The sequence below is a fragment of the Adiantum capillus-veneris genome, chromosome 12, assembly GCF_014529385.1.
Source record: "Adiantum capillus-veneris isolate H3 chromosome 12, ASM1452938v2, whole genome shotgun sequence".
NCBI lineage: Eukaryota > Viridiplantae > Streptophyta > Polypodiopsida > Polypodiales > Pteridaceae > Adiantum > Adiantum capillus-veneris.
In genome coordinates, this window is record NC_140942.1 from 116,844,628 (window position 1) to 116,988,806 (window position 144,179).

Genomic DNA, 144,179 nt, shown 5'->3' on the forward strand with positions numbered 1-144,179 from the left:
GCTGGGGCGTTCCTTGCAGCTTCATGTGCTTGGGCTCTCGTTACCGCTTTTATCGGAATGGTTGGTTCTATTTTTTATCCACTTGAGCTTTGGCATGGTTTCGATTTTGTTAATGGTTGAAGCCTCCTTATCAACAAAAATGATGAAAAATACCCAAAAAAGGACTATTTTTTATGATTCTCTGATAGTATATATACTATTTACACTCATCGAGAAGATATTATCAGTGATTTTCCCTTGATGATGAATTATAAGGGCATTATTAGGTAATTTTGCAAAAAATCACGCGTTACCATGGAACTTTTTCCTCCCTCTTCAAACATTGCCCTTAATTACTTAGTATTTAGTGCCCTTCCACCCCTCCTAGGTGGCGTACTCTGGGACGACTGCGTGCATGGATTAAACAATTGTGTCTGTGCATAGTCATGATAGGCTCTACCATGTTATGAAGATCAATGCAATGCAAACCAATATGTTGTGCAAGAGAAGGGTCTTGAGTAATTAACTCAAGGGTTTCCGATGTCGAGGTCTGTTGCTGCTGATGTCTTCCAAAGAGCAAATCTTGTAGCTTTTGTGCTCTTTGTTTGATTGTACCATAAGGGTGTTTTAGCACGCTGATTGCTTGAGCTATTGGTAGCACTTTCGACTGTTGTCGAGCTTTTTCTCTCCATTGGTAATTCGGTAGTGTGGTGTTGCATGGTGTGGTGGAGTCTGTTGAGACTTAACTCGCCACTGCTTGATTGGTTTCGCGGTTCGTGGAGAAGATAAGTGCTCCTTTTTCTTCCAAATCCGTTTCATGTTAGGTTCCTTGCTCGGAGATACTCAATTCTGTATTTGACTCCATGGAACCTTCTTTTGTTTCTTCGGTGAAGTTTTAGGCACCCATATCTGAATCGGTTTATCTTTAAGTTGTGCTTTTGGTACCCAAATATTCCTAACTCCTTGCATGCTACATGTAGCATTTGATTGTCAAGGGAATGGAGAAGATTGGCTTCGTGGATTGGTCTGCTGATTGCTTCTTTTCCATTCCTCTTTGCTTGGTGCAATTGGAACAATGAGTTGCCCTCGTTTAGGTGATAGCTTTAGTTGATTCGTATCCCAATCTGGTATTGCTTTGTATGTACACATTCAGGGAATTCCAAGAATCATCATCTCATTCATGTGTTCATCTGGCAAGCATACAAACTGATGCAGACATGAACATCCATGTACTACCACGTTCGAGTTGACTACTCCCAATGTTGGAGTTGGATTTTTGTATCCTTTGATTGCTGTTATTCCTGATGTCTTTCAATGCTTGACTTGTTGCCTTCTTGTATGTGGAATAACTGACTGCATTCACTCTAGCTCCTATGTCTACCAAAGCATTGGTGCTATGAATGTTGAGTTGTACTTTGATGCGCAGATCCATTCCATCTAACCAGTCGTCATCTGTTGAAACTACGTATTTAGGTAATTCCCATTGTCGATCATCTATTTCCAAAGTGTTGATGGGAATCAGTATTTGTTGGTTCTTGAGAGCAGCTTTACGCTTGAGTACCCGAAGTCTAGCTTCCTCTTGGGCTTCATCAATAACCTGATGTCGCTTGATCTTCTTTTGTTTGGCTACATGCATTCTCTCTAGCAATTCATTGGTTAGTGGTAATTGTATTTCTTTAAACGACATCCACTAATCCAATTAGCCATTGGTTTACCATCTAGGTTGGACAATTTTACTGCTCCACTTGGAGATACATCTTCAATGATAAATGGTCCGTTTCTCTTTTTCTTAAACTTGGGAATGTGTTGCTTGATGGAATAGACTAGAACTAAGTCCTCTTTTTTGAAGATTTTTGTGATTAAGTGGGAATTAAAAAAAATTATTTTTGATTCGCTTTTGTGCATAGATATGAGCTACAGCAGTTAGCCTTTGCTCATATAGCTTTTCCAAATCTTCAAGTCTTTCTAACAATTCATGTCCAGTCCACTCAAGATTCTGTGCTACCCTTAATATCGGCAATAGAAATTCTATTGGCAGTATGGCATCAAGACCATAAACAAGGTTAAAGGGTGTAGCATTTAGAGCTGTTTTGAATGAAACTCGATAAGCCCATAGAGCAGCATGAAGATTCATTTCCCAGTCTGTCCTTCATGAACTAATCACTTTAGTCAGTATCGAGCTAAGAATTTTATTCGTATGCTCAGCTTGTCTGTTTGCTTGTGGGTGATAGGGAGCTGATTTGTTATGGATGACCATAAACTCATTAAGCAAATAGTCTATTACCTCATTGAGGAAATGAGTTTCCCGATCACTGACAATCTCTATTGGCAGTCCATATCTCGTGAATACATACTCATACAAGAATGCAGCAGTGGTCCTGGCATCATTCTTTTGAGTCGCTTTAGCCTCGGCCCACTTGATCAAATAGTCCGTAGCAATGATATATTGAGCTTGGGTTCTATAAGTAGGTGGTTGTATTGGTCCAACAAAATCTATACCCCATTTTGCGAAGTCTCTAGCCACCATCATTGGTCTTAAGGGCATGTTGTCTACTCGTGTTCGCATTTTTGCTCGTTGACAAGCATCACACCTTCGAACATATTCTTTGGCATCTACAAAAAGTGTTGGCCACCATATGCCTGGCATCAAGATTGCTCTTGCGGTGGTTTCACTAGAAAAGTGACCTCCAACTAATCCAGCATGTGCTTGTTCTATAATCGGAATATACTCGTTTTCATTTGCACAAATACGCAAATGTTGATCTACCTCTCTGATACAATTGGTTCCCAATAAGAGCATAGTCTCTTGCTTCAGTTTCAATTGCTCTTTGACGGCATTTACTCATTTCCTCAGGAAATGTTTGTCTCGATAAGTAAGTAACCAGATAATTACTCCACTTAAGAACAGGGGACATTTGAAACAATGTTACATGAGGAATGGGTGGTTGTTTTTTACATTGAGGGCAATCTTTTACAAAAGATCTAACATCTCTCCTCATAGTCAGCCAAAATACTCCAAGTCTCAAGATTCGTTGTATAGTTTGGTCTTCCGCAAAGTGAATTCCTACTATGGTAACATGTGCTTGACTTAGGTATTGTTTTTTTTCTTCAGGGTTAATGCATAAATGCAATATCCCGTCTCGATTTCTTTTATATAGCCTTCCAACTAGTAATTGATGCATAGCCGATTGCTTGATTAAATCAATTGTGATAGGAAGTGGTATTTGTGAATCCACTTGAGCTATTTTCATCAATGACACAATGTTTTCCGACCATCTAGGTATCATTTCCACTGAACAAATAGGCATCTGGTAGATCATCGTCTACCCCTTTAGGTGATTCCCCTAAAACAATCCTTGACAAATGATCTGCTTTGATGTGTAGTGCCTTTTTTTACAACCACAGTGAAATCAAATTTGAGAAGAATGATGAACCATCTCATTATTCTCCCTATGCTGCATGGATTGTTGACCAAATATAATAAAGCTTGGTGGTCCACAAAGAACACAAACTTGTTGGCTAGTAGGTAATGTCTATACTTTTTAACGGCATAGATCATTCATAGTCCTTCTCTTTCAGTGGTGGTGTAATTCTTTTCTGCCATGTTCAATTGTCGGCTAGCATAAGAAATACGAAAGTCAATTTTCCCATCTCCTGGTTGGGCTAGTATATAACCAATAGCAAAGTTTGAAGCATCTACATGTACGTGAAATACCTTATCCCAATCTGGTGCTTTCAATATTGGAGCTGAGGTGAGAGCTTGCTTAAGCTTCATGAAGGATTCGTCACATGCCTCGGTCCATTCAAAGTGTGTAATCAAGCTATACATGGGTTTTGCAATTATAGCGTACATGTAGATGAACCATCAGTAATATCCACAATGTCCCATGAAGGCTTGTACCCCCTTGTCTGTTGTTGGTATAGGCAAATCAGCAATGACATGAATCTTCTCAATATCGGTAGCTATTCCATTTTTAGACACTATATGTCCAAGAATTTTCCCTTGTCTTCCCATGAATGTGCACTTTTCAGGGTTTAAGCAAATCCTATAAAGTCTACATTTCTCGAATACCTTTTTGAGGTGTTCAAAATGATCAGCCCGGATTGACGAATGTACGCATAGATCATCCATGTATACTTCTAAGAATTTCCGAAGAGACTCTTTAAAAGCATAGCTCATCAACCTCTAAAATGTGGCTGGAGCATTAGTTAACCCAAACGGCATAACCCGATTGGCAAATATACCCCATTCTGTTGCAAAAGCAGTTTTATGCTGATCTTTTGGGTCAACCAAAAGTTGATTGTATCCCGAAAAGCCGTCTAAGAAGTTGTAAGCTTCTTTTCCTGCCACTCGTTCTAAAACATGCTAAATTATCGGAAGAGGAAAGTTGTCTCTAATGGTAGCTGCATTCACCTTTTTGAGATTAACACACACTCGTAATTTCCCATTCTTCTTAGGTACTACCATAATTGGAGACACCCAAACTGTGTGTTCAATTTCGTAAATGAATTCAGCTTCCTTTAGCTTTTCAATCTCTTCTTTGATCTTCCTGGCAATTGTTTCGTTATAAGTGTATGGTCTCTGTCTACTTGGTTTCGCATTATCTCTCATGGGTATAGTATGTTGACAGATTTATGGATCAACACCCTTGAGATCCTTGTAAGACCAAGCGAAGATATCCGGTATTCCTTTAACAAGCTCAGAAAAAGCTTTTCTTCTTCTTCTGTTAGGTCATTCGCAATGTAAGTAGGTCTACGCTCTTCTCAGTCTACCCTTTTAGCGTTTTCAGGCCCTTCATAAGATTCGCCTTGTTTCTGTAGTTCCCTAACAGGTTGTTCAATTATGATTTTTCGATTTTGGAGAGTATACATTTTGTAATGGGATGGAACATGCATTACATCCTTACCATCCTCTTCCGTGGTTTCCATTTTGGTTGTGTATATCTCCTTTAGAGATTTTTTCAACTCTTGGTATTTCTTTTTCCACTCGACTCTGGTCATGAGTGGTTTCTTATTCTGTTATTTTTCTTGAGTCCCCTTCCTTGCTTTTCTCGATGTCTGAGACTTTTTTGAGTTTTTGTTTGAAGGATATCTGCCAGTTATTTTGTCCTTGACACAATCATTAGCATCTATCTGCATCAAGAATTGTGTTTTACTGGAGACTGATGGCATAGGTCGTGTTTTCACGATATTGGTGTCTCTCTTTCGTCTATACCATTTTGTCTTCTTGATTTCTGATTTGGAAAGTCGAAAAACTTTTCCTCCCCTCCCCTTAAGAGTAACTGAGCTCTCGTATGCTCTTTTTCTGACCCCGAATCTTCTAAGGTAACTGAGTGTTCATCTAACTCATCAGTTGCATCGTAATAGAGATCAGAAAAGATTTGTTGAGCTTTCATTAAGTCCTTGGGTTCTTCATCTTTGTTATCAATGTTAAGAACTGACATCATTTGGATGGGAGTTATGTCGTAGCCATCCTCATTGCAAAATTGAGTAGGCATAGACGTATTCACATAGACATCCATTGTCGCTAAAATTTCAGTGCACTCAAACGGTTCAAATAAATGCTCTGGAAAGGGTTCAGGTATGTAGGCTTCGTCTGTACAGTCCCTTTCTAGGATACATTCCTCTCGTCTTAAGCTTCCATTTTCTGAAGCTCCGCACATCCAAATAAGAGTGTTTTTGTTTAACCAGGATGGGAGTTTAGTTTCTGCCAAAGAGACTCAATCAAACTCTTGGATGGGTGTTTTCAAGACATCTCTATAAGTGTGATCTTTTAGATTGACTCTTGTTATAGATCCCACCTGCTTCAAGTACAGATAGTTGTTTCTCCAATCTTGGATAAGTTGTACCTGTCGCATGAAAGGTCTTTCCAATATGATTTCATAGTTGAGTTTTTCCCCAAAGTCTACTATGGCAAAAGTGTGTTGATATTCAATTCCACAGGAATTGACTATCACTTTTTCAAGTAGCCCTAGTGGTCTCTCAATGTGTCCGTCAGCCAACTGCAATTTCATTCGCGTTTGTCTAATGGCTAGCTGTCCCCAGGATTCCCATACTGCTTTAGTGGCTATGGCTATGCCAGCTCCACTATCCAGTATTGCCATGGTTTCAATGTCATTATATTTCACTGGGAGGGTGGTGTTTCCTTCTCCCCCTTCATAATATTCTCCGACCTTGTTCATAGGAACTGATTGAATCTCTTTTTCCATTTTATTTTTCAAATTTTCCAAATTTTTAGAGATTAACCCCGTTATCCCCACCTTCTCTAAGGTTTTTTGTAAATCGTTCCACAAGTATGGTCTGAGTTTCAACAGTTCTCCCAAAGTAAGAGTGCATTGGATGGGTGTAGACATGATTGAATGAATGTTGTCTACTTCTAGGGTCTGCTTAGCTCTTTTTACTTGAGTGGTCTTGCAAACGATGGATTCATCTTCGTTATCTCCCAAGTAAGAAGGTAATGTTTTTCATGTCAATGGTTTAGATATTCCTGAAGCTTTCAATCGGCACTCCCCGTACAAGGATTGTAAATCCATGTTCATATCAGATGGTAGGTTATCCAACCAGACTTCCTCTATAGGAGCTGACTTTAAAGTTAGGCTCCCATCATTGATCTCTCTTACCTTTTCCCATAAGTGTCTTGGCCAGTCTTCCTCTACGAATGGAATTCCGTCTAAGGCATCTTTGTTGTTCGGCACTATAAACCCTGGTTTATTTGTTTCAAGATGGGGTTCTGCCACCACATCGAATTTTGCTTTCATTTCTTCTACCGCAACCTCTTCAGGTTTTGCAATACTTTCAAGCTTGGGTTTTTGTTTATCCAACATTTCTTGCGTGATTCTTACCAAGTTTTGATAAGCTTCCAGCTTCGCTGCTTCCATGTCTGGAGATGGATAGTTTTTCCATTCATTTTCCATGTTTTGGCCTGCTTTAAGTCCTGCTTGGTAGGCTTCCAAGGCAGCATTAATAGGCTCAAAAATTTTACCTACCATAATGGATCCTCCAGATTTCATGGTTGTTTCCTTGAATTCAATGTCAGTTTCTTTCAACTTGTGTTGGGCTAGCATTTTTGCTTTCTCTTTGTTTTCAATTCGTTGTTTTTGTTTTCTCATCTCATATCTTTTGCTTTTGCTCCTTTTGATTCTTTGAGAAGAAACTTTCGTATTCTCTGAATCTTCAGAGGAGTTGTGTTTCTTTTTCTTTACCTGGGCTCTAGTGATTACCTTGATTGGAACAATCGGTTCGCTCTCTGATGAGCTACTAGGCATCACTTGGACTACGTTTACGACAGTTTTTCACTTGTTCAAAGGATTCTTAAGACAATCTTCCGAAAAGTGTCCTCCCTTTTTGCAACATTGTATGCAATAGGCTTCAATTCGTTTGAGGTTTTTGTCAGGCTCTGGACATTCGTTCTTCCAGTGGTCATCAACACCACAGTTATGACAGTTTCCTGTTATGGGCTTCATCATGGGTCTTCCCATGGGAGGTCTGACACCTTGATTAGCTACATAATACATTGGTGCGAGCTCTGGTGGAGCATAAGTCATGGTTTCTTCCATTGGTGGTGGATATGGACTATACCAATCTCCTTCTACCATTATTGTAGATTGACTAGGCTCTGCATAGGGTGTAATATGCACTAATGCTTGTTCATCTATGACTCCTTCCGAGTGCATGTACTTTATAGACATTGCATTATGTCCTGCATACGGAGATTGTTGTCCCGACACACATTGAGGTCTTTCCATACCCATTGGTGGTCTTTGAGTTTGGGCCATATTAGGCTGATATCTATACATGGGTGGTCCTTGGGGCCTCATGGGCACGTACTGAACATTCCCATCATACTTTGGTCTGAAGTAGCACTCGTGGGTGTCATGGTTGGTCCATTTACACTCGATTGCACACCATTTTTGTGGCCTAATTGGTTGTCCTTGTGGAGGTATCCCTTGTCCTGGTCCTCTCATAAGTGCTTTTTGCATATTGTTCATCATGTCATTCATCCCTTTTAGAATATCTTCTATGGCTGAGAGTGGTGTCGCAACAGCCGTTCCCACTTGTGCTGGTTTTGTGGATGTTGTTTTCTCACTTTGGTTATCCTTAGGGACATCTTCTTCATTGAAGATCTCGCAATTGTCTCCTAGGTCAATCGCATCAGACACGCACGCTTCTAGGGTTGTATGCTTTTTACTATAGAGTATAGCATGAAGTTCTTTGTTTAGCAGTCCCTCCAGAAACAAGGATACCAATCGTTCTTCTGTAGGTATCTCCATCTCTCAGCATCTGGCAATGTATTGTTTCATTTGAGTTGCACAATCCCTAACAGACTCACCATGTTTTTGTTTAAAGCTGTAGATTTGATGTTTAATCCCCGTTTTGGAACAAACAGCTAGAAATCCTTGAGCTAATGTGTTAAAGTCCATGATTGACCTTGGTGGAATGTCTGAAAAAGTGTTTGAGACTTCTTCAGGAATTGCTTTGATTCACGCTTTCTTCGGTAGATACTCTATTGGAGGTTTCTCCGAGTATGCCCTGATTTCCTAGTACACGACTAGATCTAAGGTTCATATAGACTTATGAAGCCCTGGATAGAGTACTCACCTTTGGATTGACCTGTCGTTAATTTTCATTCGTTCCAATTGCAACTTTCTGTCAAGCCAATGATTCCTCGTCTGTAACCTGATTCCTGTACAAAATTAATCAAGTTAGCTATTTTTCTATAAAGACATTAGAGCTCTTGAGAACTCTCGTGATTGGTCTCTGTGTATCACTTCAAATCATGCTATGGAGGTCAAAATTTGACTTTCAGATTCGACTTTATCAAAATCAAAGGTCTAATCTGCAACATGTAAACTGAGTGTATTTGTACCAATTTTGATCCCATTGAACCCAAAATTGTCCTGTGGCTTTATATTATGCTGATCTAACACTGTATAAGCCCAAAAGTCAAAATTGAAGTCTCTGGATAGCAAAAGTAAATAATCGCTATTATTTACTTTTGTCAAGTTTTGACACTTTTTGGATTGGTTTGGCAAGTATACAACTTGTTAAAGCCCTTAGACAAGTTTCAATAAGTTTGGACAAAATTTGATCAAGTTTACCAACTATTCCGTGTCTACAGACTTTGATTTCAAGAATCTGGCTTAAGTCTCACTTTTGTGGTCCAAATTTCACCAAAATTAATTTGGTCTACTTGATGTGCTTAACCTTGTGGTATACTCAAATTTGCAAAACCATCAGGTTTTGAAGCAGATGTGAATAATCTCGATTATTTACTTCTGATAAATTTTTATAAATTTTTACCCCAACTTTGACACAGATCTGTTAAGCACCTTAAGTTAAGGTCACTAGCCAATTTTCATAAAGTTTGGGCAATTTTTGGTCAAATGGTCATCAATTATCTGTCCGTAGGCTAACTGTGCAATTTTAGTCACAATTTTCAATCTAGTGATTCAAATCTTACCAAATTTGGTTTGTGGGCTTATTACAACATGGTAAAGCTAGTGGTATGCCAACTTGGTCAAAAAATTTCAAAAACAAGGCAGATGTAAATAATCGCGATTATTTACATTTGACAATTTTTTGTAAATTTTTGGTCAATTGAGCATGTACACATGTTTATCACATCAATATAAGTCTATGGATCAATTTTCAACAAGTTTGGATAAATTTTTTTCCAATTTACAAGCAAGATTCAAAAAGTTAGTACAAAATTTAGTTTTTACCTTGTTTTATGTCAGTTTAGTGATCCAAATCTTTTGGGCCTTTACAAAAGTTGTTTGTAGACATGCAATGAGTCAATGGTATGAACCTTGGCCAATTTAGAGCAGAAAGTTAATAATCGCAATTATTAACTTGAGGCTTGAAATGAACACTTTTTTGCAATTTTCTCAAAGACAGTCTTTTTATGATGTTTTTTAAGCCCATGAATCAAGTCAACTTAATTTGGCCTAAAATGTCAAGAAAAAGTAAATAATCTGAGTTTTGGTCAACTTCTTGAAATTTTTACCTCGAAGTGTCTTTGAGCTTACCCACTGGTTCGGACAACTTCTAAGCTTACTCTCCAGTCGGATTGAGTGAATTCGAGTCTTTTCAAGCTACACCTAGTAGTAGACCTGAAATTCTGTAACTTTACATAAACAACTCACAGATGATTCGTTTCGAGTGAGCAATGTTCTGAAATCCACCTCGGATCCTACTTACCCTACGTCTAGATTCTCATGCAATGGGGTTTGTAGAAAGTGTCCACAACACTCGTTTTCTCGTGTATTTTTATGTTTTTCAGAGTTTTGATCTTAAGACTTGTCTTGTCTACCAATCATTCTTTAAATCCTAATCTAAATCTACAATCCTAAAGTCAAAAGGTACTTAGTAAGTACAATTACTTTCAAGTTACCTCTACACAGCAAAAGACAACAATCTTAAGCTCTGTGGTTTCTAAAAGAAAGTTTTGAACTCTAGGCGAACCTAGAGGAATTTAAAGGACAACTACACAAGATGCTCGTGTTTTTCCCTAGTTTAGGTCTCTTCGATCCCCGGCAATGGCGCCAAATGTGAGAGGCATGTCTAACCTCACCATCCTATCTTATTGCAGTATTAGCAAGAACCGCGATTAATTTGTCAAACCATGGGACAAAGCTGATTTGACTAGTGCATAGAGGCTACAAGAGGTTGTCAATCTTTCGAAAAACAACTAACAACTCGCATCTAACTCAAGCTACACTCAAGTGACTGAAATCACCAAAAGCCAATCGCTCATCGGCAAGCAAATCACATCCGTTACAACATCAAATGACATCCAAACGTAACGAAACTTCTATCACAAGTTTATAAGACCTAAGCACACATGCCTATGGTCTCAAACCCCACTTTAGGTCAAGTTCCAAAATCGCGATTATTAACAGCAGTGGATTTTTGACATAGTCGTTTTCGGCCCAGAATGCATCTAAATGCTTAGCAATGATGCCCGATACCCCGTCTATGCTTAGTTTTTGATTTAAAAGTGTAAATTCTTAGTTATGATGAAATTAGGCCGTGGGTCGACGGTGCCAAAAGCTACGAAATACTGTGAATGGCTTACGTCAATGCGTAGAGCTCTTACCTGCGGTTGCAATGCAACAAACGCATTCACAATGTGACAACCGGAGAGGGAGTAGGAAGCACGAGAAGGAGAGAAGTGAGAGCCGTTAGCTCACGCTGTGTATTTCTTATTCAAAAACTTATAAAAAACTTACCAAAATTGGCTTTTATACATTAGCCAAGGTTTTTGGGGGGTCAAAACTAATAATCTGGAGTTCTATCAAAGCTGGGAATTAACTGGCTGATACAATCTGGAAGCTTGTAGCCCCGGCTCATTAATTACAAGGTTTACCAGAGAAAATAGGAGTTACAATATTCTCGATTTATCAAAATAATAAATGTTTTACAAGGAGAACTTCAAAAAATGGTGTCCGCGTTAGCTTGCTGCTAACAGAGTGCATGCCTCCATTTTTGGACTTGTGTGCATGACACTACACGCAATCGAGTGGACCAGTCGATCAAAGTGGCTGTATGAGTTGGCATGTGCAGCTCTTCCCTTTGAGAAAAAAACATTCATCTTGCGTGCGATGGCCTCTAGTAATCCGGGAGATGTTAAGACTTTGGACATTCCTCAGTCTCGTGGGTGCATTTGATTGCAACGCTGTTAAACTATCGAGTCATGGAGATAAATTGTATAAAATATTTCTTGTTTTCGTTGTCACAAGAGAGTTTGAAAGTGGTTGAGGATCGATATTTTTTGGTCTTCCATTATTAAAGAAGAATAGAATGTATACAACTATACCTGCACAGTCTGAGGTGAGCAAGGAATTAGCGGATGCAGGAAAAAGCTGTCTTTGCAGGTATGCACAATAAACAACTACAGTGAATCAAAGAATTAAAATTAGCGTCTTACAATACTCTTGCTTGTGTTAGATGGTTGCGAATGCGCAAGTTTAACGTAAAAGGGGTCAAAAAGTTGCAGGCAATGCTCAAAATTGAGAAAGTAGAGCATATTTTTTACCCAATGCAGTTAGCACGCAACTTTAGGAGCAGAGTCTACCAGGATTTGCCCTGGTTCTTGGAGTATGGTGAGGGATACTACCCCCAAACTAGGAGAAGGCACACAACGGCGCTGTGAAGGAAAGAGCACGTGGAGGCATATCTGCAATAGCAGAGTCCAGTGTCCAAAGGCCTCAATTAGACGGGTTTGAGACAACATCTCAGGTATCAAAGTTGATGCATTCATGATGACATAATACCTACCCCCCATCATTTGAGTTAGTTTTAAATACCCTATACGATACTGCTTTGTAGATGGAGTAGTCCAGGGAGGCATCAAGTTCGCAAGGGGTAGCCCGTATAAGAGAGAAATGTGAGTATTGTTGATGAATGTCCAAACGGTGAACATTTTTCAATCACTTTAAAATTTATACGTTTATTGGTGATCAAGAAAGAGAAGTGGAATGTCAGCAAAGGAGGTGATAGACTTCGCAATGAGTTTAGAAATAGAAATATTGCACGTCTTAAACATGCCTTTGGTTACATACTCGTCAATCGGTAAGTGGCAAACTTGAATGGGAGTTGTGTTGCGTTTCAAAATCTAACTTGTTATGTTTGAGGGTGTTGTAGAGAGTGATGTCAACCATATTCAGATTGTGCATTTTGGTTCGGACAAGACAAAGGATGATTTGAAGAAAGCCTTGCTAAGCTTTGTGAGACCAAACGTCGTGGAGAAATATCTTTGTCCATTGCGTGATGGGTCAGTCATGGATTCTGCAATGAACGCTTCCATTCTTTTTATGCCTAACAATGCACCTGTGTATGGGGTGTTTGATTTTGATGTGCCAGATTGGAACAGAATGGAGGTGTGCAAGTTTGGAAAGCTTGCCCGTTTAGCGCTTGTCAACAATAGATGATAGAGGTGTGTTTGTAGTCGTTTGCCAATCAGATAATTATGGAATGGTGCATGATATCACTGCTGCTACTGGATGGCGTGAAGACCATGTAAACGTGGTTGTTTGCAAGACACCGATATGGATGAAGGATTGTAGGACTATGTAGACAATGCTGGTGTCCACAATGAGGAAAGAGCGCACCTGGACATTACAAGCAATTGACATATCGTTGGGTGATGCCTAGTTCGATTCGCTAGAGGAGAGTGATTGGACCAAAGAGGTGGATGGGACACCTATGCGATGTACATGTAGACGCCACTTTCTTTGAATAAAGTTTTTTTCTTGTCTTTGACTGTCTTTTGACGTGCATGTGGTATGGAATGAGGGCATTGGTTTCTTTGGCAAGTGCTTGCCCAATATACAAATGAGAACGACGTTGTCATACAATACAAAGAAGATTGTGGAGCAATGGCTTTGTTGGGGAGCCAGATGGGCCGAATGATGACACTATTTTGCGAGCAACGAGGAATTCTCCAATAAACTACGCTCTATTCTTGAAATGCAAGTCCAACGGCCGAGAGAGATTCAAGAGCGAGATAGAAAACTTGCAAAGGAGGTGGATCGTGCACTATAGGCAACATCATTGATGGAGCCACATCCAAAAATTGTGGAGTTAGGTCCTCCCACCACTGACGTGAAGTAGATATTTCAAAGATCTCCTCGCATATTGTGTGGATTGCTAATTTTTGTGAACTATTGCTTTTAACAGTCTTTTGAATAGTGGAATGGTTATTTTAAAGTGCTATGTAAGGTCGCGTCCATTTAATTTGATCGATACCATTTTATTTGATGCGCATACTTTGATCGTATTAAAGTTTTATTGTGGAAAATATAGCGCTACCTCAGTGCACTCATGAGTCGAATAAATTCTCTAGTATTTGAAAAAAAAAACTTCTTCTCAAACGACTCGTAACTTGTGTGCTTTTAACATATATGGACTTGTCTGTTTTGGTGATTAAGTGAATGTGTCGTGCTCCAGACTGTCTTCTCTATAAACTTGCAGTCAAAGAGGTTCTCTTGTCTCTCTAATTGGGCACCATGACAGTTGAGTTGTGATTTTCTCTACTGACTTGTTGTGCGCATCTCTCCCCCAATCCCCACCTTAAATAATTGGCTAACCTCTGACCACCCAAGCACCAATCTTTACCGGTGTTTGGTAATATGGCAACACACTTATGGAGAGCTAGCCTGCATCATCAGCCAACAAATGGAGGAGGGAGCCTTTTGCCTAATATTAAGGAATCCAGCACAAAGAACAATAAGAAATCTTTTCCAAAAGATTTGCCAAAAAGTATGTTTTCTAAAAAAAGCTCCCTCGAAATCTCCCCCCAAAAGCTCTCTCCATTTCCCTACTGGCCTGCTTCAAATCTTGTTGTAAGCACACCCCAATGCACTCCAATGTGTGTGCAATCAAAGGATAACACTACAATTGAATTCTCTCCTCCGTAAGCACTTGAGAATGGCTGTAGATCAGCTCCAAACAGTGCACGAAGCACTCACGATGATGAAACTCTCTCATCGACAACCAATCGGCTATGATATCATAACGAAGGGAAGCGGAGAGAGAGAGAGAGAGAGAGAGAGAGAGAGAGAGAGAGAGAGAGAGAGAGAGAGAGAGAGAGAGAGAGAGAGAGAGAGAGAGAGAGAGAGAGAGAGAGAGAGAGACCCCTCTTCTTCTCAGTAGTACACAATAACAACCAATTAGCTTTGATACCAGAATGAAGGGAAGTGAAAGGTGCAAGCTAGAGAGAGGGAGAGGGAGAGAGCTAGCCCTCATGATAGTACATTAGTTCATGTGGCTTATAAATTGTATATCTATAGAATTAAAGGTCAACATACATAAGTTAGTGATGGGGGCTGAATGCCTAGGCTACATGGTCAACTACCCAACACAATGGCACTTAAATTGGACTCAACTGCACTTGATTGGATTCAATTGCACTCAATAATACCCAGTTGGATTACACTAAAATGGACCAATTGCACTTCCTTGCACTCGAGTATACCTCAATTGATTGGATTCAATTGCACTCAACAATACCCAATTGGATTACACTAAAATGGACCAATTGCACTTCCTTGCACTCGAGTATACCTCAATTGAACTCAAATAGGGACAATCAAAATGAATTGGACTCAATTTCATTTTAATAGGATTAAATTCAATAGGCTTGGAATAAACTCAATTGGATTCATTTGAGCTCAGCTAATAAGTCCTATTTATTATATCGTTTTCTATCGCTTAATGGCTAACTAAAAAAAGAAAACTAGTAGTACAACCCACACGCTTTGCCTTTAAAGAAAACATTTAATAGTGTAGAAAATAGAAAGATGAAGTCTAAGAAAAGATAAGGAGAGAGAGAGAGAGAGAGAGAGAGAGAGAGGAAAGCGGTCATTAAATCTTTTACTTCGAATTTTTTATGAATCTCCACATTTTATTACCCTTCTTCAACGTAGCTTGACTTTGCCTTTTTTTTCATGAAATAAACCTTGTTGAGATATATCAAAATGTCAAAAAGACTACAATGTAGGGGGCCGATGCCCTTGGATGGAAAATTGCATACGGACCAAGGGGGCTAGTGCCTTGCATTAAAAAAAGTACGTAAAAATATAATAAGTTTGCAAATGCTCTTTGGTTATGTTGTTCACAAACACACTATGCCATTGACATACTTTTTTCCATCTCATGCTTTGGCAAATTTTTGCTCCTTCTCAACCTTTTGGTGTGGGCCCCTGTGTGTGCGTGCGGTTGAACACCTTATCTTCAACTCTCATGTTTTTTGTCACCTTCAGACCATGGTTGCGGTCACCTCTCTTCACCTAGCCAACGTTGGCATCATCATTGCCATCATTCCTCCCTCCTCCACTTTGCCTCATCCACTATTAAATTGTCTTCATGCCTACATTCCTAGCACACCTCCTTCAGCCGTTGCCAAAGGCCCCTCTAAGTTTCTCCCACTTACGTGCCTCTTCTGTCTTTTGTTGCACTGCTGCCCTTCTTAAAGGTATCGTGGGATTGGCACGCTTACATCTTCATATTCCACATTGTAGACGTCACAATTGACCTTCTGACATCTAAGATTTCCACCTGTTTCACTTTAGAGAACCTATTGACCTAGGCTAGCCTTGTCAATATGTTACACAGGACACGAGTGAAGGGATCAATGGTGTAGACATGGCTTGCAACTTGAGGTGCAATGGGTACACAAAAAAGATTTGCTGGTGAGTTAGAGCTCTGATTGCACCCCATATTGCAACTCAACCCTTCGGTGTGGTGCTACCGAGAGTGCTAGCCTAGCCAAGACAGTGGAGTGCGTCAGGGTTGAATTTCATTTGTGCAATCTATACTATATATTAAGGAGACTGGTTTTCCAGTGCCACGTGTCGTAATTTCTTTTATCCGGCTACAGTGAGGACAATGCGCACGTAAGGGGGGAGAGAGAAAGAGAGAGAGGAGGCTGAAGGCCGCCGGCCACACTAGTTACAGTTATAATTACGTGCATTTGTCGGAATGACGTGGCCACTCATCCAAGGGCAGATATCCCACCCGTGAAACCTGCGACAACTTTCAGTTTTCATTTTTTGAAAGATGTATAAAATGTATATTTAGAGTGACCAACGGGCGAATTTGTAAAAGGCGGGAGAGAACTTCATCACTTACAACATGCGCTATGGCCAGTGACATGGAGCTCGATGTTCGAAAAGGCCGACTCGACCCTTCTGCAGCATCGACTCATTCTCTTCCCGACGCTCCTTCCCGGCAGCCTCTCCTCCTCCCTCCTGCAAATCCCATCCAGAAAGTCGCCATCTCGGGTATTTTACTTGTTTGAGAGAGAGAGCGCTCTCAGATATTCTACCTGTTTTGTGTGTGTGTGTGTGTGTGTGTACCTTTTGACATTTTTTTCTTTTTAGCACAGTGGAAGTGTGTTTGAAATCCTCCAGCTCAGCACGCCATGAAGATATCCGAGTTGCCGTGGAAAGGTAAGCAACAGTATCTTGCCATGCACTTCATCATCGGAGATTTGATGCTTACCGTGCTGCACATGCATGCACATTTGTATATTCAAAAGTTTTCTAATGATAAAGTCTATCCTGTGTGAACTTTTGCCCAAGTTTGTAATGAAGTGGCCACAAGCAAAAGCCTACATAAATATACCATGCAAACAAGGTGTCTTGACAGATTGTGCATTCAACATTGTACTATGGCAGATTAAACTCACAGATTTTCCTTGGTACAAGGACTGAGATGTTTATAACACTTTGCTGTCTTATCCAATTCACAAACGTATGCCAAAGAATATTGAGGTCCACAAATGATATTCAGAAAGAGCGCATGTTGTTTTTCTAATCAGAACTCATTCAACTATCCTTGGGTTGAGGGTTCAGAATTTTCATCCTTGTTAGCACAGGTAGACCTAGGGGGCACCCTGTCCCATTGAGAACAATAAAAAAACGTATCTTTCTTAACTATGATTCATCCTTTTTAAGAGAAATTTATTCCAAGAAGTATGTCCTTCAAGAAGGACCAGTAAGCAGAGGTTTCGAGGCTTTCTTAAAGTCTGCCGGCAAAATATCATTTTTAATGTTATCCTCTTGAACTGCTTCAAAATAAATGGTCCAAAGGTTGTTCGAACAAAATTTCTTTGTGTGTCATGCATAGTCACGAAAAGCAGTGGCTGCGATGGTGTATGGAAACCTTCTCTTTTGTCAATGGCTCGTAGCCAATGCACAGAAGGGTAATAAGGTTTTAGTGGAAAAACCTTACGTACCTATCGTCATTGAATTAGACAATAAGCCTGTTTTTCTTATGCCAGAAATTTTTTCTTGTGCGTGCTTTAAGGTCCAAAGCATTTTCCAATTCTGTCTCTTTAAGAGCTGTTATCATTAAGTGACAAGTCTCAAAGAACATGGTACCACCAGAGAAACAGAAAACACACCAGCTGTCGTGCATGCATGATCTCATCCTATTAATTTTCTGCTAAATTTGAAAATGCACAGAAATGTTAGGCTATGAGGCTCACACATTCTCTTGCTATAATAGCTATTGTGCTCACAAATCTCACTATTTCCTATTTATTCTGGTTATGAAAAATTTCCTTGAAATTCTTGCTTATGTTTGTGATGAGAACATAGTTATGTTTGAAGTTGTGGCAATTGGCGTTTGCACTATTTGTACCATTTTCCCGGCTTACATTTTAAGAGAGAAGAAAAAGTTACTTTAGCATTCCTCTCTCTTGAGTTGTTACGTTTGATTTCCTTTGTAAGCTCATTAAAAAAATGGCTTTGCGTACTCAGGAGTGAGAGGACGTGGACAAGCTATCTTTTGCTCTGATATTGCACTAATCATGCAGATTTCTGGCGAAGAGGAGCCTTACATATGTGGACGGTCCAGTTCTTTTGACAGAGGGAGATGACCCTTTCCTCCATGCGAACATTCAAAGTATTTGCATTTGTGATACAGGTTCTTGGCATCTCTGTAGAGTTGCAACATTCTTCTTAGCTCATTTTTGTTTTTGCTAAACTGTTCTCTTACTAAATAGACATGCCTTGAGACAGGAAACGAAGGATTAGCAGATGGGCAAAGAAACAATAATGTTCTTCTATTTTGGCAAGTTACCCTCAACATTTTTGTCTATCAGGTCGGTGGGAATTTCAATCTTCCAATTCATGACCATTCTTTTTTTAACGTAGCTTCCTGATTGTAGAGAGTTCACATCACCTGGCTTAAAATCTTTGTGCTGTATTTTTCAAAGCTAATGTTGGGAGTGTCTTTAACGACAAAATTGGACAATTTATCGTGAAGTTGATGCTCTCTTGTCACTTGATGCCACCTAGTTCAGGATTTTCCTTCATGTGGTTATGGCTGTCCCTCATGCTTTGAGCGTGCCTGTTGTTCTGTAGACTTTAAATTTAACTTCCCTAGAGGGAAGACGAGAGCTTATGAAGAAATTCAAACACTTGGACGTTTGTCACGAGACACCTAATCATAATGCGCCACCTCTTCTTAAATTTCTATCTAAGGCTAGTAGACTATCAATAGCTCACACTGATGCGCCATCATAAAATAATTGCAGTCTGAGTCAATCAAATGTGCCTTACTCTGGTCCATGTAAAACCTTGTGGCACTCTGCTTTGAGATTATGACAAGAGGATCCTAGAAAGTTTCTCGATCACTTATGACATGTATTGCCTTACCCATTAGGGTGGCTAGAGGATTGGATCCCATGTTTTAGGTACAATCGGAATCAATGCTGAATTGAAAGGGTTTTCTGGCAATTTATAGGGGTTTTCCTTATTTTTTCCATTTTATATGCATAAGTGACCATCTATCGGTTGGGCAGCCTATCAAAGTTGCAATGGAAAAGGTAAATCAAATGACGATCAAGTCTCAACACAACTCCTCTCAATCATGAGCAACCAACGAATCTCGAACCTACCGCGATGGAACTCCTCAAAATAAGCCTTTGAATGTGAGCAGCCCTCCGTATTTGCCTAGGGCAACCATGTGGAGTTGCTCTTGCAAGGGAAACTATCACAAGGAGGTATTTTTCCTGATGCCTTCTTTGAATAGGTACTAGTATTTTCATTTTTTATAGTGTTATCAATGTCACATCAAAGGTCACATTAAGAAGGTTTGTCTTAAGACAGCCCCACCTAAAGAACCAAAGGCATTCAAAGCAACCACAAGCACTTTAATGAACCAAGTTGAATCTTCTCATGTCTCCGACACACACATTGATGTGTCTCTCATGAAGTGTTATGTTCATGTAAAGGGTCAACGTTTTATTATATTGTTTGATCCAAGCAGTATGCATGATGTGACTAGTGCCTCTCTTGTTGAGAGAGCTCGCCTAGAGGTTAGTCACAAATCTCCTCGAGGTTTCTGGCTTCGCTTCTTGTATGGACTCTCTCATCACGAAAGAGTACCTTGATGTGTTGTTTATAGTTCAGTAAGCTGCTTTCCGTAGGAAATTTCTCATGATGTGATACGCTTTTGGGCATTAGATGGTTTCGTGAGCATAACCCTCTCGTTGATTGGGAGGCCAACACTCTCACATTAAATGCAAAGACTAACTCCCCCATCATCATTCGTGTTGAGGAGGGTCTGCATTCTTTGCCTCTCATTTCTCATGTGCAGGTAAAGCGTGAATTACAACGAGGAGCACAAGTGGCATTCATATATGCTGCTCCAGTTTTCCAGAGCATTCAGGCTCCAGCTAAGTATTCAGATTTGTTTACCAAGTTTAAGCATCTCTTTTTGCAGGATGATCTTCCACCTCGTCTCCCACCCGAGCGGTCGGAGGACTGTCGCATCGAGCTTAAAGAGGGGGAACAGCATGTTAGTAAGGCTCCCTACCGTTTGAACAAGACACAGGAGGAAGAGTTAGAGCGACAACTCACGGAGTTGGTGGCCAGAGGATTCATACGTCCTAGTGTAAGTCCTTTTGCTGCTCCTATTTTGTTTGTTCGCAAGAAGGATGGTTCGTCTTGTTTGTGTGTTGATTACAGGGCATTGAACAAGATGACCGTCAAGAACAAGTTTCCGAGGCCTCGCATTGAATATATCTTAGATAGTCTCAATGGGGCATAGGTTTTCAGCAAGGTCGATTCAAGAGTGGACACCATCAGGTACGGGTATTCAAAGGTGACATCTTCAAGACCGCTTTTCGCACCGAGCGAGGGCAGAAAAGTACCGAGCGAGGGCAATGGGAGTATATTAATATGCCTTTTGGATTGTGGGTACATTTAATCGTCTCATGGTAGGCCGTTTCAACGATATGATTGGTGTATGTGTGTTTATCTTTTTGGATTATATTCTCATTTTTTTTGCATTGTGGGAACAACATGAAAAGGATGTCGAAAGGGTACTAATCCGTTTGGATGAGTGTGAGTTGTACATTGTAGCTAAAACGTCTGAATTTTTTCTTACCGAAGTCACTTATCTGGGTTATATCATTTCTGCAGAAGGCCTCAAGCTAGATCTCGCGAAGGTGAAACAGGTACGTAATTGGGATTTGCCCAAAATTGCACATGATGTGTGCTCTTTTCTTGGTTTATGTCAAGCATGTAGTTCGTACATAGAGAATTTTGCACGCATTGCCGTACTTATGACTGATGTCTTGGAGGGGGTCAAGACTCGCCGTCAGCGCGTAGACTTGTCCGAAGCAGCCATTGAGGCTTTCGCAGCTCTCAAGGTTGCGGTGACAGAAGCACCGTGTCACTAGCCAGTGGCAATTCCATTTTTGTTTATTTTCTCTTTCTTTGGGGAATTTCGTTTGTTTTACCTTTTGGGAACACCCCTCTGGAAATCTAACTGTCCTGCATTGCATAGCCAGTGTGGAACTGTTCAGAGAGAGTCCAGGCATGAGGGCTAAAGAGCACTAAGGTTGGACAAGGACTATGGTTAGCCAAAGTGGGGTCATTGGCCAGCCAAAGCGGAATCCTTTGCTACATAGGCTACATTTCAGTTCTAGGTGTGGTTGCAATGTACAAAGAGGGTCGGATGACCTAGAAGAATGTAATGGCAGAAACTCCTAAATTTTAGGGGCTGCTATTTTTGGACGGCAAAATGTCTTGGCGTCATTACGTGCAGTTTGACATGGGGATCATTTTGTTACTCTGTGGCCAAGTCAACAGAGGCTGCAGGTGAGATATTTTTAGATCCGAGGGTCTAAAGCGGGAAAATGCACAAATGAGTGACACTTGGCGCTCTGAGGCCAGTTTACTACTTAAAGAGAAGGCAAAAACGCGATTTTCAGCTGTGAGCTCGTTTTTGAGTGCTGTCACAGGTGGGAGAGCTTCAATGGAGTGCTGGCTTACTCTCTATGTACAGTGAGGTGCAGGATGTCATGACTTGCACACCTCTCATTGCTTTCTCTCTCCCCTATTCTTTATGGTTATGCCCCTCTAGTGGGCTCATCAGATTGACCAATGTACAGTTGTGTGGGTTCATGTGCGATTGCCGAGGCAAGAGCCTCTTGCACAGGTACTGGATTAGCTAGCGGCTAATCCCTCGCAGGTACAGGTGATTCGGAGAGGTTTCACGTGTGAAATTTCGTCCGATTCAAAGGGCAAGTAGCCCTACAGGTGCGGGAGCTCGAGGTCTTGCTATAGATTTGACCGACACGCGAAACGGAGCCCAAAACAGGAAATTACAGCCTGTTGTGTATTTTTGTAGGTTTAGGGTTTCGGCCCTAAACGGACCCTAATATCCCTAGGAGGTTTGGGGACGCGAGGGGACAGGAAACAAAGAATTCAGCGTGCTGTAGATTCTCGCCAGGTTTTGCAAAGTGTTCGTATGCGTCGGGAAAGTCATCCAATGCGTGGGAATACTGACTGTGAAGGGTCCTAGTACAATTATGTTGCCGAAATCGGGCCATAACAGTTGAAATTCAGCCAAGGTTGTGCGGGGCAGCTTGTAGGGAACCACAACGATTATTCCCTCTTTTAAAGAATAAAGAAATACCGAAAGGGGCACCTATTTAGGGGCCAATCTGGTGTCTGACTCGCATACAGGTGCAATCTAGTAGCCTGTATTCCATTCCTCTCTCTTGTGTCATTATAGCACAGGTAGAATAGACGACTAATGATGGATGAAAGCTAAATCAAGGTTTGAAGTAAAGTCTACCGTCCTTTTTGAAGTTAACAGGCCGGTTACATGGTTCCATCGACGGGATTAAATCACTTTTTCCTCAAAAAGTGAGCCTGGTCAGCTTGGGTTAAAGACACAGAGAGAGTTTGGGATGACCTTGAAAACACAAAGTTTAAAAGTAGATCGAGTGGATTTATAGGTGAGAAAGGATATGAGAGTCTTTCTTTGGATACAGGTGAGAAAGGCTACGAGTCTTTCTTTGGATTTACAGGTGAGAAAGGCTACGAGTCTTCCTTTGGATACAGGATGGATGGCAACGAGGAAGAGGGTTCCTCTTCAGAGGCAACTGCACATGAAATTGGCGAGAGTTCAGGCCAAACAGAGAAAGCTTTGTAGGTTGTTACTGCTGTGACCACGTTCAAGCAATTGATGGAGAATCCAAGATTTATGGAGTTTATACAATCTTCATCAATAGCGCATAAAGTTCAAGGCAATTTTGGCATGTTAGGAACAATGTTTAGGGGTATGCAAGGCATGGTGCCCAATCCCATGTATGCAAACATTGGTTTGCACCCAGGATTTAAGGGCACACAAGGTCAGTTTGGGGTGTCACAAGGCAACTTGGGTATGGCTGGTTTTTCAATCCCATTAGTGAATATGACACTTGGACATCAACATGTTATTGGCCAAGGAGTACAGATGGCTCTCACAGGTGTACCCATTATGCAAACTGTCTCTTTTGACAATTTGGAGTCAATGGATAAGCTAAAGCCATACAAAGAAGATGATCAGTGAGTCCATTGACACATTCAATACACATTCAATGGCTTTGATGAGAGGACAAAGGTTTTTTCTTTCCTCGAACAGTTTGACAAAGCATTTGTTGGAAGGAGCATTTAAAGTCAAGAAAGCTGCCACTTTTCTGAAAAAAAAATGCAACTCAGCGGTGGAATACATTGTTGTTACAAGGATAGACTCCTTCCACTTGGAATGATTTCATATAGGTACCGAATTAGCTAAAGGCTAATTCAAAATAGGTACAGGATGATTCAACAAGATTTCTTGCGAGAAATCTCGTGTAAATCAAAGGGCAAGTAGTCCTACTGATGCACAAGATCAAAGGCTACGAATTGGTGCGATTGGTACGCAAAACAGAGCCCGAAAGAAGAAAATACAGCTTGCTGTATTTTTCTGCAGATTTAGGGTTTTGACCCTATTTGTCCCAAGAGCTTCGGGGAAGGTAGAGGACAATAATACAAGTGATCTGGAGCATTTTAGGAGCTAAAAACAGAGAATTCAATGTGCTGAATTTCAAGGACAGGTTTGCAAAAGTGCTCTATTATGCGTGGATAATCACTTGGATGTGTGGATTTTTGGTTGTGAAGGTTTCTACTATAGTTATGTTGCCAAAATTGGGTCAAAAAGAGAATTCTCAGCCCAATAAAAGTGACAACATAAGGGTAGATCACAGGTTAATCTCCAAAGATCAAGATGAAGAGCAGAGAAAGATTGTTTTCGATGCTCAGTATGCAAATCAGTGATATTACATAAAGGCTGAAATTGCCTGAGAGTTGGAAGATTCACAATACTTTTTACGTGAGTCTTCTCAGACCCTATATGGGTGATGTGCTAGAAGATATGTTAGTTGAAGATCAGTCGGAAGTCGAGGAACTTGACTAGATCTTGGTCCAGGGACAGATTTTGGCACATAAAGAAAGAAAAGAAAAGGCAAGGTTGCAAGGTGCTGTTTGGTAAAGTTCAAAAGCTATTCACCTCTTGATGTCAAGTGGATGGAAAAAAAGTGAACTTGCAGAGTCACTAAAAGTATGGGAACTTAAAACCTTGGTTTGCAACCTACCTTGACCCCTTGAGATTTAGAGCTATATGGATTGTCAGTGTGACAATGGCTTTTGAAAGAAATGATGTACATGTTACTTACAGTGAGCTCAAATGAAGTGCATGTTACATGAATGTTAGAGCTGTACAGATTGTCAGTTTGGCAATTGCTCTTATGGAATGTCCAAAAGTTTGGTTAGTGCTATAGAAGTGAGTATTTCTTGTCAGTTTGTCAAGGATACAGTAATTGCTTCTATTAAAGAGTACATGTGTAACTGCATTCTTAAACTGTCGGTTTGGGTATGACCTCTTTGAGGTATGGACGGATGCGAGCAATGTTGCCATAGCCGCTGTGCTTCAGCTGCATGGTCGTCCTGTAGCTTTCCTTAGCTGGAAGCTCAATAGTGTAGAAAAGAATTATTCAGTTTATGATAAAGAACTTTTGTCTGTCATTCACTCTCTTAAGCATTGGAAGCATTTTCAGTACGATAGAGAGTTTACAGTTCGTACAGATTATCAAGTCCTCAAGTGGCTCCAGTCTATGCCTAGTTCACATTGGAGCACGGTGGTCACAATTTTTTGAGCAATTTGGAGGTTTGATTAAGTATGGAAAAGCTAACCTTGTTGCAGATGCGTTGAGTCGCAAGGACAGATTTTGGCTCTTGAGTCAAGGTTCACATTTTCTATTTAGGGTGTGTCTTTCGACAGCATGAAGAATTAGTATGCGGATTCCGAGTTTGGTAAGCATTGGTTGAGGCCCTTGCTTCCCAAGGGCCAAGCAACTATCTCATTCGTGATGGTTGTATTTTCGTCAACGTTTATGTGTGTTGCCCTCTCTCAGGCCAACCATATTGCATGATGCACATGATTCTCTCACGGGTGGGCATAGAGGAATGAACACTTCGGAAAAAATAGAAAGATTCTTTTATTGGCCTAAAATGCGATAGGATGTGTTTCGTTATGTCACTCAGTGCACTATATGTCAAAAGGTAAAAGCTCCTCGGGGTAAGCAGCAAGGTCTCTTGCTTCCGTTGCCTATTCCCAATGGATCTTTTCAAGATATTTCCATGGATTTTGTGACTAACCTTCCACCAAGTTTGCATTTAAGGAACACTCAATGTTTAACAATTGTTGATCGTTTCAGCAAGTTTTGCACGTTGATTCCTTGTAAAGCCACAGTCATTGCACAAGATGTAGCACGGTTGTTCATTAAGCATTGGTACCCTCTCCGTGGTTTGCCAAAATCAATTGTTTCAGATAGGGATGTAAAGTTCAAGTTTAATTTTTGGCGTGCACTCTTTGAAAATTTTGGCACTAAGTTGAATTTTTCATCGGCTTTTCATCCATAGTCAGATGGTCAGACAGAGATTTACAATCAATCGGCTTTTGATGTTTTAAAGTCATATGTGTATGATCAGCAGTCTCAGTGGGAGCTCTATCTCCCATTGGTTCAGGCTATTTTGAATGACTCTTTTTCTTCTACATTGGTCGAACTCCGTATGAGGCAGCTTTTGGCCGTCTGTTCCAGTCACTTTTGACTCGCTCGGTCAGTCAAATGCCTGATGCTAATTCTGAAAGCCAATCATTGGATGAGATTTCTGAGAGTGTGAAGCTTCGGCTAAGCAAGGCTCATGAATCTTATTCACGGCAGGCTAATAAGCATCGTTAGGATGTTTCGATCAAGGAAGGGGATTGGGTGTATTTACGAATCATGAAGCAATGTCTTAAGCAAGTTGGAAAGAAGTGTCCAAAGTTGTCTTTTCGAATGTATAATCCATTTCTAGTCATTAAAAAGATGAATGAGGTTTCAATGAAATTGCAATTGCGTAACTCATGGTCAATGCACAACGTTTTCCATGTTTCTTGGTTGAAAGTGTTTGAGGGAACGCCTCCAAAGGACATTTCGGAAGAATAAGAATCGAAGATCATAGATAAAGCTGAAGTCATGGAGTCGGAGCAAGTGTTGTTGCATCGGTTTCGACATGGTTCGAAGAAGCAAGTGAGACAATACTTTTTGAAGTTCAAGGATCGAGGGACCCACGAAGCAGTGTGGGTCGACGAAGAGTTTTTCAAAGATTACCCAAAGTTGTTGGCAGACTACAAGGAAGCCATGCAACTCGGTATCAGTACCTCACTTTAAAAAGGAGGGGATGTCACATGACACATCCAACCCTATGTGTCCGTGGACAAGCTACAGCATGACAAGGGTTCAGTCAGTCAAGTCAGTCTAGCTTAGGAAGTGTTCTGACACTTTTGTGAGTCTGTTCGCAAATCGTGCATGCCCAGGTACTTAGAGTAGATGCATATCCTCTGGTTGCACACAACATGATCATCAACATTACCATCAGAATCCATCGGGAGCAGTTTCTAGTGCATAAAAACCTATTTTTCCTATTTTTGACATTTTTAACTTATTATTTTAAGTTATATATAAGCAAACCTAAGATTAGGCTAATTGGCAGAAGAGCAAGGAGAACACAGGCACAAGTGCAACAAGTTTCCCCTCTCTCTCTCTCTCTCAAGCAAGACCTCTCCACCAAAGCTGACGTTTTCTCTCCAACAAGCATCAGCGATTTCAGCCTTGCCTTGGGCGATTCCAGCAGCGTTTTCCACAAGAGCATTCAGCCCTGCACTTGGTGATTCCTGCGGCATTTTTTGCATCAGCAAATACAATCTCAGCCAACGTTTTTACAGCAGCCTATTCAACGTTTTTGAAGCAGCAGAATTCAGCTACACTTAGCGTTTTTGTACAGTAGTACAACAACGATTTTCAGGAGAATATAGAGTCAAGTCGTCGTCGTCGACCTCATCCTAGTTGCACATTGCATCATAGTCCTCAAGTGCATTAGAGTCTTGTACCGGTTGTGCAATCAATAGTAGACCACTCTCGCCATCGAGAGGGGGGGCCTTCGGGGGAGGGTTTTACAACTTCTCGGTCTCGTATTCTCTTCTCTCTCTATCTCTCAATCTCAGCACCTTCATGCACAATGTCTATTCACTTGTTTGTGATCACTTGACTCTCCCATTAAAGCACGGAAGGCTCTCCCTTCCCTAAGAACAAGGAACCTTGAGCACAATTTGGAGCACTCATCTTGAGCAAAGTTCATCATTCATTCTGCTGCACCTTACAATAGTAGATCCTCCTGCCATGGTGTCTATCCTCCTCAATCATAGGTCTAAGTTTCAGAATCTGATTAGGAGTGGAGAAACCTATATTAGCCTAATTTGACTCCCATACCTGGACAAGATCCGCTTGTGAATGGTCAAGGGAGTAAAGAACAGGCTATACGTCAGACCCTTCCATTATCTACTTCATATTTAGGCTATTTCGGAGGTGGTTTAGTGTTTCAATGGGAACATAGGTATCCAACCAGGTTTTCAGGGTGCTTATGGTCATTTTCGAATGGTTGGAATACACTTTGGTTTAGGTGGTTTTTCACAGCCATATGCCAAAAATGTAGATATGACAGGTAAAACAAGTGATATGAGTATGGTGTTACAGGTTGCATGCTATGGTGGATACTTACAATAAAAAGATTACCCTTGTACATAGAGGAAAGACTCATGTCCTTTATATAAAGCATGAAGACGACTTTGTCCCAGTTGTTTCTGCTTCTGCTATTTCATCTGTAATTAAGAATCATCTTTTTGCGTACTTAATCTTTGCAAAAGAAGTACATGAAGTTTTATCTAATATGTCTACTTTAGATGGAGATAGGACAACTTATCTAAGTGATTTCAGTGATGTTTTTTCGGACTTTTTGCCAAGGGAGTTACCTCTTGAGAGACTTGAGGATCATAGTATAGATCTTGTGCCAGGTTCCAATCCACCAAACAGGCCACTGTACATGGTTAGTGTAGCTCAACAGAAGGAGATCATGAGAAACGAGTTAGGTCAATGGGCTTTTGTTGATTCAACCTAGTTCATTCTACTTCAACAATCGTCTTTGTATCCCTAATGATGAAAGAATCAAGCTTTAGATACTACAAGAAGCATACTTCATTCATATTTCAGGATTAAAGCGCGATCTGTTAGGTTATGTAACAAAGCGCTGAACATGTCAACACATTAAAGCCGAGCGAGCTCAATATTCTGATAAGCTTCATCCAATTGATGCACCTCAAATGAAATAGGACTACATATTCATGGATTTCATCATCAATTATGCAACAAAGCGCTTAACATGTCAACACATTAAAGCCGAGCGAGCTCAATATTTTGATAAGCTTCATCCAATTGATGCACCTCAAATGAAATGGGACTACATATTCATGGATTTCATCATAAGACTTCCTGTATTTTTGTGGTGGTTGATATGCTTTAAAAATGACTCAGTTATTTCCCTTCAAGTCAACATTTATAGCTTAATACATAGCTCAAGTTTTCATGAAAGGTGTTTTTATGTATCATGGTTTACTTCATTACATAATTTTGGATTGTGATGCAAAGTTCACTTCAAAATTTTGGAAAGCTATTTTCTCAGCCATAGGAACCCAATCGACTTTTGATATTGATATTCATCGACAAATTGATGGCTAAACGAAGAGAACTAATTAGATAAAAAGTGAATTCTTTTTGGAAGACATTTCCTTTCTTGTGCACATTGTTTCAAAGGATGGGGTACGTATGGATCGCTAAAATGGAAGCAATCAAGTCATGGCGAAATTTGAAGCTCATAAACGACATTCAAAGCTTTTTAGGCTTATGCTCTTACTACAAAAGGTTCATCCTAAATTTTGTTGAGATTGCTTTCCCCCTCCATGCCCTACAAGGGAAGGGATTTACTTTCTAGTGGACAACTAAAGAAATTGTAGCTTTCAAACACTTGAAAGAGAAAGTTGACTTCAGATCAGGTAATCATTTTGCCAGATCTATCGAAACCTTTTGTGGTTAAATATGATGCATGTGGGCACAATCTTGGTGCAGTTTAATGCAAATTGGTCGAGTAGTGGCATATGACAGCCGAATTCTCTTGAAGGTTGAAAAGAACTTATAAGTTTATGAGACAAAATTGTTGGCAGTAATTCATGCACTTGTTAAAGTATGGCATTTCGAGTGAAAAGTCCCATGGTAGCCTGTGTAATCCTTGAATGGCTCTTCTTTTGAGATTGCGTTGTAATCTTCGTTTGTTGACCTTTTGCTCAAGAGCGTCATCAATCTCTTCTTGCGAGTACAATTTGTGCTTTGTTTTTTGCTTCATTGCCGACTTGAGAGGTGAATCGTGAGTGAACACTTTCAAACACTTTGCGTTCTTTGGGTTCTTTGAGTACTTGATTATCCTTTTGGCACGTATCAATGTGTAGTTGATGCCGGTACTCCATCCCATTGTTGAGACCTCTTGACGGAAATTGGCCATGGTTTTCCCCAGATTCCTTGGAAGGAGGTTGGCTCTCGTTGGAATCTCCCTTTGTTTTCGCTGCTCCGCCAATAGGATTGGGATTGACTTCTTCTCAAAGTTGGGTAGTTAGTGGAAAAGTATCCCCTTCATTGAATTCATTGCATGAATCCATGTGTTGCAGGAAAAGAGATCGGATCCTTCGTAGAAGAAGAATCAGCTGAGCTCTAATACCATTGTAATAAGCTTGGACACTCCAAGTGAGTGATCTACAACAACACGCGAGAAAAGTGCAAACAACTGAACTCGAGAGAGAGAGATATTAGAGTTACATCACCGTTGGTTGGCCATTTTGTACAGGTAGTGATTGTCTCGGGTTCACTTATCGCACATCATGTAGATTGCATGGACGGACACTTTTAGCACGTGTCAGGCCGATCATTTTTGAGCCTGGTTGGGTGTACATATTTTTAGCCTTTTTTGGGCTTTTATGTTTTTTGCACCAGTTACACATTTTTGCCCCCCCTCAACCTAAGATTCTATAAATAGAATGCTTAGGGTCTTGTAGTCATACAAATTGTGTATTGTGAGCATCATTTGTAGATCACTTACGCTCTCTCTCTCTCTCTCTCTCTCTCTCTCTTCAGCGTTTTTGGCGCGCGTGGCTCACACTCTTTCCAGTGCTCACTCTCACATGGTATCAGTCGCCAACAACGGAGAGTCTGTATCGATTTCTCCTCCTAAGGCTAGCGCTAGTACTTCTGCCGGTTTCCATCGCGGCGGATATCAAAAACACTGATCAGTGTTTTTGAGCCCTAGCGTTTTCTGCAAGAACAACAACGTTTTTGCATCTGTAGCCTCGATCTACATCCTTCTCCCTAGCGCTTCCCTCCTGTAGCAGAATCGCACCAAAACTGACACCAACATCTGCTTGCTTTTGCAAACCCTAGCGTTTTTGGACAGATTTGCGTTTTGCAGATCTTGTTGTGTTTTTCTGTGTTTTGCTTGCGTTTTTGGTGATTTGCGACGTTTTTCACAAAACGCTGATCTTGTGCATCAACGGGAGTGGCCAAGGAACACCTAGGAGTCTTCTGCACTGCTTGGAACTTGCAGATCTACAACTTGGATACGTATCTACAGCCAATTGGCACCATTTTTGGTACTTATTACTTGCTTTTTTTCTCTGTTTTTAGCCTCTCGACGGCTGAAAAGTGCGAAAACCCTCTCCTCTGACACTCTGCGACGCTCCCGCACCGATCGGTGGCGTACAAGCACACTAAAAATCTCTATTACAGAAGCGTTTTCAGCACCCTTTGCAGCGTTTTTTGGGTAGACAGCACGCTGAATTTGTACCTCTTGTGCGGTTGAACCATCCCTTGCTCGTTAGGATAGCATCTGGCGGTTGTCCGTGCGGTTATCTTGGATTGCTACAGCCTTGGGAACGGTACCTTCAGCGACCTCTTGCGATCCTATCGATCTACCTTTGGGACTTCTCTCTGAGCACGTGACATGTCGACTTCGAAGCAAAAGGGACAACAACAATAGTCCCAGAAGGGGGCCACTATGTCTTCTGCGGCTACGGCCACTTCCACTTTTGCGACTATGTCGGCATCTGTCAACGCTACATCCAACAGTTATGCCCTCACCCAGTTTGCTGACGAGAAGAAGTTGGATTCACATGCAAGGTCTTCGAGACCCCTAGACAGATTTCACCCTTCATCCATCTCTCACACAACGAGAGGAAACATAGTACGTGGACAGGATCTATGACATATGATAGATTACCACCCTTCCATTATGACCACTATTCGGGAAACATCATTTTACCTAACATACAAAATTCCTTTCCTTGAATTTCCCAAGAGGAAATTTTAGAAAAATAGGTTTGTGTTTTAGGATTTTACACTAATTTGTCTATTTTGGGGTTGAATTTCTCCTTTGCCCTTCCCCTCAACCGGCATCTTTGAAATTGAAAACGGCACGATATTAAGTTGAGACACATTTTTCCCGAACACTGATTATGACTCAGACTCACCCTTCATCCAACTCACACACAATGAGAGGAAACATAGTACTTGGACACGATCTATGGCAGCTGTACATTAGAGAGACATGGATCGCACCTAGGTAGCCTCTTTCCTTAAAGATGCTGTAGTACAGTGAGCATTTATTGACCATGCTAGAGGCGGGGTTCATCGAAAGACCACGTTGTCAGAATAGGTAGCGGAAGATGCAATGAAGACATGACTCGGCCTCCGATCCGGTCGATACCTCAACTCTGATCCAGCTCAACTTTGGTAAGATCCTTAGAAAGCCTGCAACACCACATATATATACAAGAAAACTGTGGAGAAGAGAGATCATTGAGGTAGAAAGAGATGGGACATCCGAGAATGAGAGAGAGAGAGATTGGGAAAGGTTACAACAGATTGCTCATCCAAGTGACCATGGGTGGTCCAGCATAGAACTGACATGCCCTTGATGGATAGACCCAAGGTACACACAATTCCTACTACTACCGCCATTTGCTCCCACACATGAGATTGATTCGGTCCTCACATGGGCAGTAGCTTGAACACTGATCCTCCTTTTGGCATCAAGAAAGAAAGACTCTGACTTTGCACTTATGATCACCGACAAGTGGGCTGCCTTGGTGAGAAACTGGAAGGAGATGATGTCACAAACCGGTGATGTGGCTGCCCGGTACACACACATCCTCCCCGCGACGGACATGCGGAAATGATTTAAAATGTTGACGTCGCTGGCTGTACGGCAGCCCCGGAAATTGCGGCGCCAATTGCGGAAAGTTGACACGTGGCAGGCTGTACGAACACCCGTTTTTTGCGGAGTTTTTGGCGGGAAGTCTTACGGTAGATTTTGGGGATTGTTTCCTTTATTCCACGCAAATTGGAAAGAGAGAGAAAGAGAGAGAGAGAGAGAGAGAGAGAGAGAGAGAGAGAGAGAGAGAGAGAGAGAGAGAGAGAGAGAGAGAGAGAGAGAGAGAGAGAGCGCTTGTGAGAGACTGAGAGAGAGAGCGCTTGTGAGAGACTGAGGGCTTTTGCTTTATTCTAAAAGCTTTCGATTTTCAGCTTTTGGGCTCTGCTTTTAGCATCCCTTGTAAACTCTTTAAATAAGTAGTTTGGGCTCTCACTTCTCAGAGCATCTGGACGTAGAGTTTGAGAGTGAGTCTCGGCTACTCGCTTGTACTTTGAGTTGCAGATTAACACAAAAAGAAATACAAAAAGGGGCGCTAGTCTTTGGGGCCAATATCTCTAGGCACGGAACTTCGTCAGGCCAGTGTCGAATCAATTGTGAATTGTGATTTGAAGTGATTATCTGTGGTGTCGTGGTAGATTCTTGACTTGGAATGTCCAAGTCTGTTACAGTGGTATCAGAGCACGGCCGATTTCTCTTCTAGCGGGAAATCCGATCACTTTTTTTCCCACAGCACTTATGGCTTCAGGTAGAGATCGGTCGACTTCCTCTGCATCCGGGATGCAAGAAGAGATCACAACGAAGATTCACGCGAGGAGTACGGCCCGCCTCGGCCTACTCAGGCAAAGCTCGAAGAGATAGAGCGTCGACAATTGATCGGCGATGCAACAAAGATGATGCTTAATTTTGCGAAGGACCCAAAATTTGCAAAATATATGAGCAAGACCTCTTTCGATGAGGTGCACTCACAGTGGCGGTAGACCATCGAACCACCCCTCAAGCCGGCTCTCAAGAAATCTCCTACACAGAGCAAGAATTAGAAGAGGTGGTTGATGCACGAATTGCTCAGCTTTTTGACGCGCAAAGCAAAGCTAAAAAGCACGACCAAAAGCAAAAGAAAGGCGTTGACTTCCCGGGTTACTTGGGTCGTCAGTCTACTTTTGAATCGGCAAGAAAGCAGAAGAAGTGTGTTCGATTTGAAGGAGTATCAAGTTCTTCTTTTTCTTCTTCTGACAGTTCTTCTAGCTCATCTGACTCAAGCGAAGAAGACAAAAAAGGCAAAAAGTGAAGCTAAGAAAGTCCGAGAGTTTAAAGAAGGTGGACAATCAATTAAATTTGACACGTTTTCTGGATATCGAGATGCTTCGAAGGCTTTGGCTTCCATACAGCAGTTTGACATAGCTTTCTCTGGAGGGCGTTACTTAGTAGAGCACTCCAAGATTCGGAGGGCTGCTTCTTACTTCTAGGGAAATGCTCGCACTTGGTGGTCCATGCTGATTAATACAAAAAGAAATACCGAAAGGGGCGCCAGTCTTTGGGGCCAATATCTCTAGGCACGGAACTCCGCCGGGCCAGTGTCGAATCAATTGTGACCTGTGAATTGTTTTGAAGTGATTATTTGTGGTGTCGCGGTAGATTCTCGACTTGGAGTGTCCAAGTTTGTTACAAAAGATGCATTGTTGCCCATTGCCCTAAGTGAAGGATCAATTGCTGAGGATCTGTCCACATGCCGTCCACCACTTCCACCAAAAGCTGAGGTCAGCCCCTCAAAAACGCTAGGAGAGGGGCTTGCAAAACTGCAGAAAGAGCTGCTTATACCCCCTGAGCTGAGAGGTTCTATTAGCTTTGCATTTTGTCTGTAGATATAAGGCTCTTTTCACAAGACAACCCACCCTACGACAGATCATGGAGCCCAGAGACCAACACGAATTTGGCTGTTTTCTAGTGGAAAGATACTTGCACTTGTAGCGGCATCAGAGGGTGGCAGATAGTCACAACTTACAGACTTCTTTCAGAGGTCCTCACCCATACTCCACTCATGACATGGACATAGAGATAGGTCACCTTACAAAAGGCTGAGACTTTCTGAGACGCCCTTGAGCTTGGGGATACGTAGCTTCGAGACTCCATCGCATTCAAATACAGGAGATCGAGTCTTACTACCACCAAGCAGCCCAGGAGAGATTTGCTCTAATGCTGGCGTAGTTCTTAACAACACCCATCCATGTACCAGGTCGACATAGGATGGAGCTAGCCAGCTTGATGCACTTCATGATTGTACGTCCTCGAGCATATAGATGTGCACCCATACCCCTTGGAGATAGAACTCCACCTCCCACCCCTCATACACCATGTATCTTGTATCCTAGCCTCCCATGCATCATCCCGCCCCCCCTTACCAGAGAACCACATTTTGTTATTTTGTACTTTTGTCCTTTCTCAATAGATGGAGGACACACATGTATATTTGATTTGTCTCGTGGGCCGACTTTGGCCTTTGATAGACCTAAAAAGATCTTTCTTTCTTTATTTTCTCTCTTGGCACAGGTTCTGCTGCCTGCCCCCCTAATGTATACACAATGAAGAGTTTGTGAAACTTGCTTTGAATGTCAACACTTGAATGGAACAATGGCAGTTGTTTGTGTATTCTTATATCTACCCTGAATGTTGAAAAACTCTTGCAAGATGCGACTAAATATCGTTACAAAATGATACCTGCATCAATTGTCATACCTGCAATCTGCATCCATAAGTCTCCGTGACCATCAAAACAGCTGAACGATGAAGGACCTGGTGAGGAGCTAGATGATACAGAAGGAATTGCCAATTTCCAAGATTGGATTCTGCCTGCCAAAGAATTCGATGGTCTCTGGGAAAGGTATGTTTACGTCAATGTACTAACAACTTCATTGTTGTGACAGTCTCTGATTGCCTCCTCTCAATGCAATTTGTAATTAGAGCTTTATGGCTTGCTTGTATGTTGATTTGCAGTTTAGTCTTTGACACGAGCTTGAAACGGCGGTTGATACGATATGCAGAGGTGGCTCTGCTGTTTACTGAAACGTCTGTAAATCCACATCTGATAACCTGGAATAGGTATTTATTCCCTACCACATGGTTCATCTAGTAAAAGATCTGCACACTCGTAACACTCAGTAAAAACTTATCACCAGAAATCCACTCAGGCAAACTTTTACTTCTCAAATAATACGAGCACCGAGTTTTCATTTTTGTGTCTTGTATGATGGAAATCTCTTTATATTTATTAAGGTTTATCCTATTTCCCCGTTGGGGCTTTTCTGTATTCCACATTAATTTTTAATTATGTACAGGTTTATTCTGTATCAGTTCTTGTTGGGTAAGTGCATGATGCTGGTGTTTTGACGCATAGAAATTACCTGTTTTGATGCCGATGTCAGCTAATGCTGATGATTGTACAGTTTGTATTCTTCTAATTGGAAAGAGCCATCTGATATTGTATTGTTAAGCCTTGAGATGCAAGCAAAATTACCTGTTTTGATGTCGATGTCAGCTAGTCCTGATGATTGTACAGTTCGTATTCTTTGAATTGAAAAGAGCCATCTGATCTTGTATTGTTAAGTCTTGAGATGCAAGCCAAATCACCCAAACTAATTGTGGGGCACCCTACTTGTATCTGCTAAGGATATTTTGAATGCTCTTAAGCCTTAAGGTCTTCAGGTTTCTATAGTAAATACAGTCCGGACATATGCCTATGCCATTTGAAGTTACAGTTTACGGAAAGCTGAGAAGCAATTAAGGTTATGCTATGGAGAGAGAAATAGTCATTAACTCACAAATGAAGTTCTTACTGTCTCAAATTCCAGGGTAATTTTGTTGCATGGACCCCCTGGCACTGGAAAGACCTCACTATGTAGAGCCATTGCCCAAAAGCTCTCAGTTCGCTTAAGCAACAGGTTTGTCTTATCTCAATTATGTTTTGACTCATGAAAGAGCTAGCAAAAAACTCTTGCAACCAGTTGCATTGAGACACTCTTGGCTTCTATTATAAAAATTAATTAGGGCTCATAAACTCATGAAAATATTTGCATGGAAAGAGTCAGAATGGTGGCATACATCCAACTATTCAAAATGGTGGAGAGAGTGCTGGCCTTGTCTCATGTAGTTACGTGGCTAGAGAAAGTTCTTGTAGATGACTGGTCAATTGGATGACTAGGATCAGTATGGTCAGGATTTTAGACACCTTGCTTATAGACAATTCTAATTGATATGATTCGTGCACTTGGAGGCTACAGGTACGTTGGCCCACTTGCAGCATAAAATTAGTGTATAGAACAACCTCCTTGGCTAGATTACTAGTATGCTTGAGTAGGGTTTAAGAATGACAACACCGCAACCATCTGCAAACTACATATATCATACTTTCATGCAGAAGGAGAGTTGTATTTCTGCAATAGCGAGATCAATGTCTAGTAGCTGAAGAAAACAACATTTTGGTGGATGCAATATCGCTTCCTATCCCTGTAGAAAACGCCAGCAGGTCCTCTCTAATGGGGGCGCTAGGTTATGGGTGAGAAACTGAGGGTGTGTGGTCTCTTAATACTGCAAGGATCTCCTCTTTTAATATTTTACTTGTAGGTAGGGCAAGTGACTTTGACTTGATTTAATATATTGAATCATTAATTCACTTTTTAAGGGGTGAGATGTAATGTGTAGCGGAAGTGATTGATGGTGCATGCTCAGGATGAGTGCTGACTTTGACTTGATTTAATATATTGAATCATTAATTCACTTTTTAAGGGGTGAGATGTAATATGTAGCGGAAGTGATTGATGGTGCATGCTCAGGATGAGTGCTCAATGCGTACTCAAGGTTCCTTTTACTTTATGAGAGAGTTCCTTTTACTTCATGAAAGACGTGCAAAGACTAGAGAGAGAAGAGAGAATGATATTGTGAATGAAGGTTCTCGGAGAGAGAGAGAGAGAGAGAGAGAGAGAGAGAGAGAGAGAGAGAGAGAGAGCTATGCCCGGTAGGGTCCCAAACCCCCCTCCAACGGCCCCCCCCTCTCTAGCGAGAGAGGTATTTGCTACTGATGGCTGAAAACGCTGTTGGTCTGTTGGTCATGGTTGAAAATGCTGATGCAAAAACGCCATGGATGCTCATGGTGCTGCGGCAACTAGGTGTTGGTACTGAGGGTACTTACTTATGCTTGAGAAGTGACCCCTAGGGTTACTTATATAGGGAATTAAAGCTGGGTCGGGCAATGCCAATTAAAACCCATGATTTCTAAAAATGTCACTCATTAATGAGTTAATAAACTCACTTATAAGAGGTGCTTCACATGCAGATAAATACCTAGGTTGGGTACCAATGCAACTGTATGGGAACAGTCCCCGATGCCTACACCTTGTAGACACTGGCTATCCTCATATGCAATCAAAGGATGCCCAAGGGTATTGTCACAAACGGGAGCGCCCACAAATAATCAACAAGATGAGAATAAATAATCTTTCAACTAAACAGAGTTGAGAGAGAAGTTCGACACAGTATTTGCGACCAGAAGATGGATTGGTCTCCCCCCCTTAAAGAGAATCCTTTATTAGGGAGAATCTTTTTACAAGCACAAGAACCGGAGAAACCCCTCCGTTCTTATTCTCAGACTCGATGGTTGTTCCTTCCCGTGAGGGAAATCGAGAGACGAGCTCTCAATCCTTTTCCGTTTGTACTCTTAGTCGAGACTCCGCAGACAATTTCCAAATTCCATTCCTGAAATTCCCAAGTGTAGGTTGAAGCCTTCTTGCTTCTCCTTCGCGATGAAGTACCTGCAAACACACACACAAACACAGGACAACAATTCGTATGGCGAATCCACAATAGATACCTGTCGCTCTTGCGTGGGGAAAGCGACTTTCGTGCTTCGTAGTCTCGTGATCTCTTGCGTCTTCTGGCGACAGAGTCTACTCTTGCTGGCGTTGGCAAATCCTGTAATAGAGAGAGAAATCGCTGGCTGGTTTTGTTGCTTTATTTTCCAGGTGGCTGTCCACTTATTAAGTGGGCGGCCGATAGATTTTAAAATTGGTCTGAATTTGCCCATAAACTCAATAAAACCTTATAAGTTAACAACAATGCTTTTCACAGCACTTTCCAGGCGTCCCTGTATGCAACCACATGCACGAATGCAATGCATACATAGATTTCTCGCGGGAAAGCGTTTGCTCTTCCCGAAAAACTCGTGAAAATATTCCGCTTTTTAAGAAAAGCTTCTCAGAATCCATGTTTATTCTTGTGCTTGCGTCTTTACGTGTATTCCTCTTTCCAGTTCGGGTTTCTTGCCAGACCAACGAGATATTCCCTTTTTGATGCTCCCGACACCCCATTACGTGACGCATTATGAATATTCGTTTCCCGATCTCTTCTACCGAACTAACGGTAATACCCTTTCGCGATGCTTAATGTCACCCATCATATGACGCATCAGAGTTTTTCGTTCCTGATGGCTTTTAATAATTCCAGTAGATCTACAGTTCCTAACCTTACGGTTCAAGTGCACATAATATTTAAATATCCTAATTTCAATAAAGAGAAATTACTCGAGAAAATAAGAAATTAAGAAAATAGTCCATTTAGCAATATCCCTCTGGCTTTTAAACAGTTGTCCTCAACTGTAGTGCTTGTATATATCCTTTCATAATTTCGAGATAGGATGCTAATTCCTGCTCGATCATCCACTGAGCATCTAGAGTAGAATAATTCTTAAACTTTACCAAATACTTCCGTGTAATCTTCTCAAACTTAAGTGGCCGCTTCTGATGATGAATGATCTGCTCCGGTTGGAGTATTTCTTCCGTTTCCTCAACCTCAGGAGGTTCCTCAACAATAGGGGCGGTCCCACATGGCCGGAGTAAACTAACATGGAAAGCATTTTGGATCTTCCAATTAGATGGTAAGTTCAATCGGAACGTCACATCGTTCACTTGGTCAATTATCTTAAACGGCCCATACTAGCGATTGGAAAGTTTTACCACTTTCCCTTTATGAGTCGCTTGTTTCTTTGGTCTTGCCTTCTCAAACTTGAGTAAGACTAATTGATCGACTGTTAAGTCGGATTCCTTCTATGCTTCTCTGCAACTTTCTTATGTTTTTCTTGAGAGCGCAAAATTGCTCTCTTAACTTGCTCATAGGCCGTGACCAAATGCAAGACAAACTCATCTATTGCGAAAATCTTATCCTTAGTGACAAGGATCGGTGGAAGCAAAGGCTTACCATAGAGAATCTCAAAAGGTGCTTTCCTCGTAGACGAATGCACGGTATTGCTATACGCGTACTCAACAAGGGGCAAATACTTTTCCCAATCGGGTCGTCTTTCTGACACATAAGATTTCAGCATATCGAATACTGTGGAATTAGCGATCTCACTCTGTCCATCCGTTTGAGGATGATATGTAGAAGAAAAATTCAACTTCGTGCCAAGGTTATCAAACAAGGCACGCCAAAAGTTGCCTGTCATGGGAGGATCTCGATCACTCACTACTTGGGCAGCCGATGATGCTTAAAGATCTGTGCTAGAAAAATTCTAGCCATATAATCTGCCTTGATTGTTTTCTTAACCGGAACAAAGTGAGCTTTCTTGGTAAATCTGTTCACGATGGTCTAGATCGCATCATTTCTAGTTTGAGTCTTTCGGAGATCCATAATAAAATCCATGGCAATACTCTCCCAAGGTCGATCAAGCACAGGTAAAGGTTGGAGTAACCTAGGCGTCTTATGCCGATCATACTTTACTTTTTGGCAAACCAAACATTCCTTGACATATTGATCAATGTCGGCTTTAAGGCTTGGCCAAAAGAAATATCGTTCCAATGCTAAGGTCGTAGGGAGAATTCCTCGATAACCGGCATAAGGTGAAGCATGTGTTTCTTCCATGATTTTCTTTCTCAATGGTTCTGCCACGCAAATTGCTTGGTGGTGATAGAGGTAACCATTTTGAATAGAATAAGGAATAGAATAGGGATATTCATCCTCTCTGTTCTGTAACTTATTCCAAATGGAGGAGAAGTCTTGGTCATTCGGATACAACTCTAGAAGTGATTCCAGTTCTTGGTGATACACAGAAGTAACTGCGTTCACCTAGGCCGTTTAGACAATGTGTTTGCAACCACATTCTTGCTCCCAGCCGTATGGAGGATCTGAAAGTGAAACATGGACAAAAAGTTGGCCCATCTCATTTGCTTTTAAGATAATTTCTGTTGCGTAAGAAAATAACGCAAACTCTAGTGATCAATTTTTTGATCACAAAATCTGCTCCTAGAAGATAATGCTTACAGGTAGACAAGGCGTGGATCACAGCCATAAGTTCCTTCTTGTAGGTCGAGGCATGCAATTCTGCATCCTAAAGTCGTCTACTTTCATAAGCCACTGCTTGGGCTTCTTGGTTAAGCACTGCACCGATGCAATCATTTGAAGCATCGCAATGCACCTCGAATGGTTTCCTTAAGTCTGGCACTATCAAAATAGGTCCATGGCTGAATAGGTACTTTAGCCTACCAAAGGCACCTTGTTGTCTCGATCCCCACCTGAAGGGGGTCTTTTTCCTTGTTAGGTCATGAAGTGGTCCTGCTACTTGAGCAAAGCCTCGGATAAACCTTCAACAGTAAGAACACAATCCCAAAAAACTTTGTATATCATGTACCGTAGTGGGAGTTGGCCACTCTTGCACGACTTTGATCTTTGCGGGATCCATTTTCACTTGGCTGTGTGAGACTATATGGCTGAGATAGTATATCTTAGTGAGGAAGAACTCACTCTTCTTTGCATTCACATGCAACTTATGCTTTCGCAATTCCTGAAACACTATGTCCAAGTGCTTTCGATGTTCCTTCTTAGTCTTTTGAAAAGAAGAGTATGTCATTAAAGAACACTTCTGTGAAAGCTCGGTGTGGGGTGAAAATTCGATTGAATGTGGCAGGAGCATTGGTCAAGTATGTCATCAAAGAACACTTCTGTGAAAGCTCGGTGTGGGGTGAAAATTCGATTGAATGTGGTAGAAGCATTGGTCAAGTATGTCATCAAAGACGAGTATGTCATCAAAGAATACTTCTGTGAAAGCTCGGTGTGGGGTGAAAATTCGATTGAATGTGGCAGGAGCATTGGTCAGGCCAAACGGCATTACCAAAAATTCATAAAGTCCAAAAGTTGTGCGAAAGGCTGTCTTATGGACATCCTCAGGGGCTATGCGTATCTGATGATACTCGCTTTTTAAGTCAATGCGACTAAAGATGCTTGCTCCCTACAACTTATCAAGAATATCATCAATCCGGGGTATCAGAAAGCGATCTTGATAGTGATCTTGTTTAGAGATCGATAATCTATGCACATACGAAACGTGCCGTCTTTCTTATGCACCAATAGGACTGGAGAGCAGTAAGGTGAAGTACTTGGCCGTACTTGACCTTTTTTCTGAAGCTCGTTGACTTGCTTCAAAATTTCCTCTTGCTGAGCAAGACTAACCCTATAAGGGGGTAGGTTTGGGGGAGAGCTACCTGGTACGAGATAAATGCGATGATCTTTCGGACGTTCCGGAGGTAGCGTGTCTAGTAGAGTATTCGTGAAACAAGCTTTATACTTTTCAAGAAATCGAAAACATTCAATTACTAAACTAGAGAGCGAACCCTCATTCGTTTTTTTTTCTCTTTCACGTGGAAAATCAAGTAAGCAGAAACGCACTTCTTTATTTCCTTCTTAATGGAGATATGGCTTTACAATAGTAAAAAGCCAATCCCTTGCATCAACAAAAAATTTAATGTTCCTCATGTTCAAAAGGGAGGGTCTTTTCTACATAATCTGGGACTCGTTGTATATGGTAATGCCATGGCATACCCAAGATGATATCACATCTCTCGATAGGTGCCATCAAAAAGCATTCGCGGTCCTTGTATTCACCAATCCGAAGGTCGAGTTGTCCTTGCACGAGAGTTGCATTGGTGGTCAACCCCTCGAATGCTGATCCGGAAGTGACCGGAGTTTCAAGCTGAGCCGTTGTAAGGCCCAAGCGTTCTGCGGTTTCCAGTGAGATGAAGTTGTTCGTCGATCTAGGGTCGTAGAGGATCAACACCCGCTTGTTATTCACAGATCCCTTGCCTTTAGGCCTTAGAACACTGAGTCAAGTTTGATACTTTTGACGAAGGGAAGATACCTTGAAAGCTACCGCTTTCATTGGACAATTTGAAGTTGCCTTTGCAAACGGCAATTTCTGAAAAGCGTCGAAGGTGAGGCATGAGACCAAACACCTCAAGGGGATTGCAAGTACTTTGTGGTATACCAAAGCTCCGCAAGGAACTTACAACAAGACTTGGATTCAATTCAAGGCTGAAGTTTTTGTTGTGAAAGCGGCTGCGGATCTCATAGTACACAGGGCAGTGACATATGTAGTGCAGCTTTGTCTTTGGCTCAATATGACTTAAATGACATATCCTAGCCTCGGTTGGTACTCCTCGAAATCTACCAGTCTCGATCTGAAGTTGATGCGAGGATGTGCGTATCTGGCCAATAGCACACCATATCCCATGAGATAAGTATGTATCCATGTATCAAGGCCTTGTCACAAATCCGTCCTCCGTGAGTTGGAGAAGATGCTCTCTATAGAAAGCCATCTTCTTGCCCAACTCCTGTATCGGCTGTATCCATGTGCTCATGGTATCTAGCTGAATTAGATCCTGACGTATGAGTGCAGTGATTTCTGTCCGTGTGATAGATAGGGAGGGTGCAACCAAGGAGTACTCGAATAGGGGCAATCTGTCCATGCTGAACCCATGTAAATGAAACAATGATGCTATTTGCCCATTCCAACATGTTGTATCACCCTGCAGCGCTAACGGTCTAGAGTACTCAAGGGCCAGCCGAGCATATATGTCTCTAGGGAGGTCCCTTAAACTGTGCATAAAGGATACTGATCTGGTAAGTGCCTCGACCACGAGGGGAGGAGCAGTTAGCTTTGCTCAAATAATGTCATATGGCACTGAAGCCTTAGCTTGAATCATCCGAGAAATTATAGAGACTAGAGGCCTCTCCATACATCTTCATCCATCAGTGCTATCAGATCTGCCATGGTGATCCAATGAGGGTCCCCATATCTGAACTCCATAAAGCATAACTGAAGCCACTAGTGTCAAAAAGCCAGATATTTGTTCGAGGTTCTTGAAATTGAACCTACGAACACATCCTCTCCAGGCTCCCTAATGCCGCATACGCTCTAGTCAGTCTCGTCTCTATTGCTCTCCTCAAGGAGAATACTGGGCCACTGAAGACTGCCCCAAGATAGGTAAATGAATCTGTATACTCCACAGTCTCTTGACCATACGTAAAGGTGGGAGATGACCTCCTAACCCATTGTGCCGTGGTGTTAAACACCATTACCTTGGTCTTACCAAGGTTCACTGACATTCCACTATCCTTGGCAAACACCTATAATGCATCCAAATGACACTGCATCCCTTCTAGAGAATTTGAAATCAGCACAATACATCAGCATATAACAACAGCGGAATTCATGTCCTTGCTAGCTGAGCACCTCTGTCTCCCTCTTGCTCTACATAGTCTGGAAACTCATCTACATATCTTCCAAAACGAGTCTGGGATAGGGGGCATCCGTGTTTCACCCCAATAGTGGAGTGGACCCTCAATAGTGCGTACTTGGCCCACCATTGTCCTATATAAATCCAAGATTCCCCAAATCAGCTTTGTGGACACTCCCATGTCCTGTAGTCTACATATAAGTCTGGCTCTCGGCAATGTGTCAAAAGCTTCGCGGAAATCTACAATAGATTCTCTTGCCATGGTGCCTACCCTCCTCAATAATAGCTTTTAGTGTCAAAATTTGGTCAAGAGTAGAGAAACCTTTGCTAAATCCTGCTTGCCTTGATGCTCGTATGCCCTCTCTCTGCCCATCTATTCAACTCTTGCTCAAGAATAGATGCATACAGCCTAGCCAATTTGTGACCCAACCATGATTGTGCGGTAATTCCTAGGAATCATGGGATCTTCTAACATGAAGATAGGCACAATCATGGACATACTTCAAGTCTCAGGAAAACCCTTGTACATGGCTCGATTAAACCATGAACTCTGGCAGAAAGAAAGAAAGAAAGATCTATTAACGTCCTTTAGGAGGCCGACCTCGACCTATAGACAAAACCATAGTTACAGGGAATGGCCATTTTCAAGTCGCGTTCCCCGTTCCCATCCCGATTTCCCGTTCCGGATCCCCGTTCTGTGTTTCAAACATGAGTATCCGAAACAGGGAATGGCATTTCTTGCATGTTGCCGTTGCCTGTTCCCTGTTCCGATTTCCCGTTCCGGGTAACTATGGACAAAACAGATACATCTATCTTCTATGAGAGAGAGGCAAAAAAACGGTTTGATGACGAGAGTGAGAGAGAGAGAGAGAGAGAAAGAAAGAAAGAAAGAAAGATCTATTAACGTCCTTTAGGAGGCCGAACTCGACCTATAGGACAAAACAGATACATCCATCTTCTATGAGGTCTCGTTCATCAGGGAAAATAAACCAAAATTCATAGTAGCTCAGAGCTCCATGGTCATGAGCTTACTGTTATACAGTGCTTCCTGGCTTTTATGACTCATAAAAGCTTAGTTTTACATAAGGGGTGATAATCCATGAATTTACATCAAAATATATATAAGGAGAGATAATCTCTACTTTGGGGACGTGGGATTCTTGAATTCTCTAATGAGAGAGAGAGAGAGAGAGAGAGAGAGAGAGAGAGAGAGAGAGAGAGAGAGAGAGAGAGAGAGAGAGAGACCCTCGTGCCGATGCAGAGTGCTTGGGGAGGCTGAGAGAGAGAAACTGGGCACTCCTACGCTCGAGGCTCCTTGTTTGCGATGCTCCTTGCTGTGAATGACACCTCTGCTCAGTCAACAAGGAGTAGATGTAGATGCTGACATAGTTGGTACATGTGCAGAGCGTAACCTCGGTCTTCCTCGTTTCTTTCTATTAGAAGTGCTCGCCTCAGTGGGATGCATCGAAATCTGCACCTTTGCTTTCAAGCGGGCCATGGATGTGCTAGAAACGGTAGTAGGCAAATGAAGCATTAGTTAAGGCTAGTAGATGGAATGTTAACTAGATTTGATGCTAATGGCGGCTTTAATTCTCAGAGAAGTGTCCAAGGCATCAAGCAATTGAAATACTGTGATGCCGCGTAAGGTTATGGAAACGATTGGTGGAGCTAGTTTGAAGTAGCGAAACAAAGAGTTTAATTTGCAACAGTTTGTCTCGCTTGGATTTTTACTCGGGGGGTCACTATGTATAATTGTGTATCTCACGTGCATTCAAGTACTATTTCTAAAAATACTTATTTGTGAGTTTTTGACAAATAAAATGCACCCTTTTGCTATTTAATCTGTAATGTTTTTTCCCAATTTCATTTTATGGTATCTTTCTATATGTGAAATGTGAGAAAAAATGAAATTTAATAACCCTTTCCGTTGCACTCACGTGATAATCACATAATTATTAAGTGACCCCCCCAAGGAGACCCCCCCAAGGATTTTTAGTGGTGGAAAAGTAATTACATTGATCTACTTTTACTGTGTGCTTAATTGCCGGACACCCTCACCTAACACCTAGAAGAACCGACCAAACTCGGTCATAATCAATGATGGTATTATCTTCATTGCTTTGTAAGAAAAGGTCAAGAAAGAGGTCACCCTCTTCTCCTTCTTCTTCACCTTCGTCCTGTCTTGACGAAAGCTATGGCTATTCTCCTAGAGAATACAAGAGGGGAGGACATCGCAAATCATACCTTGCATGGCGAAGATCACAAAAGCTCAAGAAATTCAAAGAGGGAGGAAAGAGTGTCTCTTTCGTCACCTATGATGGCACCTTTGGTGCCACCGACAAAGTATTGGCCTTAATCCAACAATTTGATGTGGCCTTTGGAGACGAGGGCTTCACGGAGTCCTCCAAGTTACGCCATGTAGCTTTGCACTTCCAAAAATCGGCTCGTCAATGGTGGGCTATGGCTCAGTGAAGATAACCCCAAGGTAAGTGTATGCATCTGTATACTCTACAGTCTCCTGACCATATGTGAAAGTCGGTGCTAATCAGGCCTAATTTTTGAAGGCTTTGGCGCCCTTCGGAGGCACTTTAACCCTTCAGTGAAGGGCAAAAATATTTTTACCCTTCGAAAGAAGGATAGAATATTGAAAAATCTTTGAGTAGCCCTTCTAATTTTTGCGTAAATATAGTTTAATGAGGGATAGCTTAAAATTTACCCTTCAAATGAATGATGAAGGTCACCCTTCAAAAAGGAGCCTTGGTGCTGATCTCCTGATCCACAGTGGTATGGTGTTAAACACCATAACCTTCGTTTTACCAAGGTTTACAGACAATCTACTGTCCTCTGCAAAACTCTGTAATGCATCGTTGCATACGCTCTGGTGAGACAGAGATCAACACAATATCATCAGCATATAACAACAATGGGATCCACGTCCCTGCCAGCTGGGCACCTCTATCACCCTCTCTGTCAATGTAATCACTCATCAACATACATACCAAATAGAGTAGGAGACAATGGGCAGCCCTATTTCACTTCAATGGTGGAGTGAACTAAATCAGATATCCATTGGTGGAGCTAATTGCAAGGCGACGATGTTGGTGGAGCTAGTTTGAAGTAATTGCAAGGAGACGTCGAAACCCTAGGCCATGCAAGGCTTCGTCGGTTAGCAAACGTGATCGAATGTAAACGGCAAGGGAACGAATGAATCAAAGCCCTCTTCCAACGTGAGAGAGAGAGAGAGAGAGAGAGAGAGAGAGAGAGAGAGAGGAATTCTTGTGCGAGTTAAGTCTGCTGAAAAACATGTATTGACGAAGGACATTTTGAGAAAAGGTTTTACTTCTCTTTGCCTGAGCTGTTTTTTGCTAGCCAACCTCAGCTAAAGATAGCCTTAATCTGATCTCTCATTTGCAAGTGACGTGGTACTTCTTTTCTTTGATGTACCCCTGATTATGTTAACATCTCGTGTATTTCTTAGTTGAGCATTTCTTGCAAAAAGAGAGAGAGAAATGAAATGAAATGTTATATTAACGTCTTCAAAAGGCCAAAGTGACCTATGAGACCAGAAAGTTACAATGCGGTGTATCTGATACAAAGTCAGATTAACAAAATAAATTAATCTAGGATGACAAAATATAAATACTGCGGAAACCTAAACTAAGTTGACAGGTGTGAAAGGTGAAAGGCGTGAAATGTGTGAAATAAGTAGTACAATGTGTGTACAATATGGGAGAGAGAGAGAGAGAGAGAGAGAGAGAGAGAGAGAGAGAGAGAGAGAGAGAGAGAGAGAGAGCTTGGCATTGCTGAGTTTGTTGCTACCCTCCTATTCCTCTACATCACCATTGCCACTGTCAACCGCTATGCCCAGTCCATCTCCTGTGGCGATGTGGGCGTCCTCGACATCGCCTCCGCCTTTGGGGGTACGACCTTCATTCTTGTGTACTGCACTTCTGGAATTTAAGGAGGACACATTAACCCTACGTCACCTTCGGCTTGTTCTTGGCAAGAAAGATTTCGCTACCTCGCGCTCTCTTCTATATGATAGCTCAATGTCTTTCCACATGGTGGTAAGGCTTGTGAAGGGCTTCCAAAAGAGCTTCTATTTGCGGTTTGGAGATGGTGCCAATTCGGTTGCCTTCCCTTGCTCTATGAGCACTGGTCTTGCAGTTGCTGAGATCATTGGCACCTTTGCCCTTGTCTACGCCGTCTTCTCCACCATAGACTGGAAGCGCAATGCTCGCGACTCCCATATCCTGGTGTTGGCACCCCTTCCCATTCGGTTTGCTGTGTGTGTGGTGTACTTGGCTACAATCTCAATCATTGGCACTGACATTAACCCCTCTCGAAGATTTGGAGCTGTTATTATCTTCAATAAAGAAAAGAGTTGGGATGATCATTGGATCTTTTGGGTGGGTCCTTTCATTGAAGCAGTGATAGCGATGGAGTATCACAAGTATGTGCTAAGAGCAGCATGGACATGTTGCCCCCTTTCCAATATTTTCTTGATGCACCATCTCTGGCTCTTAGACTCATTCGGCAAGATCTTATCCAACTTGATACTAGGAGGACATGGATAGAGCCATCACGGGAGTTGGGTACGAAGAGGGCTTTCTATAGAGAGCATCTTCTCCAACTCACGACAGACGGCTTTGTCACACGGCCCAGCTACATGGACACACATCTATCTCATGGGTTACGATGTGCCATAGGCCAGATACGCACATCTTCACACCAGCTTGGGATTGAGACAGGTAGATTCAAAGGCATACCAACAGACAAGAGGATATGTCAGTTATGCCATGCAGAGCCAGAGACAGAGTTTCACTTCATATGAGATACGGGGACGCTTTCACAGTTCATTCAGAGATGGTTTTCACTCGTTAGATATGCACAGTCTACTATGAGATACGGGGACGCTTTCACTGTTCATTCATAGATGGTTTTCACTCGTTAGATAGTCATGAGATATCAGGATCAAAGATGTCTCGGATTATTTCTACTTGAGATACAGAGACATAGAGACTCTCTATTGAGAGGACATAGACAGAGACAGTCCTAGAGACGCATTTCAGATTTCTTCAGTCCGAGTACCACAGAGGCAAAGGGGCCACCACCACCACCACCACAGAGCTCGGTTCCCACCCATACACACACCAGTGGTACTCTCATTGACCGAGCTTTATAGAGAGAGAGAGAGAGAGAGAGAGAGAGAGAGAGAGAGAGAGAGAGAGAGAGAGAGAGAGAGAGAGAGAGAGAGAGAGAGAGAGAGAGAGATGGATGAAATGAAATGTTATATTAACGTCTTCAAAAGGCCAAAGTGACCTATGAGACCAGAAAGTTACAATGTGGTGGATCTGATACAAAGTCAGAGTCAAGAGTAACAAGATGACAACAATGACAAAAATGAAATGCCAAATGTCACAATAAAATACTATGGAATCCTAAACTACTAGGTGTGAACTAAGCAGCTAGCTGGGATAGCTAGATCACAAGAGATCCAGCATCGGTTGCTGGCGGATCTCATCAATCTCCTCCATGGTCAGTAGTCTGACCGGGCGTCGTGCATGTCGAGCCAAAGTGATCCGAATCCTCTGATGCAGCCTCCGTCGATGCTGTGTAGTCCTCCGCAGTTGTGGGCGTTTGGATCTTCCAACCTCGATCGATCAGTGTGCCTATGGTGTGAGACGACGAGCTCTGTTGTGGTAGTAACTCCTCCGGGTGTCCAGTGGCAGCTCTAAAGAAATCTGTGATCTGTCTCTGGGACTGGCTAGCCTCTCCTCTCATCAGGCTCTCTCTGTGTCTGCGTAGCTTGAGCAAAAACAAACCCAAGCATCTCTGATCCTCGTACTGCATGACTGTGGAGAATGGTCCAAAGCCCTCTCTGAACAAGCAATGGAAGTGGCCTCGTATCTCGTAGTAGACGGGGCAGTGGCATGTGTAGTGCAACTCTGTCTCAGGTTCGATGTCACACAGGGGGCTTGTCTTGGCCTCTGTTGGTACTCCGCTGTATCTCCCAGTCTCGATCCGCAGCTGGTGTGAATATGTACGTATTTGGCCGATAGCACATCGTATCCCATGAGACAAGTGGGTGTCCATGTATCTCGGCCTCGTCACAAAGCCATCAACCGTAAGCTGGAGGAGATGCTCTCTGTAGAAAGCCATCTTCGTGCCCAGCTCTTGTGCTGGCTGTATCCATGTCCTCCTGGTGTCTAGCTGAGTCAAGTCCTACTGGATGAGCCTGGTGATCTCGGACCGTGTAAGAGTTAGAGAGGGTGCATCCTGTGAGTACTGGAAGGGAGGCAATCTGTCTATGCTGAACCCATTCGCCTGAAACCATGATGTCATCTCCCCATACTAGCATGCTGTATCTCCCTGCATGGCTAACTGTCGAGAGGACTCAAGTGCAAGGCGAGCATATCTGTCTCTGGGAAGTTCCCACATGCGGTGTATGAAGGAGACCGATCTGGTGAGCGCCTCAACCACTAGTGGGGGGGCAGCTAGCTCTGCTCGAACAATAGCACGTGGTATTGAGGCCTTGGCTCTAATGAGCCGCGAGATCATAGGGACCAGAGGCTTCTCCATGTCTCCCCATCCATCACTGCGGCCTGTCCTCCCGTGATGATCTAATGAAGGTCCCCAGATCTCAGCTCCATAAAGTAATGCAGAAGGCACCAGAGTGTCAAAGAGCTAGAGCTTTGTCCTAGGCTCTTGAAACTGAACCTGTGAACACATCCTTTCCAATCTACCCAATGCTGCATGGGCTCTGGTCAGTCTAGTCTCTGCTGCCCTCCTCAATGAAAATGTTGGCCCACTAAAAACCACTCCGAGGTAGGTGTACGCATCTGTATACTCCACAGTCGCCTGGCCGTATGTGAATGATGGTGCTGACCTCCTGATCCACTCTGGAGTGGTATTAAATACCATGACCTTGGTTTTACTAAGGTTGACGGACAAACCACTTTCCTGAGCAAACCTATTCAAAGCATCCAAGTGACGTTGCATCCCCTCCGGAGAGTCTGAGATCAACACAATATCATCAGCATGTAACAATAATGGAATCCATGTCCCTGCCATCTGTGCACCTCTATCACCATCTCTCTCAATGTAGTGGAGTGAATCGGGGTGGATAGACCCTCTGAGGTGCGTACCTGCCCCACTACTGACCTGTATAATGCCATGACTCCCCAAATGAGCCTGTGGGTACTCCCATTTGTTGTAATCTGCGCATCAATCTAGCTCTAGGCACTGTGTCAAAAGCTTTGCGGAAATCCACAAAGCTACAATAGATCCGTTTCCAACGCCATCTACCCTCCTCAATGATGGCTTTGAGTGTCAAGATATGGTCAAGAGTAGAAAAACCCCTCTTGAACCCTGCTTGCCCGGCTGCTCGTATCCCCTCCCTCTCTACCCATCTACTCAGCTCCTTGCTGCTCAAGAATGGATGCGTACAACCGTGTCAATGTGTGACTAATCATGATAGTGCGATAATTCCCAGGCTCCATAGGGTGTCCCGACTTGAAGATAGGTACAATAGTAGATAGGCTCCAAGTATCAAGCAAGCCCTCACACATGGCACGGTTAAACATCACTGCTAGAAGCTCTGCTAGTAGATCTCTGGCATGTGTGAAATGCTCAGCCACTAAACCATCATGATCGTAAGCTCTCCCAGTCCTCATCTTGTCAATGGCCTTCCTCACCATCTCTGCGGTGAAAAAAGCACATGTGTGTGGGCATGGATCGGGGGGGGTCGGGAAGGGGGGGGCTGCTCAGGAACTGTGTACAGAGATGATGCGTACGGGCCCCAGTCCTCTGTAGAAGTGATGGCGGGGGGGGGGGGAGAGTGCTCCTGAAAGAGCCGCCATGCCTCACGTGAATCTTGACTCAAGAACAACTGATATAGATCCTGCTCTAGCTGAGCCAAAAATGCCCTCTTCTTCCGCCGCACTAGGCGTCGGAAGTCAATCTGTGACTGTCTGTGAGTGATGTCCCCCAAAAGCACCTCCCTCTGAAGTCTAGCTCTAGTGTCCCAGCATTCCTCATCATACCAACTGTTCCGGGGCATGCTCCCCGAACGGCGTCTCTGCTCAGGCTAGGTATGTGGATATGTCTCTGTTGCTGCATTAGAGAGAGAGAGAGAGAGAGAGAGAGAGAGAGAGAGAGAGAGAGAGAGAGAGAGAGAGAGAGAAATGAAATGAAATGTTATATTAACGTCTTCAAAAGGCCAAAGTGACCCATGAGACCAGAAAGTTACAATGCGGTGTATCTGATACAAAGTCAGAGAGAGAGAGAGAGAGAGAGAGAGAGAGAGAGAGAGAGAGAGAGAGAGAGAGAGAGAGAGAGGCAATTCAAATTGAAAAAGGGGTTAAACAAGTGATAAAATCATGAGGCCTGCCTATAAATGGGCAATCGCAAAAATATTTGGTGCATCTAGCTAGATTACTAATTAGGAGAAAGCATGAAAGCACATCATGAGGAAGATCTATTGTGTGGTATGATCCACCATTTTGTGATATGTTTCCTTTGCCAAATTAAACACCATACAATAACTAACCACGGATACAATTGATAGTCTCATTAATCAACATATTTTTGAGCCTTTCTACATGCGCCAGCTTTGTGCATGTTGATCATTCAATGTCAAGCCAATTTTTTTTCCATTGAGAACTTCACTACGCAACTTGTGTTGCCATTTTATGGTAAGCCTTGCTTTAATAACCAAATATGTTTAATCATCAATCATCTTTGTGTTTATTATTGTCATAGAAAGCATTCAACAACATGCCATACAAAATATTTTGTTATTGTGTGGTCACGTTACACAATGGTGTGATGATCATTACGTTGCCTAAACACATGCACATCCTCAATGCAAAGTAAATTGTGTTAATTAGGAACGTAGAAACATGCAAGGAAAAATATAAATGGAAAGGTAATTTTTGAGTGCTTTAAGACGTTCTTAATGTTCATAAACATTGTCTGTGCCGTATCTTGCTATTGTTTCCATCAGCACTGCTCATCGCTGTAATAGGCGAACATCAATAACTCCAAGGTGTTTCATGTTGTCAAGGGTTGTCTCATCAATGTTTGCATCCATAAACTCGAGGTTTCTATGTGTGAGTGCTTGCATATCGTGTTTCTAATTGTCTCCATGATGGGTACCTCAACATTTGATAAGATGAGAGTGAGAGAGAGAGAGAGAGAGAGAGAGAGAGAGAGAGAGAGGGAGAGAGAGGGAGAAGTACCTCAGCATCAAAGAGGGGTGAGGGAGAATTGGGCCAAAAATAGCAGCATGGGGTCTACACGAGCTAGAGGAACCTTGCTCTCAGTCACTCTCTCTCTCCCATTCGCTAGAGTCATGCAATACGAGGATCAGAGATGCCTGGTTTGTTTTTGTTCGAGTTGCGCAGACATAGAGAGAGCTTGATGAGAGGAGAGGCTAGCTAGTCTCAGAGACAGATCACAGACTTCTTTAGAGTGGGACATGTACGCACTACTCCGGGCATGTCCGACATGGTTCACTCCACCATTGGGGTGAAGCAAGGTTGTCCCCTATCTCCGACTCTCTTTGGGATATATGTAGATGAGTTTTTAGATTATGTACATATAGAGGCTGATAGAGGTGCTCAGCTTGCAGGGACATGGATTCCGTTGCTATTATATGCCGATGATATTGTGCTTATCTCCGATTCTCCAGAGGGGATGCAGTGTCACTTGGATGCATTGCATGTATTTGCACTGGACAGTGGATTGTCTGTGAACCTTGGTAAGACCAAGGTGATGGTGTTTAACACCACGATGCAATGGGTAAGCAGGTCCGCCCCCACTTTTACATATGGTTGAGAGACTGTGGAGTATGCAAATAAATACACTTATCTTGGGGCGGTTTTCAGTGGTACAATATTTTCCCTGAGACGTGCAGCAGATCGCGATTGACCAGAACCTATATAGCATTGGGGAGACTTGAGAGGATATGTTCGAAGGTTCAAATCCAAAAACCTCGAACAAAGCTTTGGCTCTTTGACACTTTGGTCACTTCGGCCATGTTGTACGGAGTGGAGATATGGGGCCCCTCAGTTGATCATCATAGCAAAGCTGGCAGTACTGATGGATGGAGATGTATGGAGAAGCCCTTGGTGTCTATGATTTCTTGGATGATTAGGGCCAAGGCCTCAGTACCACATGACATTGTTAGGGCGGAGCTCGTTGCTCCTCCATTGGTAGTAGAGGTACTCACTCGATCAGTTTCATTTATGCATAGCACTTGGGCTCTCCCTAGAGACAGATATGCTCGATTAGCACTAGAGTCTTCGCGACAACTGGCATTACAGGGAGATAGATCATGTTGGTATGCAGAGATGGCATCTTGGTTTCAGTTACATGGCTTTAGTATGGACCGGCTACCCCCATTTCAGTACTCTTTGGATGCACCCTCCATCTCCCTCATTAGGGCAGAGATTACGAGGCTCATTAGACAGGACTTGATTCAGTTGGATACGAAGAGGACATGGATACAACCTACACATGAGCTAGGTACAAAGATGACTTTCTATAGAGAGCATCTTCTCCAACTCACGGAGAATGGTTTTGTGATCAGACCGGGATACATGGACACTCATGTATCCCACAGGATACGATGTGCTATTGGTCAGATACGCAAATCCTCACATCAGCTAGAGATTGAGACAGGCGGATTTAGAGGAGTACCCGTTGAGTCCAGGATTTGTCAGGCGTGCCAAATAGAGAGAGAGATAGAGCTACATTACATATCACTGCCCAATATACTATGAGATACGAGGCCGCTTTCGTTGTCTATTCAGAGAGGGTTTTGGGCCACTTTCTAGAGTCATGAGATAGCAGGATCAGAGATGCCTCGGATTATACTTACTGGAGATTCGCAAACACAGAGAGGACCTCTTGAAGAGGGGTACAATGAGAGAGATACAGAGACAGCGGAAGATTACAGATTTCTTTCAGTCACCGACAGAGGAGTTCGAGTAGACCCCCACAGCATAACAACACGAGAGGCACCAAAGGCATACTGCTTGATCTGGTGATAGAGTTGGGGCGGTCCCGTTGCCCATGGATGAGGGGGCACTCTCGACATTGACGTAGATTGCGACAGAGGATCCATACCATACTGGGGCGACATAGGAGCCGTCCTGCATACTGATGTATATGTATATGATGCCTTGACTATCAGAGAGCTCCATTGGATCAGCTCACCCTTTGTATTCCCCTTTGTATCAGCTTTCACTCCACCCCTACCCACTATTCTCTTTTCAGGTCTTTGTACTTTTTGTACCTGGACCTGGTATTAGATTCACCACATGTAACCTTTTGGTCTCATAGGTCATTTTGGCCTTTTAAATACGTTAATGTTACATTTCATTTCATTTCATATCTCTCTCTCTCTCTCTCTCTCTCTCTCTCTCTCTCTCTCTCCCCTGACTTCAAAGGGGATTGGTCATTGAGTCCTTGTTTCATGAGAATACATAGTGCTTGGATTTGCTAAGATAGGGGTATAACCTATTGGGTCTTTTTTGACTTAATGGCTTCAAATAAAAAATGGTTTATTTTCTCTAAGATTCCTTTTTTGACCTAACCCATGTCACTGTGCTACCTTAGTGTCAGCCATCATTTGGACCTTCACTTCCACCTCCCCCTCTCTACCATGCTCCTCTGTCTCTCTCACTCCAGTGTCGATAGAGACCTCGCTCATGTACAAGACTTCAATTTGTCTAGCGGCAACCTATCCACCAACAGATCTCTCAATACGAAGCCCCCTCTTTTTGGTTTGGCATCCCCATGCAAGAACATCACTTGGGCATAATAAGGCTTGGGTAGTCAAGACACCATTCAACTTAAACATGGGCATGTAAACAAACATCTATGATTCGAAGGTGCTCGACAAACTAATCCAACAGAGAGGAGACCCTTAAGAAAGGCAAGCTTCAACCTACACCATCTAGAGGATTGCAAAGATCACCTAACTTTTTTCTTATGAGGATGCATTCTTGTGATGCCATTGTGCGTACTTTAGATCTATCAAGTCTTTTCCATCAAAGGCCTTCAATAATCAATGAGAGCATAGCTGGAGTCACTAGAGTGTCAAAAAGCCAGAGCTTTGTTCGCGGTTCCTGAAACTGAACCTGCGAACACATCCTCTCCAGTCCTCCCAAAGTTGCATATGCTCTCGTTGTGTGTGTGTGAGAGAGAGAGAGAGAGAGAGAGAGAGAGAGAGAGAGAGAGAGAGAGAGAGAGAGAGAGAGAGAGAGAGAGAGAGAGAGAGAGAGAGAGAGAGAGAGAGTAGCGCAGATAGTGTGTCATGCTCTCTACAGTGGGTGCTCCTCAGTGCAATGTGCGTGACAATCTCACTCAAAACAGACTGAATCGGGAAACAAGACAACAATTGAGCTCACAGAGACACAATAGCAACAGTAGACCACAACAAATGACTCGACTATCTCAAAGAACTGATACAGACTCTGGTGTGGCAGCATACTCAGCTCCAACCCAAGACTCTCAGATACAATGGGGTGTCGAGGCTCAAATGTGCAGAGATGGTGAAGACGTGCTCTGTGTATAGACTCACTCTAGACGACTATGTCAAGATCATGATGACCAAACCGCTACTACTCATATATACAACCATAAAGAGCCACCAACAACTCATAAATGACAGCATCTAAGTCTATCTCCACTGAGTGGTGGTGGTGACTTGGCCACGATGTCCACTAAACCACCGTATCCCTGCCACGTGTCAGTGCCCAGCGAGTCCGTCCAGTGTGAAGCGACCAACCAAAGACCAACTGTAAAGTCCAAACTGTACTAATTGTCCTGTGAAAGTGACACTGTAGCCTAACCGTATCCCTGCCACGTGTCACTGCCCAGGGAGTCCGTCTAGTGTGAACCGACCAACCAAAGACCAACTGTAAAGTCCAAACTGTACGAACTGTCCTATGAAAGTGACACTGTAGCCTGCCATGGTGAAGAGAGCTGGCAAGTAGTACAACTGGTGGCACTGGGGTGGCAAGTGGCACTGCTCGTGGTGGTGGACTGGGAGCATGCCTCTCTGTCGAAGTAGAGATGGTGGGAGTGGTTGCAGCAGGACTAGGCATAGGAGAAGAAGCAACTCCCACTGGGACTTGGGAGCTAGTCACTGTAATAGGAGTAAAAATAGCAACAGTAGAGAGAGGGACACACAATGTAGAAGCCACAACTGTGACATGCATAGTGTGATCTGCAACGCCTGAACTTACCATCGAACCAGTAGCGGAAGTATGCGAGGAACGTCGAACAGGTTGCTTCATTCGAAGCTGCTAGCTTTCCGAAACTGGCAGTGATGCTAAAGATTCTATGTGTCTTTCATTATCTTTGTCCTCTTTTTCTTTGGCTTCCCAGGCAGATCCATTGTCTGTTCAATATCTTCAGGTTTTGCCTTAGAGCTTTTACGGTGCATATCCGCATCCACATCCACATCCATAGGACGAACAGGTATGTTAATGACCCAGACCAACATGGGAGCTGCAAAGCATTGAAAGCTAGATTGCACAGATTGCACCTGAGCTCTGAATCTTTTTGCTTGCGATTGTAAAGAGGTAAATAGAATTTGATGAAAGCCACACGGGATAGTGTGGATGAGACAGTATAGGCCTTCGCAGTGCGAGAATATAGTAGGACGTCACATCTGCCTTTGCTTACTTTAGCAGCTCGGACCAAAAAGTAGTACTTGAAAATGGCCCAGATCTTTTTATTTCTTGCGTAGTCAGCATGACTCGTACTAAGTAGCTCTTTACATGCCTTGATGGTCGCATCTTTCGAAAGTTGTGAATAGGTTCTCGTAGCCGGTTTTACTGCAGGAAAGGTTGTCATCCCCAAAGCGTGACCAATGCGTGTAGCAGTCACCCTCTGACTTTGGGAAAAAACTTGAGAACCTCATGCACCATATCCATGGGAATATCAGAAGGCAGATCGGCCTTTGCTAATGCTCACAGACCTAGCGTATGTAGATGATCTTTTGATAAGACTTCTCGAAGGGACGGATGAGGCTGCTGCAAATGGAAGTTCAAAGTGAATTTGGTTTGAGTTTTGGAAGGAGGTCGAGGAATTTGATGGCTCAATACTTGCGTGATGGCTTTCCTCTTCTTTTGGTTTTTCACAGCATCTTCGTGGTCATCATCTTCCTCTTCCTCTTGGCTAGAAGACTCTGAGTCAGAGTCAGAAGCAGAGTACGAGTCAGACACTTTGTAATTCTCATCACTGTGATCAGTGGAGGACAGATCTGTGAGGCCATGGCTGGAGGTATCCACATCCTCTTCCCCTGCAGAACTTTGGGATGTTTCAATTGGCCTCTGTCGAGACAAAACTTTCTTCTTCTTAGCTTGTTTGCTTGTACCAACCATCGTGAAGTGTGCTTGAAAATTTCAAACCTGAAAAGTGTCAGTGCCGAAAAGCTAGCTGCCTGAATCAAATCAGTATAGACGAGCAAGCTGCAAGTGCGCTCCTCACAGATGTAACGCTCTCTGGCCAGTGTGCAGGGTGAACTCTACTCCCAGATTCCCAGATGTAGTGCTGCACTTGGAAAAAGCTTGATTACGTAGGGAAGAAGAGTCACGCGGCAAATGCAGGAGGAGGGCGATATCAAGGAGCAGATGCAGGAGGAGGAGGGCGATATCAGGGAGGGATGAGGCTATCGGCGAAAGTTATTAGAGAGGGGACGATATAAGGTCGAGGGAGGGTTTGTTAGGGACGAAGTTAAAATTAGATTGGGTAGGGGAGGCGAATATGTTGGGTAGGGTACGTTGAGTAGGGGCGAGGGGGATTGTTGGGTATGGTGAGGGGATTGGTGAAGGGCGAGGGGGGTTGGTGGGTAGGGGCGAGGGGGTGTGAGGGGAGGGTAGGGGCGAGGGAAAAGTGTGTAGGGGCGAGGCGAAGCGCTTAGCGGCAAGGGTAAGGGAGGGGTTGTTTAGGGCGAGGGGGTAATTTAGAGGGTAGGTGCGAGGGGGGTTATTATAGGGGTAGGGGCGAGGGGGTTAGGGGGTAGGGGCAAGGGGAAGTTGGTTAGGGTAGTGGCGAGAGGGAAAGCAAGTAGAAAGCAAGTAGTTTTGCAGTAATCTAATGCTTAGGCCCATCAGCAGAAAGGTTCGGAATATCATGCTTCCGCTCCACTTAGTGAGCGGAAGCAAAAAGCGGCAACAACAAAAGGAAGCTTTCTATGCAAGCAGAAATTGTTGAAGCTGTGATTAGGTAGGCAGTAGGCATTGGCGTGGTGGAATATTTAGGCCAGCAGTTGCAACAACAGCTTCAGGTTCTGTTCTCCAGAGATGCCTTGTGATACAACGGTAGTACCAGCAATTCGGAGTCGAAGGTCTCTATAGAGAGAGAGAGAGAGAGAGAGAGAGAGAGAGAGAGAGAGAGAGAGAGAGAGAGAGAGAGAGAGAGAGAGAGAGAGAGTAGATGCTGAAGAATTAATGGCCGATCAGGACTTCCACACTGATAGAGACATAGTGTATAGAGAGGGAGTGGAAACATAGAGGACGGATATTACGGAGCAGGAGCTTTGTTTTGGAACTGTGTTTGTGTGAGAAGCGACATTAGTGTGTGTGAGCACGTGTGAGAGATACGGGACAGACAGAGAGAGATGCACCAGAGTAGTGCTAGGAACAATACCAAGAAAAATCCATATTCTATCCGATTAGAGTTGTACCTTGGACATTTTGAATAAATCCACAAGGAGAGAGAGATAGGGCAGCAGAGAGAGGGTGCTGTAAGCTGTAAGGACTAGAGATAGAGATACCCAGGGATACAGATAGACACGGAGACAAAAACAGAAGGAAGATGATTATCCAATCTATGAGTGAATTCAAATAATTAAAAAGAAAAAGCTGGATCGTAGCTGGAACCCAACCCGAATTATATCAATGAGATGAGAAGGAATTTGATGCATGCAGTAAAACAAGGAGAATTTTAACGATAACACGGACTACAACTTAGATGAGAACTTGACATCAGGTAAATCTGAGAAGAGGGAAAATGGAAAGCCGGAGAGAGCCGAGGATTGAGAACGGGACAGTCATAAGGTTGTAGGTGGGAGTTATAACATAACCAGATTCTAAAGAGTCAGGCAAGTGAGTGATAGCACTTTATTCTTGATCCATTTACCAGTGGAAAGGAACGCTTGCGAGAGTGACTAACTGGACAGCCCCCTGTGGAAAAATCTCCTGTACCATGAATGGCCCTTGCTAGGCTGGGACCAGCTTCTTAGTTTTCTTCAGATACTTAGCTTGATAGAGTAGCACCAGATAACCCTGCGTTATTTTCGGCTTTTGGAGATTGCGATCATGCCACGCTTTGCGACGAAGTTGCTCGGCTTGGAGAGCATGTGAAGCTAACCTCTTGCATTCTTCTAACATTGAGAGACGAGAGAGGTTTGCTAAAGCAATCCCCGCTGTGACACGAACACTTCCCACTCTTGCTAAACCTGAGGTGAACTCATATGGTGCAATTGCTTCTAGGCCGAAAGTTAGCTGGAATGGGGTGTAGTTAGTGGTTGCCTTGAAGGAGGTGTGGGATAAGCCCAAACTGTGCCGAAGATAGCTTGAGCCTAAGATGTTGGATGCAGGTGACAAGCTTTCTTGAGAAGCGCGATTAGCACTTTGTTAGTGCTTTCAACGTGCCCATTTGCTCTAGGATAGTAAGAGCAAGACTTGCGATGAAAAATCTTGTAACTTGTGAGGAGAGTGGAGATCAGGTCGTTGACAAAATGACTACCTCGATCACTGGTGACTTCGAGAGGGCACCCAAACCTGCAAAAAATATTTTCATACAAAAATTTTGCGACAGTGGCTGCTGTACAGTCGATGGTAGCCACCACTTCGGCCCATTTTGTTGCATAATCCGTTGCTACCAGGAGATACTTATGATTGCCTAGTTGAGCAGATGGAGTAACTAGACCAACAAAGTCCAAGCTCCATCGCTCAAAGGGCAACCACGCCATAGATACTTGGAGAGGGCGATTTGATTGCTTCCTAGGCTTGGGCGTACATCGCTGGCAGGCATCACAAATCTTGACATGAGCAATAGCATCTCTAAATATATAGGCCCACTATAAGCCCGTCTGTAAGAATTTTTGTGCCTTGATGTGACCAGGGTAGTGGCCTCTTGTAGGACCACTATGTGCATCCTCCAGAATGTGGTCTACTTCATGAGGGGAGACACACCTACGCAGCACACCATCTGGCCCAGATTTGTAGAGCTGTCCGCCAATCAAAGAGAAGGGTCTAGACTTCAGCAAGAGTCTTCTTTTTTGCAAGGGAGAAGCATTCTCAGGATATAGGCCAGCAGAGAGCAGATGTAACACGTCTCCATACCATTCTGGGGTTGTGTCGACCTTAAAAAGATGACTATCAGGAAAGTCATCAATAAACCTCAGTATCGGGCTTACTTGTGTGTATGAGAGAGAGATGGTCGGCCATGACGTGTCGCTTGCCTGGACTAAGAACTACTTCGAAGTCTAACTCCTGGAATATCAGTAGCCACCTCTAGACTCTTCTTGCAACTTGGGGTTTATTCAGAAGATAGCGTAGCGGATGATGATCTGTGATGATAGTGAAGTGAACCCCTAACAAGTAATTACGAAACTTTTGTAAAGAATACACCATAGCCAAACCTTCCCTTTCTGTGGTGCTGTAGTTGCGCTCTGCTTTGGTGAGCAGGCGACTTGCATAGTGAACAGGGCGATCCAGGTTGTACTCTTTACTAGGCTGAGTCAGCACAACCCCCACAGCCAGTTGACTGGCATCAGTATACACATGAAAAGGGAGAGACCAATGTAGAGCCACTAAAATAGGTGCTTCAGTGAGGCGCTTTTTGAGGTATACGAATGCTTCAGCCTCAGGTTTTGACCATTTCAAGGGTACTGTAGCACTAGTGAGTCGGGTCAATGGTTGAGCCACCTGTGCATACATTCGTATGAACCTGCGATGATAGCCTGTGTGGCCTACAAAGCTGTGAACACCTTTCGGGTTGATGGGAGGTGGTAACTTCAAGATTACCACGATCTTCTCTGGGTCGAGTGTTGAACCTTTGGCAGACACCACATGGCCTAGAAGTGTGCCCTTAGTGACCAAAAAGTGACATTTGTTAGGATTGAGTTTTAGTCGTGCCTCTCTGCACCTGAGGAAGACAGCAGAGAGCTGAGCGAGGTGCTCCTCTAGATTTTCCACTGGGGTTGAACATTGGGCACGTGAGAAGGTCAAACAATCGTCCATGAAGATGCGAAGATGACCCGTAAGTAAAGGACAAAATATAAGATAAACTGCTCAATTGAAGTACTGCTCGATTGAAGGAAGGTGGAGCGTTTTTCAACCCAAATGACATCCTAGTGTAGATAAAAATACCCCAGGGAGTCACAAAGGCCGTTTTAAGCTGATCACTTGGATGGATGCCCAACTGATTGTATCCACTGAACCCATCTATAAAACTGTACAATATATGCCTTACTACATCTTCGAGCACACGCTCAGTGAAAGGTGTGGGGAAACCATCTGGGATAGTTACCTTGTTCAGAGCGCGGTAATCTACGCACACACGGATTTTATTGGACTGCTTCTTGGACGCTATCACCATGGATGATAACCACTCGGAGTGCTCCACATGTATAATGATCCCTGCCTCTTGCATTTTTTGGAGCTCTGACTTGACAGCCTCTGCATACTTTGGGTTGAGCTTGTAAGCTCGGCCTCTGACAGCCTTAGCCCCTTCAACCAGAGGGATAGTGCGGAGACCCAATTCTTCTCCCAATTCCAAATCCTTGTAGGACCAAGCAAAAACATCCTTAAAAGAGTGTATAAAAGAAACTACCTGATCAAGTAATGCGGGATCCTCCCATAATCAAGCTGCTCAGAGGACGTGTTGAGGGTTGTCATGGTCGCCCAGGTTGACTTTTTTGACCAGGTCAGGAGGTGTAACTGTGGAGGGTACTTCAGAAGTTGAGAAGTGAGTTGCCTCTTGGAGCTTCGGGACATCATGTGCTGGTGTTTGATCAGTTGGAAACTCCGCTTACTCTTCTTGTAACCAGCTTGGGGAAGCTCCTCGAAGGGTAAATCTTCAGACACAGACATAACAGAGTGCTTTTGAGGGGGCGGGGCGTCGGACTTGGGAGATGTTAGAGGAAGGGGGGAATCATTGGCGAGTTCATGCAGAGGAGATTTCTTCCCCCTTCGATGATGTGTTATAGGTTCCCCGAGGTCGACGGCTTTTATTAGAGGAACACTTGAATCATGAGTATCAAGACTAACATACTTACTTCTTCGACTGGTACACTGTTTGCTGTAGGACTTGGGACATTGGTGTCCGCCTGAGGAGCTGGAAGAGAGAGTGTTATCGGCACACGTGAGTTTTGAATAAAGACCACATAGCATGACATCGAGGTGGTAGCTTCCAACCACTGCAGCAGGTCTGCATTAGACCCGTCAGGTGGGATGGATTGCTCAGGGTCAGGGCTGGACTGTACTGACAATGAGCTGTGATGAAGCACCGGATCCATACCTCCTTCGAGCCGGATTGGTTGCATGGGGGAGCCAGGAGTATTTATCCACATGGCGTCGTTTCCCCAATCATGAAATGCCTTAGTATGCCGCAACCATGGTCTACCAATCAGCAAAGGAAATCCTCCCTCCACTTGAGGAAGACTGACCACCACAAAATCCAAGCTAAATGTGAAGTCTTGTACCATCAGAGGCACCTTCTCTACTATGCCCACAGGGTAGACTGTCGTCTGGTCTGCCAATGTAACAGTAAATGGAGCAGGGCGTGTAGGCTGCAAACCTAAGACCACAGACCTAAGACCAACATAGTAAATTCTGGCATCAGATTGATCCCAGATCCACCATCCACTGTGACGCTTGCGAATTGATGCCCAAGAAGAGACACAGTGAGACGAGGACTTTTGTAGTCGGTGAGGGGAGCAGCTGGATATGAAATCATGTAGGACTCCAAGGGCTACAAAGGTAGGTGCCGGCTACTAGGCCCTACACCCGGGTACAAAGACTGGATGATGGAAAGGGTGTTACTTCTAAAATTTGCATCAAATCGAAGCATGTCGTACATTGACACTTGCTGAAAGGTGTTTTTCAAGATCGACTGTGTTGTAGGCTTCACTTCTTCGATTAGATCTTCCTCTGGTATCTTAAGCTTCTGCAAGTCCTCTATTGCTTCCATGAAAGCACCGTCAATATCTGATAGAAGCGAGGTAGGTTGGCTCTTGACACTACCTACTGGTTTGTCAGCTACTAAGGGAGTTTGACTCATTTGTGTGACAGGAGATTGAAAAATTGGACGAGGGAGGCTGAGGCCAAGAGCAGCTCTCTGTGCCCGTGTGAGCACACCAGCCGGCTCTTCTACTTGCTTCAACCCATCTCGAGAGGCAACTACAAGAGTGGAAGGCGGGGCCTGTGGAATGGTGCTTACTGTGATGAGGTTAAGCTTTGGGAATGTAAACTCTTGCTGGTTCTGGTTTGTGCTTGCAAATGTGGATGCTCGTTGTTTTGGGCAGTCCTTACTATAGTGATCCCTAGCTTCAGGACAGTGTCCGCAAGGAGAGGACCCTTCTGGCAACGGACATTTGCTCTGATAATGTCCATACTCTCCTTACTTGTAGCACAAAATTGGCCTATTTGAGGGGCAATGTGGTCTCTGCCCTTGCTGCATGGGACCAGATGTTGACGTGTAGAAGCTTTGGGGAACTGAAGGAGTACTGGCATGATAAAAGCTGGGAGATGTAAAATTGTTGTGCATACCTTGCTGCATAGGAGGTGTTGTCAGCAGAGACTTTGTTGTATTTTTCGCAATCCCTTGATATAGTGGCAATCCTTGTCTTCGTGCCCATATTTTTTGCAGAAGTGGCAATAAGCCCGAAGGGGACAGTCCTATGGAGGATGTTTTGGAGAGTGACAAGAGCTGCACCATAGCATAGCTTTAGTCTCCTGCTGAGATCGAAGCTCTTCTAGCTCTCTCTTGATTTGATCCAAAGCCTCAAGATGTGGTGGTTTCTCTTGTCTAAGAAAGATTGATTTCTCTTCTTGGAGAGCGCGTTGTAGTTTTAGGGCTTCAAGTTCTCTGCGCAAAGAAGTCAATGGATCAACAGGACTTTCCAAAAACACAGAGGGAGTCTCTATGTGGGGGGGGGGGGTTGGTGAACAGCTTCCTAGCCCCCTCTATCCTAGTAGCAGTTGCTATGAACTCCTCCAGAGTGGCGTCAGGTCGGAGACTCTCTGGGAGTTTTTGCTGAGAAGGTTTGGGAAGTGCCTTCTCTACCCACTTCTTAACCATAAATTCATCGGGTTGTTGGGGAATCTTGGCAACCATAGACTTGGTTTTCGTCATAAGTTCTGCAAAAGTCTCCTCTGGCTGGAGCACCATGTTGGCCAACTCATCCAAAACCTTCTCCTGATAGTCACTTGGCCTGAATGCTGCACATAACTGTTGTCTTAAGGCTGTCTAAGTTGCAAAATTGGTTCTCTGCAAACTGGCTGTACCATTTGTCTACTAAGCCATCCAAGGTAGATGGAAAGAGTATCTAATAAGCATCCTCTCTATTAAGACGACGACCCCTGTAGAGAGATACAAACCTCCTTGCATGGTCGTCAGCATCTTCTGAAGAGAGTCCTTTGAAGGTAGGGAACTTGATGTTCACCTTGGCCAAAACACTTGCCAAAGCCTCCATGGCCCCTTGCTCAGGAGCCCGTTGATCAATAGCCTGCTGTAGCAGAATAGGAGAGAGCTTTATCGGAGAAGGTGATCTGGAAGATGTGGAACCGGATGGAGGAATGGGGGATGTCCTGTGTGGAGGTATGGGTGATGAGGTTGATGGACTTCTAACAGGTACCAAGGGTCGTCTTCTGTGGTAGTACTCCAGAGGACTCAGTAGTGTGCTGTGACGCTCGACTGACCACCTTGTATGTGTCATGCAGCGACCACCAATCCAACCAAGCTTTGGGCAAGAAAACCTTGAACTGGTTGAAGACTCGTCTAGACTCTACTAGACCAGACAAGTTACTAGACCAGGCTGGACCATGGACGAGGAGGACTAGACCAGGGACGAGGATTGGTTGGACGAGGGCGAGAGATGACGAGGGCGAGAGAGGACTAGACAGTTGGACTAGGCGAGAGGAGAATAGTGCAAGGCAAGGTAGGCGAAGCTAGATAGATCCAACTAGCTTCAAGATTTGTACCTCACAGAGTGAGATTTCAGTTGAGGTCCCACCGTGATCGCCAAAATGAGAGCACCTGTAGCGCAGATAGCGTGTCGTGCTCTCTATAGTGGGTGCTCCTCAGTGCAATGTGCGTGACAATCTCACTCAAAACAGACTGAAAACAAGAAACAATAGACAACAACTGAGCTCACAGAGACACAACAGCAACAGTAGACCACAACAAATGACTCGACTATCTCAAAGAACTGATACAGACTCTGGCGTGGCAGCACACTCAGCTCCAGTCCAAGACTCTCAGGTACAATGGGGTGTCGAGGCTCATATGTGCAGGGATGGTGAAGACGTGCTCTGTGTATAGACTCATTCTAAACGACTACGTCAAGATCATGATGACCAAACCACTACTACTCATACATACAACCATAAAGAGCCACCAACGGCTCATAAATGACAACATCTAAGTCTATCTCCACTGAGTGGTGGTGTTGACCTGGTCACGATGTCCACTAGACCACCGTATCCTTGCCATGTGTCACTGCCCAGCGAGTCCGTCCAGTGTGAACCGACCAACCAAAGACCAACTGTAAAGTCCAAACTGTACTAATTGTCCTGTGAAAGTGACACTGTAGCCTGACCGTATCCCTGCGACGTGTCACTGCCCAGCGAGTCCGTCGAGTGTGAACTGACCAACCAAAGACCAATTGTAAAGTCCAAACTGTACTAACTGTCCTGTGAAAGTGACACTGTAGCCTGCTAGAGAGAGAGAGAGAGAGAGAGAGAGAGAGAGAGAGAGAGAGAGAGAGAGAGATGAATGAAATTAAATGTTATATTGACATCTTTGAAAGACAAAAATGACCTATAAGACAAAAAGTTACCACCGTATTAGATGTGATACAATCATTTGATATAAAGCATAGAAGAAAACATCCTAGATCCTAAAACAATTTCCAGTAGGAAAGGTAATGAAGCTGATAGGCAAGTAGGATAAAATCTCATGTTACAAATTGTATAACGGGGGCTTGGCAATGAGGACACACTAATAAGGAGGGCAAAAATGATGAGTGACCCCGTGAACTCTTGCATAGGCCGCTGTAGCATAGCATCCATCTCCTCCATGGTTAAAAGTCAGGGAGGTCTCGCCCGATCTCGAGAAACGGTATCTTGTATCCTCGTGTTCATGGCGCCTATGTATAGCTTTTTGAGGCCCCGAGTGTCCAAGCTGGATTTCTCGATCCAGCAATATACCCTGTCAAAGGGGTATATGGTATTGTCACTTGACACCATCTTGAGTGTGTTGGTACAGAAATCCCTAAGCTCTGTCTGTGCTGGTGCTTTGTGTGTCTGCTTTCTGCTCCTCAAAAGCATCTCTCTAACCCGGCATACCTTAGTAGCAAGAGCCCCAAGCATCTGTGGTCTGTGTAGTCCATGATCTATGTGGTAAGCTTGCTAATGGATGTCCTTTATTTCGTAGCACAAGCAAGTTAATAATTGCGAAAATGGAAATCCCTTAGTAGCAGAAGCAAGTTCATAATTATCAAATGTAATAAAAATCTGAAGTACATATTAGCTTGGCTATGTCTGAGAACTGTCCAATTTTGTTTTATGCTCTAGTCAGCACGTATAATATCTGTGTGGTAGCTTTCAAAATGTTCCACTAAGATTGTACATATGTTTAGGTATGCAGAAGCTCAATTGGTGGAGATCAATGCTCATTCGCTTTTCAGCAAGTGGTTTTCAGAGAGTGGAAAAATGGTAGCTACAGAATTAAATGTTCCTTTTGTTTATGGCCTCGCTTAATCGGAATACCAACAAAGAAATAGCTATACCTTAGTCAGTGTTGAAAATCAGACTTTTCTAGGAATAATTTCAAGTTAGTGAAGTGATTCAAATAGTGGTTGTAAAGGCTTGAGTTTTGCACAATGTTATTCTACATCAGATTGTAATTCAACATGGATGATAAATCAAGTAGTGTTGTTCTTGCATTGCATATTTCATGCTAAGTGTAAGGTGGAAGTAGGGTAATCTCCAAAGACTGCTCAAAAAGTGAGCCCTCTCATAAGCATCCCGAATGGATCTTACTTTGAATTTTTTCTTTGCTTTCAAAACTTAATGAATTTTTCTCGAGTAGCAATTTTCAATTTATGCATACTTCGGCTGCGTGCACAGCAACTGCTTGGTCCCTTGATTGGGGATTAAAATGTGAGTTTAGGTTGTAGCTCCTTCACCTTGCACTTGGTCGGATGGGCTCTGGCTCCTTCTATTTGGAAAACTCTAGTACAATGAGACTCTCTTACACAATAAAAGGATAATTTCTCTCTTGGTTTACTATTTAATATATGTGGTTGAAAATATTTGCTCCTCTAGCACTAACATCCAAGTTTGCTTTTGAAACGTACTCTCTTTTTTTGAAAATTGCGCAGGTGACAAAGCTTTTTCAGAAAATTTATACGTTTGTTGAGGAAGGAGACACCTTAGTATTCCTTCTCATAGGTGACACTTTAAAATCCTTTTTAAATGGCAGCTGCAAATGTTAAAAGTCTTTAATAACACATGGGGTGGATGCTCAGTGCCAAAGCAAGGTTGCAGTGTGTATTTCATTCTGATTGGTTGCAAGTGATAAGCAGTGAAATGCCGTGGTTGCGCGTTTGCATTCTCATTGAGTGGTAAAATGTTAACACAGAATCCGGTTTATTGGGTAAGCAAAACTTGAGCAGTCATGCTTGCAAGAACGGTGACGGGGATGCAGGCTACTTTTTGTATCAAACATTTGCAATGCCCATCTAGGACCTGCAAATTTCAGACTTTTGATGTTATAAAACACAGTTTTCTCTGGAAAAGAAGTTGTGTAGCTTGAACAACCATTTGCTTCATTTTAGTTGAGTAGCTCATTTCACTTCATCCTTCATACTATCAAAAAGAATCAGAAGAAGTCAAAAGAGGGCCAGTAAAAAATAAAAATAAAATATTTATTTGATTGTATGCTGATTTTATTAGGACGACCATATTGACAATATATAGAACAGAGTCTGCAGCCTCAGGCCCCAATAAAAATTCATACCCAGTCCTGGTGAGAGCCAGAATATTGGTCCATAGAAGGCGCCAGTCTCTAAAATATCCTGAAGTCGGAAGAATATTCTCTTGAAGGTGCCACTCTCTCAAAGATCCTAAAAGCCAGGAGAAAAGCTCCCTAAAAGAGGCCACTCTCTGAAAGATCCTGCAAGCTCTTTATAGACAGGTGAATGCGAGCTTTATAAAAAGAATGGACCTTGTAGAGCCTAAAGTTGTTTGGGGCTGCTTGATCACATCAGGAAGGTTACAATTCAGGCACAGTCGATGACTGTATGGACCAACTTGAGTTTTTATGTCCATCATCTCTCACCTCTAGGGACAACGTGAAAATTAAGCACGGCCATACATCATCATTTTGCAGTTTCCGTTGAGATATACACATGGTTTTGGGATTTTAGGACTATATTTCCATGTTGTCATGATGTGTGGCGGGTACACCTCAGACTGCCTACGCGACTTCAGACCTGCACTTCTTTATTTTGTATATCCCACTACTAGAGACAGTTAAGCACGGCCCTGCAACAACATTTTGAATTTCTTTCGACAAATAAGTATGAGTTTGAGATCTTAGAATGATCTCAAAAAATAGATGCTCATTATAAAGCACGTGTTTCGATCAATATCAGAACTCTGGTTTTTGGGTTAATAGTCAGAAATTCTCTCTCCTTGTTATTTGTCTTTGCCAAGATCATGCATACTTATTTCAGGATGGTAATAAGGTGATAAGCAGGTCATAAGCTCTGTTTGAACAGATTTTTATAGTGTGTGCTGCATCTTTTATGAATCTCAGTGCCTTTAATAAATGTGTTGGTACCTAGAGTTTTGGGACTTTCTCTACTGAACAAGTAAGTTCCAGTCTTATCCCCGTTAGTGAACAAATTTAACCAAACACCTTGAAACATCAGAATTGCTGTGCAGATGAAGTGGAAAGTTTGGCATCTGCAAGACAAGCAGCTCTCGCTGGCAGTGAGCCCTCAGATTCTATTAGGGTGAGCCCACCCTCTCTTTTTTTGTGTGTGAGAGAGAGAGAAATGAAATGAAATGAAATGTTATATTAACGTCTTCAAAAGGCCAAAATGACCTATGAGAGAGAGAGAGAGAGAGAGAGAGAGAGAGAGAGAGAGAGAGAGAGAGAGAGAGAGAGAATTGAAATGAAATGTTATATTAACGTCTTCAAAAGGCCAAAATGACCTATGAGACCAATCAGTTACAAAATAGTGAATCTAATACCATGTCTGGGTACAAAAGAACTAGAAAAGAACTAGAAGTGGAACAAAATACTAGAGAGAGAGAGAGAGAGAGAGAGAGAGAGAGAGAGAGAGAGAGAGAAATGAAATGAAATGTTATATTAACGTCTTCAAAAGGCCAAAGTGACCTATGAGACCTAAAAGTTACAATGTGAGAAATGAAATGAAATGAAATGTTATATTAACGTCTTCAAAAGGCCAAAATGACCTATGAGACCAATCAGTTACAAAATAGTGAATCTAATACCATGTCTGGGTACAAAAGAACTAGAAAAGAACTAGAAGTGGAACAAAATACTACTACTACTACTACAATCTAAAACTACGTGGGTGTAGTAGCTGATACAATAGGTACCCGGTAAACTGGATGTAACAGTGTGTGAAACAAAGATGGAAGAAATGGTGAGGATCCATCCTCATCTGCACTCTGGATGTCGAGAGAGTATGGCTCGAATCTTCTGTTGTAGTCTCTGTCGATGCTGTGTAGCTCCTCTCCTCAGTCGCGGTCGTCTGTATCTCTGTAGCTCCAATGCTCGGTCGATGAGAGTGCCAGTAGTGGTCGAATGAGTGTGGGACGAGCTCTGCAGTGGTGGCTGCTCCTCTGGCTGTCCCATATCTAGTGAAAAGAAATCTGTAATGTGTCTCTGGGACTGCCTCTCTCTAGCTCTCCCCAGTAAAGTGTCTCTATACCTGTGTAACTCAAGGTAGATATAGTCCAAGACATCTCACAGAGAGAGAGAGAGAGAGAGAGAGAGAGAGAGAGAGGGAGAGAGAGATGAAATGAAATGTTATATTAACGTCTTCAAAAGGCCAAAGTGACCTATGAGACCTAAAAGTTACAATGTTTGTGTGTGAGAGAGAGAGAGAGAGAGAGAGAGAGAGAGAGAGAGAGAGAGAGAAAGAAAAGAAGAAAGATTTTTAACGTCTATGTCAGGCCGAAATCGGCCTATGAGACAAATCAAATGTACATGGTGTGTATGTCATCCGTCTATCAGAAAGACAAATGAAACAAAACTGATACAAAACTGAACTGAATGTAGGTACTGGAGTATCTGAGGAGGGATGGAGCTCTATCTCTAGGGGTATATGCATGTCTATATGCTCAAGGTAGTACAATCATGAGAATGCATCAAGCTATCTAGCTCCATCTTGTACTAATGGGGGGATGTAAGATGTGGTACATGGGCGGGTCTGGTGCCAAGGCTACCCGGATGAAAGCTGTCGGGTCGGCCCTCATCTGAGCCACTCGCTCCTCAGTGGCACGGCGCTCCCGGGCTCGGATCTCCTCGATCTGTCGGTGGTGGGAGCTCGCGCCCCTGTAGCCTATGACTCGTGGTCGTCGTCTAGCTCGGCTCACCTCCGCCTGTGGGAGTGTCACTCCCCTCTGAGTGTCTGGTGAGGGAGGGGCGGCAATCCTCTGAAAGAAGTCTGTGAGCTGCGACTGTCTCCCCTCTGTCTGTGTAGCTGTGTGTGGCTGTAGTAGTGTGTCCCGATGGCTCTGTATCTCTAGTAAGAAACGTCCGAGCTGTCTTTGATCTCGAGAGTCCATGATCTCTCGGAGAGTGGGCTGTCCTCTGAACAAGGCCTCATACCTGCCTCTGATCTCAGTGTATGCTCTGCATCTACATACAAAGTGCTCCTCACTCTCCACCTCCTCTGTGCAGGCTCTGCAGACTCGCTCCTCCCTGGGAACACCAGTATGTCTCCCGATCTCAATCTCTAACCTGTGTGAAGCCACTCTCAGCTGACCAATCGCCACCCGTGAGCTATGTGGCATATATGTGTCCATGTAGCGTGGTCTCTGTATGAACCCCCCAGACAATATGGTGAGAAACTGGTCTCTGTAATCTGACATCCTCGTCCCCAAGCCAGGTGACTCCCAGACTCTCCTAGTGTATAGCTGCCACAGATCCTGTCTCAATACCAAGTTCCTCTCACTGCGAGAGAGGTGAACATATGGTGAGTGGGGGTCGTACTGGAATGGTGGTAAGCTCTCCATGTCAAGACCGTGTTCCTCAAACCATGCTCTGACCTGTGAGTACCATGCTCTCTCCTGCCCACTCTTTGATAGCTGTATAGCTGCCTCAAATGCTCTACGAGTAAGTCTGTCAGGAGGTAGCTCTCTCATCCTCTGGATGAAGCAGACTGTCTGGAATAGTGCCTCTACAACCATAGGTGGTGTGGCGAGCTCGGCTCTAATAATGTCATGTGGCACTGTCTTCTTGCTGCGGAGCAAGCGTGAGATCATACATACCTGTGGCCTCTCAAGCTGTGTCCACTGGTCAGCTGTCAATCCTGGTGCCCATACTGCCGCCGAGTACATCAAGGCCTGGGTGACTAAGGTGTCGAAAAGCCACCCCTTCGTGCGCGGCTCCTGAAAGTGTGCCTGGTGGCATCTCCGCTCTAGCATGGCTAGAGCTGCATATCCTCGGGTGAGCCTGTCAGCAGCAGCCTGCCTCATAGTGAAGGGTCCTGGTAGGCTGGTGAATGTGATGCCAAGGTAGACATAGGAGGTGACTACATCAACCTGTCCTCCTGCTGCTGTGAAGGTGGCAGCGCTCCTCACTGCACTGGATGTGTGAAAGATCATAACCTTGGTTTTGCCAAGGTTCATAGTCAACCCCCTGTGTGTGCTGAGAGAGAGAGAGAGAGAGAGAGAGAGAGAGAGAGAGAGAGAGAGAGAGAGAGAGAGAGAGAGAGAGAGAGAGAGAGAGAGAGAGAGAGAGAGAGAGAGAGAGAAAGAAAGATTTTTAACGTCTATGTCAGGCCGAAATCTGCCTATGAGACAAATCAAATGTACATGGTGTGTATGTCATCCGTCTATCGGGGGGGGGGAGAGAGAGAGAGAGAGAGAGAGAGAGAGAGAGAGAGAGAGAGAGAGAGAGAGAGAGAGAGAGATGAAATGAAATGTCAACGTCTTCAGAAGGCCAAAGTGACCTATGAGACCAGAAAGTTACAATGTGGTGGATCTGATACAAAGTCAGAGTAACAAGATGACAAAATGAGAGAATGACAAAATGACAAAAGAAAATACTATGGAATCCTAAACTGCTAGGTGCCAAAATGACCTATGAGACCAAATTGATTACAATGGTGAGTCTATTACCAAGTCTGGGTACAAACAAAGAAAACTACAAAGTAGAAACTGAGATAGGAGTGCTACCGACTCCTATGGGTGGCTGGTAAGCTGAGCAATGGTATAATGCCACAAAGGTACAAAGTGGGGATAAGTGTCACCATGATACAATATAGCAGTAGCATGAAGCCTATCCTGATCGACACTCCGGGTGTCGTGCTAGAATCCTATGGATCCTCTGCCGCAATCTCCGTCGGTGCTGCGTGGCTCCCCTCCTCAGTCGTGGTCGTCTTGATCTCTCCAACACTAAAGCTCGGTCAATGAGAGTACCAATGGTATGTGTATGGGTGGGAACCGAGCTCTGTGGTGGTGGTGGCCTCTTTGCCTCTGTGGTACCCGGACTGAAGAAATCTGAGATTCGTCTGTGGGATTGTCTCTGTCTATGCCCTCTCAATACAGAGTCTCTATGTCTCTGTATCTCAAGTAGAAATAATCCGAGACATCTCTGATCCTGATATCTCATGACTCTATCTAACGAGTCAAAACCATCTCTGAATAAACAATGAAAGCGTCCTCGAATCTCATAGTAGACTGTGTAGTGACATATGAAGTGAAACTCTGTCTTTGGCTTTGCAAGGCATGAATGACATATCCTACTGTCTGTTGGTATGCCTCTGAATCTACCTGTCTCAATCCGATAGTGCAGTGAACTATGCAAGATATCCCCTCTGGTGTGCGTACATGACCCATCACTAAACTGTACAATGCCATAATCCCCTATATCAGTTCTATGGGTACCCCCAATTCCATAAGTCGGTGCATCAATCTGGCCCTCGGTACTGTGTCAGAAGCTTTGCGGAAGTCCACAAAGTTGCAATATATTCGTCTGTCATGTGCTCAACCCTCCTGAATGATAGCTCTAAGTGTAAAGACATGATCCAGTGTGGAGAAACCCCTCCTGAATGCAGCATGTCCAGGTGCCCGTATGCCCATAATCTTTGCCCAATTGTTCAGCCTATTCTCAAGGATGGATGCATATAACCGTGCCAATGTGTGTCCTACCATGATAGTACGGTAATTCCCCTGCACTGGAGGGTCTCTTGTCTTGGAGATAGTACAAAAGTAGACAATCTCCAAGACTCAGGAAAGCCCTCGCACATGACACGGTTGAACAACCGTTCAAGCATCTTTGCCAACAAGTCCCCAGCATGTATAATGTGCTCTGCTACCAAACCCTCATGATCTCGTGCTCGTCTGGTCTTCATCCTGTCAATGGCCTACTTTACCATCTCAGTGGTAAAGAAGGTGCTCGTAGCCGGACATGGCTGTGGTGGATCTGGTAGTGGTGGCTGTCCAGGTATAGTGTATAATGATGCTGCATACTGCCCCCATATCTCCGTAGAAGTGATCACTGGTGGGGGAGACTGCTCATGGAATAGACGCCAAGCCTCTCTTGAATCTCTACTAAGGAAGAGCTGATATAAATCCTGCTCCATTTGGACCAAGAAAGCTCGCTTCTTCCGTCGTACTAGTCGTCGTGTAGCAATACGAGACTGTCTATAGGTGATCACTCCCAATGCTAGCTCCCTCTGGATCTGAGCTCTCCTCTGTTGACACTCCTCATCATACCATCTGTTCCGAGGCATGTGCCTAGAAGGACGTCTCTAACCAGGCTGAGTGTGTGGGTATGCCTCTGTCGCTGCCCCATGTAATGTCACTTTCAGCATAGTCGTGATCTCCTCCACTGTGTATACTGGCTTTGATGTGCATAAAAGTCTACGTATCTCCTTTGAATAGATTGAGTCAGTGTCCGGTTTAAAAGTATAGCGTGGATGTCTACTACCTCGTGAGGCCTGAGATGTATTGTACTCAAAGGAGACTAATAATGTCAAAAGTGCATGATCTACTGCTATTCCTACAGGCCTGGGCCCCACTGTAAAATCTTGAATTTGAGAGATAAAGCTCGGATGTGTCAGAACATAGTCTATAGCACTGGCCCCATGTCTGTGTGGAAAACAAGTAAAACGTGTAGATGATGGAAAGGTCGGTAAGCCATCTAGTATGGCTAAACTGTGAGTAGTCGTCATCTCCCTGAGGTATCTCCCATACTCTGTATGCTCTCTGTCGTGTGAGCATCTCTGAAGTCCCATCTCCTCTGGCTCTAGCTCTCTGAGCATCTCCTCTGAAGTGTCATAGAAAACCGTCTGTGAACTGCCTGTACGGGCATTGAAATCCCCCAATAGTATGATGTCTCCATCCCTGAAGAACTCCCAAATATCATCATTAAGTACAAAGTAAGGAGACTGTCCTCTGGGTGAAGCATATACTGAAGTGCAGGGAGGAAAATAGCATATGGCGATATAAAGAAACGTCCAGTCTCTGCCCTGAGCCTCACCCACATGTATCTGGCCTGATCATCTCTCCGAACTATGTGCAGTAGTGACTGGAGCTCGCCTCTGAAAAGAATTGCCACACCTCCTGATCCTCTAGTTCCATGTTGAGATCTGGTGCATGTTCGGCAAGTTGTCTCCCATCTGTATCTTGATATATGCGGCATCAACTTTCTTGGAGCCCGATGAGTCTCAGAGTAGAAAACAATGTCTCTGTCTCTGAAGCTGCCCTCCAAGGCCCCCACATCAAGTCTATACGAACCATTGCAATTCCAAACTGCCATCTTGAGTGTGGTCCCATACGTCTAGCACCGTCATGTAGGGCATCTCTCCATAATGACAACTCTTCCTTCTCTGTAAAAAGCTGTCTTCCCCTTTTCTCTTGCGGCCCTAATCTCAGGCATGACTTCCTGCATGTGGGCAAGCTGTGAGAGGGTGAGATCGTCACCAAGGAAGATACCAATCTTTTTGAGAGTGGGCCTCCTTCTCAAAAAGTCCTTCTCCTCAATAGAGGGGAAGTGCAATATGAGAGCTCTTCCTCTCGATGTTTCCCCCGTGTCTCCACTTTTCTTACCAACTTCCATGCTCTTGTGTGTGTCGCTTTTTGCATCCCCATTAGTACCATGAGCGCCTGTACTTCCTCATCCCGATCGTTGAGGCCGGTAACCCTCACATGCAAGGCCCTCATACGTCTTCGTTGTTCCTCCTCAAGTGTCATGCTGATGATGGTGGTAGTGGGCATTGATACCTCCATGCCTTTGCCCTTCTTTGCGATTGAAATCCACTTCTCTGCTTCCTCCACTTTCTTATGGGTTTTGGTAATCATATCTGTCCATGAAGACGTTTTTGCTTCCTATTGTTTCTCCTCTTCCTTAATGGCTTGCATTTGCTCTTTGATTACCTTAAGTTCTTCTATCATTGAGGGTTGGATTTCTCCCTCTTCTAGTCCACCATTGGCTCTTGCCTCGGCTAGGTCTCTCTTGAGGGCTGAAATCTGATTCTTGAGGTCTTCAATTTCGGCCCGATGTTCCATTTTCTCCACATTTTGAAGCTCGGCCTCGTTGATTTTCCACTGAAGAAAGACCGCCTTCTCCATCTTCCACTCTTCCATCTCTGTCTTGTATGGCTTCATCTCCTTTTCCATGTCTGCTAACCTCTTGCTGGTAGCCATAAAAGTTGATTTCTTCGTTGTTGGTGATGCCATTGCATGCAAACAACTCAAGGGGAAGGGGCTAGAGCTCTCGGGAAGTGGTGGGTTTGCGCTCATGGCCTCCATCACAAGACGGCCACACTAAACACACAGACCATGCGGCAATGGAACACCCACAACCCGATGCGGGTAAATACACAACCTCAGCGCATTGCGGGCATCAGCACGCGGCCTTCGCAGAGGGAAGGCTCGCGGCTTGCGCAACAAAAACAGCACGCAACCCCCTGCTGAGTCGGCTCGCGGAGAGCAGTATGCGAACTGCCCGAGTTCCTTGGAGTTCCCTGTGTGAACCAGTCCTAATGCCCCCACCTGTATTCGTGAAGAAGTCTTGAGCCACAGCCTATTACAGGCGCCGATACAAAATAGGGGACAGGCCTGATGCTGCCCCTCTTAACCTGTTGCAAATGGTAAGGCCCGTAGCCCCCCTTAATGCAATACCTGCTGGCAGCACAACACCTTGCTGTGCGTTCAATAACAGCCCCGTAGGGCAACCTATCTCAGCTGCCGACTATACAGCGCGTCCCCCCTTGTGAGGGATAGCACGCGGCCAACGCAGCTCCCTGTTGTGCTTGAATGAACAGTCCCCTCGGGCGACCTGTATTCCCTAGCATTCGCACCCGCTGCGTAGAGAGAGAGAGAGAGAGAGAGAGAGAGAGAGAGAGAGAGAGAGAGAGAGAGAGAGAGAGAGAGAGAGAGAGAGAGAAATGAAATGATATATTAACGTCTACAAAAGGCCAAAATGACCTATGAGACCAATTGAGAGAGAGAGAGAGAGAGAGAGAGAGAGAGAGAGAGAGAGAGAGAGAGAATTTTAACGTCGTAGGAAACTACCCCAAGAGACCTTAAAAATTTATCCGACGAACAGAGTTGAACTCAAGACCTGTTATTCAAGAGGGAAATGGCATAACCAATCTACCACACTTGGGTGATAGAAAGATTATACCAATTTCAGAGAGAGAGAGAGAGAGAGAGAGAGAGAGAGAGAGAGAGAGAGAGAGAGAGAGAGAAATGAAATGAAATGAAATGATATATTAACGTCTACAAAAGGCCAAAATGACCTATGAGGCCAAACTGATTACAATGGTGAGTCTAGTACGAAGTCTGGGTACAAACAAAGAAAATTACAAATTAGAAATTGAGATAGGAGTGCTACCGACTCCTATGGGTGGTTGGTAAGCTGAGCAATGATATAATGCCACAAAGGTACAAAATGGGGATAAGTGTCACCATGATACAATATAGCTGTAGCATGAGGTCTATCCTGATCGACACTCTGAGTGTCGTGCTAGAATATTGTGGATCCTCTGCCGCAATCTCCGTCGGTGTTGCGTGCATAGTAATAGGGGACGCCCTTTTTCGGGTTTCCCGTCCCCACTTTTCCGTCCCGACTTGCCGTCCTGCCCATTTTTTACACAAAATCCATTTGAGCCCCGTCCCCCGTTCCCTATCTCGGAATGCGTCCCTTGTGACTATGGTTGCGTGGCTCTCCTCCTCAGTCGTGGTCGTCTCGATCTCCCCAACTCTATAGCTCGGTCAATGAGAGTACCACTGGTGAGTGTATGGGTGGGAACCGAGCCCTGTGGTGGTGGTGGCCCCTTTGCCACTGTGGTACTCGTACTGAGGAAATCTGGGATATGTCTCTGGGACTGTGTCTGTCTATGTATGCCCTCTCAATAGAGAGTCTCTATGTCTCTGTATCTCAAGTAGAAATAATCCGAGACATCTATGATTCTGATATCTCATGACACTATCTAACAAGCAAAACCATCTCTAAATAAACAGTGAAAGCGTCCCTGTATCTCATAGTAGACTGTGCAGTGACATATGTAGTGAAACTTTGTCTCTGGCTCTGCATGGCACAACTGACATATCCTACTGTCTGCTGGTATGCCTCTGAATCTACCCGTCTCAATCCCCAGCTGGTGTGAAGATGTGCATATCTGGCCTATGGCACATCGTAACCCATGAGATAGATGTGTGTCCAGGTAGCTGGGCCGTGTAACAAATCCGTCTGTCTTGAGTTGGAGAAGATGCTCTCTATAAAAAGCCCTCTTCGTACCCAACTCCTGTGATGGCTCTATCCATGTCCTCCTAGTATCAAGCTGGATAAGATCCTGCCGAATGAGTCTAGTAATCTGCATCCGTGTAAGAGTTAAAAACGGTGCATCAAGAGAATATTGGAAAGGGGGCAGCTTGTCCATGTTGAAAGCATGCCTCTGAAACCATTAGCTCATTCGTGGCCGTCTGGATCTCTGTAGCTCCAGTGTTCAAATGAGTGTGGGCCGAGCTCTGCAGTGATGGCTGCTTCTCTGGCTATCCCATATCTATTGAAAAGAAATCTGTAATTGGTCGTTGGGACTGTCTTTCTCTAGCTCTACCCAATAAAGTGTCTATATCTGTGTAACTCAAGTAGATATAGTCCAAGACATCTCTGATCCATAGTCACAAGGGACGTATTTCGGGACGAAGGACGGGGCTGAAATGGATTTTCAGTGTAAAAAAGAGGGCGGGACGGCAAGTGGGGACGAAAAAGTGGGGACGGGAAGCCCGAAAAAGGGTGTCCCCTGTTACTATGCTCTGATTCTCATAACTCATGACCCTAGAGAAAGGACAGAGACTTTCTCTGAATAAGCAGTGGAAACGGCCCCGTATCTCATAGTACAGTGTGCAATGACATATGTAATGTATTTCTTTCCTTGGCTCTAACTGGCATAAGCGGTATATCCTGTTGTCTGTTGGTATCCCTCTGAATTTACCAATCTCAATCTCCAGCTAATGGATGTGCGGATTTGACCAATGGCACACTGCAAACCATGAGACATTTGTGTCCATGTAGTTGGGTCGAATCACTAATCCATGTCTTGTGAGGTGGAGAAGATGCTCTCTATAGAAAGCCATCTTCGTGCCCAACTCTTGTGGCGGCTGTATCCATGTCCTTCTGGTATCCAATTGGATCAGGTCCTGACGAATGAGTCTAGTAGTCTCCACCCGTGTAAGAGACATCGAGGATGCCTGAAGAGAGTACTGGTAAGGGGGCTGCCCAAGGTTGGACCACTTCGTACGTGCTGATCGGTACTGTACGGCACGTCCGTATTGATCCGTACAGTACACAGGTTGATTGTACTGTATGATAAGGTTTTTTCTTTTGTGTGTGTGTGTGTGTGGGGGGGGGGGGGGGGGGGGTAAGTTGGGTGTCCTCATGGTAGTGACTAGGGTCCATACATTTTCACATAATGCAGCAGAATGTTTTTATTTATGTATGCTCTGTTAGGAGCCATTTTGGCTTGACATTTGTCACTATTGTGGGTTGCTCCTTATTAACAATTGTGGGCTACTTGAAGCAATGTTATGTTCACACTTCTGATTCTCTATTATGTAGTATGTACACTTTCATTGTTCAATTGTTAGCAGGTACTTTCATTATTGAATGCTTGAAGGTTTTTCATTGTTCTTTTGTCAGCAGATACAAATGTTTAATGTATGTTTTACACGATCATCACTTGGTAGTTGGCTAGTGAATCTCTAGTTGATAATGTGTGTAGTAATGTGTCCCCAAGTAGTTTGCATGATATACATTTTCCAACTCTCTAATGAGAAATGGATTTTTTTGAAAAATATTCTCTCATTTACTTGGCTTTTTACAAAGGTACATATTTTTACGTGCATAAAAAATTTATCCATACGAAACGACGTACAATACGTACAGATACATATCGTACATTACGTATGGTACCACCTTGGGGCAGCTTGTCCATGGTGAAGCCATGTGTCTGAAACCATGATGTCATCTATGCATACCGGCATGAAGTGTCCCCCTGAAGAGCTAATTGTCTGGAAGACTCAAGGGCCAGTCTAGTATATCCGTTTCTAGTAGTATCCCACAAGCTGTGCACAAAGGAGACTGATCTGGTAAGCACCTCAATCTCCATAGGAGGGGCAGCTCATAGTTACCTGGAACGCGGAATGGGAACGGCGTCGGGGACCCCCGTGGAACGGAGGAACGGCCAGGGGTCCGGAATGGGAATGGCGCGGAACGGGAGGCATAAAAAGCATCCAAATAATGCAATTTTTAGCTCTACATGTTTGAAATTTGAATACAAGTAGTATTAGAGTCCTTTGACTCTAATTATCACAAAAAACTCGATTTGAAGACCCCTAGGCCATGGATGATGCGAGAGGGAGAGGAAGAGACTCGAGAGGGAGGGAGAGGGACAGAGCTTGAGAGAGAGAGAGAGAGAGAGAGAGAGAGAGAGAGAGAGAGAGAGAGAGAGAGCTTAAGAGTGAGAGGGAGAGACTCAAGAGAGGGAGAGAGCTTGAGAGGGGGAGAGCTTGAGACTTGAGAGTCGAGACTCGAGAGAGCTTAAGGCTTAAGCCTTAGACCTTGAGGGCATGTGGATTTGCTTGAGAAGGGAATGGGTGTGAGGGGGTGCATTTTGAGTCCTTGCACACTTTAAATAACACCTAATGTTCACTACAAATTTGCAAAACGCTGCCCATTTCTCCCCATTATGAGAGTTGGCCGTTCCGAGCCGTTTCGGAGCCGTTCCGGTATCAAGTGGTCACCCGAAACGGCAAAACGTTTCGGGACATTCTGGCCTTGCAGTGGGGGAGGGAACGACGTTCTGGCGTTCCAGGGCCTAGGGAACGCGTTCCCCGGTAACTATGGGGTAGCTAGCTCTACTCGAATGATAGCGTTGGGTACGGAGGCCTTGGCTCTGATCAGTCGAGAGATCATAGATACCAAGTGCCTCTCCATACGTCCCCAACCATCTTGGCCTATAGAAGGTCCCTATATTTGCACCCCATACAACAAAGCTGTGGCTACCAAAGTATCAAAGAGCCATAACTTTGTCCAAGGTTCTTGGAATTGAACCTGCGAACACATCCTCTCCAAGCCTTCCAAAGCTACAAAAGCTCTAGTCAGTCTCTGCTCCTCTATCCAAAGAAAACCTCGGCCTAGTGAAGACAACCCCAAGGTAACTGTATGTATCTGTATACTCTTTAATCTCTTGACCATATGTTAAAGTCTGTGGTGATCTCCCGATCCACTGTGGTGTGGTGTTAAACACCATAACCTTGGTTTTACCAAGGTTTACAAACAATCCACTATCCTCTGCAAAACTGTGTAATGCATCCGACTGTCGTTGCATACCCTTTGGTGAGTCAGAGATCAACAGAATATCCTCGGCATATAACAACAATGGGATCCACGTCCCTGTCAATGCTATCAGACACCTCATCAACATACATACAAAATAGAGTAGGAGACAACGGGGAACCCTGTTTCATCCCAATGGTGGAGTGAACTAAATCAGATATCCCCTCCGGAGTGTGTAGATGTCCCATCACTGATCTGTATAGAGCCCTAATCCCCTAAGTCAACACTATGGGCATCCGGCATCCCTATCTCTTGCAGTCTTTGCATCAATCCAGCTCTCGGTACCATGTATAATGCTTTGCAGAAATCCACAAAGGTACAATAAATCCGTCTCCCATGTGACCTGCCCTCCTCAATGATGGCTCTAAGTGTCAGAATATGATCAAGATTGGAGAAACCCTTCTTGAAACCGGCTTGGCCCTTTGCTCGTACACGCTCACCCTTTGCCCAATTACTCAACTCCTGGTCAAGAATGGATGCATACAACCGTGCCAATGTGTGCCCAACCATAATAGTGCAGCAATTCCCAGGCTCTGTAGGATGACCTGCTTTGAAGATAGGCACAATAGTAGACAACGTCCTTTATGTCCTTGAGGCCAGCTACTCTCACATGTAGAGCCCGCATCCTCCTCCTTTGTTCCTCTTCGAGGGTCATGTTAATCAGTGTGGGTGTACAAGGAGCTTCCTTACCTTTCCCTTTCTTGGTGACCTCAATCCATTTTTCGGCCTCATCTACTTTCTTTTGTGTTGCGGAGATGACCGCGGCCCATGACTTCTTCTCCTCATCTTCCTTGCTAACCTGTATTTCTTCTTTCATGGTATTTAATTCTTCCACATGGATGGCTGAATTTTGCCTTCTTCGAGCCGCCCACTTTTTGCTGCAAGAAGTTCACCTTGGAGAGTTCGGATTGTGGCTTCTTGTGAAGCCACTTGCTCTTCGACGCGAGAAATCCTTTCGCATAGGTTCTTCTCCCCTTTCCATTTCTCCATCCTTTGAAGAAAGGTTGCCTCCATCTCTTTCTCCCACTCCTTCACTTCAACTTCAAGTGCTGATATCCGCTTGTTGGTAACGAGAACTTTATGTTGAGAGGGAGGCGAGCTATAGCCACTGGAGAGGCCATGTGAAAGGGGGTCAATGGGTAGCCCAATGGAGGGAGACCATGAGAGAGGGAGAAAGACTAAAACAACCAAGAAAATGCAAGAAACTTTGAAAAATAGCAAGAAACGCTTCTGAAACCCTTAAAAACAGAGAAAATCAGCTTCGAAACTCTAAAAAACAGCAAAACACATTTTCAAAACCCTAAAAAAAAACCAGAAAACAGTGGCAAAACTTTTAAAAACGGAAAAAAACAGTTTCAAAACCCTAAAAAACAGCAAGAAACAGTGACACAGCACTAAAAAACAGTGGCAAAACCATAAAAAACAAAAAAAAAACGATGACAAATCCTTAAAAACAGCAAAAAGGAGGTGACGAAACCCTAAAAACAGTGAGTGAGACCAAACCCATGTGAGAGAGAGAGAGAGAGAGAGAGAGAGAGAGAGAGAGAGACTCTAAAACAACAAAAAAAATACAAGAAACCCTAAAAAACAGCAAGAAACGTTTGTGAAATCTTTGAAAACAGCAAAATACAGATTTGAAACCCTAAAAAACATTGACTTAATGAGAGATTGTGCAATAGACCAAAACAAAACAAAATGGAAAACTGTGAGAGAAAGTGTTGTGAGTGAGAAATGAAATGAAATGAAATGTTATATTAACGTCTTCAAAAGGCCAAAATGACCTATGAGACCAATCAGTTACAAAATAGTGAATCTAATACCATGTCTGGGTACAAAAGAACTAGAAAAGAACTAGAAGTGGAACAAAATACTACTACTACTACTACAATCTAAAACTACGTGGGTGTAGTAGCTGATACAATAGGTACCCGGTAAACTGGATGTAACAGTGTGTGAAACAAAGATGGAAGAAATGGTGAGGATCCATCCTCATCTGCACTCTGGATGTCGAGAGAGTATGGCTCGAATCTTCTGTTGTAGTCTCCGTCGATGCTGTGTAGCTCCTCTCCTCAGTCGCGGTCGTCTGTATCTCTGTAGCTCCAATGCTCGGTCGATGAGAGTGCCAGTAGTGGTCGAATGAGTGTGGGACGAGCTCTGCAGTGGTGGCTGCTCCTCTGGCTGTCCCATATCTAGTGAAAAGAAATCTGTAATGTGTCTCTGGGACTGCCTCTCTCTAGCTCTCCCCAGTAAAGTGTCTCTATACCTGTGTAACTCAAGTAGATATAGTCCAAGACATCTCTGATCCTCATAACTCATGACCCTAGATAGAGGACCAAAACCCTCTCTGAATAAGCAGTGGAAACGCCCCCGTATCTCATAGAACACTGTGCAATGACATATGTAGTGCAACTCTGTCTCTGGCTCTCTCTGGCATAATCGGCATATCCTGCTGTCTGCTGGTATCCCTCTGAATCTACCGGTCTCAATCTCGAGCTGATGTGAGGATGTGCGTATCTGACCAATGGCACAACGCAAACCATGAGACATATGTGTGTCCATGTAGCTGGGTCGAATCACAAACCCATCTCCTGTGAGGTGGAGAAGATGCTCTCTATAGAAAGCCATCTTTGTGCTCAACTCCTGAGGCGGCTCTATCCATGTCCTCCTGGTGTCGAGCTGGATCAGGTCCTGACGAATGAGTCTAGTGATCTCCACCCGTGTGAGAGAAGATCAACACCAGACGGGGTGCCAAACCCCCCTCCAAGGGCCCCCCTCTCTATTGCCAGAGAGGTATTTGCTTTAGGTTGCACAAAGTCTGGTGCAATGGTTCTAAATGTTGAGATGCTTGACGAGGATGATATTGATGTTGATGTCGATGATGACGACAATGACGGTGGCGACGACGATGACGACAACGATGAGGCTAATGTGCTGAAATCTTAAAATGCTACTGATGCTTGAGGTTGAAATCTGAAATCGCTAGGGATGTTGAGGGGTACTGCTGATGTGACGAGGCTAAGGGCTAATCTGCTGTCGTCGGCGACGACGTTGTCTGAAAACTGAAGAATGCTGGCTGTTCTAAGCGCTGAAAACTGAAAACGCTGATGTGGCTGCGATGGGAAGGGTGACCTCTACGAGAATTTGCTGCGAATCGCGTGCGGTTTCTACGATGCTAACGCTGATGGCTGATCTTGGAAACGTTGAGGCGAATGCAAAAACGCCAAGGGTTTTGATGCAAAAACGTTGGTGTTGATGGTACACCAGGCGCTCGGTCCTGTTCAATTCTGAGAGGCTCCTTCATTGCTCCTCTGGCTTACTCTAGTGCAGCCTGGGTTGCTTTAATACTTTCATAATGCTGGGTCGGGCAGCCTCTTGGAAAACTCCATTCCCTTCTCTTAGTTTTGTGCGAATAAATGGGTTGTATTTGTGCGTGCATCCCTGAATTGATCTAGTGTGTGCAAAAGAGAGGTTGTGAGAGTACAAAGATGGAATTGTGGTTGCTTGGTGGTGTTAGGTTGCATAACCATGAACGGTTGCGTATTGGGTGAAAGATCTCTTGTGTCGTCTGATTCCCTTCTCTTAGTTTTGTGCGAGTCAATGGGTTGTGTTTGTGTGTGCATCCCTGAATTGATCTAGTGTGTGCAAAAGAGAGAGGTTGTGAGAGTACAAAGATGGAATTGTGGTTGCTTGGTGGTGCTAGGTTGCATAACCATGAACGGTTGCGTATTGGGTGAAAGAAATTATGTGATTCCACGTGTGTTTGCAAGTGAATTGGGGTGTAATGTACATCTTGGGCTATAGAAACGCCCAAGGGGATTGTGTGTGTTCTAGGTGTGCTCTCTATTCCCCTTTTCCAACGTTGCAGATGAAGGAGAAAAGCCATGATTTTCAAAGAAGAAATACAAATGGCATGGACTATACTACTAGAAATCTTGTAACAAAATTAGCCATGCCAATCTCTTTGTCAGGGTTTTGATTATAGTGATAAGATTCTGCTTCAATGGCTCAATCTCCTTATCAGGCTTTCAGATAAAAGGTTTCCCCTATTATAAAACAAGGACGCACACGACAGAGGGATAGACCCGTGCGTGCTCTGAAGTGTCCAACAAATTAGTGGAGTGAGCGTCCCAAGGGCACCGCAAGGACGCCTGCAAGCACTGATCACTGACGTCCACAATAATGACCAGACAACACCGGGATGTAGCAAGCTGAGGCTGGCGCCTAGAAGGTAGGCTATAAGGCCTCACAGAGGGATGTAAACAAGAAGTCACCCGAGCATCCGAGAGGACGCTCGTGTATGGCAAAACTCCTACTAGGTGGCACAAGGGTGATGCTAGGTACTGCTAGCTTGTCGACGCCTATAGTAGTTTCAAGAGGATGTACACGTCAATTAAGGGATGACTTCCGTAATGATGAGGCGCTTGGGGCTCATTTATAAGGTTTGACGGTGCCCAAGCCACGAGGTGGCGCTTGTGCTTATCAAAAAGGTGGCACCGGCCACAATAGGGCACCCACATGCAACATGTGGGTTTTTGGTTGAGATACCAATTGAGATTCCGTCAATTGAAAATTGAAAGGGGAAAATTTAGTAGTCGATATTAGTTTCTATTTTAATGAAAATAGAAGCTAATAAAAATAGTAGCTGCCTATTTGATTCGTGGGAAAAAATTAACGACCGCCTCCCCCAAAGAGCGCTCTCTCTCTCTCTCTCTCTCTCTCTCTCTCTCTCTCTCTCTCTCTGTGTGTGCGCGCGCGCGAGGAGGTTCAGAGGGCTGTCTCCTCTGGTTTGCAGCATCAGCTTCCGAGGACACTCTCTCTCTCTCTCTCTCTCTCTCTCTCTCTCTCTCTCTCTCTGTGCACGAGCTGGGCGGCACCTATGGTCTGTCGACTGTCGATGTCTTGGAGCGAGGTCAGCGCCCTGAGGTCACGCCAAAAAAATGCCACGAAAGTGGCAATTTTTTTAAAACTATATCCTAGTACTATTCTAACCTCATCGTCTGTCAGCTCAAATTTTTTTAAAATCCTCCGTACCATTTAGCCAATACAGACGATGAGGTTAGAATAGTAACATAGGTGGCTCATGCCATCCACATGTTGAAAGTGTTTGCTAAAATACTGCACTCGTTTTTTCAAGGCACCCAAGTATCCTCTATCAAGGCGTCCATGGCGCGTGCCAACCGTTCGTGGTGCTCGCAACTCCTGTCAGTCAAGAAGGGTTCCCAAAGGATATACGGCGGTGACTACACGTCCGAGAAGGATGTACCTTCTAGGCGCCAAATGATAGCATGCCTCAATGCTTTGACTCCTATGCCCTATATGCCGCCCAACAACACCTTGACTAGCTTGGAGGGCCTTCACTATTGCTAGGGAAGAGGCATCCCCTTGATTCGTTGATTCTTGGGTGGCTTCCATTTTAGCAAGGCAACACTCGGGAAAACACACCGACCAGAGTCCCCCCTTCCTACATATACCTCATGAGAACAAGACGGAATAGAGAAAGCTCACATTGCAAGTGTTTCTCCTAGCACTGTATGAGATGTACCAACCAGAAATGAAGCTTAGTTACATGAATAGACTTCTGTATGTAAATGCAATGTTCTCAGACGATATGCACACGTTCACTCTTACTATATGCAATCACCCGTGAAAATTTGAGAGTGTGGATTACTCCATATGCAAACACCCTTTACAATATGTGGGTGTAGATTACTCGCTATGTGTTCATCTAGACTCAATTTTCCCAACCACGTGTGTGCTACCGATCCTCATCCTAACCGAACTTCAAAAACGTAAAAACCCAAAACAAATAAACTAAATATGGAAAACGAAAACACGTCATATTCTCTAACCGTAGACTCCACATGTATCCACACATGAAAACACACAGGCAAAACTGGTTCTTCATTAATCCAAAAAACCTCCGCAAATGCTTGACACCCACCACACACCTGTAAATCTGTACACATACACAACACAATCTAACTAAAGTTTGTGATTGGGAGGTTGAGACGACAAGTAGAAACTAGTCGACCAAGTTGAGCTAAATCTGATGTTGAGTATAGTTGGATGGTCACCGAGAGATTTCTTTTTGAGGTCCCACCAGGCGTGCCGACGATGAGAGCACTTCGTAGAATGCCCACAGATCTAGACTCAAGGGTGAGCTCAGGTAGTCCCTACAACATCGCAACCCACATGCTGAGTTAGGGCATGCAAGGACTTGTGTGTGTGCTAATAACAAGAGGAAAAATGGTATAACCTTGCTATCACCGAAGTGTGGTAGATTGGTTATGCCATTTCCCTCTTGAATAACAGGTCTCGAGTTCAACTTTCTTCGTCGGATAGATCTTTAATGTCTCTTGGGATAGTTTCCTACGACGTTAAAAGAATCTTCTCTCGGGTGTGTGTGTGCGCGCAAATAAAAAGAGGAAAAATGGTATTACCTTTCTATCACCCAAGTGTGGTAGATTGGTTATGCCATTTCCCTCTTGAATAACAGGTCTTGAGTTCAACTTTCCTTGTTGGATAAATCTTTAAGGTCTCTTGGGATAGTTTCCTACGACATTAAAACAATCTTCTTCTTCTTCTCTCTGTGCGTGACCATGGCGAAACCCTAAAACCCAAAGGGCTCTCTCTCTCTCTCTCTTTTTGAGGGCGGCATGCGTAAAAGTAGACAGTTGGAGAGAGAGAGAGAGAGAGAGAGAGAGAGAGAGAGAGAGAGAGTCCTCTTGCGCAGAATTCAACCACCAAACGCTGGAAGCATGTACCTGGTTGTCAATCTTCAAAGTTGCTCTCTTCCATCAACATAATCATGTATGCATAATGTGGAAACACCTATACACATAGTGTTCTCTCGCAAGGACCCAGCAGGTTGCCCTCTGCCTACGTGTCCATGGTCTTGCTGGGTACTGCTTCACCCTTACAGAACATGGAAACCATCTCCCTTGCTCCACCTTCGCAGGACATGGAAGCCATGAATGTTTCACCCACTCGCAAGCCGCGAGCAAAGGCCATCTTTATGCTCACGAACAAGCGAATGACGCAAATGGAAAGGGAAATGAAAGAATGGAAAACAGAGATGGAAGGATAGTGGAAGGAGAAGGCCAACCTCCTTCAGATGGTCGTCAATGAAGGTGCACAATGGAAGAAGGAGAAAGAGAAACTAAATGCAGAGATACAAGCACTTAAGGCGGACTCTCAGACACTCAAGGAAGAAGTCTCAGCCCTCAAACGCGAGCTTGTTGACAGAGCAAGCAGTGGACTAGAGGAAGGTGAATTTCAGCCCTCGGTGATAGAAGAAATCAAGGTAATCAAGGAACAGGTAAGGATGATCAAAGAGGAAGAGAAATTGAATGTGACAAAGACGTTTTCATGGGTGGACATGATAACAAAGACACAAAAGAAGGCGGATGAGGCCGCAAAAATTGATTGAGGTCGCCAAGAAAGAAAAAGGTAAGGAGTTGCTTGTACACCGACTTATCAACATGACCCTCGAAGAGGAACAAAGAAGGCGGATGCAGGCTCTACATTTGAGAGTGACCGGCCTCAAGGACATAAACAATGTGGAGAAAGAGGTCACAAGCCGCACATTCATTATGGGGATGGAGAAGCCTTTGCACACAAAGGCATGGAGAGTAGACAAGAAAAGTGATGGCGAGGAGAGTCTTCAAAGGAGAGAGCTCTCATACTTCGCTTCCGCTCTTTAGAAGAGAAGAAGGGATTCTTGAGGAAGAGGCCTACTCTCAAGAAGACAGGTATTTTCCTCGGCGATGACCTTACTCTCTCACAACTCTCACATATGAGAGATGTAATGCCAGAGATTACAGGGGCAAGGGAGAAGGGAAAAATAGCCTTCTGCAGAGATGGTCGGGTGGTGATTGTAGAGTGGCACGTTGCATGACGGTGCGAGACCTATGGTAGCACACTGAAGATTGCTACTTGGAATTGTAATGGGTTTAAGAGGTTGGACGTTGGTGCATTTGAGGACAGTTTCAGAGACAGAGACATTGTATTCTTTTGAGAGACTCACCAGGTCTCTGGACAGGTGATGCCACATGTGGTGAGATATAGATGGGAGACGGCCCACAGGACAGCTACGAGATCTGAACATGGGAGTAGAGGTTCAGGAGGAGTAGCAATGCTATTTAGAGAGGAGCTACAGCCACTACTACATATTGTACGGGAGAGATGAGCATGCTAGATACATGTGGGTGAGACTGAGAGCTGACACAGGTCAATTTCTATACATTGCCATATGTTACTTTTCTCCCAGTACGTCAGTATATGCCGCATCCAAAGGGCATTCACCTTTCTCTATACTAGATGATGACATATGGGAGTTTTCTAGGGATGGTGATATTATTCTCCTTGGGGACTTTAATGCCCAAACGGGCAACTCTTAAACAATCTTCTACGACACTTCAGATGAGATGCTTAGAGAACTGGATGTGGGTGAGTTGGGGCTTGATAAACGCTCACATGATAGAGAGCAGACAGAGTATGGGAGATACCTCATGGAGATGACGACTACACATGGGTTAGCGATACTTAATGGCTTACAACGATTTCTTGGAGCAGCCGGTTTCACATGCTTTCCACACAGACATGGGGCCAGTACAGTGGACTATGTTATGACACAACCAAGCTTTGTCCCTTTGTAGCACGGATAATGTGTCGTGCTCTCTATAGTGGGTGCTCCTCAGTGTAATGTGCGTGACAATCTCACTCAAAACATATTGAAAACAAAGGAAACAATAGATAACAAATGATCCCACAGAGACACAACAGCAGACCATAACATATGACTCGACTATCTCAAAGAACCGATACTGACTCTGGCGTGGCAGCGCACTAAACTCCAGCCAAGATTTCACGAGTACAATGGGGGTCTCGAGGCTTAGATGTGCAGGGATGGTGCAGACGTGTTGTGTGTATAGACTCTCTCCTGTAGACGACGACGCTTGACCATATATGAAGAAGAAGATAAACATGACCCAATAGCTACTACTCATGTTTCCTACCATACAGAGCCACCAACGGCTCATAAATGTCAGCCATCTAGGTCTATCTCCAAACTGAGAGTGGTGACCTGGCCACGATGTCCACTAGACCACCGTCCTTATCCCTGCCACGTGTCACTTCCGGCCTAGAGAATCCGTCCAGTGTGAACCAGACCATACCAAGTGTACTAATTGTTTGTCCTATGAAAGTGACACTGTAGCTTGCTACAAGTTGCTTGACACAAGACCGCTCAACGTCTCGGTGAGAGGAAATACTGACCACTAGGTACCGCATCTGTACGTCTTTCTTGAGGCAGGTGCTAGGCCCAACCATGACCTTACATGCCTCAAAAGTGGAGTTAAAAACAGTGCATTGCTTGCAAACGCCTTAAGCCTTTGAATAAGCAGGAACCCAATATGATTGCTTAGTCCAAGAATCCCAATTGGCAAAACAAAATGAGGCTTCACAACAAAGAGATATGCTCGGTTTGGATCCAGCACATGTTTATCCTCCATAACGATACTGAGAGGAAAATGACATGGTCCATGCTTGCAGATGACCTTGCAACACCTTCTGCAACAACACTGGCAGATCGAAAAGCAGTAACAACAACGGATGGCAACGAGGTGATTGCTTGAAAGCCACAAGGAAACAACCAAAAGGCTCTTTAGCAACCCAATCCAAAAGTCTTTTGAAGTGTAGAGGGAAGTCAGATTGAGGAATAGGAGGGACCGTTATGCAGCTTGCTAAGGGGCGGATCAGTGGGTGGGGGGTGATCAGCAGGCTGAGGTTGAGGCTGGGAGGGTTGGGGAGGGGGAAAGTTAGGCTAGCTAGGGGCGAGGGGGGATTAGATAGGGGCTAGGGGGCTAGATAGGGGTCGAGGGGTGGGTAGGGGTTGAGGCCTAGGTAGGGGGTGGGTAGGGGGAACGAGAGGTAGGTAGGGGCGGGGGGCAAGGGAAAGAGTATAGGGGCGAGGGTGAGTGGGTAGGGGGAGGGGTGGGTAGGGGGCGAGTGAGTGTGAGGGGAATGGTAGGGTCGAGGAGATAGGGGGTAGATAGAGGCGAGAGGGTGTGAATAAGGGCGAGGAGGGAGGAAGGGGGTGCTGAGGGGAGATGGCAATCCAGCAGATAGATATCATGATCAAGTAATCCATCAAGCTTGAAATGAACATTGTGTGCTGTATACCGTCTTGAGGAAGCTTTGTGAAGGGAGTTCGCCAGGAGAGCTTTGTTCTGGTCGGAGAAGTAGACACCAATGGGGGTGATGTTGAGAGGGGGTGAACTCCTGTAGGGGAAATTCCTTCCTGCTTCTATGATTCTTGAGAGGCTCACCAAATCCAAAGGCTTCCACGAAGGGCGCACGGGGAGTAGCTTCTATGACCTTCAACCTTTGAGCGGGCTCAGGTGGCTCCTTAGGTTTAGTTATTGTGGAAACATTGGAAGAGGGTGTACTTTCTGGCAAAAAGTGAATAGAGACCCCATAATAGGGCATAGATTTGGTAGCATCCAACCACTCCAACAGATCCTCGTATGACTCGTCAGGTGGAGTAGGTTGATCCAACTCAAGGTTGGTTTGCTAGGGACAAAGAACTATGTTGCACGACGGGATCCACGCCTCCTTCTAGGCGAATGGGTTGCACCTGGGAGCCAGGAGTATGTATCCACATGTGTAGCGCAGATACTGTGTCGTGCTCTCTACAATGGGTGGTCCTCAGTGCAATGTGCGTGACAATCTCACTGAAATAGACTGAACAGAAAGGAAACAATAGACATCAACAGAGCTCACAAAGACACAACAGTAGACTAGAACATATGACTCGACTATCTCAAAGATTGATACAGACTCTGGCGTGGCAGCACACTCAGCTCCAGCCCAGGACTCACAGGTACAATGGGGGTGTCGAGGCTCAGATGTGCAGGGATGATGAAGATGTGCTCTGTGTAAAGACCCACTCACTCTAGACCACTACGCCCAAGATAATGCCATTGGCCCAAAACGACTACTCATATATACCACCATAAAGAGCCACCAACGGCTCATAAATGTCAGCCATGTGGTGACCTGGCCACGAGGTCCAGTAGACCACCGTTGGTACCCTGCCACGTGTCACTCCCCAACCCAGAGGGTCCGTCCAGTGTCCGTCGAGTGTGAACCGGCCTAGACCTGTCCTGTGAAAGACACTGTACCGTGAAGGACATTGTAGCCCTGTTACAGGTTGCCTACCACAAGACCGCTCACCGTCTCGGTGAGAGGAATACTGAAAAAAACTGTGAAAGAAAACCACTAGGTACTTCATCCGTACATTTCTTGAAGCAGGTGCTAGGCCCAACCATGACCTTACATGCCTCAAAAGTGGAGTAAAACACTGCCCTGCTTGCAACGCCTTAAGTCTTTTAATAGGCAAGAACCGAATATGATTGCATAGTCCAAAAATCCCAATCGGCAAAACAGACAGCTTGGCTCCTCAGCAAAGAGATATGCTCGGTTTGGATCCAGCGCATCTTTATCCTCCATAACCATAGTGAGAAGAAAATGACATGGTCCTCACTTGCAGATGAAATTGTTAAAAAGACTGATGATCAGAAGCTCGAGTAATAACGCAAGTGAGGTTAAGCTCTATCTTAATGGCAGAACAAAAAGAATTAACAACAACTGGATGCTTGAAAGCCACAAGGAACGCAGGTGAATGCTTGAAAGCCGAGGGGTGGGTAGGTAGTGCCCAGGTGAATGGTTGAAATCCGAGGTAGGTAGGGGGGAGGGCGAGGGGTAGGCAGGGGGATGGCGAGGCAGATAGGGAGAGGGCGAGGGGGTAGGTAGGTGGGAGGGAGGCTAGGGCGAGGGGTTGGTAGGGGGGCTAGGGCGAGGGGGTAGGTAGGTGGGAGGGGGAGGGCGAGAGAGTAGGTAGGTGGGTGGGAGGGCGAGGGAGATTGCGAGGAAGGTAGGGAGAGGGCTAGGGGTAGGTGAGGGCGAGGGCGAGGGGTGTAGCGCGGATAATGTGTCGTGCTCTCTATAGTGTGGGTGTCCCCCAGTGCAATGTGCGTGACAATCTCACTCAACAAACAAAAACTCTCTCAACAGAATGAAATACACGAAACAATGGATAATAACAGAGACACAGCAGTAGACCAGAACATGTGGACTCGACTAACTCAAAGGACCATGTACAGACTCTGGAGTGGCAGCACACTCAGCTCCAGCCCAAGACTCACAGGTACAAAATAGGGTGTCGAGGCTTAGATGTGCATGGATGGTGTAGCAGTGCTCTGTGTAAGACTCGCTACCTCGATGACGCCGGACCAAAGGCGAAGAAGATAATCCGATGACCAACCGCTACCACTCCTATGTACCACCATAAAGAGCCACCAACGGCTCATAAATGTCAGCCATGTGGTGACTTGGCCACGAGGTCCACTAGACCACCTTCGGTACCCTGCCACGTGTCACTCCTAGGCCAGAGGGTCCAGAGGGTCCGTCCAGTGTGAACCAGCTTGGACCAACTGTACTGAAAGTGACACTGTAGCCCGGCTACAGGTTGCCCGCCACAAGACCGCTCACCGTCTCGGTGAGGAATACTGAAAAAACTGTGAAGGAGAACCACTAGAAGGAAAACCACTAGGTACTGCATCCGTACATCTTTCTGAAGCTGGTGTTAGGCCCATGACCTTACAGACTTCAAAAGTGGAGTTAAAAACACTGCACTGCTTGCAATCGCCTTAAGCCTCTAACTAGGCAGGAACCCAGTATGTATGATTGGAAAGCTTGGGCCATGCTTGTAGTTGCAAATGACCCTTGCCACTCTTTTTGCAACAACACTCTTCTCGAAAAGAGGGATGACCATAAACCCGAGTAACACCGCAAATAGGGTTAAGCTCCATGATGATGACAGAATGAAAGCTGAACTTGAGAGGGCTAGATAGGGTTTAGGGGGAGTGAGGGGTGGGTAGTGGTGAGAGGGGAAGTGAGGGGGTATGGGCGAGGGGAATTGGGTAGGGGCGAGAGGGGTAGGTTGCTAGATAGGGACGAGAGGGAATGAGGGGGTGGGTAGGGGGAGAGGGGGAGGGTAGGGGCGAGAGGGAAGGTGGGGGTGGGTAGAGGCGAGAGGGGAAGGGTAGGGGCGAGTTGGGTGGGTAGGGGGAGGGTAGGGGCGAGAGGGTGAGGGGGAGGGGGTAGGGGCGAGAGGGAGAGAGGGGGGGGAGGGTAGGGGCGAGAGGGGGTGAGGGGGAGGGTAGGGGCGAGTGGAAGAGGGTATGGGCGAGAGGTAGAGAGGGGGAGGGTAGGGGCGAGAGGGGGAGGGAGAGGGTGGGTAGGGGTGAGTGGGAGAGGGTAGGTAGGGGCGAGAGGGGGAGGGTAGGGGCGAGAGGGGGAGGGAGAGGGTGGGTAGGGGCGAGAGGGGGAGGGAGAGGGTGGGTAGATGCGAGTGGGAGAGGGTAGGTAGTGGCGAGAGGGGGTGGGTAGGGGCGAGAGAGGGAGGGTAGGGGCGAGTGGGAGAGAGTAGGTAGGGGCCAGAGGGGGAGGGAGAGGGTGGGTATGGACGAGGGTGTGTTGGTAAGGGCGAGGAAGGTCAGAGCATTATGAAAGTGCAGGTTGAGGACAGAACTAACTATTCTCAGCAAGACTACGAGCAGGAGTAGGGAATTCATCCAGCACATCAAGCAGGACCTGCTCTGTGAAGGGAGTTGGCTAGACACAGAGGTTAGCTTCGTTCTGGTTGGAGAGGCAGACACCAATGGGGCTGATGTCTGAAGGGGGTTGAACTCTTGTAGGGGAGATTTCTTTTTGCTTATATACTTTTTCCTCGGCTTTCCAAATTCAACGGCTTTTATCAAGAGGGCTTTCACCGAGAGCGCATCAGGAGTATCTTCTGTGACCTTCAACTCTTGAGCTGGCTCATGTGGCTCATAAGGTTTAGTTACCTTGGAAACATTGGAAGAGGGTGTACTTTCAAGCAAAGAGTGAATAGAGACTCCATAACAAGGCATAGATTTGGTAGCCTCCAGCCACTCCAGCAGATCTTCGTTTGACCCTTCAGGTGTAGTAGGCTGTTCTTGTTCAGGGTTGGTTTCCATTGACACGGAAACTTTCTGCACCACTGGATCCATGCCTCCTTCTAAGAGGATGGGTTGCATCGGGGAGCCAGAAGGGGAGCCAGAAGTATGTATCCACGTTGCATCGTTTCCCCAATCGTGGAGTGCTTTAGTGTGTCGCAGCCATGGTCTTCCAATAAGCAAGGGAAATCCGCCCTCAACCTGGGGAAGACGAACCACCACAAAATCCAAGTTAAAAGTAAAGTCTTGTACTTGCAGAGGCACATTATTCACTATGCCCACTGGGTAGACTGTCCGCTGGTCAGCCAATGTAACTGTGAAAGGAGCAGAGCGAGTAGGCTGTAGACCTAGAGCTAGCATAGTGAACTCGGGCATCAGGTTGATGCCAGATCCACCATCCACTATCTCTCCTGAGAATTGCCGACCTAAAACGGACACTGTCAGGCGAGGGCTTCTATAATCAGTGAGTGGAGCAGCAGGATTGGATATCATATAGGACTCTGACTGTCGCACTGGGAGGTGCCCGCCACTAGGACCTGCTCCAAGGTAAAGTGACTGAATAACTGCAAGGGTGTCACTTCTGAAAGTCGCATCTAGTCGAAGCATGTCATAGAGGGACACTTGTTGGAAAGTGTTCTTCAAGACTGTCTCTGCTGTATGCTTCTCTTTTTCTACCTGTTGTTGTTCCTCTGGTACTGTGATCTTTTGTAAGTTAGCAACTGCTTCTAAGAAAGCCCCATCAATATCGGAGAGCATAGTAAAAGATCCTTTCTTAGCACTGGGGGATGGCATGTCAGCTGCTGGAGGAGATGTAGGCATTGGGGAGGAAAGGGCTGTACCTGCTGGAAGATTGAGGCCGAGGGCTGCCCTCTGAGCTCGTGTGAGGACACCAGCTGGCTCCTCTACCAGCTGCAACTTGTCTTGAGAGGCAATCATATGGGCAGAAAGGGGTGGCTTGGGGTTGGTACTAACTGCTATCAAATTGATCTTGGGAAAGGTGAATTCAGGTTGGCTCTGACTTGGGCTCGCAGAGGTAGAGGCGCGTTGTTTTGGACAATCCTTAGTGTAGTGATCCTGAGCCTCAAGGCAAAGTTGGCACGGAGAAGAGCCTTCTGGCAGAGGGCATTTGCTCTGATAATGCCCATACTCTCCGCATCTGTAGCAGAGTATGGGCCGATTGGAAGGACGAAACGGGGGACGAGGTGGTTGCTGCATGGAGTTGGAGGTTGAAGTGTAGAAGCTCTGAGGGGTTGAGGTGGTATTAGCATTATAAAAACTTTGAGTCGGGAAAGTACTTGACATACCTTGGACAGCAGGGGTATTGAGCAAAGGTGGCATGTAGTTGGGATGGCCGTAGTGGGAACCCATGTTGGATGATGGTGCTAACCCTTGTTGGAGAGAAGGACCAAGATTGTGCTGTATTTTGTGCAATCCTTTTAGGTAGTAACAATCCTTGTCCTCATGTCTAGATTTTTCACAGAAGTGGCAGTAAACCCGAAGGGGGCATTCCTGCGGAGGGTGCCCTGGAGAGCGGCATGAGCTACACCAAACCGTAGCCTTAGTCTCTTGCTGACACTTGAGCTCTTCTAGCTCGTGCTTAATCTGTTCCAATGCCTCATGATTTGGAGGCTTCTCTTGTCTAAGAGAGAAGGACCTCTCCTCCTGAAGAGCTCGCTGTAACTTTAGGGCTTCCAATTCCCTGCGTAAAGAAGTTAAAGGATCAACAGAACTACCTTCCGAGAACACAGAGGGAGTTTCTATGTGAGGAGAGTTGTTGAACAGCTTCCTAGCCCCCTCTATCCTAGTAGTAGCTGCGATGAACTCCTCGAGAGTGGCGTCGGGTCGGAGACTCTCTCGGAGTTTTTGTTGAGAAGTTTTGGGAAGCGCCTTCTCCACCCACTTTTTAACCATGAATTCGCCGGGTTGTTGGGGGAGCTTGGCCACCAGCGACTTAGTTTTAGTCATAAGCTCTGCAAAAGTCTCCTCAGGCTTGAGCACCATGTTGGCCAACTCATCCAACACCTTCTCCTGGTAGTCACCCGGCCTGAAAGCTGCACAAAACTGCTGCCTTAAGGCTGCCCAATTTGCAAAATGGTTCTCTGCAAATTGACTGTACCATTTATCTGCTAGGCCATCCAGGGTGGATGGAAATAGTACCAAATAAGCATCTTCTCTGTTCAGACCACGTCCCCTACAGAGAGATACAAATCTTCTTGCATGGTCGTCACCATCTTCTGAAGAAAGCCCTTTGAAGGTAGGGAACTTGATGTTTACCTTGGCCAAAACACTAGCTAGTGGCTCCATGATTCCTTGCTGAGCCTGTTGCTCTATAGCTTGCTGTATCAGAATAGGAGAGAGATTTACTGGAGAAGGTGATCGAGAAGATGGGGAACCTGATGAAGGAATGGGTGATGTGGTATGTGGAGGTATAGGTGATGAGGTTGAAGGATTTCTACAAGGTGTCAAAGGTCATCTTCTATGATAGTACTTCAGAGGGCTCAGTAGTGCGTTTTGACGCTCGACTGACCTCCTTGTATGTGTCATGCAGTGACCACCAGTCCAACCAAGCTTGGGGCAAGAAAACTTGTGACGGGTCTAGACTCCACCAGACCAGACCAGGTAAGTGACTAGACCCGGCTGGACCAGGGACGAGACCAGGCACGAGGAGGACTAGACCAGGGTCGAGGAGGTCTAGACTAGGACGAGGACAGGTTGGACCAGGGCGGAAGAGGGCTAGACCAGTTGGACCAGGCGAGAGGGGACTAGACCAGTTGGACTAGGCGAGAGGAGAACAGTGCAAGGCAAGGTTGGCGAAGGTAGGCGAAGCTAGATAAACCTAACTAGCTTCAAGATTTGCACCTCACAGAGTGAGATTTCAGTTGAGGTCCCACCGTGATCGCCAAAATGAGAGCACCTGTAGTGCAGATAATGTGTCGTGCTCTCTACAGTGTGGGTGTCCCCCAGTGCAATGTGCGTGACAATCTCACTCAACAAACAGACACTCTCTCAACAGAATGAAATACACGAAACAATGGATAATAACAGAGACACAGCAGTAGACCAGAACATGTGGACTCGACTAACTCAAAGGACCATGTACAGACTCTGGAGTGGCAGCACACTCTGCTCCAGCCCAAGACTCACAGGTACAAAATAGGGTGTCGAGGCTCAGATGTGCATGGATGGTGTAGCAGTGCTCTGTGTAAGACTCGCTACCTCGATGACGCCGGACCAAAGGCGAAGAAGATAATCCGATGACCAACCGCTACCACTCCTATGTACCACCATAAAGAGCCACCAACGGCTCATAAATGTCAGCCATGTGGTGACCTGGCCACGAGGTCCACTAGACCACCGTCGGTACCTTGCCACGTGTCACTCCTAGGCCAGAGGGTCCAGAGGGTCCGTCCAGTGTGAACCAGCCTGGACCAACTGTACTAACTGTGTCCTGTGAAAGTGACACTGTAGCCCGGCTACAAGGGGGTAGGTGTGGGGAGGGCGAGGGCAAGGGAGGTAGGGAGAGGGCGAGGACTAGGGAGGGGGCGAGGGCAAAGGAGGCAGGGAGAGGGCGAGTAGGGGGAGGGCAAGGGCGAGGAGGTGTGAGGGGGACTAGGGCTGTAGATGAAGTCCATGTACCACTGGTTGAAAGAGGAGATGCTACAGAGCGCAACCACCATGAGCAAGACAACTATCATGAGAATGGAATTCATTAGGTAGGACGAGCTCTGTGAAGGGAGCTTTGTTCTCGGAGGAGATTTCTGCTCGCTTCTATGATCCTCCATAGGCTCACCAAGGCCAAGGGCGCATCCGGGGTAACTTCTATGACAGTCAACCTTTGAGCTGGCTCAGGTGGCTCATTGGGTTTAGTTATTGTGGAAACATTGGAAGAAGGTGTACCTCTATGCAAAGAGTGAATAGAGACTCCATAACAAGGCATAGATTTGGTAGCCTCCAACCACTCCAGCAGATCTTCGTCAGACGTAGATGTAGTAGGCTGTTCTTGTTCAGGGTTGGTTTCCATTGACAAAGAAACTTGCTGCACCACTGGATCCATACCTCTTTCCAAGAAGATGGGTCGTTTCCCCAATCATGAAGTGCTTTAGTGTGTCGTAGCCATGGTCTTTTAATGAGCAAAGGAAATCCGCCCTCAATCTGGGGAAGACGAACCACAACAAAATCCAAGTTAAAAGTAAAGTCTTGTACCTGCAGAGGCACATTGTCCACTATGCCCACGGGGTAGACCGTCCGTTGGTCGGCCAATGTAACTGTGAATGGAGCAGGGCGAGTAGGCTGTAGACCTAGAGCTAACATAGTGAACTCTGGTATCAGGTTGATGCCAGATCCACCATCCACTATCACTCCTGAGAATTGCCGACCCAAAACGGACACTGTCAGGCAAGGGCTTCTATAATCAGTGAGTGGAGCAGCGGGATTGGATATCATATAGGACTCTAATGGTCGCACTGGGAGGTGCCCGCCACTAGGACCTGCTCCAGGATAAAGTGATTGAATAACAGCAAGGGTGTCACTTCTAAACTTTGCATCTAGTCGCAACATGTCATAGAGGGATACTTGTTGGAAGGTGTTCTTCAAGACTAGCTCTGCGGTAAGCTTGTCCTGTTCTACCAGTTGTTTCTCGGGTACCTTGATCTTTTGTAGATCGGAAACTACTTCCAAGAAAGCTTCATCAATATCGGAGAGCAAAGATGTGGATTCTTTCATGGCACTGGGGGATGGCTTGTTAACAGCTGCAGGCAGGGTATCCACTGGTGTGAGATTGTGTGGGGGAGTTGAACTTGTTGGAATGCTAAGACCGAGAGCGACTCGCTGGGCTCGAGTGAGGACGCCCGATAGCTCCTTTGCCAATTGCGGCGGCTTATTTTTAGGGGTAACCACGTGGGTAGAAGCGGGCGGCTGAGAAAGAGTGCTAATTGCTATCAAATTGAGCTTGGGAAAGGCAAACTCAATCTGGCTTTGACTTGGGTTCGAAGCCGTGGATGCACGAATTTTAGGGCAATCCTTATTGTAGCGATCCTTCATATCAGGGCAATGACGGCAAGGAGGGGACCGTTCGGGCAAAAGGCATTTGCTTTGCTAATGACCATATTCCCCGCATCTGTAGCACAAAATGGGCCGATTCAATGGACGAGTCGAAGGACGAGGTGGTCCTTGCTCCGTGGAGTTGGAGGTGGAGGCATAGAAGCTGTAAGGTGAGGAGGGAGCATGGGTGTGATAAAAGCTTTGAGAGAGAAAAGTGCTCTGCATACCTTGCATTGGAGGGGCTGACAATAAAGGTGGCATGTGGTGTGGATGGCCACATGGAGAGACCATGTTGGATGTAGGTGCTTGCCCTTGTTGAAAACTAGGACCAAGACTTTGCTGTATTTGTCGCAACCCCTTGAGGTAGTAGCAATCCTTGTTTTCATGCCCTGACGTTTCGCAGAAGTGGCAGTAAACCCGAAGGGGGCAGTCTTGTGGAGGGTGTCCTGGAGAGTGACATGAGCTGCACCATACCATAGCCTTAGTCTCCTGCTGAGACCTAAGCTCTTCTATCTCTCTCTTCATTTGATCCAAAGCGTCGTGATGTGGGGGCTTGTCCTGTCTGAGGGATATTGATTTCTCCTCTTGAAGAGCTCTCTGTAACTTTAGGGCTTCAAGTTCTCTGCGCAAAGAAGTCAATGAATCAGCAGGACTACTTTCCGAAAACACAGAGGGAGTCTCTATGCAAAAGGAGTTGTTGAACAGCTTCCTAGCCTCCTCTATCCTAGTAGCAGTTGCAATGAACTCCTCGAGAGTGGCGCCGGGTCGGAGACTCTCTTGGAGTTTTTGCGGAGAAGTTTTGGGAAGCGCCTTCTCCACCCACTTTTTAACCATGAATTCACCGGGTTGTTGGGGGAGCTTGGCCACCAGCGAGTTAGTTTTAGTCATAAGCTCTGCAAAAGTCTCCTCTGGCTTGAGCACCATGTTGGCCAACTCATCCAACACCTTCTCTTGGTAGTCACCTGGCCTGAAAGATGCACATAACTGTTGTCTTAAGGTTGCCCAAGTTGCAAAATGGTTCTCTGCAAACTGGCTGTACCATTTATCTGCTAAGCCATCTAAGGTGGATGGAAATAGTACCAAATAAGCATCTTCTTTGTTCAGACCACGACCCCTACAAAGAGAGACAAACCTTCTTGCATGGTCGTCAGCATCTTCTGAATGTAGGCAACTTGATATTTACCTTGGCCAAAACACTAGCTAACGGCTCCATGGCCCCTTGTGTAGCCTGTTGCACAATAGCCTGCTGTAGCAGAATAGGGGAGAGCTTTACTGGAGAAGGTGATCGAGAAGATGCAGAACCGGATGAAGGAATGGGTGATGTTGTATGTGTAGGTATAGGTGATGAGGTTGATGGACTTCTACAAGGTGTCAAAGGTCTTCTTCTGTGATAGTACTCTAGAGGGCTCAGTAGTGCGCTTTGACGCTCGACTGACCACCTTGTATGTGTCATGCAATGACCACCAATCCAACCAACTTTGGCAAAAAAGGGCCCTTAACTGTGGGCTGAACAACAAAGGTCTAGACTAGGACAAGTGAGGATAGTGACTATACCACCTGGTCCAGGACCAGTGACTAGACCACCTAGCTGGCAGGACGAGGAGGGTTGGACCACGGCGAGGACTAGACGAGGACCAGGGACAAGGACTAGGACTAGGATTGCTTGGACCAGGGCGAGAGAGGACCAAACCAGCAGACCAGTAGACTATCTACACAGTGTAAGCAAGTGTGCGGAGTCAGGTAACAACCGATTAGCTTCACGATTTGTATCTCCACAAGAGTGAGACTTCCTTTGAGGTCCCATCGTGATCGCCAAAATGAGAGCACTTGTAGCGCGGATACAATGTCGTGCTCTCTACAGTGGGTGGTCCTCAGTGCAATGTGCGTGACAATCTCACTCAAATAGACTGAATAGAAAGAAAACAATAGACATCAACAGAGCTCACAAAGACACAACAGCAGACCAGAACATATGACTCGATACCTCAAAGATTGATACAGACTCTGGCATGGCAGCACACTCAGCTCCAGCCTAGGGCTTACAGGTACAATCGGGGTGTCGAGGCTCAGATGTGCAAGGATGGTGAAGATGTGCTCTGTGTAAAGACCCACTCACTCTGGACCACTACGGCCAAGATAATGCCACTGGCCCAAAACGACTACTCATATGTACCACCATAAAGAGCCACCAACGGCTCATAAATGTCAGCCATGTGGTGACCTGGCCACGAGGTCCAGTAGACCATCGTCGGTACCCTGCCACGTGTCACTCCCTAGCCCAGAGGGTCCGTCCAGTGTTCGTCCAATGTGAACCAGCCTAGACCTGTCCTATGAAAGACACTGTACCGTCAAGGACACTGTAGCCCTGCTACAACATGGCATCATTTCCCCAATCATGAAGTGCTTTAGTGTGTCGCATCCATGGTGTACCGATGAGCAAGGGAAATCCGCCCTCCACGTTTGGAAGACGAACCACAACAAAATCTTAACTAAAAGTGAAATCTTGTACTTGCAGAGGCACCTTTTCCACTATGCCCACAGGGTATACTGTCCTCTGGTCGGCCAATGTTACTGTGAAGGGGGCAGGTTGAGTAGGTTGCACGCCTAAAGCTTCATAGAGAACTCAGGCATCATATTGATGCCAGATCCACCATCCACAATTACTCCTGAAAATTGCCGATCCAAGACGGACACTATCATGCGAGGGCTTCTATAATCAATCAGGGGAGCAATGGGATTGGATATCATATAGGACTCTGATGGTCGCACTGGGAGGTGCTTGCCACTAGGACTTGCTCCGGGGTAAAGTGACTGAATAACATCAAGGGTGTCACTTCTAAAACTCTCATCTAGTTGCAACATGTCATAGAGGGACACTTGTTGGAAGGTGTACTTGAAGACTATCTCTGCTCTAAGCTTTTCTTGTTCTACCAGTGGTTTCTTTGGTACCTTGATCTTCTATAGATCGGAATCTGCTTCCAAGAAAGCTTCATCAATATCGGAGAGCAAAGATTTGGATTCTTTCATGGCACTGGGGGATGGCTTGTTAACAGCTGAAGGTAGGGTATCTACTGGTGTGAGAATGTGTGGGGGAGTTGAACTTGCTGGAATGCTAAGACCGAGAGCGGCTCTCCCGGTCCGAGTGAGGACACCCGATGGCTCCTCTACCAACTGCAGCTTATTTTGAGGGGTAACCACGTGGGTAGAAGGTGGCGGGTGAGGAACGGTGCTAACTGCTATCAGATTGAGCTTGGGAAAGGTAAACTCATTCAGGCTTCGACTTGGGTTCGAAGGTTCGAAGCCGTGGATGCACAAATTTTAGGACAATTCTCACTGTAGTGATCCTTCGTTTCAGGGCAATGACAGCATGGACGGGACCCTTTTGGCAGAGGGCATTTGCTTTGGAAATGACCATATTCCCCGCATTTGTAGCACAAAATGGGCCGATTTAGGCAAGTTGAAGGGCGATGTTGTCCTTGCTCTTGGTGCATGGAGTTGGAGGTAGAGGCATAGAAGTTTTGAGGTCATGAGGGAGCATGGGTATGATAAAACCTCTGAGACGGAAAAGTACTTTGCAAACCTTGCATTGGAGGGGCTAGCAAAGGTGGCATATGGTGTGGATTGCCACAGGGAGAAACCATATTGGATGCTGGTGCTGGCCCTTGTTGAAGAGTAGGACCTGCTGGCCCTTGTTGAAGAGTAGGACCAAGACTTTGTTGTATTTGTTGCAATCCCTTAAGGTAGTAGCAGTCCTTGTCCCCATGTCCAGACTTTTCTCTGAAGTGGCAGTAAACCCGAAGGGGGCATTCATGTGGAGGGTGCCTTGAAGAGCAGCATGAGCTACACCAAACCATAGCCTTAGTCTCCTGCTGAGACATGAGCTCTTCTAGCTCGCGGTTGATCTGTTCCAATGTCTCGTGATGTGGAGGCTTTTCCTGTCTAAGAGAGAAGGACCTCTCCTCTTGAAGAGCTCGTTGTAACTTTAGGTCTTCCAATTCCCTGCATAAAGAAGTTAAAGGATCAGAAGGACTTTCCGAAAACTCTGAGGGGGTCTCTACTTGAGGAGAGTTGGTGAACAACTTCCTAGCTCCCTCTATCCTAGTAGCAGCCGCCACAAACTCCTCCAGAGTGGCGTCACGTCGGAGACTCTCTCGGAGTCTTTGCTGGGAAGTTTTGGGAAGAGCCTTCTCCACCCGCTTCTTAACCATAAATTCCCTTGGTTGCTTTGGAAGCTTGGCAACCAGAGACTTGGTTTTAGTCATGAGTTCTGCAAAAGTCTCCTCTAGGTACAGCACCATGTGGAGGGTGCCTTGGAGAGCGGCATGACCTACACCAAACCATAGCCTTAGTCTCCTGTTGAGACTTGAGCTCTTCTAGCTCGCGGTTGATCTGTTCCAATGCCTCGTGATGTGGAGGCTTCTCTTGTCTAAGAGAGAAGGACCTCTCCTCTTGAAGAGCTCGCTGTAACTTTAGGGCTTCCAATTCCCTGTGTAAAGAAGTTAAAGGATCAGAAGGACTTTCCAAAAACACTGAGGGGGTCTCTACCTGAGGAGAGTTGGTGAACAGCTTCCTAGCTCCCTCTATCCTAGTAGCTGCGGCGACAAACAGTCAAGATGCACTGGGCAAGGCGAAGTAGGCGAGGCTATGTAAAACCCAGCTAGCTCCTCGATTTGTACCTCAACAGAGAGTGAGGTTTCAGTTAAGGTTCCACCGGGCGTGCCAAAAATGAGAGCACCTGTAGCGCGGATAATGTGTCTTGCTCTCTACAGTGGGTGCTCCTGAGTGCAATGTACTTGACAATCTCACTTAAAACAGATTGAAAACAAAGGAAACAATAGGTAATAACTGATCGCATAGAGACACAATAACAGACCAGAACATATGACTCGACTATCTCAAAGAACCGATACTGACTCTGGCGTGGTAGCACACTCAGCTCCAGCCCATAACTCACGGGTACGATGGGGGTGTCGAGGCTCAGATGTGCAAGGATGGTGTAGACGTGTTGTGTGTATAGTCTCGCTCCTGTAGACGACGACGCTCGACCATATATGAAGAAGATAAACATGACCCAACAGCTACTACTCATGTGTCCCATCATACAGAGCCACCAACGGCTCATAAATGTCAGCCATCTAAGTCTATCTCCAAACTGAGGGTGGTGACTTGGCCACGATGTCCACTAGACCACCGTCCGTATCCCTGCCCCGTGTCACTTCCGGCCCGGAGAATCCGTCCAATGTGAACCAGACCAAGCCAACTGTACTAACTGTGTGTCCTGTGAAAGTGACACTGTAGCCTGCTACACCCTTGCATTCAGGATTTCATAGTGGGAGCCAAGCCAGTGGGCGTAGCAGTGGATCATGCTCTCTTGACACTGTCCGTTTCATTTCAGTATAGTACAACCCACAGACATCAGGAGACAGGTCACACACTCGTTATACATTTACACCAGAGACTGACTCCGTTTATACAAAGGAGATCTGGGACCGTCTATGGGAAGGCACAACTGGCACAGTCTTCTCAGTGGAGCAGTGTACCACTCTATTGACTGAGACACTGCATGGTGCTGCATTAGTGGCATACCCACACACTCAGTCGGCAGGAGACGACATTTTGGGAGCATGCCCCAGAGTAGTTGGTATGATGAGGAGTGCAGAGAGATGAGATCCCAGCTTTAGAGGTATTTTCTTTTAGGAGTCATCACCTACAGACTTTTTTGGATTGCTTCCCGGCGCCTTGTGCGACAGAAGAAGCGAGCTTACCTGGCTCAGATGGAGCGAGACTTATATCAGATGTTCTTGAGTAGGGACTCAAGAGAGGCATGTCGACTCTTTCATGAGCATTCCCCTCCCCCAGTGATTACTTCATCTGATGTGTGGGGCCAATATGCGACATCGTTATATACGGTTCCTGGACAGGAATCCCTTCCAGACCCTACAGAGCCATGCCCAGCTACGAGCACCTTCTTTACCACTTGGATGGTGCAGAGGGCCATTGACAAGATGAGGACCGGGAGGGCATATGATCATGACAGTCTAGTAGCGGAGCACTTTATACATGCTAGGGATATGTTCGCAGGTTCAGTCCAGGAACCTAGGACAAAGTTATGGCTCTTTGATACTTTGGTTGCTTCTACTATGCTATATGGGGTGCAGGTTTGGGGACCTTCTGTAGGCCAGGAAGGCTGGAGACGTATGGAGAGGCCCTTGGTATCTATGATCTCTCGGGTGATTAGAGCCAAGGCCTCCGTACCACATGATATCATTCGAGCGAAGTTAGCTGCCCCCCCTATGGAGATTGAGGTGCTTACCAGATCAGTCTCCTTTGTACACAGCCTATGGGATACTACCAGAGATAGATATGCCAAGGTGGTGCTAGAGTCCTCTAGACAGTTAGCTCTACAGGGGGATACATCATGCTGGTATGCACAGATGACATCATGGTTTCAGACACATGGCTTCACCATGGATAGGCTGCCTCCTTTTTAGTACTCTCTACAGGCACCCTTGATGTCTCTGACTCGGGTGGAGATTACTAGACTCATTCGTCAAGATCTGATCCATCTCAACACGAGGAGGACATGGATAGAGCCGGTACATGAGTTGGGCACGAAGATGGCTTTTTATAGAGAGCATCTTCTCCACCTCACAGGGGATGGGTTTGTGATTCGACCTAGCTATATGGACACACATCTTTCTCATGGTTTGTGTTGTGCCATTGGCCAGATAAGCACATTCTCACATCAGCTTGAGATTGAGACTGGCAGATTCAGAGGGATACCAGGAGAGAGTAGGATATGCCGCTTATGCCATCTAGAGCCAGAGACAGAGTTACATTGCATATGCCATTGCACAGTGTACTATGAGATACGAGGCCGTTTCCATTGTCTATTCAGAGAGGGTTTTGGGCCTTTATCTAGGGTCATGAGTTATGAGGATCAGAGATGTCTTGGTATGTATCTTCTTGAGTTACATAGGCATAGAGACACTTTACTGAGGAGAGCTAGAGAGAGACAGTCCCAGAGACAGATTACAAATTTTTTTACACTAGATATTGGACACCCAGAGAAGCAGTCACCATTGCAAAGCTCTGCCCGCACTCATACTACCACTACTGGCATTCTCATAGACCGAGAATTGGAGCTAGGGAGATCTAGACGACCCGGATTGAGGAGAGGAGCTACACAGTATCGACGAAGATTACAGCAGAGGATTCCAGCCATACTTTCTCTACGTCCAGAGCGCGGATGCGGATGGATCTCGCTATTATATCTCCCCTCCCCCCCTTCTCTCATTGTACTACACAGTGTGCACCTTTTGTATTAGCTGGCACATCCATACAACCCCAGTTTGTTGTAGTTTTATTTTTGTTTCAGTTCTTTTTTTATTCCGGACATGGTATCAGATTCACTATGTTGCAACAGCTTGGTCTCATAGGTCATTTTGGCCTTTTGAAGATGTTAATATATCATTTCATTTCTCTCTCTCTTTCTGCGCGTGACCTGTTGGGCTCCCCCTGCGTGCTACTTGCTCCCCCTCGCTATCTGCTGCGCGTCTGTTGCTCTTGTGCCATGCTAGCCTGCTGTCTTCTGCTTGCTGCGCGCACTACCTGCCCCCCTACTGATGCACTGTGCTACTGCACACCTGGCCTGCCCAACAGCTGAAGCATTGCACATCGCTGCTGGAGCAGTTGCCCCACACACTTTTGGTGCTGTTTTCTAGCTGCCCCACGCTGCCAAGGTGATCCGCCATCAGCTCCATTCTTTTCCCCGGAATCCATCGTGGAGAATTCTCAGTTTTCAGCCTGTTCCTACATTTTACAGAGAGCTGGAAATCAGTCAGAAATTAGCCGAATCGGCCATCTAATTCAGCCCCGGGGTGCCTTGCTACAAGGAGTTACTGCGGGCAAAGTCACTTGAAGCAAGTAACCAACTCTGTCGCCCAGGTGGCTTGCGGGGTGCTGTTATGATGGAGGTCACGAGCGCAATAGGAGAATGGGATCGTTGTGTTTATAAACTTGTAAGACATGAGAAATCTCTGTCTGCCTCTGTTTCCTTCTCCTTTTCTTAGCTTCTCTTCTCTTAGCTCGTTTTGCATCTGATTCGTGTAGTTGTAGCTATAGCCTTCCCCACTCTCGTGGGACGAACAGACATGGCAGTGGCAATATGCCTCAAAATGGCTAGTATGATGATAGCGTCAAGAGCTAGGTAGTGACAGGGACACTAAACACCGACACACATATTACCTTCCAACTCGTTTTGAGGCAAAAGAGAGGGAGTTGTTAGCCCATTGTGAGGATTAGCTATACTGGCTATTCTTTTTAATTCCCGACACACTAGAGGGCCCATAGGGGGAGGTACTTATCCCCTCCAAATGTTAGCCGTGATACATGGTCAGGCAAGGGCCGTGTACCATCGGGCAAGGGCCACGCGTAGGCATCACCATGGCCACCTAATCGATGCACCATGTGCTGGGAACGATGGAGAGAACTCGTAGCAACCAGCTAGGAAACTCCTCGGGTGACCTACCCCAGGAGGAGGATGCACTCGAGTGTCCAAGGGAAGGAGCCCTAGCACCAGGTGAGCACAAGGTGTCCCTCTAGAGTGTGACCCAACGGGGGATTTGAACCCACAACCCGTAGGTTGAGAGGCCAAAGCCTTCCTGTTAGACCAACTCTTTGGGGACCTATACTAGCTATTCTTGAGCCACTAGGCATGGAGACTTTTCTAGGAGCAACGAGCGCTGCGCCTACGCCCATTACACATAGGGACAGCATGCGACTAGTTATATAGAATGCAAGCTTAGCCTCCCATACCATTGCCACCATGTTATCAACCTTAGACTTCGACTTCTGCACTTTAGTTAGAAATGATAGATTGATAGACTACACACAGGCAGATTACATGACCATGATGGGCTAGTACAAATCAGTTATGTCATGCTTGAGATACATTGGCACCTTTGTTGGCACTCATGTTTAATAGTGATGGCTTTTGTAAAACTTGGAGCAGTTATACTGCTGTGTCGATATTGAAGGTTGGGGATCCTCATTAGGTCAGGCCACACATTAGCCAAGATTTATGGTTGTGTGCGTTGAGCATGAGCTAAGTCATTGGACACAAAGACGGGGTGTCGGAGGCAAAGGCGAAGGACACGAAACGTGGGACGGAAATGCGGAACAAGAACTGTTTGGAATGGGAATAGGCCGAAGGTAGGGAACCGGAACAATGATAATGGGAGGCATTAAAAACACTGAATAAGGGAATTTTTGGCTCCTTTTCTTAGGATAGTTAGTGCTAGTTTCTGCACTGGCACACTGGTGCGCCAAAGGTGCTGTTCCTTGAAACTTTGGATAAATACTACCTACAAAACCTTTAAAACTTCAAATGGGTTTCTCACAGGCTGAATGATACTTGATCGCACGTGGGGAATGAGGCAAGAATGTGTTCCTTGTTTGAAGCACAAATTGAAATGGCATTTGATCGGAACAGTATATGCGGAACGCCATGTGCTTGGAACGCATTCGAGCATGTTAAGGGTCCTGGAAGGGCTTTCCCTGTTTCTATGGTCAGAGCACGGGGACATATTGGATTTGGACGAGGTCTCTCCATGCTTGATGACATATTTACACTTTGAGCTATCATTTAGGAGGCTCAAGCACATGGACCTCGAATCTATTGCTGCTTTGTGAGTTTCCGTAAAGCTTTTGAGACAGTACCTAGATCGAGATTGATGCATTGGGTTCTTAGTGAGGTTACATGGGGTATCTTGGTACTTTATCAGACTGACAAGGAGAGTGCCTGAATGAGAGGGCCTATGAAAGATATTTCACTCCACTATTACTGTGGTGGGATGTCAACTCTTTCCTACTCTTTTTGGTTTGTATATTAGTGAGGCATAGAGGGGAAGGGTCTCGTCAAAATAACACCATAACATGTGTAGGACTCTACGCACTAAACCCATTATGCTGTGGTGTAAATTATCATAACCTTGATATTGCAACCACAATTCACAGATAAATCTGGGTCCTGTGCATAGCTTCTAATGCATCCAATTGTCTCTATGGCCTCACTAGCAAGTAAGCAATGAGGACCTCATCCACTTTGAGCAGAGAGACGTTGCAGGCGAGAGCTAAGTGCTCATTGGTGTGATTTCAAGTGCCTTGCACTAAGCTATGGTTGTTTGATACATTGGTGACATCCACATTATTGGATGGGGTACTTAATAGGGCCTATAGACCATTGTAGTCCGTCTGGTTGCATGTATTATGGATGGAGGCCTTGGTGAGACTGCTATTCACTATGATCTCTGGGATCCGATGTAAGGTTGCAGTGGCACACAAGGTTGTTAGAGAAGAATTGGGAGCTACATCTGTTGTGGTTGAGGCAGGCAGTAGACCATCACCTGACATACATAGCTTGTGGGAGCTTCCAGGTCATCCTCTGGCTCTTGAGTCATCTTGACAGCTTGCCATGGGGGACACTCTAGATGGTGTTATGCATAGCTGTCAGTTTGGTTTCAATTGCATGGCTTTACTATGCACAGATTGCGACCCTTTCAAGGCTCCCTGGACACATCCCCGGGGGTGGGGGGGGGGGGGGGGGGGGGGGTGGGGGGCATATGTAATTGAATTTTGAGGTTAACAGCTTTCATACCCAAAAGAAGCTTCTGGGAACTTATGTTGCAGTATTGCAACAGGTCGTAAATGCTCTTTTGACTCAGCTGGATAAATTGAAGGCTTTTCCAAATGTAATAGTACTGACAACTTCCAACGTCACAGGCGCTATCGGTAAGGTATTTGTGTGTTGCATTTGCAGAGTCTTTGATCTCATCCTGCAGTAACATCATTGTAGGTTCACTGTAGACATTGCATTCGTGGACCGTGCAGACGTCAAGGCCTTTGTTGGGCCACCATCCCTGTGGGCTCGCTATGAAATACTCAGGTCTTGCCTGAAAGAACTGTATAGAGTTGGCTTGTTGACAACTGAGTGGGTAAATATTATATTAATTTTGAAATGCAAAGAAAACTTCTATTTGAGAACAAGCAATTTAGTGTTACTTGTTTCAGGATTCTGATAAGGAGCTGCTTCTAGATTATGCTGGACTTCATCAATGTTTAAGCTCTTGTGCTCTTTCTAAGGAGACCCCCCACAATGTTGCAATATCGAACTCCCTGCTTACAACAGCACAAATTACAGAGGTATGTGAATCAGGTCATCGAAGGTGGACATGGACATCTATTAGTTTCTGCTGATAAATACATTTTGACGCGTGTCAGGGATTAAGTGGCCGTACACTACGGAAACTGCCTTTCTTAGCATACACAGCCATGCCTAATACTGCAACAGTTGATATGCTGAAGTACTTTGAGTTCTTGGAATCCGCTGCGAACAGAGAGGCAGCAGAGATTTGTGCAATGAAGTAGAAACCCAAAAAGTAAAGGTTATACATTACTTGGTCACAGGCTCCAGAGAAAATATGGCGGCTTGGCTCCAACAAGAAGGCTTATTTCAACATCACATATGAAAGCTATGTTGCAAATTTCCATTTTACCTTTGTGATGAATATACATTCCTCCATAGAGTACACATATGCTTGTAATCAATAATTATTTGGTGGTTCTACCTCGCATTTTAAAATGTATAAGGGTCCCCTCTTTATCACACTACATCTGCTGTCAACTCCTAACAACTCATTTTTTGGGAGGGAGGAGTGAGACATAACTTCCTGTGTTGTGATGGTAATTTTATTAAGCACCAGAATCACATATGAAATTGCAGTTCACCAGATTGCCATCCTTTTTTTTCTCCCTTGTATCATGACCACCACTTCTAGATATCAATCCACTCTTAAAGTTGACCAAGAATGTAACTAAGCCCCTATTTTTGCAAGATTTGGAGCACCATCAACCTAGCAAATGAAGCACCTTGTTAACAGAATGGGATTGCCACTAACATTCTATAACCATGGGCTTAAAAAAGAAATAATGCTCTTTGCATTCCAAGCCAATATTGGAAGATGCAATTCTATGCAAGGTAGAATGATAGCCCTGACTATATATAGACATGGAAGATGCAATTCTTTGCACGGCAGAATGATAGGCCTGACTATATATAGACATACATACGACAACCATTGGAAAGTTTCCAACAACTGATTTTGCATTTGGAATGAATCAAAATTCCATGGGTCTCCTTGAGTGGCACATGCCAACTAATGGATTTGAGTCATGGGACATATTTTTGACCTAATGACTCCTTAGGTGTTCATATCCAATCAAAGGATGGTCCTCTCCATGCAGTGTATCCTGCATCAGTTAGTCAATTACCAACTTCTCAAAACCTATTTTAACTTTTGATGTAGGAGCTCTTAACAAGGAATCTTTGTAGGGGCATGTGGGTTTGAAAAAGAACAATTCAACCACCCAAAGTGAGTGGAACTTGAAACAAGGCTAGAGACAATAAAAAAGAGTTCAAATCATTGAAGCGAAATGCCTCCAAATTGGAAACAATTATAGAGATTTGAAGAGCTAAGCATAGAAGTATGGGTAGGGTGAAGCATTTCCCATACATTAGCCCTTGGGGCCAAGTGCTGAACCTCAGCAAAAGAGTAGTTGTATACAAGGGTCAATGTCCATAGGACGAAGTCTCTTATTAGCACATTGGGGCCTCTATACATCTTAGGTGAGAACACAAGTGTTCTATTGAGGAAATGCAAACCGTTGCAATCACCAACATGCACCCTCGGACCTTCAATGGCATTGGATATGAGTAGATCACATTCTATAAAAACAATGTAAGGTGAACTATATGTAGGCCTTAATTATTCAGTTATGAAACCATGGGCAGATTACAATAATTGATCTGATATTCAAGAGATAGTAAGTGTTGGAATTAGGGTTGCAGAGGAACGCACACAGCTTGGAGAAGACGATAGAAGCTCAAAGCACACAATTGAAAGTGTGTTACTTAGTGTGCAATAGAAAGATAGATAGCCCTAGAGTGATGGGCGTATATACAATGCACGGGGAAAAAACCTCCTAAAGAGGGAAAAAATGCCCTTGCGGTCCTAGTGTGTTCACATACATCACTACCACATGTATATGGTAACAAATCCCCCTTGGAGTGATGCAGTGAACGAGAGCTGGCACATAAGTAAAGGGAAGTGCCATGCCTTGAGGACATGATCAGTCCACAAAGGGGAGTAAGCCCAAAGCTTTGCGGAAAGCTTTGAGCTTCTCATGAGACAATGCCTTTGTGAAAAGATCCGCAAAATTGTCCTGTGTTGGCACATAAGCCAAGCTGATCTCTGTTGTTGAGAGCCTCTCTTTGACATAGTAGTAATGCACCTCAATGTGCTTTGTGCGAGTGTAGCGCGAATAGTGTGTTGTGCTCTCTACAGTGGGTGCTCCTCAGTGCAATGTGCGTGGCAATCTCACTCAAATCAAACTGAAAACATGAAACAATAGACAACAACCGAGCTCACAGAGACACAACAACATCAACAAATGATTCAACTATTTTAAAGAATTGATACAAACTCTGGCATGGCAGCACACTCAGCTCCAGCCCAGGACTCTTAGGTACAATGGGGTGTCGAGGCTCAGATGTGCAAGGATGGTGAAGACGTGCTCTGTGTATAGACTCACTCTAGATGACTACGTAAAGATCTTCTTGACGAAACTGCTACTACTCATATATACAACCATAAAGAGCCACCAACGGCTCATAAATGACAGCACCTAAGTCTATCTCCACTGACTAGTGGTGGTGACCTAGCCACGATGTCCACTAGACCATCGTATCCCTGCCACGTGTCACTGCCCAACCAGTCCATCCAGTGTGAACCGACCAAACCAAAGACCAACTGTAAAGTCCAAACTGTACTAACTGTCCTGTGAAAGTGACACTGTAGCCTGCTACAGGTTTCCCACCACAAGACATCACCCTCGTCACCCATACGTCCACATACGACATCACCCATTCCTCCATCCAGTTCCACATCTTCTAGATCACCTTCTTCAATAAAGCTTTCTCCTATTCTGCTACAGCTGGCTATTGAGCAATGCGCTCTGGAGCAAGGGGCCATGGAGTCCTTGGCAAGTGTTTTGGCCAAGGTGAATATCAAGTTTCCTACCTTCAAAGGACTCTCTTCAGAAGATGTCGACGACCATGCAAGAGGTTTGTATGTCTCTGTAGGGGTCGTGGTCTTAACAGAGAAGATGCTTATTTGGTACTCTTTCCATCTACCTTGGATGGCTTAGCAGACAAATGGTACAACCAGTTTGCAGAGAACCATTTTGCAACTTGGGCAGCCTTAAGACAACAGTTCTGTACAACCTTCAAGTCAGGTGACTACCAAGAGAAGGTTTTGGATGAGTTGGCCAACATGGTGCTCCAACCAGAGGAGACTTTTGCAGAGCTTATGACTAAAACCAAGTCTCTGGTTGCCAAGCTTCCCCAGCAACCCGGTGAATTTATGGTTAAGAAGTGGGTGGAGAAGGCGCTTCCCAAAACTTCTGAGCAAAAACTTCGAGAGAGTCTCCGACCTGACGCCACTCTGGAAGAGTTTATCTCGGCTCCTACTAGGATAGAGGGGGCAAGGAAGCTGTTCAACAACTCCTCGCAGGTAGAGACCCCCTCAGTGTTTTCGGAAAGTCCTTCTGATCCATTGACTTCTTTACGCATGGAACTTGAAGCCCTAAAACTACAACGTGCTCTGTAAGAGGAGAAATCCATCCCATTCAAACAAGAGAAGTCCCCACATCACGAGGCTTTGGATCAAATCAAGGGAGAGCTAGAAGAGCTTCCGTCGCAGCAGGAGAGTAAAGCTATGGTATGGTGTAGCTCGTGTCGCTCTCCAGGACACCCTCCACAGGATTGTCCGCTTTGAGCATCTTCCCACTTCTGCGAAAAGTCAGGGCATGAAGACAAGGATTGCTACTATATCAAGGGACTGCGGCAAATACAACAAAGTCTAGGTCCTTCTCTCCAACAAGCGCTAGCACCAACATCTAATATGGTATCCCCCTATGGCCATCAAAATTACATACCACCTTTGCTCAATACTCCTACTATCCAAGGTATGTCAAGTACGTTTCCACATCAAAATTTTTATACTCAGGCTGCTTCAGCTCCTCAGAGCTTCTACACCTCAACCTCCCAACTCCATGCAGCAACAAGAGCAGCGACCACCTTGTCCCCCGTTTCGTCCGTCTAATCAGCCCATGTTATGCCATAAATGTGGTGAATATGGGCATTACGAAAGTAAGTGTCCTTTACCTAAAGGGTCTCCTCCTTGCAGACATTGTCCGGAGTCTAAGGACCACTACATTAAGGATTGTCCTAAGCAGAGGGCATCCTCATCTTCAGGCCCGACTCAAAACCAACAAGAATTCACATTCCCAAAGATCAATCTAATCACAGTGAACACCACCCCTCAGCCAACACCTACTACTCATACAGTTCGGCCACAACAAGTGGCAGAGTCTGCTAGTGTGCTCACTCGGGCACAAAGAGCAGCCCTGGGTCTAAACTTGCCAACAGGACGATCTCGTCCCATCACTTCCGCAACCTGATCAAAATGTCGAACCCTTCAGTGGTGAAAAGAGTAGGCCAGTCTCTATGCTTTTGGACATTGATGGAGCCTTCCTGGCAGCAGTAATTGACTTGCAACAAGTCAAAATTTCCAAGGAAGCCCATATTGTAGGAGCTAAGCCCACAGCGGAAGCAAGTCATTCAGTCTCTGTACCTGGGTGTGCGGCGTTGTGGCGGGCATCGCCCGGTACAGCCTTCAGATCTTTACATGATTTCTTATCCAATTGCTCCCCTCACCGACTACAAAAGTTCTCGTCTCACTGTGTCTATTCTTGGGCATCAATTCTCAGGTGTTATAGTGGATGGTGAATGTAGGATAAATCTGATGCCAGAGTTTACTATGTTGGATTTAGGTATGCAGCCTACCCGCCCTGCTCCTTCCACTGTTACATTGGCGGACCAGAGGACAATATATCCTGTGGGAAAAGTAGGTCGGGTGCCTTTGAAGGTACAAGACTTCACATTTAGCTTGGATTTTGTGGTGGTCAGTCTTCCCCAGGTGGAGAGAGGGTTTTCTTTGCTTATTGGTAGACCATGGTTGAGGCATACTAAGGCACTTCATGATTGGGGAAGTGACGCCATGTGGTCACATACTAAGGCACTTCATGATTGGGGAAATGACGCCATGTGGTTACATACGCCTGGCTCTCCCATGCAACCAATTTGACTCGAAGGTGGTATGGATCCAGTGGTTCATCACAGCTCATTATCAGTACAGTCCTACCTCGCTCCCGAGCAGCCCATTCCACCTGACGGGTCGGGCGAAGACCTTTTGCAGTGGTTGGAAGCTACTTCATCGATGCCGTGCTATGTGGTCTCCATTTAACCCTCACCTGTGCCTGTAATACTCTCTCTCCCAGCCCTTCAGGCCGACACCAGTGTCCCAAGTCCTACAGCAGAAAGTGTGCCAGTCAACGAATCAAGTGTGTTTGTCCCTAATGACCAGGATTCAAGCGTTCCTATGATGGAAGCCGTCAGCCTTGGAGTTCCTATAACACATCAACGAAGGGGGAAGAAATCTCCTTTGCATGAGCTCGCAAATGTTCCACCTCTTCCTCTAACATCTCCCAGATGTGACGCCTCGCCCACTCAAAAGCACTCTACTATGTCTGTGTCTGAAGACTTACCCTTCGAGGAGCTTCCACCGGGATGGTTACAAGAGGAATATGCAAATTTTCCAATCGATCAAACCCCAGCCCATGATGTCTCGAAGCTCCAAGAGGCAGCTCACTTCTCATCTACTGAAGCACCCTCTCCAGCTACACCTCCTGACCCGGTCAAAGAAGTCAACCTGGGAGATCCTGACAACCCTCAGCACGTACTCTTAGCAGCCTGGTTACGGGAGCATCTTGTGTTACTCAATCAGGTAGTCTCTTTCATACAGTCTTTAATAGATGTTTTTCCATGGTCCTACAAGGATTTGTAGGGGATCCCACCGGAATTGGGTGTCCACACTATACCACTCTGGTTGAAGGGGTTAAGCCGGTAGGAGTCCGAGCTTACAAGCTCAACCCAAAGTATGCTGAGGCGGTCAAGTCAGAGCTAGAAAAAATGCAAGAGGCAGGGATCATTGTACCTGTGGAGCACTCTGAGTGGTTATCACCCATGGTGATAGCACCTAAGAAGCAGTCCAATAAAATCCGGGCGCTCGTGGATTATTGCGCTCTGAACAAGGTAACTATCCCAGATGGATTTCCGACACCTTTCACTGAGCGTGTGCTAGAAGATAGAGCACGGTATGTATTGTACAGTTTCATGGATGGGTTGAGTGGATACAATCAATTGGGCATCCATCCAGGTGATCTTTGTGACTCCCTCGGGTATTTTTATCTACACTACAATGTCTTTTGGGTTGAAAAACGCTCCACCTTGTTTCAATCGGGTTGTATATCTCATCTTTTATCCTCTACTTATGGACCATCTTTGTATCTTCATGGACGATTTTTCAACCTTCTCAAGTGCTCTATGTTCAACCCCAGTGAAAATTTAGAGAAACACCTCGCTCAGCTCTCTGATGTCTTCGTCAAGTGCAGAAAGGCACACCTAAAGCTAAATCCTAACAAATGTCATTTTTTGGTCACTGAGGGCACACTTCTAGGCCATGTGGTGTTGGCTAAAGGTTTAGCGCCTGACCCAGAGAAGACCGTGGCAATCTTAAAGTTACCACCTCCCATCAACCCAAAAGGGGTGTAGAGCTTTGTAGGCCTTACAGGCTATCATCGTAGGTTTATACGCATGTATGCACAGGTGGCTCAACCCCTAACCCGCTTAACCAGTGGCACTATTCCCTTTCAATGGTCAAATGCAGAGGCTGAAGCTTTTGGATACCTCAAAAAATGCCTCACTGAAGCGCCTATCCTAGTAGCTCTTGATTGGTCTCTTCCATTTCATGTGCATACTGATGCCAGTCAACTAGCTGTGGGTGTTGTGCTGACTCAGCCTAGTAAGGAGTACAACCTGGATTGCCCTGTTCACTATGCAAGTCGCCTACTCACCAAGGCAGAACGCAACTATAGCACCACAAAAAGGGAAGGTTTAGCTATTGTGTATGCTCTACAAAAATTTTGCCATTATTTATTAAGGTCCACTTCACAATTATTAATAATCACCATGCCCTGCGCTATCTGCTCAACAAGCCGCAAGTTGCAGGTTGAGTATGGCGATGGATACTCCTATTTCAAGAATTTGATTTCTAAGTGATACTTAAGCCCGGCAAACATCATGTCCTTGCCGACCACCTCTCTCGCATTCACACGGGTGAAGAAGCAACGGGGGTTGCAGGGGACTAGTCTCTGTAAGGTGGATACCACTCCGGAATGGTACGGAGATGTTTTGCATCTGCTTTCTATAGGCGTGTACCCAAAGAATACTTCTCCACTGCAGAAGAGACGACTGTTGTTGAAGGTCTGGGCCATTCACTCTGATTGGAGGCCAGCTATACAAGTCAAGACACGATGGTGTTCTGAGGCGGTGTGTCTCCTCTGATGAAGTGGAGTATATTTTGGAGGATGCCCACAGTGGTCCTAATGGTGGCCATTACCTTTGTCATATTACTGCCCAAAATATTCTCTAGTGTGGCTTATGGTGGCCCTATTTTTTTCGGGATGCAATTGCCTATGTAAAAGTATGTGATGTGTGTCAGCGTTGTGGCCCTAAACCAAGCAAGCAGTCAAACTGTCCTCTGCAGGTCTCTATAGCATGGCAGCCCTTTCAGAGATGGGGCATTGATTTTGTGGGTCCAATTACTCCCTTCGCCCAACCAGGCAATCGGAAGTATCTACTAGTGGCTACAGGTTATGCAACAAAGTGGGCAGAGATACTGGTAACAACGGATTGCACTGGCACTACTGTAGTATCTGAAATAACCTCTCTGATGAGCTTGGTCGTATTACAGTTCGTCACTCTTGTTGTGGTTCACTTTAGGCTCCTAAATTATCGTTGAATTTTCTTCGAATGATTAACTCTGTTCACTTGGTAGACTTTGTTGGCCTAACCACTATCTCTCCTGACTAAAAGCTTCTGATGATGTCTGGCTCCCTATTTAACACTGCGTCTTTTTGATAGTTATATAAGTCTCTGAACTCTCCATTTGGGTATCTTGTGGGTGTGCCTTTACACGTTCATTAGCAATGTACTACTGCATTATCATCTACCACAAATTATCAATATGAGTTCGATTACCTGATTAACTGTATTCATCTTTCCATGTTATTGTGCTGTTGCCTGATTGATGCTGGTGGTGTACTAACACATGCTGCGGCTTTGCCTTGCCTTGCTGGATTCGGCCTCGCCCTGGGTTCTCGCCATTGCCCCGAGTCCTCGAAGTTGCCTGAGTTCTCGCCCCGAGTCCTCGTCCTGGCCCTCGCCTTGAGTCCTCGTCCTGGCGCTTGCCCTCGCCTTCGCCTTGGGCCTCGCCCGCCTGCTATCTGCTGGCCTCGCACTCGCCTTAGCCATGCTGGACATCGCCCTCGCCAACCTGCCTCACGCACTCGCCCTGGGTCTCGCCATGCTGGCCTCGCTCTTGGGCATCGCCCTCGCCTTGCTGGCTGGTCTCGCTGTTGGAATTAGGGTTGCAGAGAAACGCACACAGCTTGGAGAAGACGAAGGAAGCTTAAGGCACACAATAGAGAGTCTGTTTCTTAGTATGCAAATGGAAAGATGGATAGCCCTAGATTGATGGGCGTTTATACAATGCACGGGGGAAAAAACCTCCTAAAGAGGGAAAAAATGCCCCGGCGAGTAAGTCCAAAGCTTTGTGGAAAGATTCAAGCTTCTCATGAGACAATGCCTTTGTGAAAAGATCTGCAAGGTTGTCCTGTGTTGGCACATAAGCCAAGCTGATCTCTCCTGCTAAGAGCCTCTCCCTGACATAGTAGTAATGCACCTCAATGTCCTTTGTGCGAGCATGAAAAATTGGGTTCCTCGCAACTGCCAATGCGCTCTGACTGTCAGTGTAGATAGTGTTGGCAGTGTCCTGTCCAACACCCAAATCAGCCATAAGGCGTCTGAGCCATACACACTCAATCGTAGCTGTGAAGACTACCCTGTACTCAGCCTCACAACTCGAAGTGGCCACAGTAGGTTGCTTCTTGCTCAACCATGATATACATGAACTGCCAAGCATGAAACAGAAACCACTTGTGGACACTCTCGTGTCAAAGCAACCAGCCCAATCCGAGTCCGAAAAAGCATGTAAGTCTGGCGGCAATGATCCCCCCTTGGGATAAAACAAGCCAAGATGTAAAGTGCCACTAAGGTAGCGGAAAATCCTCTCGACAGCCTGCCAATGCTTAGACCCTGCGCTATGCATAAATTTGTAGACGTGTGAGATTGCAAACTGAATATCCGGCCTCGTGTTGCATACATAAATGAGGCAACCAAAAACAGTTTGATAAACAGCGACATCAGCAGGATCGCCAGCATCATGTAGACTCAACTTCAAACGTGTTTCCATGGGAGTGGCAATAGGTTTGCAATCCTCAAGTCCAAACTTACATAGCAATTTCTCTATGTAACTTTTCTGACACAAGGCAATACCACCATCATACTGCTTAAATTGTATACCCAAGTAATGATGCAACAGCCCCAAATCTTTCATCTTGAAAGTAGCATTCAAATCAGCCTTAAATTCAGCAATATGTCTCTCATTTGGTCCAGTGATCAGCAAATCATCAACATAAAGAACCACAATGAGAAGTACATCACCCTCACGCTTTACATACAATGTGCTTTCTGTTGGACTGTTACGAAAGCCTTGTTTGACCAAATGAGTGTCAGCTTTCTCATACCAAACACAAGGAGATTGCTTCAACCCATACAAAGCCTTGTTACATTTGCACGCTTTGTCCTCTTGTCCTTTTATGACAAAATCGTGAGGCTACGTTACATAAACTTCGTCAAATATGTCACCATTCAAGAAAGCAGTAACAATGTCTTATTGATGTACATCCCAACCAAGATGAGCTGCCAATGCACATAGAAAACGCACAGTAGTCATACGACAAGTGGGAGCCTTTTTGCTGTGCCTTTAGTCTCTTCATAATCTATGCCTTTTTGCTGTGCATAACCCTTTGCAACAAGTCGAGCCTTATGGCGATCAATCTCACCATCCGACTTGTGTTTCAACTTGTAAACCCACTTCGTACCAATGGCCTTTTTGCCAGGAGGCAAATCACATAAAGTCCATGTGTCATTTTGTATGAGTGCATCATATTTTGATTGCATGGCAGCCATCCAATTTTCTGAATTCTGTGCTTCATCAAAAGACAGAGGCTCCTCAACATCATGTAAGCTAGACACAGCCAAAGCATAACAATCTGATGCATAAGATGCATGGTGAGAGCTTGAACGAGTAGGACTAGACAAAGGTGCATCCAATTTACTGTCACGCAAAGTGTGCAACAGCCATTTTGGCATACCTCTAGCCTGCTCATTTTTAGCCCTTTCCTCATCAAGTACATCATGTACATCTGCACCAGTAATAGGCTGATCTAAAACATTTTTAGAAACCACCACAGGCTATACATTTGCCTCATTGGAACTTACATTCGTATTTCCACCACTGAAAAGAGGCAACAAAGTGTCATAAATGTCCTGTGAGCTTACATTACTGTCTCTAGTACATGATAGCAAGGGCTGAACAGAATCTTCCAGAAACACTACATCCCGTGAAACCAGAATACGTTTTGTTTGCGGATGATACAACCTGTAACCTTTGCTTTCAGCACTATAACCAACAAAAATACATTTGATAGCCTTATCATCCAATTTTCTGCGCTGCACTTGTGGCACCAAAGGATATGCCAAACAGCCAAAAACAGGCATGTGCTCAATAGAAGGCTTTCTATCATGCCATGCTTCATATGGAGTAATAGACTGCAAAGATTTTGTAGGACACCTGTTAAGTACATAAGTGGCACACATGATGGCCTCAAGCCAAAAAGAATGCGGCAAAGCTTGACTTTTGACCATACATCGTGCCATTTCCGTCAGTGACCTGTTTTTCCTCTTAGCAACACCATTTTGCTGAGGTGTATAAGACACTCTACATTGGTGTTTTATCCCACGACTAGCCAGAAATGCATTAAATTCATGAGACATATACTCCCCACCTCGATCGGAACAGAGGGTGCCCAAAGTACATTTTGAGACATTTTCATCCATAGCCAGAAATTGTTTGAAGCACATAAAAACTTCGGATACGTTTTGAGACATTTTCTCCAAATACTAGCAAAAGTCTGGTAAGAATCTGGTAAGGCATCAAGAACAATCTGCACAAGGGAACTGTCTGAAATGACTTCTCCTGCAGAAATAAGTTGCTCATTGATATCCTTGACACTAGCAAGGAAAGTGTCCATATCATCTTCCTCATGCATAATCTTCGACTCCAACTCTTTACGCAGCAAAGAAATTTTAGCCTCATTGCGACTTGCATAAAGACCAGCCAAAATATCCCAAGCCTGTTTTGCAGATTTTGCTGAACGGATGTGAGGAACAATGGTGTGCTTCACAGACAACGCAATTAATGCATGAGCCTGCGCATCCTCAACATCCCAACGAGCTTGTTCTGCTGTAGGCAAAACAACTCTAACACATCAATCCTTGCAGCAAGACCTGCAACATCCTCAACATCGCCTACATCTTTAGAACCAGGACGTACATCAATGCCCTGCACAATGTTACAGACGCCCTTTGATACAAAAAACATGTTGCATCATATAAGCCCACATAGGGTAGTTGTTCCCATCCAACCTGTCCTCAACAGCAAACATCTTGAACACATCTGTGTTGTTGTTGTCAGCCATGGTAAATGCTGCAGTTGATGTGAAAACTGCCCGAAAATAGGAGAAACGGAGCGGGAACAACACGTGCTATATAGCACAAACCGTAGACGACTATAAGGCACCTGTTATGCAGAAAATGGCACTGACAGAAATTCTGCACAAAATGAATAAATAACCTGTGCAGTACTGCCTGTAGTGGAAACGGAGGCCGAAATGAGCCCAAATCAAAATATTTGTCGACTTGCGAACACTCGCCAAAGCTCACTGTAATCAAAGAAAGTGAGCAGGCATGTGCTGGAGCAGCTGGCGACTAAGCCCGGGAGGACGTGACCTACTTTGATACCAATTGTTGGAATTAGGGTTGCAGAGAAACGCACACAACTTGGAGAAGACGAAGGAAGCTCAAGGCACACAATAGAGAGTGTGTTTCTTAGTATGCAAATGGAAAGATGGATAGCCCTAGATTGATGGGCGTATATACAATGCACGGGGGAAAAAACCTCCTAAAAAGGGAAAAAATGCCCCGACGGTCCTAGTGTGTTCACACACATCACTACCACATGTATATGGTAACACTCGCCCTCGCTACCAAGCCCTCACCCTTGCTGCCCCTTGCCTCGCCCTAGCCCTCGCCTACGCTACTCGCCCTTGACCACGCTGCTCTCGCCCTTGCCCTCGCCCACGCTACTCTCCATGTAAGTCACGTAAAATATTAAAGCATAAACTTACCATGCTTTATTTTCCAACTCAGCAAAAAAATCAGAAAGCGAAAATCAGTCTAAGTTTATAAGGAAAAAAAAAACAGCGCAGGCAACATCTCTGTAATCGTTTTCAGCCAGGCATCATTTTCAGCCAAAGCACTTACCTTCAGTCAACTTCCATCGCCACCAACTCCGTCCATCGCCAGGCGTTCCTCTCTCCATTGCCACCATCTCTCTCCATTGCCAAGCCTAGCGTTCCTCTCTCCGTGCTCCTTGGCCACCCATAAGCTGGATAGTACTTGAAAATGGCGGTTTGACCTCGCTACATGTATTTGGTTGTGGTAGCAACATGTATCTCAGTGCGGTTTAGAGAAATTGTTTCTCAGTGTGGATTACGGTGCCAGCTCTCCTTTATTGCAAAAAATGTATGAGGTGAGGAATTAAGAACACAGGTTACAGGTTTTCTAATTTCATCAATTGCAGATTCAATACAAAAGATTCTCTGGTATATTTTATCAAAATAGTTCGCACTCGGAATCGGGAGCAACACCTACAGTTGGAGGAAGAGTCATCTGCCTCCTCGGGGGATAGCACTAACAATAAATCAGACTATACCTCTAGTTCAGAGCAACTTTTCGGAGAATCTTCAGAGGAAGATTCACCCCAATCACTGCTGGCAAGGTCACCACTCTCCAGGTGCCTCGCCCTTCTAGTGCTATCTCGAAGGTACGCTTACTAATGATCTATCACAGGCGCCAAACCCGGCACTCAAAGATGTGTTCTTTCAGTAGCAAATGATACACCTGGGTCTCCAAAATTTGGCTCAGGACAATTTGTCCTGCACAATCTCCAGTGCCTAGCTGAGTGCCCTCTTGCTTACTTTTCCAAAACTAAATGGATTTACACTTAGAGTTGAGGATATCGGACATGCTATGGGGATACTGAATGTGTTGGCACCTTTGCCCGCCACAAAAACCTTCTCGAATCTCTCCCCGGAAGATACTGCAAATGCATGTGAAGAACTGTTGCTACAGTCACATGGAGACTATCACAGGAATCAGCAGCTGTACTCAATTTTACAGTATTATTTTTTATTGCGCGCATCGGAAAGAGCAGTGGTTCCATCTTCTCCAGCTTCTCCAGGAATATGCGATGCATTTTTTTGTCTCTGTCACTGCCTGCCGTATCCGTTTCACCATCTGCTGTTTAAGGTGATACAGGACAGGGCAAAAAGATTTCGGACTCAATGTAAAGGAAAAGCGGAAAGGTTCAATTGCTATGCAACCCCTATGATGTATTAGGTAGTGCAAATTATGCAGCAAAAAGCAGATGCAACTGTTGTTCTCACTCTGCAAGATGATGCCAAAGAACAAGGACGTTCCAAAATGGCAAAAGGGAAAGGCACTTTACGCAAGAGGGCAAAAGTACTAAAGGATTCGACAAAGGAGCTAGCAACACTACCCTTCTCTGAATCACAGGTTAAAATATCTGACGTCAATACCGCAAACCCAAGAGTCAGCATGACTACTTCAGTGGCCACCTCTACTTTTACACACCTCTTGTGAGTAGTGTTGCAGGTACCCAAACACACTCTCCACTGGTGTCGACAATACCACCTACTACTACTACTCCTAGTGCAGGGGCACATAGGGGTACTGCAGGGGCATCTAGCTCTGGCACACCTAGCTCTGGGCAACTTGATATGTTTGCCAATTTTGCGCCTAAAGCCGACAGACTTTTAGATGCATATAGAAGAGCAATTTCAACGATTATGGATGCAGCCATCTCTTTGCAAGGTACCAACGGTCTGCATCGCGCTGTCTATGACAACATGCAAAGGGAAGTGCGTAGCCACCTTCAATGGTCGATGGATAGGGACATGTTAATTGCTCAGGCTCAAGATCGCATAAAGATTCTCACTCAACAGGTAACGGACCTCAAACATATTTTCCGCACTCAACAAATACAATTAAAAGAGGCAAATGATATGGCCGCAGTTCAGGTCCTTTCTCCTGTGGTACATGCAGTGTGTCTCTCATGTGCCAAATACCAATCTATAACCATTTCACAAATAGCAACAGCTGCAGCTACAACTCCGAGTTCTATGCAAGTTCTTGCTATGGCACCACAGATACAGATGGACGTTTCCAAAGCTCATTCAGGGGATTTTCAAGCAGTTGAGAAAACAAATCCTACTACTATGGAGTCTAAGCCAACAAGATTGGCTTCCTCACAGTTTCATGGACCCTCTCTAGCCTCCCCCTCCCAATCCACCTCTTTCCCTCAGTCCTTCTCTAGCTTCCCTGGATTCCCACCAACTATGGCACCTTCTTAGCCTACTCAATCTTTTCCTGGGTTTGCACCTGTCCCACCTTCTCAGCCTACTCAGTCTTTTCCTGGGTTTCCACCTGCCCCTACTCAGTCTGTTGTTGCTCATGGGATGGCCACTCAATATCCAATGTACCCTCCTCATGGCCACTATCCCCCACCATACACATGGCCTCCATCTCGTTATCCACCTTTCTACCAGCCTCCCCCTCCCCCTCCATCATCCGACCACCAGTAGATATCACCTTTTGGAGTTTTTTACCAGTAGTAGACTTGGTTGCAGATCCTTCAGTTCTTCAGTTTCCACTCTCCGACTACACAAAGATCCTCCTGACCAAACCGCTACTACTCATATATACAACCATAAAGAGCCACCAACGGCTCATAAATGACATCACCTAAGTCTATCTCCACTAAGTGGTGGTGGTGACCTGGCCACGATGTCCACTAGACCACCGTATCCCTGCCACATGTCACTGCCCAGCCAGTCCGTCCAGTGTGAACCGACCAGACCAAAGACCAACTGTAAAGTCCAAACTATACTAACTGTCCTATGAAAGTGACACTATAGCCTGCTACAGGTTGCCCACCACAAGACTGCTCCCCCTCTCGGAGAGAGGGAACTGAAGAACTGAAAGATTTGCAACGAGGTCTACTACTGGTAAAAAACTCCAAAAGGTGATATCTACTGGTGGTCGGATGATGGAGGGGGAGGCTGGTAGAAAGGTGGATAAGGAGATGGAGGTCATGTGTATGGTGGGGGATAGTGGCCATGAGGAGGGTACATTGGATATTGAGTGGCCATCCCATGAGCAACAGCAGTAAACTGAGTAGGGGCAGGTGGAAACCCAGGAAAAGACTAAGTAGGTTGAGAATGTGGGACAGGTGCAAACCCAGGAAAAGATTGAGTAGGCTGAGAAGGTTGGACAGTTGGTGGGAATCCAGGGAAGCTGTAGAATGACTAAGGGAAAGAGGTGGATTGGGAGGGGGAGGCCAGAGAGGGTCCATGAAACTGTGAGGAGGCCGATCCTGCTGGCTTAGCACTAGAATGGTAATAGGACACTTTTATGTCCTTGGACACTTTTGTGTCCTGTTAAGTGACCATTTTGCTTGAATTATTTGAAGAGTATGAAAATGAATTTTTAGGTGCTATATATCCACAAAGTTGCCTTATGAGCTGAAAAAAACTTAGCTTTTTTTTTTTGAGTATCGATCTCACCATTAACCTTACTCTTGCACAACATTTTTGAACCTAAACTGTGTGAAAAAACGGGTCCTGTTTTTGGCTTTTTTTCCAATTTTTGGCAACTATACCACTCTAAACTTCATGTTTGTGAGGTTTAGATGGCTAGAGGTTAGGCCTTCATAGTTCTCAACATGTTTTGATGCTTGTAGGGAGAGCTAAGTGTTAAAATTGAAAGTTATGACCAATTTACAAGAATTGCATAATCCTGTTTTTTGGCCAAAATTAGCACTTTTATGATTTTTTTGGTGGCTTTCTTGATATTTAAATTCAATTTTGATTGTGTAAGTGTAATGTATAACATAAAGCTAATCTTCCTTGAGTTTTGGGGGACCTAATATGCTATATAGCATAGTATATGATGATGGTTAAGTTTTTTGATTGCTGAAGAATACGATACATTTTAGTGTAGCAAGTATAACTTTCTCAATATTGCTAGTTTCTTAGGCCAATTGTGTGTATTTTTGTAGGTAGTAACCATATCTAATCATAGACTACAAACTTGGCTAGATATTGAGTAATTTCTATGGGTTTCTAGAGGTCATAATGCTAAACCCAGTTTTTTCATGTTTGCTGTATTTAGCACTTTATCATTGCCCCCAAGGTTCCAATTGTAAGAAATCCATTATGATTTTGACATGCTCCATGGCTCCTTTTGAATCCAAAGGCCCAAAGGGAACTAAGAAAAGATGTATATAGTATCTGTATTGAGCGTGACTATAGAAACTTTGATGATAGGTCAGCAGAATGGTAAAAAATGCAACTTTTTTGTACCTATTTTTTTTGCCAAAAAGAAATTAGTGAGGTAAAAGCAACCATATGTTTTGGTCACCAACCCATAGAAGTTAACGGGGCATTTTATCTCATGTCCTACAAAAATCTCCACTCTTATTTATATGCAATCAACCGTAAGAAATTGTTGTTTTGGGCAAAATGCAATGGTCCATCAACTTTGGAGGCTTGTAGTGACCAAGGGATGAGAAAAATTACAAGTTTCTCATTTTTTCCATATGTAGTAGTTATTGAACTATAAGCTCATGAAAGGATTTTTCAAAATGAGTGGATCTACTATGGTTTTGGAATTTTTTCCCAAAACCCTTAAAGGACACTTTTATGTCCTGTTAGGTTACCATTCTAGTGTTAGACTCCATAGTAGTAGGATTTGTTTTCTCAGCTGCTTGTGAATCCCCTGAATGAGCTTTGGAAACGTCCGTCTGTATCTGTGGTGCCATTACAGGAACTTGTGTAGAACTCGGAGTTGTAGCTGTAGTTGTTGCTGTTTGTGAAATGTCTATAGATTGGTATTTGGCCATGAGGGACACACTGCATGTACCACAGGAGAAAGGTCCTGAACTGCGACCATATCATTTGCCTCTTTTAACTGTATTTGTTGAGTGCGTACAATATGTTTGAGGTTCGTTACCTGTTGAGTGAGAATCTTTCTGCGATCTTGAGCCTGAGCAATTAACATGTCCCTATCCATCAATCATTGAAGGTGGCTGCGCACTTTCCTTTGCATGCTGTCATAGACAGCGCGATGCAAACCGTTGGTACCTTGCAAAGAGATGGCTGCATCCATAATCGTTGAAATTGCTCTTCTGTCTGCATCTAAAAGTCTGTCGGCTTGAGGCACAAAATTGGCAAACATGTCAGGTTGTCCAGAGCTAGGTGTGTCAGAGCTAGGTGTATCACCTTAAACAGCAGATGGTGAAACGGATACGGTAGGCAGTGACAGAGAAAAAAAAATGCATCGCATATTCCTAGAGAAGCTGGAGAAGATGGAACTACTGCTCTTTCTGGTGCGCGCAATAAAAAATAATACTATAAAATTGAGTATAACTGCTGATTCCTGTGATAGTCTCCATGTGAGTGCAGCAACAGTTCTTGACACGCATTTGCAGTGTCTTTCGAGGAGAGTTTCGAGAAGGTTTTTGTGGTGGGCAAAGGTGCCAGCACATTCAGTATCCTCATAGCATGTCCGATATCCTCAACTGTAAGTGTAAGTCCATTTAGTTTTGGAAAAGTAAGCAAGAGGGCACTTAGCTTGGCACTGGAGATTGTGTAGGACAAATCGTCCTAAGCCAAATTTTGGAGACCCAGGTGTATCATTTGCTGCTGAGAGAACACATTTTTGAGTGCCGGGTTTGGCGCCTGTAAATGATAGATCATTAGTAAGGGTACCTTCGGGATGGCAACAGAAGGGCGAGGCACCTGGAGAGTGGTGACCTTGCCAGCAGTGACTGATTGGGGTGAATCTTCCTCTGAAGATTCTCCGAAAAGTTGCTCTAAACTAGGGGTATAGTCTGATTTATTGTGAGTGCTATCCCCCCATGAGGCAGAGGACTCTTCCTTCGACTATAGGTGTTGCTCCCGATTTCGAGTGCGAACCATTTTGATAAAATATAACAGAGAATCTTTTGTACTGAATCTGCAATTGATGAAATTAAAAAATGTAACCTGTGTTCTTAAGTCCTATCCTGAGATATTTTTTGTAATTGAAAAGAGCTAGCACCGTAATCCACAATGAGATACAATTTCTCTAAACCGCACTGAGATACATGTTGCTACCACAACCAAATACATGTAGCGCGGTCAAGCCGCCATCTTCAAGTACTATCCAGCTTATGGGTGGCCAAGGAGCACGGAGAGAGGAACGCTAGGCTTGGCGATGGGGAGAGGAACGTCTGGCGATGGACAAAGTTGGTGGCGATGGAAGTTGACTGAAGGTAAGTGCTTTGGCTGAAAACGATGCCTGGCTGAAAACGATTGCAAAGATGTTGCCTGTGTTGTTTTTTATTTCCCTTATAAACTTAGGCTGATTTTCGCTTTTTGATTTTTTCTGAGTTGGAAAATAAAGCATGGTAAGTTTATGCTTTAATCTTTTACGTGACTTACGTGGAGAGCAGCGTGGGCAAGGGCGAGGGCGAGGCAAGGGTCAGGGGCGAAGGCTTGGTGGCGAGGGCGAGACCAGCCAGCAGGGCGAGGGCGATGCCCAAGGGCGAGGCCAACATGGCGAGACCCAGGGCTAGCAGGGCGAGTGCGTGAGGCATCTTGGCGAGGGTGATGTCCAGCATGGCTAAGGCGAGGGCGAGGGCGAGGCCGACAGACAGTAGGCGAGCGAGGACCAGGGAGAAGGCGAGGGCGAGGGCCAGGACGAGGACTCGGGGCGAGAACTCGGGCGAGGTCGAGGACTCAAGGCAATGGTGAGAACCCAGGGTGAGGCCGAATCCAGCAAAGCAAGGCAAGGCTAAGCCACAGCATGTGTTAGTACACCACCAACATCAATTAGGCAACAACACAATAGCATGGAAAGATGAATACAGTTAATCAGGTAATCGAACTCATATTGATAATTTGTGGTAGATGATAATGCAATAGTAAATTGCTAATGAACGATAAAGGCACACCCACAAGATACCCAAAGGGAGAGTTCACAGACTTATATAACTATAAAAAATAGGCAGTGTCAAATAGGGAGCCAGACATCATCAGAAGCTTTTAGTCAGGAGAGATAGTGTTTAGGCCAACGAAGTCTACCAAGTGAATAGAGTTAATCATTTGAAGAATATTCAACAATAACTTAGGACCTTAAAGTGAACCACAACAAGAGTGACGAACTGTAATACGACCATGCTCACCGGAGAGGTTATTTGAGATACTACTAGAGAGTGAAAGAGAGAGCTTTACAGAATCCAGAAGCATGCCCACTAAAGCAGCAGAAGGAGGGATATGGAAGGAGAGGGAGATAGTGATGTTGAAATCGAGATCGTATAAGATCATATAGGGTTGAGGAAGCTGTGAGTAAGATCACCCCTTGACTTGAGAGCATTCGAGAACCTTGACTCCTGACTGTCAACTTACAGAATGATAGCATTTGATCCTAGATCCATTGACTAAAGGCAACTGAACTCCTTCAAGGGTGGCTAATTGTACAGCCCCTTGGGGTAGAATTTCTTGCACCTTGAATGGTCCCTGCCAGGCTAGAACCAACTTCTTTGCTTTTTTCAGATATTTCGCTTGATAGAGTAACACCAGGGAACCCTGCATTATTTTCGGCTTTCTGAGATGGCGATCATGCCACGCTTTGTGACGAAGCTGCTCTGCTTCCAGAGCCAGAGAAGCCAAACTTCGGCTTTCATCTAGAAGGAAAAGACGAGAGACAGATGCCGACCCCAAATCTCCATTGGCACGTAGACTACCGACTCACGGAGATCTCGAGTTGAATTCGAAGAGTGCTATCGCTTTCAAACCAAAAGCTAATTGGAATGGGGTGTGAAAGTTCGGTATGCCCAAGGGTTGCCGTGGATAGCTTGAGCTCAAGTCGTAGGATGGAGATGACATGATTTCCGCAGAAGTGGTATCAGAACCTTATTAGTGTTCTCGGCCTGCCCGTTTTCTCTAGGGTAATAGAAACAAGATTTTCGGTGAAAAATCTTGTAGTTGGCAAGTAAGGTTGAAATTGTTTCATTTACAAAGTGACTACCCCTATTACTGGTGATTTCCAGGGGACATCCAAACTTGCACAAAATATTTTCGTAGAGAAACTTGGCTAGAGTAGTGCCAGTGCAATCCGTTGTTGCCAGTACCTCTGCCCACTTTGTTGCATAATCTGTAGACACTAGTAGATACTTCCGATTGCCTGGTTGGGCGAAGGGAGTAATTGGACCCACAAAATCAATGCCCCATCTCTCAAAGGACTGCCATGCCATAGAGACCTGCAGAGGACGGTTTGACTGCTTGCTTGGTTTAGGGCCAAAGCGCTGACACACATCACATACTTTTACATAGGCAATTGCATCCTGAAAAACATAGGGCCACCATAAGACACACTGGAGAATCTTTTGGGCAGTAATATAACCAGGGTAATGGCCACTAGTGGGACCACTGTGGGCATCCTCCAAAATATACTCCACTTCATCAGAGGAGACACACCGCCTCAGAATACCATCCTGTCCTGACTTGTATAGCTGGCCTCCAATCAGAGTGAATGGCCTAGACTTCAACAACTGTCGTCTCTTCTGTAGTGGAGAAGCGTTCTTTGGGTACACGCTTGTAGAAAGCAGATGCAAAACATCGCCGTACCATTCCGGAGTGGTATCCACCTTAAAGAGACTGCTATCTGGAAAGTCGTATGCAACCCCCGTTGCTTCTTCACCCGTGTGAATGCAAGAGAGGTGGTCGGCAAGGACATGATGTTTGCCGGGCTTGAGTACCACTTTGAAATCAAATTCTTGAAATAGGAGTAGCCATCGCCATACTCGACCTGCAACTTGGGGCTTGTTGAGCAGATAGCGCAGGGCATGGTGATCAGTAATAACTGTGAAGTGGACCCCTAATAAATAATGGAAATTTTTTTGCAGAGCATACACAATAGCTTGACCTTCCCTTTCTGTGGTGCTATAGTTGCGTTCTGCCTTGGTGAGTAGGCGACTTGCATAGTGAACAGGGCGATCCAGGTTGTACTCCTTACTAGGCTGAGTCAGCACAACACCCACAACCAATTGACTGGCATCAGTATGCACATGAAATGGAAGAGACCAATCGGGAGCTACTAAGATAGGCGCTTCAGTGAGGCATTTTTTGAGGTATGCAAAAGCTTCAGCCTCTACATTTGACCATTGAAATGGAACAGTAGCATTGGTTAGGTGGGTTAGGGGTTGAGCCACCTGTGCATATATGTGTATAAACCTCCGATGATAGCCTGTGGCCTACAAAGCTTTGCACCCCTTTTGGGTTGATGGGAGGTGGTAACTTTAAGATTGTCACGATCTTCTCTGCGTCAGGCGCTTGTAGCAGGCTACAATGTCACTTTCACAGGACAGTTAGTACAGTTTGGACTTTACAGTTGGTCTTTGGTCTGGTCGGTTCACACTAGACGGACTCGCTGGGCAGCGACATGTGGCAGGGATACGGTGGTTTAGTGGACATCGTGGCCAGGTCACCACCGCCACCCAGTGGGGATAGACTTAGGTGCTGCCATTTATGAGCCGTTGGTGGCTCTTTATGGTTTTATATATCAGTAGTAGTGTTTTGGTCAGGTTTATCTTTTACGTAGTCGTCTAGAGTGAGTCTATACACAGAGCACGTCTTCACCATCCCGTCACATCTGAGCCTCGACACCCCCATTGTAACGGTGAGTCCTGGGCTGGAGTTGAGTGTGCTACCACGCCAGAGTCTGTATCAGTTCTTTGAGATAGTCGAGTCATATGTTCTGGTCTATTGTTGTGTCTTTGTGAGCTCTGTTGATGTCTATTGTTTCCTTCCTTTTTAGTTTGTTTGAGTGAGATTGTCACACACATTGCACTGAGGACCACCCACTGTGGAGAGCACGACACATTATCTGCGCTACAGGTGCTCTCATTTTGGCGATCACGGTGGGACCTCAAATGAAGTCTCACTCTTTGTTGAGATACAAATCGTAAAGCTAATTGGTTGTTACCTAGCTCCGCAGACTTGCTTGGACTGTGTAGATAGTTTGCTGGTCTGGTCCTCTCTCGCCCTGGTCCAACCAGTCCTCGTCCTCGTCCCGGGTCCTGGTCTAGTCCTTGCCCTGGTCCAGTCCTCCTCGTCCTGCCAGCTAGGTGGTCTAGTCACTGGTCCTAGACCAGGTGGTCTAGTCACTATCCTCACTTGTCCTCGTCTAGACCTGTGTTTTCAACCCACAGTTAGAGTCTTCTTACCCAATGCTTGGTTGGATTGGTGGTCACTGCATGACACATACAAGGTAGTCAGTTGAGCGTCAAAGCACACTACTGAGCCCTCTGAAGTACTATAACAGAAGACGACCTTTGGTATCTAGTAGAAGTCCATTAACCTCATCACCCATACCTCCACATACGACATCCCCCATTCCTTCATCCAGTTCCACATATTCCAGATCACCTTCTCCAATAAAGCTCTCTCCTATTCTGCTACAGCAGGCTATTGAGCAATAGGCTCAGCAAGGGGCCATGGAGGCGTTGGCTAGTGTGTTGGCCAAGGTAAACATCAAGTTCGCCACCTTCAAAGGACTCTCTTCAGAAGATGCTGACGACCATGCAAGGAGGTTTGTATCTCTCTGTAGGGGTCGTGGTCTTAACAGAGAAGATGCTTATTTAGTACTTTTTCCATCCACCTTGGATGGCTTAGCAGACAAATGGTACAACCAGTTTGCAGAGAACCATTTTGCAACTTGGGCAGCCTTAAGACAACAATTCTGTGCAGCTTTCAGGCCAGGTGACTACCAAGAGAAGGTTTTGGATGAGTTGGCCAACATGGTGCTCCAACTAGATGAGACTTTTGCAGAGCTTATGACTAAAACCAAGTCTCTGGTTGCCAAGCTTCCCCAGCAACCCGGTGAATTCATGGTTAAGAAGTGAGTGGAGAAGGCGCTTCCCAAAACCTCTCAGCAAAAACTGCGAGAGAGCCTCCGATCCGACACCACTCTGGAGGAATTCATCGCAGCTGCTACTAGGATAGAGGGGGCTAGGAAGCTGTTCAACAACTCCCCTCACATCGAGACTCCCACTGTGTTCTCGGAAAGTAGTCCCGCTGATCCATTGACTTCTTTGCGCAGAGAACTTGAAGCCCTAAAACTACAACGTACTCTCCAAGAAGAGTAATCAATCTCTCTTAGACAAGAGAAACCATCGCATCTTGAGGCTTTGGATCAAATAAAGAGAGAGCTAGAAGAGCTTTGGTCTCAGCAGGAGACTAAAGCTATGGTATGGTGCAGCTCTTGTCGCTCTCCAGGACATCCTCCATAGGACTGTCCCCTTCGGCCTTATTGCCACTTCTGCAAAAAATCTGGGCATGAAGACAAGGACTCTTACGATATCAAAGGATTGCGGCAAATACAACAAAGTCTAGGTCCTTCTCTCCAACAAGGGCTAGCACCTGCATCCAACATGGTCTCACCCTATGGCCATCAAAACACGTTGCCACCTCTACTGACAACACCTCCTATGCAGCAAGGTATGCACAACAACTTTGCATCCCCCAGCTTTTATCATGCTAGTACCCCCTTCAGTTCCCCAAATCTTCTACACCTCAGTTCCCCAAAGCTTCTACCCCCTCTAATCGGCCAATCTTATGCTACAGATGCGGTGAATATGGGCATTACCAAAGTAAGTGTCCTTTACCTGAAGGGTCTCCTCCTTGTAGACATTGTCCGAAGTCTAAGGACCACTAAAGTAAGGATTGTCCCAAGCAAAGGGCATCCTCATCTTCAGGCCCGAATCAAAACCAACAAGAGTTCACATTCCCGAAGATCAATCTAATCACAATGAACACCACCCCTCAGCTAGCACCTGCTACACATACAGTTCGGCCACAACAAGTGGCAAAGCCCGCTGGCGTGCTCACTCGGGCACAAAGAGCAGCCCTGGGTTTAAGCTTTCCAATAGGACCATCTCGTCCATCACTTCTGCAACGTGATCAAACTGTCAAACCCTTAAGTGGTGAAAAGAATAGGCTAATCTCTATGTTTTTGGACATTGATGGATCCTTCCTGGCAGCAGTGGCGAACTTGCAACAGGTCAAAGTTTTCGAGGAGGCCCAGATTGTAGGAGCTAAGCCCACAGCGGAAGCAATCCTTTCAACAAGTGTCCCTTTATGAGATGCTCCGGCTAGATGCAACCCTCAGAAGTAGAAGTGACACTCTCTCAATAATTCAGTCTCTGTATCCTGGTACATGGCCTAATGGCGGGCACCTACCTGTGCAGCCCTTGGAGTCCTACATGATTACAATAATGGCAACGCATCTTCTTTTTGCCCTTATCACCAGAATTTCTAGACGAATTGCTGCCGGCAGAAGCATTAGGAACAGAAGTTTTGCCACTCTCAGCAGAACCATAAGAAGTGGTTGCATTGCTGTTACCACCCTTTCTTTGAGAAGCAATAAAAGCCTGTTCAACTGCACGCTGTCTAGTCCTGTTTTTTCTGGAAAGTGACTCTTGCAACAGCAATGTGCATACTGCATCAAACTTGACAACTTCTGGATTTTCTTGGGTCATAAGTCTCCAAGTACTAGCAAAAGTCCGGTAAGAATCTGGTAAGGCATCAAGAACAGTCTGCACAAGGGAACTGTCTGAAATGACTTCACCTTCAGAAATAAGTTGCTCATTGATATCCTTGACACCAACAAGAAAAGTGTCCATATCATCTTCCTCATGCATAATCTTCGACTCCAGCTCTTTACGCAGCAAAGTAATTTTAACCTCATTGCGGCTTGCATAAAGACCTGCTAGAATATCCCAAGCTTGTTTTGTAGATTTTGTTGAACGGATGTGAGGAACAACGGTGCGCTTCACAGACAACGCAATCAATGCATAAGGCTGCGCATCCTTTACATCCCAACGAGCTTGTTCTCTCGAGGCAAAACAACTCTAATAGCAGCAATCCTTGCAGCAAGACCTGCAACATCCTCAACATCGCCTACATCCTCAGAACCAGGACGTACATCAATGCCCTGCACAATATTGCAGACGCCCTTTGACACAAGAACGTGTTGCATCATATAAGCCCACATAGGGTAATTGTCCCCATCCAACCTGTCCTCAGCAACAAACATCTTGAAGACATCTGTGTTGTTGTCAGCCATGGTAAATGCTGCACTTGATGTGAAAACTGCCCAAAAATAGGAGAAACGAAGCGGGAACAACACGTGCTATATAGCACAAACCGTAGAAGACTTTAAGGCACCTGCTATGCAGAAAACGACACTGACAAAAATTTTGCACAAAATGACGAAAATTGCCTGTGCAGATCTGCATGTAGTGGAAACGGAGGCCGAAATGAGTTCGAAATATTTGTCGACCTACGAACGCTCGCCAAACCTCACTGTAATCGGAGAAAGTGAGCAGGCATGTGTTGGAGCAGCTGGCGACTAAGCCCGGAAGACGTAACCTGCTCTGGTACCAATTGTTGGAATTAGGGTTGCAGAGAAACGCACACAGCTTGGAGAAGACGAAGGAAGCTCAAAGCACACAATAGAGAGTGTAGTACTTAGTGTGCAATGGAAAGATAGATAGCCCTAGAGTGATGGGCGTATATACAATGCATGGGAGAAAAAACCTCTTAAAGAGGGAAAAAATGCCCCGGCGGTCCTAGTGTGTTCACACACATCACTACCACATGTATATGGTAACAACAAGACCCAAGAGACCTCTTTCAACGAGACACCCGAGCAAACGGAATAGCTAAGAAATGTAACCAGGGGAGTACCATGAAGAACAAATTGATTGGGTCAAGGATATGGATGCCAACATAACAAGAAAGGGGCATAAGTTGAGACAACAAAATTGATATGCAACCAAGTTGCAAGACTAAGAAGGGACAGTGCATCCATACACATTGTCAACTTGTATTGAATTTTATCAGTAAAATTCAATACAAGTTAATGAAGCATCTACATAATAAGCCTTGGCCACAAATCCAAATCATTTGGTTTGATTTTGTTCATAAGTAACAAAAAGAGGATCTGTGGCGGTGGGAAAAAGTATTGCATTAAGTGGCACCCTTAATGCAACGACGTATGTGGAGTCTCAAGCTTTGAATGCTTTTAACCAAGAATAAAGTGTGTTGCTACCAAAACATAATATCACAATTCATAGGTTAAAATTTCATCTTTACCATCATATCTCTAATGAAATTCCAATGAACAATATTAAAAACTTTAACAACATTTATGTGCATAATCAAAACATCCATGCTACTATGTTTTCCATATTCAATCCCTCTGTATCGATTCACGATGTTATCAAGGATTTGGCTTCTAGGTCCGAAATTATATTAAGAAAGAAAACATGCATAAACAAGATAGGTCTCCAATTACTTTTAAGGCAACAATTTTGAATGGTCTTTCTTTTCATGAAGCATTTCGAAATTCCTCCAATAATTGATGATGTGAAGCAAAAAAATCTTGAGATGTTCTTAGAATGCATGAAAGAAGTGAACAATGTGTCCATCGCAACGTACTCACTTCTATTTACTCATACCATGTAGCATGACATCTTTAATGATCACGAGAAGAAGATAAAATTGTATTCATTTGTGCTAGAAATACATCCGAAAATTCTATGTATTCTATGTAAGCGGTGAAGTGGAAGCACCTATATCGTGTTCATGAAAGAGAAAAATATTGACCATCTATGACTTGTTTTGTTGGTCAATGAATCCTCGTGTGTTTTGGTTTTGGCATGTTCCTTATAGATGACCAACACTTATCAAGCAAGAACTTGTGATAAGAATAGATAACATTTTAAGCTTTCAAGAGCTGCAATGGTTAATATGCCCCATTGCGCAAAGGGAAACAGAGAAACAACATCATAAAGAAAGGATGTATGTACTACAAAGGCACCATTGTAAATAAAAATCACAAATAATTATTGTTTAAAAGTAGAAACCTTCCACGTGATAATGATAGATCTTGTGTGGAGATGCCAAAGTATAAAGACAACCCAAAAAGCAGCATCAAATAGTTAAAGCGATAAATTCAAACTCAAAAGTGTGGGCATCATCTAAATCTTCATTTAAGAAATACCATCTATCAATCTAGCAAAATTATAATGTTGAGAAATATGTTGAAAGGTAAACTATTTCCCAAAGATTGTCAACATGGAAATCCTACAAGAAATGGCTTCATCCTCCACACTTTACTATTCATAGAAACGTGAGGAATAATTAGTAAGAGCAAGGGACTTATTAAGCTGCCTCCCAAAAAAGCATTTGTGCCCAACGCTAATATGCCACAATTGAGCTCAATGATGCAAAGCCTAAGACGGATAAAACGGCAGCACCTATCATGGACACTTGGTAGCCTTGCCATTGGTTTCTAGGGTAGCACCACCCTCTTCTGGTAGCCTTGCCAACACTCTTGAGCACCATTGTCAAAAACCTCTATCCGCTCATAGCAACGCATAGGGCAAACCTCATAGTGTGCATCCAATCATTGCCAACACCATTGTTTCTTTCGGCCATAACCACTTTCTCCCAGCACCTGCGCAAGGCTTTCTATTCCGCTTCATTTTGACCCAAAATTACTTTATCCAAGGGCTCTTTTACACGATGGCTTTTTTAGTTTGAGGTGAAGAATTGTAGCGTGGATAGCGTGTCGCTCTCTACAATGGGTGCTCCTCAGTGCAATGTGCATGACATCTCACTAAAACAGAATGAAAACACAGGGAACAATAGATAACAGCAAGTCAACACAGAGACTCGACTATCTCAAAGGAACCAGTACAGATTCTGGTGTGGAAGCACGCCGGAACATGTGGACTCGACTATCTCAAAGGAACCAATGTAGACTCTGGCGTGGCAGCACACTCAGCTCCAGCCCAGAACTCACGGGTACAATGGGGGTGTCGAGGCTTAGATGTACAGGGATGGTGCATACGTGCTGTGTGTATAGACTCTCTCCCTAGACGACAACGCTAGACCATATATGAAGAAGATGATAATGATGACCCAACAACTACTACTCATATGTCCAACCATAAAGAGCCACCAACGGCTCATAAATGCCAGCCATCTAAGTCTATCCCCAAACTGAGTGGTGGTGGTGACCTGGCCACGATGTCCACTAGACCACCGTCCGTATCCTTTCCACCTGTCACTGTCCAGTCCAGAGAGTCCGTCCAGTCTGAACCAGACCAGGCCAAGTGTACTAACTGTGTGTCCTGTGAAAGTGACACTGTAGCCTGCTACTACAGGTTGCCCGCCACAAGACCACTCACTGTCTCGGTGAGAGGAAATACTGAAAAACTGTGAAAAAAAACCACTAGGTACCGCATCTGTACATCTGTCTTGAAGCAGGTGCTAGGCCCAACCATGACCTTACATGCCTCAAAAGTGGAGTTAAAAACACTGCACTGCTTGCAAATGCCTTAAGCCTTTGAATAGGCAGGAACCAGTATGATTGCATAGTCCAAGAATCCCAATTGGCAAAACAGAATGAGGCTCCACAGCAAAGAGATATGCTCGGTTTGGATCCAACGCATCTTTATCCTCCATAACCATAGTGAGAGGAAAATGACCTGGTCCATGCTTGCAGATGAACCTTGCAACACTTTCTGCAACAGCATTCTTCTTGATAAGAGGGTTGACCATAAGCTAGAGTAACACCGCAAATAAGGTTAAGCTCCATCGTCATGGCAGAACGAAAAGCATTAACAACAACAGGATGGCAACCAGGTGAATGCTTGAAAGCCACAAGGAAACAACCAAAAGGCTCTTTAGCTTGCTCGTCTGCTGTGATCGGATTACAAAAAACTTGCTCCCCCCTTTGTGTTGCTGGCCATCTCCCGTGAACAAAGAACAAAGCCAGGGGGCCGCTTGATGGTTAAAATATAGGAGGTCTCTGTGTCCTCGTCCGAGAGAGAGAAAGAAGAGAGAGGATTTTAAAAAAAAGTGTATGTGTGTGTGTGTGGGGAGAGAGAGAGAGAGAGAGAGAGAGAGAGAGAGAGAGAGAGAGAGAGAGAGAGAGAGAGAGAGAGAGAGAGAGAGAGAGAGAGAGAGAGGGAGGGACAAAAGCAGAGAATGTATTAATGATACACCTACTTTGTGAAGGCGGTAGAGTTGCATTAATGGTGGAACAGAGGAATACGGTGCTTATAAGAGTGCTGCAATGGGAGGGTTAAGACTTCCAAGTTGGTAATCCCACACTTTGAGAGAGAAGGAACCAAATCCAAAGGCTTTGCAGTGCAGGGAGGAGCAACCAAATCCAAAAGGCTTTTGAAGTGCAGGGAGTCGATTGAGGAAGAGGAGGGGACCGTGTATGATTATGTAGCTTGCTAAGGGGCGGATGGGCGAGGGGGGGGGGGGGGGGGGGGGTAGGGGGACGAGGGATGGATAAGGGGGGGACGAGGGAGAGAGAGCGGGAGGGCGAGGGGTGGGTAGGGGGCGAGAGAGAGTGGGCAGGAGGTAGTGAGGGGAGATGGAACTCTAGTAGATAGATATCATGATCAGGGACATCATCAAGCTTGAAATCAATATTGTTTTTGTTGTATCCCGCCTTGAGGAAGCTTTGTGAAGGGAGTTCGCTAGACACAGAGAAGAGCTTTGTTCTGGTCAGAGAAGCAGACACCGATGGGGCTGATGTTGAAGATTGGTGAACTCCTTTAGAGGGGATTTCTTTCTGCTTCTATGATTCTTCATAGGCTCACTAGATCCAAAGGCTACCACCAAGGGCACATGGAGACTAGCTTCTGTGACCTTCAACCTTTGTACTGGCTCAGGTGGCCTATTAGGTTTAGTTATTGTTGAAACATTGTAAGAGGGTGTACCTCCAGGCAAAGAGTGAATAGAGTTTCCATAACAAGGTATAGATTTGGTAGCGTCCAACCACTCCAACAGATCTCCGTCTGACCCTAGGTGTAGTAGGCTATTCTTGTTCAAGGTTGGTTTCCATTGACAAAGAAACTTGCTGCACAACGGGATCCATGCCTCCTTCTAAGCGAATGGGTTGCATTGGGGAGCCAGGAGTATGTATCCACATGGCATCATTTTCCCAATCATGAAGTGCTTTAGTGTGTCGTAGCCATGGTCTACCAATGAGCAAGGGAAATCCGTCCTCAACCTGGGAAGACGAACCACAACAAAATCCAAGTTAAAAGTAAAGAGTTGTACCTGCAGAGGCACATTGTCCACTATGTCCATTGGGTAGACTGTCCGCTGGTCGGCCAATGTAACTGTGAAGGGAGCAGGGCGAGTAGGCTGTAGACCTAGAGCTAACATAGTAAACTCGGGCATCAGGTTGATGCGAGATCCACCATCCACTATCACTCCTGAGATTTGCCGCCCCAATACGGACATAGTGAGACGAGGGCTTCTATAATCAGTGAGGGGAGCAACGTGTTGGGGTATAGGAGCCTGTGCCTTGCTCGGCCGCCCAGAGTTTGGGTGCCGACTGACTTGTATACCTTATATATAGCATAAGTGTATAGGAGGCTGCTCACTCTTTGAGTCTCCCCACCCACATCTGTGTGTCGTGTGTCTCCTTCTTTCTCTCACTCTCCGTCTGTGGTGCTCTCTAATCCCCTTCAATTGGTATCAGAGCGACAGGTGTGAGAGCGTAGATGGACGGCTTCGCGATGAACTCGTTGGCTATGGCGGAGAGGTCACAGATATGAGCAAAGAAATAGAGGAGACTTGTGGACATCCATACAGAGGCTTGCAAAAGAGCTCTCAGGAGCTTCCTAGTGCTCACAGATCAGTCTACAGTTCCTCTACAGATCAGCCCACTATGTACAACATCTTCCCTCTTCTCGGCAAGCTTTGCAACGGCTACATCGGCGACAGATTGGAGCTTGGAGCTTCCATAGACATGGAAGCATTGTGAGATTGATGCATTCAGCTCACGCATCGAGGTGGGAAGTGAGTTTGAGCCTTTCTATGTGCTCAAAGAAGCACAGAAGAAAGTCGTTCAGTTTTTGACAGTTTGACAACAGTCCCCTGTTTTGCTCATAACTTGAGCTACATAGCTCCGATTCCAAAACTTTTTGGTTTAAAACGGAGCTGGATTCAAGCTCTACGACTTTGTAGAAGGAACCGTTTTTTTATTCGGAGTGCAGGTGGGTCTGAAATTAAAAACACAGAGACTGTTTTTCAAAACAGATTTAGGCTCT

General features: G+C 44.9%; 2 protein-coding genes and 1 pseudogene across 6 annotated transcripts; all 3 read left to right on the forward strand.

Annotated features, from left to right (window-relative positions):
• Nucleotides 1–16,567: 16,567 nt before the first annotated feature.
• Nucleotides 16,568–113,223, forward strand: LOC147446381 (pachytene checkpoint-like protein). Of its 5 annotated transcripts, none has more exons than XM_086525617.1 (14): nucleotides 16,569–16,763; nucleotides 16,868–16,931; nucleotides 18,302–18,390; nucleotides 18,507–18,589; nucleotides 35,204–35,307; nucleotides 35,421–35,525; nucleotides 36,275–36,364; nucleotides 67,869–67,944; nucleotides 68,613–68,682; nucleotides 70,180–70,250; nucleotides 112,125–112,215; nucleotides 112,291–112,418; nucleotides 112,495–112,626; nucleotides 112,705–113,223. In XM_086525617.1, exons 1-14 carry the CDS (start codon nucleotides 16,622–16,624, stop codon nucleotides 112,849–112,851), a joined length of 1,392 nt encoding a protein of 463 aa, XP_086381743.1. In that variant the 5' UTR covers nucleotides 16,569–16,621; the 3' UTR covers nucleotides 112,852–113,223. The 5 variants fall into 5 exon arrangements, with proteins under 5 accessions (XP_086381746.1, XP_086381743.1, XP_086381742.1 ...); XM_086525616.1 differs by having other exon boundaries at nucleotides 16,571–16,763; nucleotides 18,302–18,411; XM_086525620.1 differs by lacking the exons at nucleotides 112,125–112,215; nucleotides 112,291–112,418 and having other exon boundaries at nucleotides 16,568–16,763; nucleotides 18,302–18,411.
• LOC147446382 (aquaporin PIP2-1 pseudogene) lies at nucleotides 47,769–48,555 on the forward strand (annotated as a pseudogene).
• LOC147446383 (uncharacterized) lies at nucleotides 108,027–108,806 on the forward strand. The gene has a single exon (XM_086526223.1). The coding sequence runs from the start codon at nucleotides 108,042–108,044 to the stop codon at nucleotides 108,750–108,752; it is 711 nt and encodes a 236-aa protein (XP_086382349.1). The 5' UTR covers nucleotides 108,027–108,041; the 3' UTR covers nucleotides 108,753–108,806.
• Nucleotides 113,224–144,179: the final 30,956 nt, after the last annotated feature.

What these genes read in the sequence shown, in the direction of transcription:
- LOC147446381 (XM_086525616.1), top strand. Translation starts at nt 16,622, where the DNA reads ATGGCCAGTGACATGGAGCTCGATGTTCGAAAAGGCCGACTCGACCCT. An exon ending in AGCCCTCAGATTCTATTAGG is followed by an intron (nt 70,251 to 112,124) that starts GTGAGCCCACCC and finishes GTATTGCAACAG; the next exon opens with GTCGTAAATGCTCTTTTGAC. An exon ending in GCTTGTTGACAACTGAGTGG is followed by an intron (nt 112,419 to 112,494) that starts GTAAATATTATA and finishes TACTTGTTTCAG; the next exon opens with GATTCTGATAAGGAGCTGCT.
- LOC147446383 (XM_086526223.1), top strand. Translation starts at nt 108,042, where the DNA reads ATGGCTTTTTATAGAGAGCATCTTCTCCACCTCACAGGGGATGGGTTT.